A 141,751-nucleotide genomic window follows, 5' to 3' on the forward strand; every position below is an offset into this window, starting at 1 on the left:
GGTCTCACCTCTGGGTCCCAAAGTTCCAGCCGCCGACAGAGAGCAGGGTTTTCAGCTCTGGGTTGCTGACGACAGAAAGATACCGATGTAAAGGAAATTGCACCGACAAGGGGCTGTGACCTGCTGCTTGCCTACCTCACCGTGTCAGGGTGACAGTACTTTTTAAATCTTTAATATGCCTGCTTCACAGTGTTTGTTGTGAGGGTTTCATAAATAATACGTGAAAAACACTTAGAAAAATGCCTGACGTGGTTGTCGCCCAATCAATACGCTCAGCATTTAACTGGCACAAGAACCATCTTCGAGTGTATTGGGAGCCAGCTCCTAGGTTGGCGTGGGATGCACTGTAGCTTGGCAAACTCCAGGGGGCAGTCTTCACACCTGCCGGGAAGCACAGGCTGCAACATTGAGAATCGGGTGAGAAGACAAGCCAGAAAAATGACAGCAACCTGCCTCTCCCGCGCGGAGCACGGGGCCTGCTCGTGCGGCAGGAGAGTGATTGGGTGAGACCGATTGGGTCAGGACGCGAGGACCAGACGTTCTGGAGCTGGTGTCTCTGGGGGACTCCTGAAGGGCCCCTGTGGACACCCCCAGCCGCGTCCAGAGCCCGAACCCCGGGACTCACTAGCTCTTGAGGCCATTGATGCCGGCGTAGAGGACCTCGTCGTTCCACTCGATGGTTTTGATCTGGTTGTCGGCCATGCCGGCAAAAGCGTAGATGATGTGCGTGCAGAGACAAGGGTCCACGTTGTCGGGCATGTAGCTGGCGACCCCAGGGCGGTACTGGCTCCAGTTGGTGAAGTAGCACACGATGTTGGTCGCCGTGCCTGCAACGGCAGGAGCAAGAGACGAACCGTGCCCTGACTACCGTCGCCTTCCCCGGCACCCTGGCCCTCCCCGCCCTCCCGCGCGGCACTCACCCAGCTGCAGCAGGAGGGCCAGCCCTGAAGGAGAAAAGAGACCTCCGTCAGAGGGTGGCAGGCTTGTCCTTTCCCTGGAGGGAGGGGACCAGGCCTGGGGAACACTGGCTGGTACATGGAGAGCATCTGAGGCCTGATTTCCCGCGCCCCGCCACCTCTGGAAATCTGCTCCCAACGTGGGCCCTCCCATGATGCTCTGGGGGAAGGGGCCTGGCTAGGCTTCCAGTGAGCCGCCTGGAAGCTCGCGGGACAGTGTGCAGCTCAGGAACCGGGAAAATTCACGGTTATTCTTTCAACAAACTCCTATGAAGTGCTGGGTGCTGGAGATAAGAACAGAAAAACTAGACAAGGTCCCTGCCCTCAAAGAGCTCACAGCCTGACGGGAGGGTGGAGCCTGTGAGCACAAAGGTGCCAGGCGACGTGACTGCTGGTGATGTAGGGATGCGCACAGAGTGTCGTGAAAACAAGTCCTGGGAGTCTTCCCAGGAGAGATGGCGTGTGGGCGGGGCCTCTCTGCCCTCCCTCCAGGCTGCGTTGGTGTTCGTGGTGGATTATCTGCATCTCAGAACTTATCACACTGAAAGACAATCCTCTGCTGGTCTTTCTGTTGGACCGGGAGCTCCGTTAGGGCAGGGACTCTGCTTACCCCACCGGGTCCCCACTGCCCAGCACGGTGCCCGGGACACAGTCAACCCTCCATCCATATGTGCGGAATGACCGGACCCCAGAGACAGGCCAGACGGGTGGAGCAGGGCAGAGGAGCAGCTGGCGACAGAGAAGGGGGGCTTCGGGCCGAGGGCCCCTTCCCATAGCAGCCTCTTCACGCTGATAACTGGGACTCACCTTTCCAGAACCAGCTTCTCTCTGCTTTCCAACTCAAATGTTGATTCTAAAGTTTACTCCCTTTCAAACCGCCCGGCCATGTACATGCGGAAGGCCCACCGACCAGTACCCCCCGGCTGCCGGCCAGGTCAGGCACCGCCTCTGGGGGCCAGTCGGCGCTGGAGGAACTGCATTCGCTCTTCAAGGCTTTTCTGCCCCCTGTCCAGCCCCCTCCCACCCAGCCTCACAGTACATATTCCGATAAGATCTGCTTGTCCATTTTTTTCTCTGCTAATTGCACCTGTTAACCGATTAGTCCTCGGTCAAGTCCATGCACTGAGCCGCAGCTCTGGAGCTGGCAGTGAGGGAGGATCACAGAGCGTGAGCATGGAGGGGGCTCGCCCGAGTCTCCCCTCATGCTCCAGGGGGGCTCCCCAGTGCTATCCATCATCCTCCCCGCTGAAGCCCTCCGCTGCTCAGTGGGCCTTCCTTCCTGCCTGCCTGCCTCCCGCCCGCCCTTCTCTCCTTCCTCCCTTCCTTCCTCACTTTGCCACCATCCCAAGGAGGCTGCAGAACGGGGATGACACAGGCAGCCTGGGAGCACATCGAGTGTGGGTGGAGAGTGCATTGCGGAGAAAAAGCAGCTACTCTGGGAGCCGAACGGGGCCGCCTGGGGAAGACTCACCAGCAAGAACCAGCAATTGACCCATTTTGGTGGGAAGTCCTAAATGTGAGTTCCAGGCCTGGATGAGCACCCAAGAGCTTTTTATAGGGAGCATGGCACTGCCCCCCCGCACCTGGCTCCCTTCTGCAGGCAAAGGGGCTGGGACTAAAGGGGCAGGGGCATCACCTGGCTCCATTTACCCTCTGACTCTTATCTGTGTTTTCCTTGTTGGGTAATCAACCCGGGACACGATGGAGACTCCGTGAGAACAGCCTTAGAAGGCTGTGGACTGAAGGTACATTTAGGGAAATGGCATATCTGGCACGGGTAGGAGGCTGGCCTAGAGTTCAAAGTCATTTCAGAGTAGGCCCCACAGGGCAAAGAGACCAGCTGGACCCTAGGGGTGGAGTGTGGACAAGGGAAGTCAGGCGGCCGGTCGGCCTGGTCACACCGTGTGGCTGACCCCGCCCGCGCTCCAACTCCTCAGTTCTGCTGCACCGCGGAGGTCCGGGAGTGTAGCGGCCTGGGAGGTTCCAGCAGGTTCGGAATGAGAAAGCGTTGCTTGCCGAGGTTGCTTCTGTGTCATTGAAGGTGGCCCCGTTGACAGAGGATGGGGGAAATTCACGGGGACAGACATTTCTAACTGGGCTTCGCCGCAGGAGGGAGAAGCAGCGAGGCGTGGGACAGCTGGGGAGGTGCCCGTGGATCGAGGCTGAGCATTGCCATGTTCTAGGACCCCCCTCCACTCCACTCCTCTCCCAGCCTCACTACCCATGCAGAAAGGGAGGCACCTACAGGAAGCCCACCGGGATGCCACGTCATATGTGTCCAGACCACATCTGAGGGTCCCTCGGTCCCGGAAGGCAACCAGGGAAGCAAAGGCGCGGCCTGCCGTCCCCCACCGCAGGCCCGGTGTTACCTTTGGCAGGGACACCAGCCCCAGGCATCTACCCAGCCAGACCGTGACCCTGGTTAGGACAGAGTGGCACTGTGGGGGGCACCGTGAGAGGAAGTGTGGGGACTCCTCCCACTTAAAGATACACCCGCTGTGTTCTCAAGACCCTCTAAAAGGTGCTGGTCCAGCCTCGTGTAAGGGCAATCTGGGGTCACAGAGAATTCAGGGAGGGGTCCTCGAGACGTCGTGTTACCAAAGGCTGATGGCACTCCCGGGGCTATTGACCACCCACAGCCTCCCCTGAGCCTCGTCAGGCCCTCAGCTCAGCTGACTTCTGGCTGAACCCGTAGTCACTGGCTGCCAAGAACTCGAGGCCCTGACTACCCAGAGCTGGGCCCATCTGGAAAATAATAACAGCCAACACTCATTGGGCAAATACAATGCGCCAGGAGCTAAACAAGAGGCCCTTATCACCTTCATCGTCTGGGTGTTTGCAAAGCAAATGGTCCTCTGCCCGCAGCAGGGATCAGAGACGACCCTGCAGAGTCCAGGGCTCGGCGCCCGAGACGCGGGGCCTGTGACGGACTCTCGGGCTCCAAACAAGGCCAAGGTCAATGTGTTGGGCCACTGTCCATAAAAATCCAAGTTACAACAAACACAAAAAGTGTTTGTGACGTGGCAGGCACTAGACTAAATGCTTTGCAGTTAGTAACTTGCTCCCTCACGTCTCTGGGAGAGAGGCATTCTTATTGCCCCCATGTTCCGGAGGAGGAGACTGGGGCACAGAGAAGGTAAGTAAATTGCCCAGGGTCACACAGCCAGTAAGTTAGTGACAGAGCCGGGGTGGGAACCCAAACGATCTGACTCCGGACTGTGCTGTAGTGACTCGACCATTCCGCTTCTTGAGAACACGATGACCAGAGGCAGCAAGGGACCGAGCCAGAGGTAGGAACCAGGGAGGCGCCCAAATGATGCCTACCTCATAGTAAGGAGGTCTGAGCACTGGGGGCATTTAGGGGGCCCGGGAACTGCCCCCCCCCCCAGTATCCAGCGGCGCTCACCACCCCTGCTGCAGGGCACATATATCTGGGGGTTCCCTTGGCCCTCAGAGAACGTCCGAAGCAGCTTTGAAATAAACCCCCTAGTGTTCCCACACTCACTCCCCTCCGGGTCGCAGGGCGTCTCTCGAGCCCTCCCCTGCAGAAACGCTGGTGCTGCCCCACTTACCGGCTGCGTGACCTTGCGTCCCCTGAGCCCGTGGATTCACCTGCATATTCGTCTCACCTGACCTCCTTCATACGCCATGAGGATTAACAATTCACACGAAAGTGTTGTTCAAAGTGCAGGATAAAAAACATCATTTTTTCTAGAAGGAAAGGGTTGGAAGGTATGGGAGAACGCACCATTATCCCTGGAATGAGAGTGTGTGGGCCTCTGGCTGGGGCAGCCTTCGCCCCTCTTTGGCCCCGTGCTTTAGAGGGAGAACGGCAGACTTTTCTGTCGACGGCAAGGAAGCAGCACTTCAGGCTTCGCGGGCCACGCCGGCTGGGTCTCCTCCCCCCGCCACTGGAGGGAGAACGCAGCCGCAGACAGAGCATGAACGAACGGGGCTCGGCTGTGTTCCAACGGCATTTTGTTCACAACGAGACGCAACGGGCCGGATCTGACCCATGGGCCAGTGTGCTCTCCCTGGCTTTTTTCTTTTTATTTAAAACTTTATGTATTTATTTTTAGAGAGAAGGGAAGGGAGGGAGAAAGACGAGAGGAACACTGATTGGGCCCTCCACCCAGGCATGTGCCCTGACTGGGAATCAAACCAGCGACCTTCCAGTTCACAGGCCAACACTCAGTCCACTGAGCCAGGGTGCTGGCCCCCCACTTTTAATAGTTCCACTCTGGTCCTCCTCCAGCTGCACCCCAACTCACCATGAGGCAGGGAGGCTGCAGGGCCAGCAGCAGGTCCACCCTGAGGCCCCTCCCTCCTCTTCTAAACTGGCCGGCAGACACCCAGGGCTCCCGCCCCCATGGCCCACGCTCACTTTCGGGGTGTGTACGCCTGCCCGTTTTTACTGGGTTGTTTCTGCTTTTGGTGTTGCTCTCTAGGAGTTCTCCCTGGACTACATGTATGTAGTACATACCTTTTCTCTCTCATATTTATTTTAATATTACCTGTTCTCTCTCATATTTATTTTAATTTTTTTCCCAGTTTTTCACTTAGTGTTTCATTCATATTGTTATTGTGCGATTCAAAAAATATTTCTTGTGGAGTTTAATCTGTGTCTTCTTTTGTAGCTCCTGCACCCAGCGCGGGAAAGAGGACGCAGGTGAGCGCTACGGAAGATGGAGGATGGAGGAGCAGAGAACTCCTTGCCGACGGGCTGAGCAGTGCACATGGACGGGGCTGCGGGAGGGCGGGAGGCTGCTGGGACGGGCCGGGACCAGGCCAGCTTCCTGCAGGGGGCGCGCTTCGGGGTAGGAGAGGGGGAGGGCCTGGCGCGGAAGACGCGTCAGAAACTAGCCCTGCAGCCAGGTCTCAGGGGCAGGAACTCCCGCCTGGTGAACACGTGTAACCGACGGGAGTCCAGGGGCCGAGTCGGGACTGAGAACTGCCCTGTGGGAGGGGGAGGGAGGGTGTCCATTGCTCGGTGGATAAGGCCAGATTTCAGTGCCAGCCCCAGCCACCGTGATGTTGTATCTACAGAGTCCTCAAAAGGCAAGATCCAGCCCTGGTCCAAACCCTAAGGAGGACCTAAATCCTAGAAGGTGGGAAAGCTATACTTACAAACCCAAGGTTTGGTCAGAAGTATGCTTTAGAGATTAGCTTGAGGAGGAATTTAGAACCCTGTCCTGCCACAGCTGGAAATAAAAATGAAGAAGGCTTTTATTAGTCAGTGAGGAAACTGAGGCACTGTCACTGGTCCAGATGGAAGCCAGGGTCCAGGCCCCCCTCAGCAGCACCCCTTCCCTGGCGGTCCCCCCAGGAGTGCTCTGTCCCACCCACAGCCTAGACTGGGAAAGAGCCTGGACCCAGGAGGCCAAGGGGACATAGCGCCCTCTGGTGGTGACTGGTAGGCACCTACACACCTGCTGAGCACTGGGCACTGGGCTTCTGTCCTGGGACAGTGCTGTCTCCCCAGCTCAACGTAGAAACAGTGCACCCAAAAAAGGAGGAAGCAGAAGAACACTGGGGAGGGTGGAAGGAGAAAATGTAGAAAACCCATTTCCCTGTATTCTACCCTGAATACGGGGAAATGGATTTTCCTCATTTGCCCCAACATGCACGCACGCACTCCTGAGACATGGCGCCTCCCTCCTTGCCTTCTGGGCCTGGTTCAGGGCTAAACCTGGCATACTGAAAAGGGGCTTTGGGGCCACACGGTGCGGTGTGCAGATGACGTCTTACTGAGTCGTGCACTTTGAAACCTGTGTGGTTGTGCACACTGATGTCCCCTGAGTAAATTCAATTTTTAAAAAAGAAAAGAAAGGGGGCCTTTGTTAATGTGGCTCTGGGCAGAGGAGACGGGCTGGTTCCACATGCGTCAGCCTGGGGCGGGTGCAAAGAGAGTCCCTTCGGAAAAGCAGGACGCAGGGAGCAAGGGTGAAGGAGGCCGAGTGTCCAGCAGGGGGAGAGAGGGGACTGAGAAAGTTCAGAAAAGGTGTTTGCTCCCCGGTGAGAGGGGTGGGCCTGCCAGGCACCCAGAGAACCTAAATAGAAAGACCCAGCCCCCAAAATGAACTAGGGAGGAGGGAGACAAAGTAAGAAGACACCCAAACACCCACCTTGTCTGAGAACCCCTTTTGCATGAGAAGTCACTATTAAACCTGGACTGAAAACATCTCTCGTACCTTCTTCAGGACTTTGCGTGTGAGACTGGACTCCAGTAAAGTCGTTTGATAATAGACTCTGCCCCTTCTCCCTCCACTACTTGTAATGCGAGGTCAAGCCTGCTCCCTGCTTGCCCCCAGATCTTCAAGACCTGTCTCAAACCAACTCAGTCATTGTTAAATAAGCAAGTGCAAGAATGAATAAGTCCTTCGTCTGTGTACTTCAGCCAGCTCCTGCACTCAGCAGGTGCATCGTTGGTAGTTCATCATTGATAAATGAGTAAATGGATGAATGAATGAATGAATGAACGAATGAGCGAGCCACCTCCTGGGAGCCCAGGCTTGGTGGCCTCCAGGCTAGCCATAAGCCGAGAAGTGTTGCATAAAAGCTTGCCTGGGTTGAACCACCAGTGGGAAATTTGCTCAAGTACAGGATGTGGGCTGAGATCTTTTCGCCTTCCTATTTTCGAGGGTGGGGGGTGGGCGCTGAAAGTGCCTCTGAATTGCTGGCGGGGCCTGCGCGGTGGCCACAGAATTGAGAGCTGGGGGAGGAAGGAGGCACAGGAGGATGGAAACGGCAGCTGGAGATGAGGAGGAAGCCATTGTCAGGGCACATGCGGACAGCAGTGTCCAGCCTTTTGGTGTCTCTGGGCCACACTGGAAGAATTGTCTTGGGTCACACATTAAATATACAAACACGAATGAAAACTGATGAGCAAAAACAACGGTTTTAAGTAAATTTACTGTTTTGTGTTGAGCCACATTCATAGCCATCCTGGGCCGTATGCGGCCCACAGGCTGCAGGTTGGACACCCCTCCTGGTAGAAGATGGGGCCCGGGGCCCGGAGGGGCCTGAGGTCATCACACGTCACCCAGCCTCGGGCTTGCCCCAATTCTCTGCAGACAGGGCCAGGGGAGGTCCTTACAGAATGCGGATAATACTATGACCTTCCCCATGGGGCTGTTGGTGGGGATTAAATGTGACCATGCATGTGAGCCCCTTAGTGTAATGGGGTGTAGGCTGAGAGGCCCCAGGGCCCCCCACAAGCCTAGTTTGGGGACTAGGAAAGGCAGCAGCACAGAGTTGGAGAGTTATTTTGCATATCAGTAACAGCAGGCTAGCTTCATAGCCTGCTGGGAGCCGGGGAGATGGGCATGACTTTGTCCCGTGATGTAGCTGGGAGACAGCTCCCCTGCCCCCATTACAGCACCTTTGGGGCAACTCTGAGAGCTTGGAGATGGTTCACGCAGAGATGGTTCACTCCACGCCATGGCGCCACACCTGCCTGGACTCACTGTGGCAGCCGAGAAAGGCAGGGAAATATGGGAGTGCTGGCAGGTGTAGCTGATTGTGGGAGGAGTCAGGAATGGGGTTACCGAGGAGGTTCCAGCCTGGGACTTAAACAAAAAGGTGGCTGCCCTGTGGGATGGGGACAATGCAAGACCCTGCAGGAAGAAATCTGGAAGGCAGGCCCTCCGACTGGCCTGCCCTGAGGCTGGTCAGACTGGGCAAAGTGGGGAGGGTGGGACCGTGTGTTTGTGGGTGTATCTTCGTTTCTAAAGGGAGATTTAATGGTAGAATTCTGCCACCATTCTAAATCTGTATAACTTCTCACTAAAATAGTCCCTTTCCTTTTTATCAAACTCTGGCATTGAGAGCCACGGCTCCTAACACGGCGGTGGGGAACGAAGAACCCTAGTTCAGGAAGGCCCCGGGGCTGGGGGGGTTCCTGTAACATGAGCAGAGTGCCTCGGTCAGAAAGGACCCTCAGTAAATACCTAGGATCACTTCCAATAGTCACTAGCCATTCCTTTCTCTGTTCTGTCCCACAGGCAAAGAAGGAGGGCAGGGAGCAGTGACCGGCTGAGTCAGGGCGGCCTCCCTGTGGACTCACGGCCCATGGCCCGGCCTTGAGGTGCTGGCTGCAGGGGACCCGGACTCCACGTGCAGTGGTGGTTCCCCGGGTCACGGGTCAGGTCCTCCGGAAACAGATGTGGAGTCAGAGCTGGGGCACTAGCCGTTTACCAGGGACAGCACTGGGCAGCGGGGAAGCTGAGTCACGACACAGCTCCGACGAAGCTTCGGCCAGCCTGGCCAGGAGCGCTACCGCAGGTGGCGTCTGCCAGAGTTGTCCTGCTCCACGCCGGAATGCCGGGGCCCGTACTCCCGCCTCACTCGGTCCCCGGATGTGGACTACCCCGGTGAGGGCATGACCTTGGGGGACGGGCACATCTGCAGGCCCCGGGACGACCGGCAGCAGGGGGCTCTCCGCCAGTGCCCCCCAGCTGGGCAGCGGGCCCTGGAATGAGTGCCCCCGGATGAAGGGGGCCTTTTACCTGAGCCCCTCCGCCCCTCATGGCCCGACACACAGAGGCAGATGTTGATCGCTCTCATTGTTTCCAGATGACTCCCACTTGCTTAGGCGCTGCCACTCACAACAGTTTCGCAGATGTGGTCACAGACGTGCGAGGGGCCCTTGGGGCAGCCCTGAAGCAGACACCACAGTGGGGAGAAGCAGATGCCCAGCCTACCGGCCCGTGATGCAGTGGGTCTCGGTCCTCCTAATGGCCCGAATGCACTTGGGCCGGACAGACCTCTCCAAGCTAGTCTGAAAGAGGTGCTGGGGAAGGTGCTGGAGGGGGGCTGCCTGAAGAAGTCCATCTTCCAAGTGTTAAAAGGCAGGGACTGAGGGACGGGGAGTGCTCAGGGGAGCTCGGCTGGAGGGCAGACGCTACAACCTGAGCATGCAGAACAGCCTGGCCCCAGCCGGTGTGGCTCAGTGGGTTGGGTATCATCCCATGAACCATAAAAAGCTTGCCAGTTCAATCCCCAGTTGGGGCATACACCTGGGCTGCGGATTGGGTCCCCAGGGGCGTGTACTGAAGGCAACCAATCAACGTTTCTCTCTCGCATCGATGTCTCTCACCCTCTCTCCCTCCCTTCACCCATCTCTCACATCAAAAAATAAAATGAAATGAAACAAAGAACAGCCTGAGAATGTGAAATACCTGGACACGACTCCCAGTCCCAAGGATTTCCCCACTCTGCGTTTCGGTTCCTCTACCACATGGCGATGAACTCACACTCAAGTTCACACCCGAGGCACCAGCGTGGGGGCTGAAATGTGCTATACGTTTGAGCAGTGTTTGAGGCCAGTTCCAGTTACAGCTGAGGAACCCTCATGCCATAAATGAGAAAAGTCGATTAAATATGTGAAACCACTGTTTTTGCACAGGAGGCACCGTGCAGGGCAGCGCAGTGCAGCACCGTGACCCCAGAGAGGAGGAAAGCAAATGGGAGGAGGGAGCCCTGCCGTTACCCCAGAGTTTGGCCCCCGGGCAATTCCCAGACTGCACCGCGAGCGAGCGCAGGGGGCGGGGGGTGGGGGCTCCGTGAGACGAGAGGACGAAACTTGGAAGGGGCTGGGATGGGTGGAAGTTGAGCAACAACATTCCGGAGATAAGTGAGCCACACAGAAAAGGGGGCTTCAGAAACCCGGTGGGGCTCCCTCGGGTCTTTGGCTCAGTGTAAAAACGGTCGAAGAACGGTGACGGAGGAAGACCACGCCACCGGAGAGCTGGGAGCCGAGCAAACACTGGAGCCTGCACGGCGCGGGGAGACACTGGCTGTAAGGCTGGCCGGAGAAGAAAGCCTTGGGGGAGCAGCTGGGACATTACATGGGGACCTCACGAGGTTCAATCCTTATGAAAGGGCACCCCGGCCCTGAAGGGAACTCTGGACCTCCCTCCCCTGACGAAGCTTGCCCATGAACTTCACAACGCTCAGGCCGGTCTGCGAGCAAATGAGCTGCCTGCCGCCACAATCTAAACATTCGACCACGGTGGCGATGTTCAGGCTCCAGTAAAACATCACCAGACATGCCAAAGAAACAGGAAATGTGACTCATACCCAGGAGAAAAAAAGTGTCAACAGCAAGCGTAGAAATGACAGAGATCAACAGACAAGACACAGCCACTGTTATAAGTAGGTGAGAGGATTTTAAGGGAACCGTGAAAATCTGAAGAGAAAAATGGGCGCAATGTCATATTCCAGGGAAGCCGAAATGGCAAAGAGACGGACGAGGGCCTGCCGGTGGCGTCTGCTTCTTTCTCCCCAAGAAAGCAAAAGCTTTCCCGGGAGCGACATCCAGCAAACTTCCGTCACATCTCACGGGCTCACGTAGCCAGCCTCGGGAGAAGGAGAGGGCTCTGTGTGGTCCAGGTGGATCACAATTCATTCCTGGTGATCAGAGCAGGGGGACTTCCCTCCCCCAAGTCAAAGGATTTCTGCTGGCGGCTGAATGCATCGAGGGTCCACCTGCAGAGCTCACCAGGGGAAGAATGCTGGGTTGGTGACGGACGCTTTCATCCACGGCCTGCTCTTTGCCATTTGGCTCCAAAACAATCCCTCCCCACCCAAAGTTAGGCAGGTGCGTGTACTAAACTTGTGCTGCTCCGATGTCGGCACGGCGTGCCGGCTTTGGGAGACTGCACGAGTAAACGGACCGAAAGAAAGACACAGCAGGGACACGGAAGGGAACAGGGTTGGGAGGGCACCGGTGGTTTCAGACGCTTTACCAGTGGTCTGCGAGCAGAGCAACGCCCCGGGGACTCGCGAAACCGGTAGAAGACGGCAGGCCAGTTTGGCTGTCTCATCCCTTTCAGGTTATCTTGAGAAACTCGGGGACTGTGGAGCGAAGGACCAATACAGACGTGAGAAAAAAGTGCATGTTGTCTTAAAGCGGGAGGCAGATTCCTCTTGGAGAAGACACGTTGTGATCGTCGTTAGCAAACACGTGGTCTCTGTCCTGCAAAGTTAGGTCCCGGGATCCGGTTTAGAGAGCAATACACCGCTTTGTGAAATAAATGAAGAATTTTGAGTTCTGGCTGGCTGTACAAGAGTAGGGGCAGAGGGACTGTGGGATTTGGGAAGGAGAGGGGAAATATTAAAACGGATGGGAGAGAAAGTTACGGAACCCTCAGAGCTTGTGGTTCTGATGCCCTCTCCTCATTCTACAAGGAAGGGGTCATGCAGCTGTCAATCCCGGCAGAGCCGGGATTTAAGTGCAGGGATTCAAAAGCTTGGTGCTGCTCTGGCCAGGGATGGTTGTAGGGTCTCCCCATACACCAAAAGGTTGTAGGTTCGATTCCTGGTCAGGGTACATACCTAGGCTGTGGGTTTGATGTTTTGCTCTCTCTCCTTCCTCTCTCTAAAATCAATAAATATAACCTCAGGTGAGGATTTACAACAACAACAACAACAACAACAAAGCCTCATGCTCTTTCTCCTTGCAGCCTCCCCCAAGGACACATGAAAAGTTCAAGTTTGAGCTGGGAGGTAGGAGGCTGGCCTTTCCCAAACTTCCTGTGGATATCTATGGAAAAACTCCGAGGTCAAGGTAACCTAAGTCAGTGAACTGAGGCAACAGGTGCCTGGGCAGGAAGCTTCGCAATGACCTTGGGGAATAGGCAGTTTCCTCCGGTTAGTGCTGTGGGTGATGGCTCCGCCTCCTTCCCCAGAACTGGCGGGTAAACAACCTCAGCCCCTCCTCCAGCCCCCAGGTCTCCTGCAACCAGGCCTCTCAGCAACTCAGATTTTCAGCTTCCTGATAGGCAGGGGACTGGTATCTGGGCCCCTGGAGATAAAAAAACTACACCAGCTTGCATTTGTTTCCTTTGACCATTATGAAAATTGGAGAAAACCATGAAGAGAGCAAAATGAAACCGTATTGAATTGCGCAGCCCCACTCACCCTGGGAACCTGAGGCTCATGGTTTCTCACACGCCTTGATCACTCGATTGCTGCTCAGACCTCAGACCCTCCATGCGGTCCCACAGGTGCTGTGTACCGAGTTCCGCTTCCTCTCAGTGGTAAGGACACCAATGGGCTCTGTCACACACGCCACTGATGTGTACGGCAATGAGGTTAGATCAGAGACGCTGACTGTTCAGAGCGCTTTCATAAGTAAAGTCTCCCTTGGTTTTCACAAGAGCCACACTGGCTGTGAGAACTCCCCTAAGAGCTGAGACGGTGCCTCCTCGGAGCCAGGTTCAAGGTTGTGTGGTGGGGACACAGGCGACCCTCAGGAAATGACAGCCGCGTGAAGACATGTTAGAGAGTAAGGTGTAATTGAGCAGAGAACTAGGCTGTGGCCCTTTTCGGCCGTGAAAGAAGTCTGCTAAGGGCATCCACGCAGGCTGAATTACCCTCCAGTCGGAGCATAATTCCCGGAGTGCCAGCTCCCAGGGGCACAGAGTCTGGGTGGCTCAGGGCTCAGTTTGGGGACAGGTGTCAATTTGATGTAGGATGCATAGACACACGGGCACCTATGTGAGTGTGTATGTACACACACACACTTATGTGTACCCATCTCTTCACACGGGACCAAGGCGTAAGACCGGATAACATCGTCTGCAGGGGCCAGAGGCAAGAAGGGCAAGCAGACCCTGAGGCCCCAGCGGGCCCCACTGGTTGTGAGCCTGCTGCCAGCCCCACCGCCGGCCACCCCACCCAGCCATCTCTCCCCCCTCCCTCCAGATCCCTGCCCTCCGTGACCTTCCCCCTTTCCCCACACACTTCTCTTTCAAACCTTTCGTCATTTCCCTATGACTGTGGTCCTGGGCACACGGCCCTTCTGACTTTTGACTGACAAGGCTGTTCAGGGCAGCTCCTTCCTGGGCAGGGCAGGGGTGGGGGTAGTGGGGAGTCATGGGGGTGTGAGGGTCGTACCTTCTTGGCCTCTGTTATTAGAGTGAATGTGGACCCCTGGGGGCCAATGTCCTCAATGGGCCAATGAGCAAGTACGTACTGATCTCTGGGTTCTAGAGCTGTGCTGAGGGCTCGCTGCTCTCACTTATCTGCGTACATTCAGTGAAAAGAGGGAAAAGGAGAAGACAAGAGGTGTCTCCTGGGCTCTGGCCCCAACATCCACTAACTGGCTGTGTGATGACGAGGCTTCACGCGCCGGCAGGGAGGCCAGGGACCAGCAAACTCCCAGTTGTCACGGCGGGCTTTTCCCCGTGCGGAGGTCGTGCCGGCGGCCGTGCCAGCACTGCGCAGGGACCGCCTGGGGCACAGGGCCGCCTCCCAGGCGGTCCCTTCTGGTTTGACTTCTACAGTTCAAGATCCTTTCTATCAATAAATGGCCAGAATATGATGGTCAGTGAAACAAACGAGGTGCAGGGGCACAGAGAGAGTGTGAAACCAAGAGATTTCATTGCTGGCAATGAAGTTTCATCGCAATCCAGGCAAGGAGAAGAGAATTTCAACTCAAATTAGTCAACTCGAAATCACATGGAAGACATCTCACTAGAAGTGTTGTACAAGGTTACCGTTTGAAAAATCAGAAAGGTGATAGAAGATGCACTACCTTGCAAGAAAAGGTATAGGATGGAGAATTCATCTAGAATGACCTCAGCATCAATGTGCAAACCTTGTTTTCCCCATCCAGAGTGTCAGACCAGACCCTGATTCTGAAAGGTCAATTCCTGTGGCCCTGGGACTACTGGGTGGTTTTTAAGTTCTCCTTGGTTGGGCGAGGAAAACCCACAGTGCTGGGAGTGGTACAGGGGAACAGGACTCTGAGTGCCGGGCCCCTTGGCGACCCACAGAAGGTGCTGCAGCAGCTGCTGGTGGACCCATCAGCGGTGCCCCCAAGGGCCTGGAGGTAAGGTTCCCATCTGGGAATGAATTAAAGATTCACTTCAGCTGCTTTGTGACTCCGGGCGAGTTTCTTAACATCTCTGAGCCGGTTTCTTCATCCGTAAAAGGGGGACAGTAACACCTGCTCAAAGAATTATTGGTAACGCTGATTTGAAACTAAACAAGATGCTCAGCGTAGAGCCTGGACGTAAAAAGAGCTCAATCCATGACAGCTACCCATTCCTATTAACTGAATGGCCAAGGAGAACTGGGAAACGCCTTTTGAAGGTGTCAGAACTGCAGTTCAGCTCAACAGTTACCTGCTGACCATGTGCTGATGTGGCTGGTGGTCCTGATGCTGGGGTTTATTCACATCTACCCAGCGAGTTTTATTAAGCACATGCTTGCGGGGAAATAGGTTATGCTGGTTGGTGGCTCAGAGCCTTGAATCATGCCAAAAAGACATAAAAAAATTCTATCTGTTTCTTTTCTTCTGAATGTATTTAGAGAAGTTGTTTTTTTTTAAGTAAGTAGATATTAAATGAGAGAAGCCAATCTAAAAAGTCTATGTAGTGTATGATTCCAATTCTGAGGAATTCTGGAAAAGGCAAACCGTGGAGACCGTGAAAGGATGGGCCAGTGGTGGCTGCCAGGGAAGGAGGGAGGAGAGAGTGGGCAGAGCCCAGGGGATTTTCAGAACACGGAGACCATCCACATGACACCAATGGTGAGTTGCGTCACTGTCCGTTTGTCAAAACCCACGGAATGTGTGAGACAGCAAGTGATCCTAGTGCAAACCTTGGACTGTAGTTAATAAATGTGTATCAATGTTGACTTACCAATTACAACAAACGCACCACGTACATGACAGGCGTTAACAACAGGGAAAACTGCGTGTGAGGAGGAGGGAGCACATGGGAAGTCTCTCTGCTTTGCAGTCCATTTTTCTGTAACGCTAAGATTGCTCAAAGAATTGGTCTATTCATTAAAATAAAAGGAAGTAAGTGGAATTTTCACAATTCATTGTGTCTTCTAGGGCTGACTCTTGGAAATTAGATTCGATTCTGCCTGCCGGGGTGTATTTCTCCTTCGTGTTCCTGGACTGCTCTGTGTCTCCCTGACTCCCAGCTCCTCCGTGTTGTGACATCGTTCCCACCAGACTGTCAGCTCTGGGGGACGGGGACCCTGCCTTCCTCGTGTGTGTGAGATCCCATCAGTCTTCTGTTTGGGCCTCCCGATGGCTTCAAGCGGTTTATGTGTATTAACTCCTATAACCCTTAAAGCAACCTTAGGAGGTGGGCAATTTTTATCCAAAAATGAAATCACAGGGAGGTTGAGAAACTCATCCAATGCGACAAAGCTAGTAACTGGCCAAACTGGGGTACCAGCCCGGGCAGTCTGACTCTACAGTCTGCAGGAAAACGTACCAGAAAACCCCCAGTGTTTTTTACTCTGCAGGTCACATGCATATTTTAGGTAATGAAATCATTGTAGGGTGGCTCAGTTTTTAAAGATGCAAATAACAAAATGGGAGGCAAAGGAAAAATACCTTGCACGTAACAGAAGGGGCATTGTGTTGTGAACTACTTTTGCGTTTTTTTGTATAGAATGTGTGTGTGTGTGTGTGTGTGTGTGTGTGTGTTGGCTGTGATGTAAAATATATGTAGACAGCTCACTGCCTCCGTCCATCAGGAGAGTTATTACCTCGGGTCACAGGACACGCCGAGCCGAGGCAGCTCCAGGCTCCCGCCAGCCATCCCTGGCTGTACCCCCTCCCCCGAGAGTGCGTTCATCCAGCTCCGCCGTGCGCACCCGCTTCACCTCAGAGGTCTGGTCACCACACCCGGACTCACTGACATCCTGCAGTGAAAAGACGAGATCCCGTCCAGGAAAGCAGAAGTTCCCGGCAGATTTCCCTCGACCAGGACAGACATCTCCTGACACTCCCCTGGCCGGGGCTGAGTCACATGGCCACCGGAAATCCACCTCCAGAAAGCAGCCTGAGACGGCCCGGATCAGATTCTGCCCGTCTGTTTCACCTCCGACCAAAGGATCCGCCGGCAAAGGCAAAAGGTATAGTGGGTCTTAAGCAACCTGTTGGCCCTCAGTAGGTCCCAGAAGAAAGGTATTTCAAGTAATTTTCTGTCTCCTTAGAGATAAAAGTTTAAGGCAGACTGCCCATCTAGTCATTCATTCATTTATTCACTCAAGAAACATGTAGTTCAAATCAGAGATTTGGAAGATAAGCAAAAAACACCCAGTCAGAGCAGCAAAAAGAAAAAAGAATTAAAAAAATAGGGTTAGTGTAAGAAGCTTCTGGGACAACTTTAAGTGTAGCAACATTCACATCATAGGGACAACCAGAATGAGGAGAGAACAAGAAATAGAAAACCTGTTTTTAAAAAATGATGAAAAACGTCCCTAACCTGGTAAAGGAAATAGACATGCAAGTCCAGAAATTGCAGAGAGTCCTAAACAAGATGAAGCCAAAGAGGCCCACACCAAGACACATCATAATTAAAATGACAATATGAAGGTTAAAAACAGAGAGAGAATCTTAAAAGCAGCAAGAGAAAAATAGTTTTCTACCAGGGAGCTCCCATAAGACTGTCAGCTGACTTCTCAGCAGAAACTTTGCAGGCCAAAAAGGTCTGGTAAGAAATATTCAAAGTGATGAAAAGCAAGCACCTACAACCAAGATCACTCTACCCAGCAAAGCTATCACTTAGAATTGAAAGACAGATAAAGAGCTTCCTTGACAAAAAATAGCTCAAGTTCTTCATCACCACCAAATCAGTAGTACATGGAAAGTTAAAGGGTCTTCTTTAAGAAGGAGAAAAAAATCATTTAAAACATGAACAGTCAAATGGCAATAAATACATATTTATCAACAGTTGAATGTAAAAAACAACATAAACAAACAAGCAGAACAGAAACAGACACAGATGCATGTCAAGGTCTGGTCAAGGTCTGGTCAAGGTTATTCAACCATAGAGCAGAGGCTAGTGTCTAGGAGGAAGAGATTTGAGAACTCTGGCTCCAGGAGCCTTTGTGCTAATGGAAAAGGTCATCTTTGTTTTCAGTATACAGATGCTCTTTCCCAGTCCTGGCCATCGTCCTGGCTGTCACCACGTATTTCTGGCTGATGCGTGACAGCTACAAAAAAAAAAAAAAAAAAAAGAAGATGCCCCCTTCTCTCAGCAGAAACTGAGGCATCTCATTCTAACTTCCCACTCCCACATGTGCAAATTAATCAACACCCATATCCTGTCTCATCTCTCCCCCGGCCCAAACTAAGTACCACCCTTTCCCCACGTAAAGCCAGTCTTCTACCTAAACCCCTGACTCCCACCTTCTCTCCCTCCTCTCAGACCTTGCCCTTTCTGCCCCTCATGCCTGCTGGTTCCTACCCCTAATGACCATCAACACCATCTTTTTAAAAGAGATTTTATTTAGTTATTTCTAGAGAGAGGGGAAGGGAGGGAGAAAGAGAGGGGGAGGAACATCAATGTTCCGTTGCCTCTCACATGCCCCCAACTGGGGACCTGGCTGGCAGCCCAGGCATGTGCCCCAATGAGGAATCAAACCGGCGACCCTTTGGTTCATGGGCCGGCACTCAAACCACTGAGCCACACCAGCCAGGGCCATTTCGTTATTTATAGACATCTGAGGCTCCTTCCAGTTTGAAGCTATTTCAAACAGCGTTTCCATGATCATTCTGGTACACATCTTTTCAGTGTGCAGAGGTACATATTTTCCTCATCAGTTTGTAAAGGAAGGAAGTGGTTTGGGTGGGACCAGCCTAAAACAGGTTAGGAAAATTAAGGCACAATAATATTCAACCAATGGGACAAGTCTGTCGTGAGCAAGTTCTAAGCTCACACGGACATCCCCGAGACACAGGTGCAAGCGGCGAACATGCTCAGGGAAGACATGTGTCCTTGCGTGCTGGAAGGCCCAGAGAACAGGGAACAGAAACAGACTGTGTAATTAAGCACAAAATTGCAGAGGCCCACGGGAGAGGCGACTTTTAGAATCCCTGGGCTAAGACCAGACAGTTTAATACCAGGGCTGGATTCCCGACTCCTGCTGACCCGAAGTCTATGACGGGAGAGTCACCTGGAGGCCGTGCACAGGAGGGGAGAGGGAGCCGCAGCTTGGGGCGGGCGGGGGGGGGGGTCATATGCAGAGATCTCAGATATCTTTCTGCCAGAGTGTCTCATTCCCTCTGCCTCACATGCCTGGAACGGAGACCAAAACCTCTGAGAGGGGAGCCACTTTGGATGGACTCCACTCCCTCCCACGGATGCGGGTCACGGGAGGGGAAGGGGCCAGGGCAGTTGCCCTGGGAGCAGGTGGGGCTTGTCAGATGCAGACCGCCGTGCCCGACAACCGAAGCTAGCAGCGTGGGGCAGGTCTGGAAGCCAGTGGCGGTGACAAGGGCGCAGGAGGAGCTGAGCTTCGGGATTAGAGAACCGGCGGGCGGTGTGGACGGCCGCAACCAGCACCACCGTCAGCCCTTCCATGCGGATCACAGAACAGTTGACAAAGAGCTTTCTGTTCCTGAACTTTCGCATGTCACTGGCGGGGGGGCGGGGCGGCCCGGTGGAACTTACCCTGGTTTTGGGTTCAGTTGCCTAGAAACACGCTGGATGGTTTGTTTCTTTGTATTTTATATTCGACACATCAGTGAAAGCATATGGTTCTTGTCCCTTTCCATCTGACTTACTTCAGTTAGCATAATACCTTCCAGATCCATCCACGCTGTCACAAATGGCCAGTCTTTACCTTTCTACGGCTGAGTAGAATTCCATTGCCTGTGTGTGCCCGTGTTCTTTAGGTGCTCATCCGCTGAAGGAGAAAAACAAAGCACACTCGGACACACACAACAGAATGCTGATTACCGGGGGAGAAGGGGCTGTGAGGAGAGGGGAAGAGAGTAAAGGGTCAAATCCATGACGATGGAAGGAGACGCGACTTCCGCAGGTGGCGCGCGCACACGAGGGTGGTCAGAGATTTCGAGTCACCGGGCTGTCTGTACATCTGAAATCTGGATAATGCTGTTAACCAGTGCCACTCCAGTAGGTTAGGAGAAAACGGGCCGGGCCGGTGGGAAGGCAGGGTCAGGACCCCGGGCACCAAGCACCTGCACCGCCGCTGCAGCAGCCCGTGCGGCTCCGGTCGGTTCCCGTGGTTCGTTAGGGAAGTGGAACCGGGCTGTAAGCAAGGCAGGCACACGTGTCCCTAGGGCAGAAGGACAAATATGGCATAAGAAACCGCAGTTACTGAGGGGGGAATGGAAGGGCTGGAAAGGTGTGCCCGCTCGGAAAAAGCTACTCCCTTCTGGGATAAGTGGGGAGCCGCCTGGAAGGTGCGCGGGTGCCCACGGGACACTGCTGGCCGGTGCTGCCCAGGTAGGGGCTGACCTCTCCCGACCCCGAGCGTTTGGGGACTGCGGGGTTCACAAAGGCACGCTTCCCGGCGCGCCCCACGGAGGGTGGGAGCGAGGTGGCCCCGCCCCGCCCCGAGACCGGCGGAGCGCCCTCTGCCACCCCAGGCAGCCCGCCGGGGCAGAGGGAAGCGCGGGCCCGCCCAGGTGCGCCGGGGGTTGGGCAGAGTCCGGAAGGTGCGCCGCCCAGCTCCGGGCCCGTCCCCTCGGCCTCCCCCCGCGTGAAAGCGAAAGTGTCGGCGGTCCGGAGGTCGGCACGGGGGCGGGGCCGGCGCGGACCTGGGAGCGGGCGCCGGGCTCTGGAGGGGCCATGGATGGGCTCGGCCGCCGCCTCCGAGCCAGCCTGAGACTGAAGCGCGGCCGTGGGGGTTAGTGCCGGGCCGGGGCGCGGGGCGAGGGCGCGGTGGCAGCGCGGGGACCGCGGTTAGGACACAAGGTGACCGCGGCAGGGGCCGGGGCCGGGGCCGGAGGCGCGGAGTGTCGGGATCCGGGAGCAATCTGCCGCGTCTTCGGGAGGGCTGGGCAGGGCTCAGGTGCGCGGAGAGAGGGCGCAGGTAGGGGTGGACGGGGCCTGGTGGGGACAAGGTCGGAGGTCAGAGGAGTGGCCGGCCAAGGGGGGGGGGTGGTGAAAGAGGAGGCGGCGGGGCAGAGGAAACCGTGGTGGGGCCCCGGGGACACGTGTCCTTCCATCCAGGAAGCTTGCGGTGCGACCGCAGGGTGCCTGGAGCGCCCTCCCGAGAGACCCCGCCCCAGCCCCGGGGTGCCCGCCGCCCCGCCCCGCCCCGCCCCGCCGCGCGGCGCGCCCCCGCACCGCTGGTAGCTACCCGCCAGAAACACTGGCCTCCCGGGCGACGTGGAGCCCCCGCCCCGGGCCGTCGAGGGGCTGCGGAGCGTGTGGCCGCGAGCAGAGCTGCGGCGGCGCCCGCTCAGCGGCAGCCGCGGGGTGTGAGAGCCAGGCAAGCCCCGCCCCCGGGCCCCCCTGGGCGAAGGGAGAATTCCTCCCAGCGTTGCGGGGTCACGTTCGAAGTCGATGCCCATTTCCTTCTTTCTTAGCGGGGCCACTGCTCTTTGGAAAGAGGGCAAATAGAAATTCGTTGATTTTTTTTTCATTCATTCAGCGAACATTTATTGCTGGTTGCCTCTAGCCAGTCCTGCGGCTGAGCAGCCCGGGATCCTCAGCGCCCTGCCCAGGGGTCGGGCTGTCAGAGGGGAACGCAGCCCGTCGGCCCGCGCAGACCCACCCCCACCCCCAGCACTGGCAAATGGAAAGGCTGAACCAGGCCACCCCTGCGCCCCAGCCCAGAGCCGGGGAGGCCTGGGGCTGCTGCCATCGCCCCTGCCCTCCGCCCCCAGCCACCCCTACCCCGTTCTGTCTGAACCCGGGTTCCGTATCCGTCGTTTCACCCTCAGCGAGGCAGAGAGGTCAGAGGCCACGGGTGGGGACAAAGGTCTGGGACTGTGCAGTGGCCCGAGCGGAATGCAGGGTGGGGCTGCTGTCCCCGATTCCTGGAGGACTTGGCCTGGTCTTTCCTGGCCTCCCCCGACCCTGAGACGGCTGTGTGAATGGAAGGGGTCCTCTTCCTCAGCCCAGAGGAGACAGTGCAGTCATGCCCACCCACCCTGGCCCCCCAGACGAGGCGGTGTTTGTGCCCAAGGCGCCTCCTGGACGTTGAGGAACTGGAAGATCAGCCGCCAGTGCTACCTGTCCTGAGGTCTGCCACCTGGACAGTGTGCCCTCTCCATCCTCCATACCTGGGGTCTGTCCTGCACCCTCCTGGGGAGCTCCACGTCCCTCCAGGGCAGTGGTGTGGTAGGAGTGGGCGTGTGCGTGCGTGTGTGTACACACAGGGATGTGTAAATCATCCTGGTGGGAGGAGTGGCAACGGGGGTGGTCCTGGGTTGCCAGCAGCTGAGCTAGAAGAGCAGGGGCCGGCTTTTCAGAGAAAGCATGCAAACACTCCTCACGGGCACTCCAGCTGGTTCTGGGACTTTCCTCAGGTAGCTGTGGGAGGAGCTTGCGGGTGGAGGAACAAGTGTAACCGGACTCCTGGCTTCCTTAGAAAGGGTGGCTCCCTCCGCAATTAAAAACCCAGGGTACTGATTCCTTCCCAGGGCACTGGGGACTAGCCCAGATGACCCAGATGAAATGTGCCCGTGTGGCGGATGTGCCTCCTCGGCTGATAACCCCCTGGAAAGACAGAAGGAAGTCATCCTCCTGGATTTCCTGGGCCTCACCCTCCAAGTCCAGTCACGTTTCGTTTGCGTTCATGAGTTTTGCTGTGCCCCTGGCTAGGCTGGTGGAGCAGAAGGGGGTGAGTGGGCTGTAAATTGCAGCTCGAAGGACCCGAGGTTCTGGGACCATCGGTGAAGAGATGTGGGTCCTCCAACGGGAGCACCCCACGTCGGTGGGACGTTCTGTGTGTGCTGTGTCCAGAAGGCAGGAGCGAGGGAACAGGACTCTCGCCATTCCCACCCCCAGCAGATCCCGTTAACAGTCCCTGGATTACGCTGTGCCTCAGTTTCCCCCTGAGTATCAGCCAGGTGCTTATTCCTCAGACAGGTGGTGAGGACTGGGCGACAAGTCTGCGCAAGGAGTGGTGAGCGTTCTGAGCGCCTGGGGTCACTGTCTCACCCTGACAGCATGCGCCGCCTCCTTAGTTACCGCGGTAGGGGTTCTCGCAGGAGTCCTGCTGGGGCCACTGAGCGCTGGCTTCTGTTAGTCCCGGGGAAGCCGGGCCCAAAGCGCTTAAGAGCAAGGCAGCCAGCCGTCTCCTGCATTCCAGCACCCCACTTTCTTCCAGTGGGCTGCTGATTCTCTGCAGGAGTGGCAGGCTCTGGCATCAAACGTTTTTAAAGCCTCCTGGCTTCTGTTGGGTGCAGCTCCCTGGCCAAAGTGCTTCCCTCCTACTTCGTGGGTTCACTCACCCGGCGGTTTCTGTGAGACTCCTAGGCGGTTTATTGCTGCTCTCTCTCTCTCTCTCTTTCCTACCCTCCAGACATAGCCTCCAGAAGCCTCTAGAGCCCCAGGGGCCAGTTGCTCTGCTTTTAGTTAAGCAGAACTGTTGACCTGGCCCAACAGAAAAAAAGTCTGAGCAGGAGTGGGGGTGGGGTGGAGATCACCCCCATGTTTTTGACTTCCACTGAGCGACCCTCAGGCTGCCGAGGCAACCAGTTCACCACTGTAGGCCAGGGACACTGTCCAGAGTCAGTGCCTCCAATCTGCAAGAGGGATCCCCTGCTGGGACCCCAGAACAGGTCCCAGTGAGAGGGTCTGTCTCAGGAGGTGTTGCCAGGCTGAGAGAGGTGGTCCCTTGCAGATCGGGAGTATCAGGAGCTCTCAGTTCAGAGACGGACTTTGCTTCCACTTCACCACCAGGAGAGGAGGCTTTTTAGTTTTGTCTTGATGTCCAGGTTTCCCTCTTACTGGAACAATTTCTCCGTTTAGATATCAGGGAAAGCAATGGCATCCTCGGCGTGGGGAGTGTTTGGTCCTGTGCTCTGGCTTGCAGCCCAAAAGTCCCGGAAGTTCTGACGTGCAGCAGGTGGCCCCGCAGGGGGTTGGGGCAGCTCTTGGCCAGGTTGGGACGCGCAAGGCCAAGAATCAAAGTTAGGGGTTAGGAGATCGGGGTCCCACGACCAGCCCAGTGAGGTTCCAGTGCCCACGGTCTGATCTTATCTCGAATCCTTCTCTTGCCTGAGACTGTAAATAAACCCTCGGTACAACCTGCAGCCCAGAATTCAAAGCCCTGCGCAGCTGGGCCTTGGAGGTGTTTACTCACGACCTTTTGTCTCACCACACCCCGGGGTTCTTGGGAGGAGCTGAGGTCTGAGCTGCCGAGCCAGGATGCTGCTGCCTCTGTCAGTGCAGGCGTCCTGCCGCCTTCCTGGGTCCCGTCACATCCTCCTTGCCCAACCATTGGGTGCCCAGCATGGAAACTGCTCCCCCTCATCTGGAAGACAACGTGGGGCTCGCCTTCACGGCGCTGCGGTCGGACACTGAAGCAGCGGCCCCTTGCTCAGGCGTTCTGTAGCCAGCCTGTGTTGGAGGGAAGGGCAGCGCCCCATGCCCTCGCAGGCCCGGGGAGCTGGAAGGACGAGGGGCAGGCGGGATGCTCAGGCTGTTTGGCAAACGGCTGCCTTGGCTGCCTCGACTCCAAGCAGGTCTGGACTGGGCTGCCCACTTCCCTTTTTCCACGGTGGCTCTCTTCCATGGGGCTGTTTCTTCCTTGAAATACTTCTTTTTTTCTTCCTTTTGTATCTGGGCCGCCACCTAGGGCCCCACGTGACTGGGCTGGGAGGCTTTCTGTGCTGGTTTCTAGGGCCTGTCAGGCCCCTTGGGGTGGGGAGGATTGGTGTGGCCACAGCCACACGGCTATGGACCTCCTGTGCTTTAGTGAGCTCAGGGCTACTCGGTGCATGCGGTTTCGGGCCCCGTGCTGGGCACCCTGTAGGTGGACAGAGTCCCTGCGGCACCCTGGGCACAGGGCCTCCCGGGGGGCCTCCCCAGTACATTTCCTTGGCTTCCACAGCAGTGGTTTCTTTTCTCCGCCGGCTCCGAGTGATGTCACGTCTCCCAGGGCAGGCACGGAAACTGCCCACTTGGCTCGGGTCCTATTCCAGAATCTGAGGCCCCGGGCACGCTCCAGGGGCCTCGGCGTTGCTGGGGTGGTGGGGGTGGGGAGTGCCGAGGTTGCCCGTGGCCCTGCAGTCTCTGCTTGGGGCGCGGATCTCCGAGACAGTGAGTGGGCCCCATGTCTGGTTTTAGGGTCTGTCCAGGGCGATCGGGGGGAAGCTGCCAAGGAGCCAGAAAGGGCCTCAGAGCACTGTCTGCCCGGCCTCAGCGGAGGGCAGCACTTCTTTGAATACCTCCTCGTGGTTTCCCTCAAAAAACAGCGCTCAGGGGAGAGCTATGAGCCTACGATCACCTACCAGTTTCCCAAGGTAAGACCTGCAGGAGGGGCGGAGGCGGAGGACAGGGTGTCTGAGAGGCAGCGGGTGGTGCGGGGCCCTCTCTCCGCCCGGCCCGGGCTGGCTCAGTCTGGAGCTGCCCTGAGCTTGCCCACTCCCGTCTCCCCGTAGGCCCGGCCCTGTGTTCTGTTATCGCCCGGAGAATCTAGGTCTGGTTTCTTTGCAAGGCCCTGACCTAGGCACTCTAGCTGGGAAACTAGGCTAGTTCTTCTGCCCCTTTCTGGACCTCCTAGTTCTCCCAGATTCCATCCCCAGCCACCCTTCTCTGTAGAGAAGCTTACCGTCTTACCAGAGCTCCTGGCAGGCACCCCCTCCCTGGGCTGGGTGGCAAGGAGAGGGTGGGGCAGCCACGCGCTGAGCTCCTCGTCTGCTCCTGCACTGGGTGACAGAGATTTTCACTGACCCTGAAAGTGTGACAAGTGAGCTGGCCATGTGTCTTCTTGATGTGGTATGTCACCGACGGGGTCCCTGCAGGAAGCTGGGCGGTCCCTGGGCCTTCTGTATTCAGGTGTGGCCCCCGTCCCCTTCCTGACTACGTAGATCCTCGAGACACTGAAGTCTGTCTGATTCTGGCTCAAGTAGACCTGGCCCGGGAGGGGCCGTTTCTGCCCTGGGGTCGTTCCTGCCAGGCCCAGAACCAAGTCCCCATGCAGAGTGGCCAGCAGAGGCACGCTGTGACCCCTCGCCAGTGGAAAGCTCACTCTCAGACTGCTTTAGAGTCTCAGGAGGGGCCCACCCGCCCTCCAGCCCTCTCCGGCCGCACCCACGTGCACCGGGGGCTCATCTCCTTTCCTGTCCCTTCCAGCGGGAGAACCTGCTTCGGGGTCAGCAGGAGGAGGAGGAGCGTCTGCTCAGTGCCATCCCTTTGTTTTGCTTCCCGGATGGGAACGAGTGGGCACCACTCACTGAGTATCCCAGGTAACTGCTCGGCCCTGCGATGGGAACTCTGGGATTGGCGGGGAAGGGACAATGTGAGCCTTGTGGCTGCTCTGGTCCCTCACTGGGTGGGTACGCCCATTTCTCACCAGCTTTCCTCCTGATGGGGAGGGATCCAGGTCATTCATTTATAACCATCTTGCCTGGGGTCCCTCAAGACCAAGGATCGTAGCTAACCCGGTTGACCAGTTGCCTCTGTGCAGAGGAGGGTGAGGTTCCCTCTGCTGTGCCAGGAGTGGCAGGCTCTGTGTTTTCACTCCGCCACCGTCAGAGCTGGACTTAGAAGAAGGCCCTTGGCCTCTAAGAAGGTGGCACAGCAAAGTCCCTGATAGAATGAGCCCCAGAATTTGGCTGTGAGTTTGAATTTTGGCTTTGCCATGTATGAGCTCAACGACCTTGGATAAGAGGTGTCCCCTCCGCCTCAGTTCCTTCAACTTCAAAGTGGGCACAATCATCAAACCTGTCCCAACGGGTTGTTCTGAGAGTTAAATGAGATGATGCATTCGGGGCTTGACATCAATAAGCACTTAATACGCTCCTTGTACTGTTACCGCTCTCATGGCAAACTGGCAGCTCCCTGAGCCCTCCTCACCCCCTCCACCCACCCCCTCGCTCTACCCCACCCTTCCCACACTGACCACCTTCTGTCTTGCAGCCTAGGGAGCAAATGAACATCTCCTGTGCTCTTCCTCAGGGAGACCTTCTCCTTCGTCCTGACCAACGTGGATGGGAGCAGGAAGATCGGATACTGCAGGCGCCTCCTGGTCTGTGCAGCTCAGAACCGCCCCCTCCTCTCTGCAGCCCGCTCGGCTCCACAGCTGGGCTGGCTCAAGCCTCGGCTGCCAGAGCCCGGGCTCCCTGGCGGCGGTGGCTGTAGTGAGAGCGCAGCCCAGCACCGGTGGCCATGTTAGTGCCCCTGCAGCCCCACAGGGACAGGGAGGCCACTGCCCGCCCGCCCAGGGGCCTCTGCCGGCCCTGCCGTGGTCTTTGCTCTCCCTGCTCCCACCGGCTGCCCTCGGTGGGAGGCTCCAGCCTACTCCTCTGGGCCTTCTCATCCAGACCTCCGGGCCTTGGCCCGGGGGCCTCCCAGAGCACAGACCGGAGTTTGAACACTTACTCTGGCTCTCGGGGTCTCCAGGTCACTTTCACAGTGCTGTCCTCCCTCACCACTTCCTCATCCTGCAACACACTTGCCCCCTCTCTCCGCCGACCCCGGATGACCGCAGTGCTTGCCTGTGAGCCCGCTAGCCCCCCTTGACTTTGGCGGCTGCTCTGGCCTCCTTGCAGCCTGAGAGCCATGACCGGGGCCTCTGTACAGCCAGGCCTTCCTCCACCCAGCCCACCTTTGACCATGAGTCCCCCAGCCCCAGCCACCAGCTTCGTGCATGGGTGGGGACTCGGCTGGGGATGGGCGATAAGAAACAGGCAGATGGAGGCCGCAGGTAGAGATATGGGACAGGCACAGGAAAATGAGGCGGGCGGTGGGGAGGCAAGCAGCGGGGGCGTGGGTGAAGGCCCTGGGGAGGCCGCAGCCCTGAAGGAGACTCTCCGCCCCCAGCCTGCCGGCCCGGGCCCTCGGCTCCCCAAGGTGTACTGCATCATCAGCTGCATCGGCTGCTTCGGCCTGTTCTCCAAGGTAGGGCCCAAAAGGGATTCCTCGGGGGGTGGGGTCCTGCTGGGACTGTTCAGCTCCCCAGTCTGCCCGGCTGCCTGCCCCGCCAAGCTCCCTAAGCCCTTAGGGAGCGCTGCCCTCACAGCCGGGGTCACGTGAGGCCCACATGGGGAAACTGAGGCAGACAGGGGTTTGGGCCTGACTTGACTTCAGAGAAAAGCGAGAACTGAATCCAGGGGCCCATCTGCCCTGCCGAGTGCCCAGGGCCCCCACTCCGGTCAAGTCGGAAAGCAGCTGGAGGGACAGGGGGAGGGGCCCCAGGTCGGGGACAGGGAATTTTCCGTTTCTTCGTCTGTCACATGCATATTAATGACCTCGCACCTTCCCAGCTCATGGCTGGTGTGAGGCTCAGGTGAGGTGGCCCGTGAGGAAGGCGGAGCTCTAAGAAACGTGGAGACAATTGTCATACAACGTCAGACTCCCTCCCACTCCTCCCTGGGCCTCCGGGACCCCTGCTGGAGCTCCTCTGAGAGCCAGCACCCCGAGGTGGGGTCAGAGTGGGCCCTCAGAACGGACGGGGCGCAAAAGTGTGCTGTGCCCGAGCCGGCCCCTTGGAGGATGAAGACAGGGACCTCCGTCAGCCCCTGCTTGGGTGGGGCATTTACCTGTGCAGGGTGCTGGGGGCCAGGGCTGGCCCTGGCCTTGGGGAGTACCCGGTGGAAGTTGGAGGGCAGAGTGGTGCCCGAGAGCAGCCTCCTAGGCTCCCACTGCACCCCACATAAATGAAGTGGTATCCCGTGGTTGATGCGTTTACTCTGGGATGACTTCCTGGGGGAGGCAGTTTATGCTGATGTCAGGAGAAGGGAGAATATGGATGGGTTGAGGGTGGATGAAAAGGAGAGGCTGGGGAAAAGCACTAGGCTGGTTGTGCCAGGGTGGAGAAAGGACCAGCTGGTGAAGGGGCCGGGAAGAGCCACAAAGATTGGCTGGACCCAATCGGGAGCCTCACACAGGTGGTGTCTGGTGTCCACACAGTCACGGCCCTTTGAGCCACGCCTCCCTTTGAGCCACACCTCCCTTTGAGCCATGCTGCCTGTGGTCCTTTTCCGCAGATCCTGGACGAGGTGGAGAAGAGGCACCAGATCTCCGTGGCGGTCATCTACCCGTTCATGCAGGGCCTCCGGGAGGCGGCCTTCCCTGCCCCCGGGAAGACCGTCACTCTCAAGAGCTTCATCCCTGACTCGGGCACTGAGGTGGGTTCCAAAGAAGGCCCCCCGCCCCCGGCCGGAGGGGGCAGGTTTCTGTAGTGTCTCTAACCACAGTCCTTCTCTTCACCGGGTTAACACTCAGAGAGACGAAGCCAGGCCCGGAACCTGGGTCTTGGCTGGATTTATTGGTGGAGCTGAAAATCAAAACCAAGGTTTCCGGCCCTCCCAACCTGATGCTCTTAAGGACCTGGTCACTGTTCAAGCCACCAAGACTTAAAAAAAAAAAAGATTTTATTTATTTTTAGAAAGGGAAAGGGAGGGAGAGAGGGAAGGAAACATCAATGTGTGCTTGCCTCCTGTGCGCCACCTACTGGAGACCTGGCCTGCAACCCAGGCATGTGCCCTGACTGGGAATCGAACCAGTGACCCTTTGGTTCACAGACCTGCACTCAATCCACTGAGCCATATCAGCCAGGGCAAGTCTTTTATTTATACTAAATAAACCACGTGAGCAGAGGTTCCTGGTGCTAGAATGGACTATGCCTCCAGCCCCCAACCTGCCAGGTGCCTGCACACCCCACCCTCGTTTCCCTGTATCTCTACCTGTGGGCTCCATCTGTCTATGTCTTATTGCCCCTCCCCACCCCTGAGGCCCCGCCCATGCCACCCAGGATGCCATTGTTTTCAGGCACCAAGCAGACAGAGCAGAAAGTAGAACATTGGTTCTTGCTTTTGCTTTTTAAAAACTTAATAGTTTTTCCCCCTTTTTATTGAATTTATTGGGTTGACACTGGCTAACAAAATTATGCTGGTTTCTGGTGCACAATTCCATAAGCCATCCTCTGCACACGGTACTGCGTGTTCACCACCCCAGCTCAGGTCTCCTTCCGTCACCGCTTACCCAGAATATTGCTTTAAGGATTGCAGTGCTGGCCCCGTTCCCCTGGGTAACTGCGGGCCCCTCTGGTCCTTGGCGCCCCCACATGTACACAAGGGGAGGGGCGGGGCTTCTTCACTCACTCAGAAAGTAAGTGTGCAATGCTTGCTGGGCACCGAGCTTCACTCGTTTCTGGCTCTCACACGGTGAATAAAATGAACCTGATCCCCCACCTCACGGAGCTAAAAGTCTGGTGGGGGAGACGGACGTTCACTAAGGGAACAGACGAATATGTCATTAAAAATTGTATGATTGTGACAATGGGGAGAAAACCCAGGTGCTGAGTGAGAAATGGCGGAGAACACACATCGCATCAGGTGGCCAAGGGGGGCCTCTGAGGCTTGAGGGGCCATAAGAAGGGAGGGAGAAGGGCAGTGCAGGGAGGTCCTAACATGGAAAGTGCAGGACTTGCCCGAGGACAGGAAGGAGGTGATGGGGCGGAGCCCGGCCAGGGCGGTGGCGTGCGCTCTGGGAGGCTAGGACGGAGGCTGGACCTCTCGGGCCATTCAAGGGAGGATGACGTCTCTGTTACCCCCAGGAGGAGGGAACCCATGGGTGGGTTTTTCTCAGGAGAGAGAGAGAGAGCAGATTCACCCCGTGCGGACAGTGGAGGCAGGCAAGGACCCAGCATTCTGGGGTCTGCGAGGTGTCTCAGCGCGGTGACGCCCTCTCTCTCTGGCTTCCCCAAGTTCATCTCCTTGACGCGGCCCCTGGACTCCCACCTGGAACACGTGGACTTTAGTTCTCTGCTGGAGTGCCTCAGCTTCGAACAGATTCTTCAGATCTTCGCCTCGGCGGTGCTGGAGAGAAGGATCATCTTCCTGGCCGAAGGTCTCAGGTGGGTCCGGCCACTGAGCAGCTCGGCTGCACTGCGTGGCGTCCTCGGGGTCAAGGGGACAGCTGCGAGGCCCTCACAGGGTCAGGCTGTTGGACCCGTGTGCTCCGCTTCTGGGCCTTGATCCGCGCTGCTTCTGCCTCCAAACTCGACTGGGACCCCCGCTGAAGCAGGGATCTGATTTAGCTCTGAGAAGGTCCCGGCGTGTCCCAGGGACAGCCCGGGCCGACACCTTGCGGGTGGGTGCAGGTATGACCCTGCTCTTGGAAGGCTGAGGGAGGGAAGGAGGGCGAGGACGGGGCAGGGCGGAACATAATGGAATGGAGGTCAAGGCCATTATCCACAAGGACAAACACACGTCATCTATCCAGTCGCTCGTTCAACACTGACTGTGTGTCAGCTGTCTGTCCTGTGCCAAGCAGTCAGGAGGATACAGACAAACGACACATGGTCTTTGTCCTGAAAGGGATGTAGAATTCTCTAGAAGTTGAAAGCATAGGTGTTTAAATCAGCAGAAGGAGGTTCAAGTGCTGTTCTTCCGCTTCAGCGATGTGGTTGGTTCCCTTAGGTCAGCTTCTTCACTTCTCGAGGCCATGACTGCCTTGTGGGGAAAGTGTGGGGAAGATGGTAGGACCCGTCTCACCAGGTTGGGGCGAGGACTGCGTGGCCCGCACCAGGCTCAGGTTAGCAGGGAGAGCTGATACGCTGAGTAATAAGCTCCCAGCTCGGCACGTGCCTGTGTGTCGTTGCAGCAGGACGCTGCCATGTCTCGGGCTGAGAAGGACAGCGGGACACACGGGGCAGAGGGAGGAGGAAAAAGTATCACAAAACAGTGGGAGGTTCGCCTTCTCTTCGTGTCTTGGGAGGGAGAAAGCCGGTGATATCGGCCGACTGCTCTGACTCTACCTTTTAGGGCAGAAGAAGAAGGAGAAAAGGATGTGAGGGACCCAAACGTTAGGCCAGAGACGGTCAGGTGAATGTCATAAGTTTAAGAGAGAAGCGAGCTCGGGCAGGGAGTGGGCTGGAAGGCACTCGTTGCTGGCGACTCTGCGAGGGAAGTGGTGTAACCTTGTGTTTTGGCCGTAGCTCCTCCCCTCCCGGCCCTGCTGGGAAAGGCGAGGCCTCCCTGGGGCTGGAGCTAGGATGCTGGCCCTTCCCCTCCCTCCGATCAGTGCTTAGGATGCAAACGTGACCGCAGGTGTCAGCAGCCTGGACAGGGCAAAGCCCGCCAGGACTTCCCTCTCAGATCTTCACTTTCTCCGGGACATCCCACCTCTCCCTACTTCCTTCCCGCACCCTGGCTGGATTCCTGAAATGCGGGCAGGGAGGGGACTTCCAGGCAGCCTGAGCCCGGGCGGGCGAGACTCGAGACTCACGGAGACTCTGCCTCACTCAGGAAGTGCTCCGCTAGCTTGATAGCAAGAACTGCAACAAGGTTTCCGCATCTGTGTTTTCGTTGGCTGTGCTCTGGGGGTCACCAGGAGAGATGAGGCCCTGTGGAAGCCGGAGGGGAACAGGGATGAGTGGGGCTATGCGTGAGGGTGGGTGGGGAGTGGGTGAGGAGCTGGCCTGAGTTGGGACTTAGGAAGTCATTCCCTGGGAAGGCTTCACTGGAGAGGGCCGAGGGCCCCCTCTGTGGGACTTTCCGGGTAGGAATTGCTGGGAGAGGTTCCTGGAATCCCGGAATTTCCCAGGCTAACTCAGCCACCCGCCTGATAGCTTGAAGTAACCTCGAGTGGCCAGAGGTAAACACTGCGCCCCAATGTTTATGTGTTTGTCTCCTTAACTACACTGAGAGTTCCTTAAAAGCAGGGCAGAGTCTTGCACTTCCTGCTCTCCACGCCCTTAGCACAGTGGTGAGCACGCAGAAGGATGCTCTGTGCATGATCTGTTTGAGCAACGGCATTGCTCCTGCCCTCCCCTCTGTAGAGCCACTTTTATTTTTGTCCAGTGGTGAGCTCAGAAGCCTGAGAAATAGGGACCGAGAGGCCCCGTCCTGGAGCGCAGCCTCAGCCTCTCCTGGTCTCTGCCCCACCCCTCCCAGCTGGGAAGAGTCCCACATGACCAGCACGGCACTCAGACCCGCCTCTGCACCTGCGCTGGCGGCACGCGAAGCAGCCGCTGTGGGTGGTGGGCAGCGTGGGGGTCCCGGGGGAGGAGGCGCAGGGGGCCCGCCCTGACTCTCGTTCTCTGCACCCCGTCCCCAGCACCCTGTCTCAGTGCATCCACGCCGCCGCCGCGCTGCTCTACCCCTTCAGCTGGGCACACACCTACATCCCCGTCGTCCCCGAGAGCCTCCTGGCCACCGTCTGCTGCCCCACCCCCTTCATGGTCGGCGTCCAGATGCGCTTCCAGCAGGAGGTTATGGAGAGCCCCATGGAAGAGGTACGGCCCAGCAGGCAGAGGCCGTGATCTGGGGCCTGGCAGACCTGGATTCGAACCCCAGCTCGGCCGCTCAGGGCTGTGTGATCTGGGGCAGGTTGCTTTTCCTCCTGAAGCCTGAGCTGCTGCTTCCGTAAAATGGGGGCGACAGTGTCCAGTTCCTCAGGATTCTGGGGGAAGTCACCCACGTGAAGTTCCTCGCCGGTGCCGACACATAGCTGATGCTCAGTAAGCGTCAGCTGTCTCCTCCTCGGTGATGTCCCTTCGGGCCTCAAGGGCAGCACGTAGCTTCCTGAGGGGTCAGCCGACCGTCCCAGGCCAGCTGGCCCCACTGGCAGGCCCTGGGGTGACCCCTGTCCCATCCGAATGGCTGAGCACAGCTGGTCTACACAGCACACCAGCCCCTGGAGTTCACGCACATCCCTTGGACAGGAGCCAACGAATGTAGCCCTACTGAAAACCGAATCTTGAAAATGCAGGTTTCTGTAGCCTGAGCTCTTTTTCCGGCGAGCTCGGCGCCCCATGGCCAATCAGGGGATAGCCCTGTGGTTTTGCCCGCTGACTCTGGGGCGGTGCCCCCGACACCCCCAGCGAGCTCAGTGGTGGAAACGGACACTCAGAGCACACGTTGACCCCCAGGGTTGGAAAGACAACTCAGAACGTGTGTCCCACTTGGAGCTGTCAGCAGGGGCTGCCAAGGGTTAGCATGTTACGTATCTCAGGCAAGAAGAGCTGCCTAGGTCTGCGTGTCTGCACTGGCTGACCTTGACTGTGTCTCCATCCAAAAATGTCCATCCCCTGGACATGCTGGAGGCGCAGGGAGAACCCAGAGTGCTGCTGGGAAGGAAAGAAGTGTTTCTCTTCCTTACTTCCTGGCCCTCCCAGCCCTTGTCAGAACTGCTGAGTACACACGCCCTTTGAACGAGCCTGTGCCTTGTGACTCACTGGGACAGAGTGTCAGCCCTGTGTTTAGCAATGAGACCTAAAATGTCTCAATGTCATTAGTTACGAAACTTCCTGACTCGGCAGTTCCATTTTTTCAGACACTGTGGCTCCTCCCGCAGAGGGCCGGGCGGGAAGACACCCCCAGGCCAGCGGGACTCTGCGCCTGCCACTCAACAGCCTTGGCCTGCTTTTTGCAGCAGTGGCTGCTCTGAAATGGGCAGGGGCTACGGCGGGTGTGGGGTTCCCCCGACTCCCCACATAAGCTTTCTGGAAGGGATTACTTGGCAGTAATATACTCAAATACTAGAAAGATTTTGGGGAAAAAACCTCACAAAAAACAAAATTCTTCTCCCTCATGCTTAGCTCCCAACCCCCGAAACAAACAGTCTTCCCTGAATGAAGGCAGGTGAGCCGCGCCCAGTGGTTTCAGGTGTGGGCTGGCTCGCCTTCTCCCCCCTGAGCGGGGCCCACCCCCGCGCCCGCTCTGTCCCTCGGCTCGCTCTCCAGTCCCCCTTTTCCTTGTATTGGAAGAAGGGAGCACGGAGGGGCCGTCCACCCGGTTGTCAAGAGCGAAGGGTCCAAACTGAGAGGAGGAGCCCCGCAGGTCACTTGGCTGGCGGGGGGCGTGGCGAGGGGCGGGGCAAACTGTCGAGCACGTGCTGAGCCCCAGGGGGCAGCTGCACTCAGCTCCCTCTGAATGTCGCTCTTCAGAAGTGAGGGCCAGTGTTAGACTGACTTTTCAAAAGCCCCAAGTTCCAAATTCTACGTGACATTTCCCAGTTTAAACACTGGACACAAATTCAGTTGTTTGAGAATGTCCAGAGGATCCGAGAAACAGCTGCAGGCTGGAATCCCAGCTGCGGTGGGACCGCTCTCCGTGACGTCAGCTCTCGGGCAGGGAGGGGGCCGGCCCCGAACCCAGGCCCCGAGTGCCGAGTGCCGGCCCGTCTCACCTGCAGCCTGCAGACACGTGGTCTCCGCACTGCCCTCCCTTCCCTCTTCTGGGCCACCCGGCGCCCCCTTTCTCCTCTGGCGGTCTCCCAAAGTCGGAGGGAGTTTTTGGCCGCCTGCAAGCACGTACAGGTGGAAAGGTGTCCATCCATCCCTGTCCTAACGCCGACCCAGGGGACGGGGCTGACAGCGAGTGCAGGGAGAGGGACTCCCCCCTGAGCATGGGGCCGTCTGGGCGTGGAGCTGACACTTCTACCCGTCAGCAGTATGACTTCAGGCCACTTCTCTGAGTCGGGGTGCACCTGCCTCCACAGCACTGCTGGGAGGGTTAAGTGAGATAAATGTGCAAAGCACTTGTCTTGTTCTAATACTCCCACCTGTAGAAACAATTACTTTGCTCAGTGCTTACCTAGGCGGGGAGTGGCTACGATGTCCCCACACTGTGTTCCCCTCTCCCCCAGCTGTGTCCCCTTTCCTACACCCTCACCCCCTCTCCCAGGGAAGGGAACTGAGACTTCCAAGCCGGGATGGTGGGAAGGGAGCGTCAGACAGGAAATGAGAATTGAAGAGGCTGATATTGTGGGTCCTTGGGCTGCAGTGGTCACGTGGGCCCCTCTGAGGTCTATGAAGACAGGGGAGGAGATAAAGCCATTTCCGTGTTTCTTTCAGGTCCTGCTGGTGAATCTTTGTGAAGGAACCTTCTTAAAGTCTGTGAGTATCTGGGCTCGCTGCAGGCTCACTGCCAACTGCCCCACTCCAGCCTCACCCACGCTCTACTTCTTCCAACTTAAGCACTTTTGTGGAGCGAGAACCCATGCTCCTAGGCCCTCTCCTCCCTCGGGGGGCCCGTGACAGACACCCAGGTGACTTCACAAGGCAACCCGTATATTTAGGGCAAGGGTGTAAACCAATACCAGAGGGGTCTCGAGGAAACTCACTCATGTTTACAAACTGAAGACTTAGAAACAGCCTCTGTTGTTCTTCTCCTGTGTGGCCGACTATTAATTTGGGGGTGCAGTGGGGGGTGCTCACTCCACGCCTCCCCCCTGACTGCCTGACCTCTGAGCTGACCCTGTCCCCCACTAGGTTGGTGACGAAAAAGACATCCTCCCGCCCAAGCTTCAGGATGACATCTTGAGCTCGCTCAGTCAGGGGATCGATGAGTCCCACAGTAAGTCCCGGGCCCCCTTACTTGGGGTTTCTCCACACATCCCGAGGGCATGATTCCCAGCCACTCTTCCAGAACTTTACACGAACCTACTGCACAGGCCTGGGCCAGTCCCAGAGGCCTGGATCCCAGGGCAAGTCTGAGCTTTTCTTCTTCCTCGGCAGTGGTAGAGCAGCCATGCCCAGCCTCCTGCTTTAATGAGTCAATCAGTAATTATGGGCCCCCCGCCCCCCACTCCCCGGAGCTTTCGGCCTGCTCCTGCTACCCTGAGGTGGCCTCTGTGTGTCCCCTCGCAGCTTCTGAAAAAATCAACGAGCACGTTTCAGGCCCCTTCGTGCAGTTCTTTGTCAAGACCGTGGGTCACTACGCTTCCCACATCAAGCGGGAATCGAGTGGGCAAGGCCACTTCCAAGAACGGGCCTTCTGCAAGGCTCTGACCTCCAAGGCCAAGCGGCGGTTCGTGAAGAAGTTCGTGAAGACACAGCTCTTCTCCCTCTTCATCCAGGAGGCTGAGAAGAGCAAGAACCCTCCTGCAGGTATGTCTCTGGCCCTGAGCGAGGTGAGGCCCTGGGAATAGCGCTGATCTCATCAGTGAAGTTGTAAGATCACCTGAAGGCCCGGGACATGCGCCCTGGGCTGACATTTTGTAGCAGTTGCTTTCTTCCTCAGCCAGCGGGAGGTCCTTGGTCTTTGAGTCTGGAGCTAATTCCTACTAATTATCCCTTGTAGGCCCGTTCTGGGGCCAAATGCAATAGTGGCCTGGAGGGCGTGGGAGTTCCCCAGCAAGAATGTGGGTGTAGCAGGGGAGCTTGGGGAGCGGAGGGCACAAAGGCTGTTTCTGAGTCTGGCCCCGGAGCCCCGCAGCCCGCCAGGCCAGATGAGACACCTCTAACACCGGCATCTGGACCCGCAGGCTATTTCCAACGGAAAATACTTGAATACGAGGAACAGAAGAAACAGAAGAACCCAAGGGAGAGGACTGTGAAGTAAGGCCTGTGCTGAGCAGCAGGGACTCTATCTGCAGGCCGGTCCTGGACTCGGGCCTGGGACGACGTGGTAGACCGGCGGAGCGCTGGGCCCCGGGAGACCAGGGAGTCTCCTTCCGCGTCTTGCTTCAAGCTGACGTCTTGAGTTTGGGATCCTCGGAATCTGCTTTCTCAAGACCTGGGAAGCCTTGACCTCTGAGCTCACAGAGCAGCGCTCACTTTCTGCAGAGGTGATACAGAGCAGCGAACAGTAGCCCAGGTGTTGTAGAGACTCTGAAGCTGCTGTAGCCGCCCTGTCCCAGGAGCCGCCATCAGCAAATCCTCCAGGGAAAGCAGTTGTGGACACGTGAGGATAAGAATAAAATGAAAATCCTCTTGTGGTTTGTTTGTGTTATCGTGGGCTTCCACGGCTGGGGGAGGACCAGAAAAACAAGGGGGCAGATGTGAGAATACACCACCAGCAATGGGGGAACTGGCGGTCCCGGTGGCCCGGAGCTCTGGGGCTGTGTCTGAGCGGCAGAATTCTAGGGGTCCCCAGCTCCAGCTCCGGCAGGACGGGGAAGGGATGCAGGTACAAGCAGCTGCCGCACTGGGGGCAGGGCAGCAGCTCCTGGTTCCCGACAGGTACGCCTCTCAGCATCCTGGGAGGCCGGGCTGCCGGCCAGAGCGAGCCGACCCCAGTCCCGGGTAACTGGAGGGCAGGAATCACGGCGGACGGAAGCAGGCGCGGAGCACTGCGCTGCTTCCATAAACGGGCCTGCCTGCCCCTCACGGCCCGATCGGAACCTGCAGTTTCAGACACCCGGCTTCCCACTTGGTACTTTGGGAAACCCAGCCCTGGTCTTCAGAGGGATCCCCGGGCTGACTTTCTTTCCTCTTAAGAAGAGAGAATCCTAGGAGTCCGAAGGAGGTTAGCGGTCGCCTTGTCTGCCTTCCCTGTACATCATTACTACGTTCTGCTGAAACAGTGGGAGGATGGTGAACGTTTAGAAGCTTCTTGTCTTCCAAAACCTCCACCTCCTTACTGTGTGTGTGCACGCGAGTGTGGCCCCCGAGGCCCCAGCACTCCGGACAAAAAATGCAAACGTCTTTGGAGGGCGGGACACCTACAACGAAAGGCCCATCGAGAAGAGGCCGAACACAGCTCCATGTTTCCGTTAAACACAGTTCTGAGCTGAACAGTTTATACGGAGCAGAAAGGTCACAGGTCGCATAATGACAATGCAGCCGACCAGGTGTTCTCATTGATTAAAGAACAGAAATAAAGTTTGCTTCAAGTTTTAAAAATGACTGAAAACTTAGTTTATCTTTCCACTGAATAAAACCGAGAAAAAGGCTGGCTTTCAGATCATATATTTATTTAAAAAAATAAAATGGATCGACAAAGGTACCACATTATTCCGCATGCTGACAGGGTTCCCCAGCCCGTGAGAGACACCGCTTCCTGAACAGTAAAAAAATGTCCTCCTCAACAATGTGAAGAGGGGAAACCGTTCCATCCAAATTCAAGGTCTTTATCACCAGGTCCACCTTGCCAGCTGGTGGGACATGTCTGTGCCATAAGCTGAGCTCCTTAGTAAAGAAAGGTTGAGAAGACACTAAACAGAGATGTCGCCGAAAGATGATTTGTTAAAATGACAAAGCAACCGTCTTCTGGCCTGCATATGTTCTATGTAAGAAATCACCGCTGGGGATCTGCCCCCGTGACAATTTTATTCCGAGTCCAGGACAGTTACAAACGCAGGCATTTCTTCCTGCATGCTTTCTTGGGCCAAATCCTGTATCACCAACGCATACATTTCAAGGACAGGACTTGAATTCCCATTCTCACAAAGGACCATTAAGGAGTGTTACCAATAACAAAGAATAAAAGTCATACAACAGTGATTATTATAAATTATATTTGTTCTTGTCCTCCCCACATTGATTCTTTCCTGCAGAAAGCATGAGTTTCCGGCACAACGCCAATCACATCCCTAGTGATGATTAGACTGGGCTGCAGAGGCCTTGATTCTGAAGACGTGTATGTGTAGGTGAGACGCGATCTGATTGCAGACGCTGACACAGTAGCGGATCAAGTCGAAGAAAGATAAGACCTGGAAAGGAGGGAGACAATTAGACAGGTTCCCGGGCCTGCCCCAGCCTCGCCTAAGCGTGCGGAGGAACGGCTTCTGACCCCGGGCTCTGCAGACTCGCCCTCAGCTCCGTGCACCCTAGTGACCCGGCATCCCGCCGATTCTTCCTCTACGTCAAGGATCAGCAGACGCTCTCTCTGCGAGACGGCCGTCATCTCACGTTTTGCAGACCACACCGTCTCCGTCACCAAAGCCCCGCCCTGCCATCGCAGCGTGAGAACAGCCACGGACAACAGGTACACGCGTGGCCGTGGCTGTGCCCCAGTGAAACCGTGTTTACAAAATCAGGCCGCTGGCCCACAGGGAAGTTTGCCAACTCCCGCCAGATATAGGGAATGTATAAGCCCTCACACAGGCAGAATTAATAATAGTGCAAAAAATGGCTCGAAGACAAAGCCACAAGGAACTCCCACAAAAGTCCCACAAAATGTGGTTTTGACATTCCAAATCGTTACAATTCTAAGATCAATCTCTTGGCTCTGGCCCAGCGAAACAGATAGTAAGTAGCCTCCACATCATGCAAGGCAATACCCACCAGGGCGATCCAAAGTACTATGTACTCATCAATAAAGCTGTTAAAGTACTGGTCCAGGAACAACAGGGCCGGGCCTATGAACGCCGTGTCGTGCAGGTGCATCTCGCTCTTGGTCATGTGTGCCACCTGGGGACAGAGGAGAGTCCGTGAGGCACGCGCTTCCGCCGTTGCAATTTCCAAAACTAAAACACTGACACCACAAAGTGTGTGAGAGCTACACACCAAAGGGGTCTACCATGTCAATCAACTAAGCCCCCCAAAGCTGCTTCTCACAAGGAGCCTAATTTGAGGGGACAGTTCGAGACGGAAGGATGCAGACGAACAAAACCACCGAACGCGACTGTGGAGAGAAACTGCAGCGGTTCCCGGAGCTCCCGATCACCTTGCCGCAACTTCGCAGGAGACGCAGACGATGCAGACGGCGCCCACGCTGGTGTCGGAGGTGCTGGAGGGAGGGGCGCAAACGCCAGACCCCCTCAGCACACTACGGAATGAAAACCACGGCCACAGCATCCAAATCAGACGGAAACGAAAAACGAAACCTTTCATGCTTACCACGAGCTTATTGGTGATCTTGGCAGACACAAAACCAAACGTCAGTATGTAAAGGCAGGGGTGCTTCTCAAAGAGCTGGACCGCCGACTTCTTGTAGATCATCACGGCCAACGTGATCACGGAGCCGATGTGCAGGAAAGGCGAGAGAACACTGGTTCCCTGGGCGGGGCAGAGAGGAGAGGGGCCCGGCACTCGCTGGGGAGCGGCACTCGCTGGGGAGCGGCTCACGCTTCTCAGACCCCAGGGGGCTCGACGGCTGTGCGCGGTCTCTCTAACGGGGCTTCAGAGCAGCCAAGGAAACATGGCAGGCTGCATCAGTTACGCACAAACTGAGGATTCTCCTTTTACGAGGGCAGGCTTATTTTTTAAAGAAGGTCATATTTTTTAACATATATGCATATAAAGTGTGTGTGTGCACCACAAAAATGTACATATAAGAACATACATGTATGCATATATAAATAAATCTGAAGTTTTGGATAGCACTTTTTTTTTAAGACTGAGTGGAAACTCCCAGTTACAACTGATTTCGCACAATTCGAACGAAAACCGAAATGACCACAGAACCATAAGCAATCACTGGGAATCCTGAGAAATACTCACAGCGATCGTGGAGCCGTTTTTCCCAACTCCACCCGTGAAGATCACACGGAAGTAATTCGTGCAGGAAAATATGGTCCCTGCTACAGTACACAGTGCAGGGAAGATTTTCACTTGGATATTCAGCACTGGAATCTTTAGCAGGCAGAGAGAAAGAACAATTAAAATACATTCAAATTAAAATAAGAAAACAGAACGGTCAAATATTCGATTCACACTCTGAGTTGTTCGACATGCCCTCCAGTTTACTAAACACTTAAATCAATGGCAGTTTCTCTCCCCTTTCCATTTATAAGCAAATAACAAGTCTCAGATGAGGCTAGACAGAAATTAACCCCACTTCCGACATCAACTAGAAAAAAAGGACCCAGCTTTGTTCACCAGAGTCACACTATAGGTCAGGCTCGCCCACCACGTCCCAGAAGTCTGGCTGCAGTGACGCAAGCCGTCCTCTGGGGCTGACCCAAGCCGTGCCCTGTGCCTTCTTCGCTGCGCACTTTTCACCGACCTCTACCTGTAATTCAGTACTAATTGTTACGCTAGGTAAAGCACGCATCATAAAAGACGAGAAACTTTGCAACTAGATTGAAAAAAATCTGTAAACCAGAGAAGAAAAGTGAAGACCAAAGTTCTCCTCAGAAGAGTTCCCAGGCCAAACTGTCAGGGTGCAGGCAGCCGGAAAACCAGCGGGCAGCAGAGAAGGCGCTGGCATGCGGGGAGGGGGAGGGGGCGGGCGGAGGGGCACAGCAAGCACAGCCAGGTAGGGGGACAGAGCCACAACTGGGTGCCCAAAATCCTCTTGGAGAAACCGACTTTTCAGGAGAAGTAAGTGATACATTTCTATAGCATGCTGAAAATGATGGATTTCCCCAAAATAAGGGGGAATGAAGAGATTGAGATCGTGTGTTAATCTGGCAAGTACAAATCCATCATTTAAAATGAAATATACTTGTACTAATGCTTAAAACCATTTGAGACTCTCTCCCTTTCAATACCTCCCCTTCAGCTTTTCCGAAGTCTGGGCTCTGGCCCAGCTCTAACGGAAGAGGAAGCCAGAGTGAAGGGGCATCGTCTCACGGTGCAAACAAGTGGCTGTAGGGACGAGACCCCAAAGCCTGCGGCACTTTAGTAGGTAGTGAGTTCTCATAATAAAGTCATTTTAACGAGGGCTGTGTACGTGTGTTTTCTTCAGGGCAGCCATCTGCCTACACTTTCAAAATCAAATAGGAAGTGTGAAGTTTCCTATTTGCGTGCATAAAACTGCAGTACAATTGGTAGAGATGTAAATCTTTATGTTTAGATCATCCATTTCTTCCACATTCTCAAGACCTCAGTTTGTTTACACAACTCTGTGACCTCTTGCAAAACTGTAGCTCAAAAAAAAAGAAAAAAGAAAGAAAAAAGCTGAAACCAACTGTTCAAATTTCAAGTTGTCCTGTGGCAGCGCTGAAGTCTCTACAATGCAGTGGGCCCACTTAAAGCGCCAGCCCAGAACCCACGGGCCACGCTCAACAGTGGTCTTCCTTTCCTAATCATCTCCAAACCCCACACACCCAACCCGAGACTTGTTTTCAGTAACGGGGAAAACCAACACCCTGGCTGCTTTGAACTTGGCCAAGGGAACGTTCTGCTGTAGTTCAGAAAACAGGGAATATTAAAATCTCAACCAGGTGCGCCTGGCTGAAACTCAATGCGCGGGGCGGTTTCCTCTCCCCGCCCCGTGACGAAGGACCGGTCTGGCAAGAGGGAAACACTACACTCGCCCAGATCTCAAAAGAAGAAAGCCCGACAGGGCCCTGCCTCTGCCGGGCCGGCGGGCGGAGCCAGCTCCGCCGCAGCAGGGCCCTGGGCCGCAGCTGGACTGAACCGCGTCACAGCTGGACTGAGAATTTGGAAAGCGCTTTTGGGTCATGGAAATGGTTGACCTTTGGAAGAAGAGAGAATAAACAGAAACGTTAGAAAAGCCAGCAAATGAGTAAATGGCTTGGCCACCAGGTCGGCAAGCAAGCAAGCAAGCAGATACAGACGCAGAAGCGAGTGCCATGAACATTCCCAGGACCCTCTTCACTCCTGCCCACGTCAGCGACACACGCCGAAACACAGGCCCCCGAGTGCGGGGCTCTGTTTGATTTTATGTTCTCTCCTGAGCCCTGCATGCTGTAGGGGCTCAATGTATGCTTGCTGAATGAAGATCTTTTCCCTTTTTCTTACTCTCAGAGTAGAGCTACTGTTCTGAGAGCATAAAGACACACTCGCCCTGGCTGGGTGGCTCGGCTGGTTGGAGCGTCATCCCGTACACCACAAGGTGTCAGGTTTGATTCCCGGTCAGGGCACGCACCTAGGCTGCGGCTGCCATCCCCAGGTGGTGCACATATGGCAGGTAATGAACTGATGTTTCTCTCTCTAAAAATCAATAAATGTATCCTCAAGTTAGAATTAAAAATAAAAATAAAAAGACACACCGTGCCTCCACATTACGGAGGAGAAAAGAAGTTAGCTACCAGCAAGTCTGAGGCAGAGTGAGGGGGAAGCTGGGGCCAGGTAACCCCAGACTCTCCAGGCGGTCCCTTAAAAATCGGCACCAACGGAACCACTTACAAGTATTGCCCTTTTCCCCTCACGCACAAGCTGAAGGGGGGCGGGCACATTCTGTCTGTCCCAGTCTTTCTCTTTCCGTCCGCCTGGAACTCAGCCAAGGTGGCCCAAGTGCATCCACTCTGTAGAAGCAGCCAGAGAGCGGCATGGAAACACCTCTACCCCCACCTGCCCAGAGGCTGGGGGGGACAGGAACTCCCGCGGGTCATGGCATCTGCTTGCAGCCAGGGGAAAACCCTCTGGACTCCTGCTATGAAGTCACGCATCCAAAATGATGCCAAACTATTGTGATCCATGTTTTGAAGGGTTAGAAATGGGGGAGGGGAAAAGATCTTAAACCCTCCAATTTACCAGATTTCAAAGGACCCTTGCTTTGGCAATAGTTTGGGTTAATGCAGAGTATCAGTTACCAACTGACAGACTAGTTGCCTTATGAGCACAGTAAGGAGTTTTTATAGGCTTTGTAAATTTCAGCAAAAATAGAAAGTATCATTTTGAGATTAGATACTTTCTTCCAAAGAATATGGATAGGACTATTTGTAAATCCTTTTCGTATAAGTGAATTCCACAAAGCTACAACGTAACACTAGTTAGTGTCCACTAAGGGTTTAAGAAAAATCCCACTTAGGTCCTTCAGTTTAGAAACAGATATAAGTTACACTACCTAGTAAGTCTTCAGTTCTCCCTATGAACACGGTGTCTCAGAGTTTAATGCACATTTAACCCACTACCAGGTTCAGAAGAATGAAACGGCAGTGAAAGCAACTACGAGGGGATGGTTTATGGGTCCCCTTCCAAGTAACAATATTCTTCTCTACCCCCTTTTTAGAGAGTGATTATGGCGAAAGGTAACTCCAAGACACTCGAAAGGGATACACACCTTCCGGGCACACACACACACACACACACACACACACACACACACACAATGTGCTTCTTTGTGCACGGTTCAACATGTGAACTGTGCACTGACTTGTATGCATGAGAATATTATCTTCCTTAAAAAAAAGGAAAGAAATAAAAAAAAACAAGACAAAAAGCACCCACCCAAATGAACAAATATGAACTACAGCCTTGGTAAAAACTGATCCCTTTTAAGAAAAAAAAAAAAAATAAAAGAACAGCAAGAAATGGGCGATCCACACCCAGCAGACGGAAGTCACTTACCTGCGCAAGCAGCTGATCTTCTGGAATCAGCTTTATGAAGACTTCTGCACTATTTTTATTTGTTTTTACCATAAATTTGCCTTCTAAATGTTAGTAAAAGCTTTTTAATCAGGATTTGAAAAGCAATTTCCACCTTAAGACATCAACCACAAAAGAGATGGACATCTCACTTCTAGGCCCCGAACAAACCTCCCCTCCGCGTGGGCGCACACGCGGGCCAGGGCACTCTGTGCGCTGGGTCTTCCCTGTGCGGACACACGCAGCAGTGCGTGCGTGCGTAGGGCCAAGTACAAGGGGAAAGTGAAGTGCAGTGGTCTCGGGTCGGGCATGGGGACCTGGACTGGGAGCCGCTCCAAGGACACAGAGTGGCTCCCTCAGCCTCCAATATCCCCGGTGATGTCGAGTGCTTCCCTTCCGACTGTCACCAACTACGGGTTGCGTGTATAAACCCTAACTGAAAAAATGCAACGTGGACATCTGATACGGACAGTTAGGTGTGCATGCCTGCTGCTGACTTAATTCTGGACGGTCAAGCCAGAATCCCGTTTTCTTCTTGCTATCACTATGCTGAAACTACCAAAATTATATCTGTTTAAGATATTCAAAATAGTTTTGGAGGGGGGTAGATTTTTGGCAGAAAACACAAAGCCTATGAAAATAGTATAGTCAGGAGACCTAACAAATTTAAGTGGAAGTAGGCTTTATGACCTGGTTTTGGGAAAAGATATAAATTACAGAAAAGCCTCTCCTTCCTCTATGGCTAAATTGTTTTAAAAATGCAGTTATATAAATTAGTTATGTTAATACTAATTAACATTATGTGTGTGTGTATACCTATATATATAAGGTATTGTGTATATGTAGACAATATGTATGTATACACACAATATGTAGTGTGTATATAAAACTGTGTACACACCCAGTGAACAAAAGTAGTCAAATTCTGCAGTGAAATCTACAGAGCTCAGATTTCGCCAGCACTGGAGACCTGCTGGCTTTTGAGACTGATGTGAATCTAAATGATATTATGGACATGACTGAACAGTTTCAAAATTTTCCTGGTTGACAATGGATTATTTTTATTCCTGCACCCCCCTGCTCACAATACTACCCGCACCCCTCTAAATGTAAAGGGCATTAAACAAGTTCTGGTAATAAATACTTAGGATTCTTCCAGGGTCTAAGTTACCACCCTGAAGTGACTTGTAAGGGGAAGCTCCCACTCGACAAACTTCCCTTATACCTGAAATTAATCTGACTTTTAAGAATTCCATTCACTCAGGAGTAGCGTATCTTTTTGGTAAGATGACATCCAGTGAGTTACAGATAACCGTGTTCTGAATGGGTGGTGGCAGTTTTCAGCAGGAAGGGGACCGGGGGTACACACTGCGTCAGCTCAAATCTGGAAGGGCACGTCCCGACTGTGAGGACGGGGCGTGGGAGGGCTTCCTATGTGACAGGCACTGTTCTAAGCGCCGTACACATACTCACTCATTCCATCCTCAAAATAACCTGACGAGACAGGTACTCGTGTCGGCCTCATTTTACAGAGGAGGAAACTGCGCGGCAGACCGGTGAGGAACTGTTCACGGCAGACGGGACGGCCTGGAGCAGACTCAGGCGGGCCAGCCCCTGAGCCTGGGCCCTCGGCCTCCACATCACCCGTTCCAGCCTCCTTCAGAGGTCTCTGGAAAAGGGTCTGTGGTTGTGGGGGTGACTGCACTTCAGGTCAGGTTGAAAATCAAGGTCCTGGCTTGTTGAAAAAAACCCCTACAGCACTGACTTCAATAAGCATTCGTTCTGTTTTGGGGGCCAGAGTTAATTTACTACCCCGAATTTGTGACTTAGCTTTAAGCATACGACCAGAAAAAGAGAATTAAAAAAAAAAAAAGGTCTGGTTTAATCTAGTCGCTATATCAACACACACTGCTTGCTGTTTCCTCATCTGTAAAACGGAATAACAGATAACCATCATTCAGATGGCCTCCAAAAGCAGCCCCGGAGTATATGTGCCACAGAACTCAAGGAGTGAAATTCGCCAGGTCCTAAAGGGAGTTTGTGTCCAACTCTTGCTGAGACTTTTCGTTTTCAGAAAGGATAAAACGATTTTACACACCACCCTTCAACCTGATTATCTTACATTAGAAACACAAGCAAAAGACAACATGCATTACGGGGTACACAATGTGAACAAAATTACCATCGACTGCCAAAAAGGTGGTCCTCCAATCACTGCCAGCAAATGCATGATTATTATGAAGATTTGCACTTCAGTCACATCAATTCTGATTAGGTACAAAAAGCCAAAAAAGCAGAATTACTCAAAACAATTTCAAGTTAATTAGTCGCAAGCTTAGCAGCATCCCTCTATCATGCACAATAGAAAAAATCTCAAATATCGAGGAGAGGGGACAAGGGGGTGTCAAAAATTTGTTATGAGCAAAACCAAATAAAATTCAGAGCCTTTTAATTGAAATTGAGGAATTTCACAGAGCAATAAAAACCCCTCCTTTCAAAAAAAAGATTTCCGACTAAAGTTTGGGCTGAACCTATAGCTTAACCTTTCCAACCAAAAAACGAAAACAACAAAACCAAACCAAAACAACAGAGGTGTCTTAAATTCTGAGTGTCAAGCAGAGGATTGCACTGCGTTGAGCTGCTCTGTAGTACGCGATCTTGAAAGAAGTGCTTTGTAGTATCGTGGAAAAACGGTGGGCTGTCACTAAAGTGACAAAATCACTGAGACCCTGCAAAACGTACTGCCCCAGAGACAGATCCATGTAATGCCTTCTGTGCCGTGGGTGTGAAAAAAGTTTCACCCAGTTCTCGAGTTCTTAAACTTAATAGTTCCACTACCCTCAAGTTTCTGGAAAGAAGATAAGGAAAGCAGCCAAGAGTTATTAGCTTTGAGGCAGCCAGAGATGGTCTTGCAGTCCACAGGACACACAGCTGGTGTGAAAACAGGGCAGCAGGAGTCGGAGGTCGGAGGTCGGGGAAGAGGAGTGTGGGCAGTAAGACTGAGGAGCAAAGCACACGGCGGTGTTTCTTTCCCGTGGGCACTTCCCAGAAACTGGAGATGTCGTTCTCAGGGCACTGGATACAAATGCCTTTTACTTTTGAGGATTTATCCTACAGATACGCTTGCACCAAATGTCTGCACAGGTTGTTCATTACAGCATCATTTATAACGTGGAAATTATGAATGAGGGTGTGGCTACAGACATTATGGTACTCTCATGTAACGAAACATTTGGCAGCTTTTAAAAAAAGAGGGGGCGGCTCCCTACACAGTGACATGGAAATGCATCAAAGACCTTTTAGGTAAAAAACGTGTTCTAGAATGTGTATGTTACTTTCTGTATAAAGAAGAAAAATAACACTCCATTTTCATTTCTGCCATTAACGGCGTAACGAATTCCTGGAAGGACGCACGCACACTGAGCACGGTGGTGTCTAGGGGCGAGGCCAGTGTGGGGACTGGACGGCCGGGAGGTGAGGGTGGGCGGGGACTGTTTAAGTGCATTACCTGCTTTATAGTGTCAGTTTTTAAACAAAGTGCATAATTTATCTGTGAAGAGAGTACATTTTTAAAAAGTCTAAGAAGAACAGGTATCAACAACAGCAAGGGGGTTGACCCCCAGAGCGGAGCCCTCAGTTCTGAGACCGACACTGAGGACAGTCTGCAACGCGAGCCGGGTCCACGGATCCGCACAATGCGGAAGCCCGCACGCCCGTCGTGAGTGACCAGGCCGAGACCAGTCTCTCGCCACTAAAAAAACTTGGCATTGGTTGGCTCAAGAATGTGGTTTTAAATAAGCTTATTAAACTGCAAACATATAGTGATATACACATTGTGGGGGGAACATGGACTGAATTAGGCTAAAAAGAATCTGTAGTGCTGACCTGGTGAGTGGTGTTGCCAACAGGGGAAATTACACCCAGTAGCAGACTCAGGAGACTGAGCAGGTGTCAAAGATGATCGATTCTGTCTCGGGTGGAGGAGGGCAGACATCTTACAACATTTTGCTGGATATGTGAAGTAGCCTTTTGGGAGGGGAAGGGCCAGAAGTATAGAATTACAAAATAAAAATGGAGGGAACCTCATGCAATTACTTGTACCTTGGGTAAATGGAAAAGAGAACAGAAAATACGAAAGACCTTTACAAAGCCGCAAGCTGGGATACCTACCCCGTGCATTTGGTCTGAATTCCAACAAGACTCAGTACTAACTGAGCGATGTGAAGGGATTAAAATGACATTCGGGGAGAGTGGATCAACCTGTTCATCATTTTTCTCCAAAAATTTTTTATGTCATGTGCATTTCAAAGATACACTTGCAGTTAACTTGCAAACGTAAATGGTTCGGTTAAACTATACACAGTAAACACAACTGTGCTGTGTTTGGGGGGCCAGAGCCTGGTTAACACAATATGTACTGGAGCGACATTCAGGATGGCAAAGAAACCCTGGTTTCAGTTTGACTTGTGAGCTATTACTCAAACAGAAGCGTTTCGCTTAAAAAGTCATGGGAGGCACCTGGAATCCTATTCAGAGACTAGATTGCTATTTCTAGATTTGCAATTATTAATAAACGGACCTGAAGTCCTAGGGAACTTATGTATAACCAGCATGTGGCATTCACTGCATACTTCACCAGAAAAATACCACGGGTGGGGTGAAGACTGGTAGACTGGAATAAAGATCAGCTGTAAACTCAATATACTGCCTTCCAATATTTCATTTCCTGCCCTTGGTGAGGGGCAAACTGGGTGTGGCAAGCTTTGATTAATGTGAAGTAACATCACCCGTGCCACTGAGCGATCGCTGTGAGTGTTTCAGATTCAAGTGCCATATACGGACAGTCTAAGCATCTATTTTTGAGGTCAGCTGAGTTATTTAAAACAGTATTATTTACCACGTGAGTGACTACATGGATCTTCAGATTATATCTGAAGACACAAAAAACCCCAACCCATCTGGTAACTTTGAGTAAGAAGAGGAAACCAGCCAAAGGCTAGAATACAGTAAGTCCTCTTAAAGGAACTGAAGTTCAGGCCTCAAATTTAAGAGGTAGCCCATTCTTATCACCGGGGAACAAGATTAGAAAAAAAGAGTCCCTCGTTTAGCAACAATCTTGAAGTTAAACAAAGGGGCCCCAGACATATTCTTCCACTCAAACTAGCATAATCAATTCTGGAGAAATCTGGAAACTACTGGGAGTCACTAACACAGGTCTTAAAATTAATAATAATGATAATGACCACATATTATATGCCAGCCACTGTAGTGAGTATATTACACTTTTGACTCAATCTTCAAAACCTTCCAAAGAGGAAGGACCTATTACCACCCGCCATCCTACAGATGAGAAGCTGAGTCAGACACACCAAGTGGCTTTTCCGAGGGCCCGTTGCAGAGACAGTAAGTGCTGTTCCCACACAGTGCCGACAAGCTCCTCTAAGTTCTGTCTGCTAATCAGCTGAGATACACACGGCCACATGTTTCTAACTTGCTATCACTAAGATAGCTGTATGTTCCAGGATGATGCTTCTCATATTCTCAAATAATTTTCCCTAAAATGGTAGAACTCGATACATAATAGCTGACATAGAAGGGTTAGATGCTAATAATCAAATTTAATTTGGAAACAAATTAGAAATAATTGCTCTTTGTGAGGCTATTTGCCTCCTGAATTTTTTTTTTAAAAGGCACATCTGACAATTTCATTGCAATGACCAAATCCGTTAAAGTGACAAATATTAAAAGCAAATCTCTGCAAATTAGCAGCAACTGGTGAAAGTGAAGAAGACAGGTATATCTGGAGAAAAAGACATTTTTCATGATGTTAAAATTCAAATGCATTAGTTTCTACAAAAATTTTAATAGGAAGGGCTCCGTAAATATAGGGTGCTTTGTTATTTACAGATAAGCAAGGTGAAAGTAAATAATGTCGTCAATATCATGACCATTCATTTCCTTAAGAATATTGGTGGAAATGACCTTTGGCGAAAGAATGTGGACCGCTGCGGTCAGCACGAAGCGTCCGGCCTTTGGCACAGCCCCAAGGCGGGCTCGCAGTCAAGGGCCGCTAACGTACAGCGCACCCTGACCTACGCGCACTATTGCACTCCAGACGGGGATTCCACAAATGAGTGTGCAAATACACGGTAAAGGCAACGGAAAATGGCTTTACTCTTGTTCCTAAAACATGCCTATAGTACTCAGTACTCTCCACTTGCCAAATTTATTTTGGGGGAAAAAATTGCAGAATATTCCTCACTATGACTTTGTCCCCAAAGCCATTGTTACTGCCATTGAATAACTGGATTTACAACTCGAACAGACACCTTTCAGAAAGAACTCTGCTACCAGAGACTCACTACTGCTGTCGGATTACTGAAGCATTCTGGGGCACGAGGACTCAGTTTGGGAAACTGGATGCAGCCTTGTTGTGCTACATCTGCTGGGTGTCCATATGAACACTCCCTAACTGCAAAATAAACAGAATCTAAGCTCTGTTTTTGTTGTCAATAAACTTTTTCATACTAAAGTGTGAAGGATTCAGGGCTAGTCTACTGGGAAACCATTTCCTAATAAATTTTGAAAGTTTAAAAGTCGTAAGGTCAAAAATCACACTTCTAATATATGAAAACAAAGATACATTACTTACTCTTAGCATTAATTACAGAAATATGTTTTTAATTTTTAAAAAACCTGAAAAAGAAGGCAGTCAAAGGATGACTATAGTAACAGGAAAGTCAAGAATACTTAGTTTTAAAAGCACAAATAAGAGAGGAAAACAGAAACCATAACAGAAGTAAGGACAGCTTCTAGCATTAATTTTTTTAAAGAACCTGAAAACAGAGGCAGAAGAACTAGTACATTACTTTAAGAAGTTAAGAGAACAAACAGAATCTTTTCTACATGACTATAAAAAAATCCCCTCAACTTACCTAAGGAAAACTCTGCTTGCTTTCTTCTGTTTTCAAAATATAAATACCAAAAACATTATATTTAATGGTGGAAAGGTATTTGTTTTAAAAATATTGCAATTAGCAAAAATGATATTAGGTGTAGTAGGTAAATGGGAATTGTTTTTAGCATCAACTCATCAAAATATTATTTTAAAAAATTTTTGTTTAATAGGGTGGATTTTTATTGCCCTATTATATATGAAAATTATTTGTTTTCTAATAACCTGCTTGTCTGTGAAATGCCACCAGAAACACTTTTGATTTTTTTGTTTGGTTTCATTGGTCTGTGCATGACAAAGGTGCTGTCTTTACTGAGTTCACGTCATTGTTCATTGGACAGCATGAATACTCTAGCAGTTACCGTGAAGTTCCAGAACCAGGGCCCCAGGGTTCCTGTGAGAAGCTGGCATATTATAATTATGATCTGGGACTCTGTAACATCGAATCTATGCATAAGGAAACAAACATTTCAAAATAACTTTACTCAGAGCTTTTGCTGAAGAGCCCAACTAAAACAGGTAACAAAAATCGATTTAAAAGGTTGCATTCTCCTTATGAAGGCATCTAAAGATTCAATGATACGATTTATACAATACTACCATTATCCTATGTTTACATGTATATTTCTTACCCAAAGCAAAATAGTATAAAAGCTTGAAAAATAAAACCGTCTAACACAGTGAATAAATGACTTGTAGATCAGCAGCTGCGAAAACTAGAAAAACGCAGAGTCTGCTCTCGGTTACCCACGAATGGTGATGCTACTTGCCTAGTGACCACACTGTGACATTCGTCCCTTCAGCACCGGGCCCACCGGACTGTCTTGTGGACAAATGCTTCCCAGAAGCCACCAGGCAGGGACGTCTGGTAGTCTGAGAAACCACTGCTATCTCACCGCCGCCCGCCCCCGCGGGGCAGCTCGCCCACACCCACACCGCTGCTGTCTCAGCAAATCAGCTCGGGTGTGCGGAAGGGCAGGCGGGAAAATGGGACTTTCTGGGAAACGGTTAGAGCACAATTCAAGGTGGCCATTCCCTCGTCCTGTTTCCTGATAATCTGTTGTCCAGAATCTTATCCTCTTTCTCTTCCCTTAATTGCACACCAGCATGATAACTCTCTATTACATTGGAAACTTTTATTTGTGATAAAAATAAGTAAAACGCCCAACTCAATCACTGAAAAAGTTTTGGGACACAGATGGTGACAGAAAAAAAACCCAGTGGTTTCAAACAGGCTTCAGATAAAACGGACATAATCACAACGAGGCACTGAGCAATGCCAAAGAGACAGCGAGAGGCCCGCAGTGTCACCAATGCCATGGGAGTCCAAAGGGCACTCTAGGTTTTACATTAATGCAAACGGTGGTTTTAGGGTGTTATCTATAATATTTTGATAACATAGGTAGAGTCCAAATGAATGCATCATTTCTGAGAAGAAATACACAGGAGGAAAATAGAAACCAAAAGAAAATCTCTGGTCTTTCATAGCCCCTGTGACAGCCCTGACCGGTACAGCTCAGCGGGTTGGGTGTCCTTCCCACAAAGCAAAAGGTTGCTGGCTGGATTTCCAGTCGGGGCACACATCTGGGTTGCACACCTGGTCCCTGGACCGGGTAAGTTGGGGAGGCAACCCTCCCTCCCTCCTTTCCTAAGAATAAGTAAATCAATCCATGTGATTAAACATTTACAGATATGCAGATCCTAGAAAGTCATTCAGTAGGGAGTTTCCTAATTCTTAATCCCCAGGAAATGGACCATACATTGACAGACAACAGATTTACTGACTAGGGGGTCTTCGAATAGTTATTCTTTAGAGGTTACTGGGATAAGAGCATAAACTGCCCTGGCTAGTATAGCTCAGTGGATTGAGCACCGGCCGCGAACCAAAGGGTCACTAGTTTGATTCCCAAGTCAGGGCACATATCTGGGCTGTAGGGGCCATGTGAGAGGCAACTATACATTGATGTTTCTCCTCCTCCCTTCCCCTTTCTCTAAAAATAAATAAATCAAATAAAAAAAAAAAGGGAAAGTAAACTGGATTTGTTACACTGCCAGTAGAATACAAAGCCTATTAACTTTTTTCATTTAATTATAGAAAAAAAAAGTCAAGAGTTACTTAGTTACATAGAAATAAATGGTGGCAGGGTTTTTCACTAATATAAACGTGAAACCGCAGAAGCATGAATTGAAAAGTGTAATAAAGCGAAGGGGAACACTCTGCCTGTCGTAATGATAAATACTAGGAAAACTAGAAGTAACATCTGTAAATTTAATGGGCTCACGGAAGGAACCTTAAATACCACCGTATCCAACATCCTTTTTTCATACATTAGAAAATGAGGCCCATGAGCGTTACGGGCCTTGCTCAAGCCGAGACAGAAAAGAGGGAACTTGGAGACAATCCTTGAGGCAAGACATACAGGCCTGAGTTCAACGTACTATAATTTCTTGCTTTCTTCTCTCCTGAAAAGGTAACTTGAGTATTTTTTCCTGAATGATAATAAGAAAGAATTCCACCTTTCACAGCATTAAAGACATTTTAAGGCCTATGTTTTGCATAAATGTAGTTTATTAAAGACTGGCAACCCTCAGCCCTGGCTGGCGTAGCTCAGTGGATTGAGCGCGGGCTGCGAACCAAAGTGTCACAGGTTCGATTCCCAGTCAGGGCACATGCCTGGGTTGCAGGCCACGGCCCCCAGCAACCACACATTGATGTTTCTCTTTCTCTCTTTCTCCCTCCCTCCCCTCTCTAAAAATTAATTTAAAAAAATTAAAAAAAAAAAAAGACTGGCAACCCTCAACTTCAGGGTTTCTAAGTGTTTATTAAAATGGTTCTACACATTGACGAGTTCTATGTATAAAAATACCTAGGTACGGAGGGTTGAGACCTTAAGAGAGGAAATGTGGACTCCTGCATTTAATATAACCCATAAACCTGCTTAAGAATATTTTACAAGTGTTTACAAATGAGCTTCAAGTCTTAATGCTTATCCCCTTCCACTGACTCAATCCTTGTGCGAAGTTCTAGCCTCTAAGCCCTTTCCCCTCCCCTGGCTTCCATACCCTACAGGGCTAAGCTGGTCTGGAAGGGTCCCAGGAGCGGTCGGTCCTCAGCTCCCTGAGACCTCTCCTTGGTCGCTGCAGAGGCACTGTCGGGACAGAGGTCTGTCTGGGTGTGACTGGTGCTACCTTCTCTGCAGGCGGCAGCTCTCACCTGTGATCAGAGCAAAGTGCTAGACGACACGGCTCAGGGTTTCACGGGGGACGTATCCAAATAACACTGGCTTTCTCACCATACCTACTCTGAACGGAAATTATTTAGTTGTGGGTTAATTAAATTGTTGTGCCTATTTTTGTTCAAGACACTAAAAGCACACTTAATAGGAACTAAAAATACTGACATTAGGAAACTAAGAAAAACTAGCAAAAGTTTCTTATTTGGCAAACATACTATTTTATTAATGTTATTAAATGTGTAGCAGCCCAAAGTTATTATATATGAAAAAGAAATGCTTGTGATTTTTTCACTCGTGCGTGTGAACATCAAAATAAAACAATTAAAATAAAGATATTTTAAAATAAAATTCCAAAGGTTGTTTCCACTTTCCTCTAAGAAGTGAGTTTTAAAAATTTCTTTACTCAAATTACATTTGCGAGTTGACCTTGTTCTTTCCTGATTAAACAAAATAAAAGCAGGGTTTCCTCCTGCATGCATACAATTTTACCTCATTACACATGTGCCTATTCTATCTGCTCCAGAAAAACATGTAAAATCCAAAATGGAAGTGTTGGGACTTCTTTAAAAATCTCTGTATTATCTCACATGCCTCCATTACTTTGGCATTTGGATAGCTAGCTCCTTAAAAATAAAGCATTTGCAGTAAATTTCTACGAATGTTGTAGTTTATTTTTAATTAAAAATGGATTCAGTGTTGCTTTCATGTAAATGCAGGAATTCAGAAAACTGCATACAATTTTCCCAAATCAAAACCACTCTGCTGTAACATTATTTAAACTGAGATGTTAAATTCAAACTAGCCTCAATACCCCTGCATTTTCTCACACCATTAAGGCGGGACTGTGGTCTCGGAAGAAGAGGGTCCCCCCACCCAGTCCTCCTGTCTGTAATGGCCTCTCTGGTCACTTTCTCGCCTGCACTGAATCCTTCCCAGTAAAAGACAGCCCCGCCGTCTTCCTGAGCCCTGGTCCTCTCCTCTAACCAACGCCGTGCTGCTCCCCTCACAGCCGCCCACTTCGTCAACGACCTGCACTGCCGCTGTGCTCCTGGGTCCCCACAACCTGGCTCCACCCACCACCGCTACAGGGAAACCACGCTGGATGGCCTCTACTGCCAAATTCAGTGTACAGTTTTCTGGGCTCATTTTGAGTCTTGGCAGCATTCAGCATTGTTCTCTTTCGAAATTCATCCCTCTCCTGGACTTTCATTTCAGGTTCTGTCTCTACCCACTCCAGCTGTTCAATAATTTCGTGGGCTTCTTTCTAGGCTCGCCCTGTTTTCTGCTCTTCTCATCCTCACTGGGTGTCTAAAACCCCTCGCATACAAGTTCTAGACAGAACTCCCCCTTCAAGTTGGCTCCTTTTCCCGCGGTGCCTTGCTCCACTTTCCATGCAGCCACCTGAGAGGGGGCAGGGGCAGTCAGTCTGGCCCCTGCTCTCCCGTTCACTCTCCGCACCCAAACAGAGACCATGCTCTACAGTTCCTAACTCCCCAACCTCTCTCCAGCCCCCTCGCTCTCCCCAACAGCTCCGCCACTGTGCCAGCTCAGACTTCACTCCTCACACCAATTATGCGGATGCCTCCTAAAGGGTCCCCTCACTCTGTCACAGCCTCCTCCAACCCACTCTCCAAGCTGCCGTCAGCCTGAGCTTCCAAAGGTGCTTTGGTCATGTCCCTGCGTTAGGTCCTGCAAAGGCTCCCCACAGACTCGGGATCAAAGCCCGCATCTCCTGGCAGGACGTGGAAGGCCCTCGGTTTTCTGGATCTTCTCCAGCCTGTCTCCTGCCACCTGCTACGGGCGCCCGATGACTGAACAGTCTGGAGCTGCTTGCAGTTCTCCAAGCACATACTCCGCCGGAGGATCACACTACCAGGGAAACTGCAAGGCTGGCACACAGAAAGCTGTGATAGCAACTCACTCCTACAAACACCATCTATTAACTCCTCCTCTGTTTCCACGGTTTCGCTTTCCTTCCTTCAGCTCCCACACCATATGGTTGGTGCTGCTTTACTTGAAAGGGAAAGAGAATAAATTAGGGCTAGATAAATAAGCTTTCAAAATAAGGGCCTGAAAGTTAACTCTGAAATAATACTGATGACACGTAAACTACGTGAAATCCAGGTATCAAAACTTCTGCTATCTTGGAAAATAATAACATCACAAAAAATTAAAATTTAATTTGGGCCAATCAAGTGATCTTAGAACTCTATTAATTTTGTAATTTTCCCTAATGCAGAGAAAAACTATGAAAACATTAAGGTAAAATAAAAACTATGAAAATAATATTGAGAAAAAAATTGGTACATAATATTTTCAGTTACTGTTTTTAAAAAATTATCAGAAATCCTCAGTATTTTCTGGGCACTGACCATGTTTAACCTGCTGATATAAGCAGGTGGTTTCCACCTGCGCAGGCACAGGCACTGAAAATAGGGAAAACATCCTGAGAGGGGCCTTAACCATGTTCTCTAAACCCCTTTATTTTGAAATTACTCTGAGACATGTCTCTTAGTCAGCATCCAAAATATTAATAATGATTCAGTTGCTGTCATAAGTTAAGAACATCTTAAATTATATTTAAATAGGTTTAGCAAAAATCATCTCAACTACACCTGGAGGGAACACCTGAATTTCTATGTACTTTAGATTTTTCACAGCCCCAAAACTAAATTTATTAGGAATCTAAAATTTAAAACTCCATTAAAGATCCGTCTTAATTAGAGGCTAGGTTGGGATGTTCCAGCGTTGGCCATCCTATTTTTATTTTGACATTTCAGGATGTATTCTGGGCCTTTTTTCCAACTGTTTTCTCTTTTAATCCTATTCCACAAGAAAAACAGAACTGGAGCCGCGTGAGCAGGGTCTGTGGTGCTGGCACACCGACGGGCCGGCCAGCCGGCGAGGTCCTTCCTCAGCGCATTCTGAGGCGGGGGCACTCTCATGCCGACCGGATAACCAAGAGCTTGGACTGTTACAGATCCATAAAAAAAGTAACGTGGAAAGAGTAAAACCTAATTAAGCTATGCTACTTAGAGACGAGAGTTGCTCTTTGCTCTCATAAACAACCTTTTCTTTCCTGAAAATGAATTGTCATATGTCAAAATAAAACACAGAGTTAAGGTGAGTAGCAGTAGAAAAAAGACAAGTGGATTTGTCTGCTGGAAAGACAAGTGGATTATGAGTGAGGAGGGGCTACTGCTTTTCTCATTACTTTAAAAATACAGATTGGGCCCTGGCTGGTGTGGCTCAGTGGATTGAGCACCGGCCTGAGAACCAAAGGGCAGCTGGTTCGATTCCCAGTCAGGGCGCATGCCTGGGTTGCAGGCCAGGTCCCCAGCGGGGAGCAAGTGAGAGGCAACCACACACTGATGTTTCTCTTCCTTCCCTTCTCTCTAAAAGTAAATAAAATCTAAAAAAAATTTCTTTTAAATATTGATTGGGAGGTTCTAGTATTTCCTTTCAAAAACTGTGACAAAAGGACACGTAATGGAGACCATTAGGTAACAGCTATGATAATCAGGGTTTTCAACTTTTCATTTACTAATTTTGTGATTTGACCAATTCCTAATACTCAAATACCTACCAAGCACACCCTCCACGTTTGAAAGAGGAGACAAAGTCCCCAGTAAGCGTTACTTACATCCCGAATCGCAGAGTTCCGGAAACGTACGTTTGCCAGTGCGCACAGTAGAACATGAAGGTCCCGGCGAAACAACAGAAAAACATCCAGTCCGGGTTCGTCCCCAGCTGGACCGCAATGCAAGTCCCAAGAACCACGAAAACTGCAGAAGAAAGATCACAATGAAAACTGAACCATCTCAGGAGCAAACACTGGGTTGAAAGGATTTTGCCGGAGGCAAGAAGGTGCGCTGCAAATGTACCACCTTCTCTCAGTTACCAATGGTGGCAAGAAAGAAGAATATAATAACCTTTTCTGTTATATTTCACCCCATAATTTCAACCTCTTCTTTCACTACACCATTTAGTGAAACCTGCATTTCTGAAAGCAACTAAAATACTTCAGCATTTTTTTGGAGTAGTCCCCCAACCCAGTACTAGTGTATTTTTTTATGTATATAAAAACTTTGGTAATGTTACATTTAGGGATAGTATATTAACGAGCAGTAGAAACGACAAGGCATAGAGTCAAAAGGAAAAAAAACACCTAGATAATTCACAGAGGGACCTACTCACTTCAGATCGATAGCTGTCCCTTTTTTTTCATCCTCACCTAAGGACATTTTTTTGTTTGTTTGCTTCACTGCTTTTTAGGGAGAGAGGAAGGGAGAGAAACATAGATATGAGAGAGAAGCGTCGTTTGGCTGCCTCCCCTAGGCACGAGGACTGGGGATCATGTGCATCTCGAAGGGGGATCACATGTGCCCTGACCGGGGATTGAACCTGCAAACTAGGTACGCGCTCCAACTGGGAACCAAACCCACAACCTTTCAGTTGTGAAACGGTGCCCCAACCGAGACACGCTGACCGGGCAGTAGCCGTCTTTTCTTATTTAGCCGATATTATGGACTTCCTATAAAGGTTTGGAACTCAGACTACAGTGCAAAAATGGCTATCGCTTAAAATAAAAAACAATGATAGGATACCTATCATTGTGCTGTCACCTAATTAAATTAAAATAGCCTTTTGCGATCGATGCCCAATGGAAATTATGAGTTTTTCCTGAGCCTCAAAAGCTTTCACGAGCGTTTAGCCGTTCCTCCCCCACCAAGCAAGCCGCTGTCAGGACACACAGAAACGGCACCACGCACCGGCACCTGCAGGTCTGTGTCCACCAGGCAAAACCATCTAGGGTTGTGTTTGTTTCCCTTTTAATTGCTATGCCAAGTGACAAGAAAGCAACTGAAGAACTAAATAGTGTGTGTGTAGAGGGGAGGGGAGGTGGGGGTTCTGACAGTGAGGCTAGTTAGAAACTGTCATTTTGTTTCTGAGTCTCTTTTCCCCTGTAAAAAAGCACTGAAATGTTATTTGAAAAACAGTACAAATAGAGACATATTACCTATAATCTAACTGTGGTAACTCTTCTATTGCAAGCATGCTAGTGTATTTTTCCAGTCTTTTTATCCAAGCCTATTATCACACAGTTGCACTCCAAGTCGACCACATAATTTTAAATGTCTACACAACATCTACTTACACACAAAGACGGGGATTTCCCCAGACTCCCACTATAGCACCTATAATTTGAGATTTTTGATGGTGACAACTATGCTCTAAGCTTTTTAAAAATAATAGGGGCTAGAATGGTAGTATTTATCTTTAAAAATAACTTTTAAGTAGAAATTAAAATTTCCCAATATAGCTAATAATCAAACATTAACCAGATTTACAGTTTTTGAAAGTACTAAAACTTGCACGAAATCACTCATTCCGGTAACTACTACAACACCATAGAATTCTTGTTTATCACACTCCTCCTGTCACTTCTAACCAGTACCACTCACAAACAAACCGACACTACCTGTGGACAGGGAATCGCAGCCGTGGTCGAACAGCTCCCCCAGGGGAGAGCTGCTGTTGGTCCTTCTCGCCTGCTTCCCGTCGATGGCGTCCAGAGACTGGTAAATGAAGAGGCCGCACGCGCAGGCCACGTACGCCCACAGAGGGGCCTGCGAGAGAAGAAGAGAGCACAGGACCATTGAGACACTTTCGCCGCTACGCCTGGCTGCTACGCCGTATCTTCCTTCTCCAGAGACGCGCTGCTGGCTGCAAGCAATGGGAGGGAAGACCCTAGTGCCACGGAATGTAAAAAAGTTCTGAAACAATCCGAGTTGTAAAAGAAGGAAACCCCCTGCTCATGAGTCTGTTGAAGCAGAGGCCGGGGGACCGCCTCACAGGCACATCACGGAAACCCATGCCAGATTAGCCTGGGTGATTTCTACGAGGTTCCCTCAACATTCAGATTCTAAGTCAATGAAAGCATAATCTAGCACTGTTTTTTCCAAAGTGCATCTTTAAAGACATGTACAGGCATTACGTGAAAAAAGACTTCCATGCTAAACCAAACTCGTGTGGGAAACACTAGGTTACACGATTTCTCTGCCACGGGACTTCCCCCAGCCCCTAACACGACTGTCGCATGCTGTGCACCCTCCATAAGGGGGGCCCGACGTGCTCCCGCTGCCCAACCTGAGCACGTAACTGATTTTAAACACACGTCTTCAATGTTCCGCGGAATGACACGGGAGAAATACCGATCTAGCACACAGAGTGCTTACAACGTGATTTTCCAAATAGCTACGGTCATATTTTTTAAAATATTCTTTTTTTTCCAGACAGATAATGAACCACTAATATTGATTTTAAATGTTGTATGTTAAAAAAGGAGAGCTTCTCTTTAGACTGTCCTCTTTAAAAATACAGAATGTTTTGTATCACTTTTCACTATTTCCTACACCCAGGCCACAAGACATTTTTTATAAACACAACATATTTTCTCAGGTATTGGTTATCAAATGAAACTGTGGGCATTAGATGCCCAGAGCTGCAAATAATCTTCAGTATATTCTGCACTGCAAAGGCTTGTTTTCCTCTGACAGAGGTCCATTTAGTTCTCAGTTATTAAAGGTCAGGAAGGTCTTTTCCTTTAACATGTTCTTGGGGCCTCACACTTCCCGGCCCTGGGGCTGCTGAACGGACTAAGGCACACGCCTTCCCCAGGACGAGCTCCAACCCGGAAAGCAGGGACTGCAGGCCCGTACGTGCACTGGACGGAGGGACCAATCCCGTGCGACTGAGATCCCCGTCCCCCCGGCTTGGGGCTCCTGCTCTTGTTCCTAGAGGAATCCAGTCCCTCTACAGCAGTGCTGTGTGGCTATTTTAGTGTAGGTTCATTAAAATTAAATTAAAACTAAAAATTCAATTCCTCAGTTGCAGCAAACACTCACTTTAAGTACTCAAGAGCAAGCCGTGGCTGTGGCTACCGTGTGGGAGAGCACAGACACAGGACACCCCCATCGTCACAGGCATGCCTACTGGCCAGTCCTGCTCTAGGGGTCTGCAGAGCTCGGACTCCTGGGGTCCGAACTTAGGATTCTAATGTGGTGAAGAGTTACTCTGGAGCAGAGGCGACTTTACCTATCCACACACATCACCCTCAGAAGCAGCAAGACAGTCATCATCACCTACGAGAGAGAGAGAGAACAAAGCCTTCCTGTCTTGTCTCTGAGCATCTCTTTCTTCCTGTGAATCAGTGGAACACTAAACTAATATTTATCTGCTTCTCCCTTGTTGCCATGAAGTCACAGCTCTCAGAGGCGTTGTAAGAAGGCGGCCTTCTCATGCAGGAATCGGTGTGGCCCCGCTGGGCTAGCAGCCTGGAGGAACAGCAGACGAGTGGGGGGACTGGGGAGCAACCAGGAAACCGTTCTCACACGGAGGGAGAGGCGGGTGGGGAAGGGCTGGCAGGAGCAAATCATCTCATCCATTACCTTGCAAAATCTTCAGAGATGGTTTTAAGTGAGTCAATCCCGGTGAAAAATTGAAAGAAACTTGAGGTTTAACTAAGATTTTGAAACAGAACTGTAGTGCACATTACCTACACTCATACGCACACCTACGCTGGAACAAGAGTGATTTCTTTTCCTGGGAGAGCACAAACACAGACTGTTAAACGTACACACGAGGAGGAGCTGGGGGTGGGGGTGGGGAGGCGAGTCAGGTGACAAAGGGAATATTTTACTTTTGTTTTACACCTTTCTGTTTGAATTTTTCCAACTATGTAATTTTCCCCCTTTTCTTTTGAATGTCCATACGAGTCAACTGGGCAATGTGCCATTTTAATTATTCTTCCATTTTTCTACATTTTTAAATACTTTAACCATTTTTAGTGGGTTAAATGAAAAGCATTAAATGTAGAAACATAAAACAAACAAAAACAAATGATGAGTATTCACAGAAAACACTATTATCATATTTTAAAAGTTATATTTAAGCCTGAAAGAGCTCTTTTTGGTAACTGCATATGACTCAGTACAGGCTTTCCTGTATATAAAACAGATAATATCAATTTCCTCTCTCTCTTATGTGGCAAGGATAACTCAAGTATATGTAACATAAATCAAGCTGCTAGATAAATTCTAAGTTAACTGAAGGATACTAAAACCAAAGCTACTAGCTGATGAGGTTTAAATGTTTAGTAACAGAAATAGATCATGAGAATATTTTGGTATTCCATACAAAGAGGGAGAAATCTACATTTCTGCTTTATGAGTTTGAAAAATGAGGACTTATTTTCCTTTCTTATCTATGGGAAAGTCTGTTCTTCCCCCCTAATAAAAAAAAGGCAAACTCAACTGAACCCATTTTAATAGTGACATTCTTTTCTTTCTTTCTTTTCCAAGTTTCAAACATTTATTAATCAGTGTAAACCCCAACACACTGCATCAGCACGATTTCGTGACCTCGGAGGGGAAACACTTCCTGGTTAAGCGAGAAACTGGGTGGACGGCCCTGGAAGACCTTGGGTCCCCACTTCACCGTGACCGGCATTCACCGGGCGGACTTGCGCTGCCCACTGGGCCCCAGTGTGTTCCAGGGTCTGGGTCATGCTTTCTGTCCCAGCGGACACCCGGGCTGAACAATGCCCGGTGCGGGGCACACGGCACTGCCCGGTGCCCCGGCTCCCAGGAACACGAAGAGGGAGTCGAGCCCGGATGCTGCTGGGCCTGACCGCGGCTCTGCCGGAGCACCGCTGCGGCACGGGCCCGGCGGCGGGTAGTCGGTCGTGACACTCTTTTCTACGAGAAAGACTGATATCTGAGATTCTGATGGAGTTTAAAACACCAGTAACTTAAAAAATACGTGGAAAGTTCATAATACTGTAGACGTTAAACTTGATGCTCGCCCACCGAGAGGCTGAAAAAAATTAGAGCTAAAATGAATGAGAATTTCCCTGGAATGCTTGACTACAATAACACTGAAAAAGAAAACAAATAAGAGATTCAGTGAGGACTTAGATGAACTTGTGAGTCCCTATGCAATGTATCATTAGAAAAAAATCAGGAACGGGAGGGGTTGTGGAAGAATAGGTTATATGCTCAATATTTTTGACCAATGAATAACTACCTACCACTTACTGGGCATTAGGTACTAGGCACTCTGAATGCATACTCCCATTTAATCCTCATAGTACTCCAAAATAAGATTTAAAAGGATAAATAAGCTGTGAGTCAAGGAACACTGCAGAGATAACAAGAGCCTATCGTGGAGAACAGCCATGACCTGGTTTAACGTGTTCCGAACGGAGCCGAACAGCAGTGCTGCCCTGCGGCCGTCAAGGCGCCCAGGCGCGGGCTCTGTGGGACGGGACCTTCCCTTGCAGAGCGCAGAACAGGGGCTCAGTCACAGTCTACCCTGATTTCTCCCGGCAGCAATTCTGAAAAGCTTTCTGTGATTAGAGCAGTTCCTATTCTGGAAATTTCCCCAAAGATCTGACTAATTCTAGGGTTACTCCAATAGTTCCAAAGCACTTAAGAACAGAGGCTGAGGAAAAGTATTTTCGGGAGCATGGCGCCTGGCACACTTGGGGCGTTCAGTTAGAGGCTGAGCAACCCCTTAACCCACTCTCACTCCCTGATCACCATCCCGGAACTCGCTCAGGACTATTGGGGGGCGCTTACTGGAATCAACCAGCTCCCCTGTTGCTCTTCTGTACATCTAAGGACGTGGAAAATCCAGTCCAAATTGCTCTGGAAGTAGCTGTTAGGTTCTCAAGTAAGCGTCTTGTAAGAACAGCTCAAAGGACAGATGGTAAAGAATCCAAGGACACATTTGTGAAGGAGATAGCCCATGACATGACCACAGGCTGGCCGCTGCAGGACCTGCCAGCTAAACCAGAAAGGTCTGGGCCAGAACAGAGACAGCTCCCGGAGAATCCCCCGACGGCCTCACGGAAGCTGCCCTGTGCCCCAGACACGCTGGTTCCCGGAACAGGCTGCTGCCCTGCCCCCGCCGAGCCCGCCACACCCAGGCCCCCTACCCATCCTGGCCCGGGAAACCTTCCCAACCACATGTAAACAGTCATACTGGTTTTTGTTTTTTAAGTGTCCTGACTGATGTGATGTAAGACAGTTCAGAAAATGAGGAAGAACCAGAAATACGTTCGCACAATCTGTATGGACTGAGTCTGTAGGGAAGGAGGAATGAAAAGGAAGTTATTCAAGGATGAGGGGGAGTGACCGTCGAGAATAAAAAAATCAGCTACGGATGATGAAAACAGAGAGGGATGGATGACAACAACTGTATCTCAAAGGGCAAATCGCATGAAAAGACTTCTCAAAGAAACTGTCACTTCGAGCTTCAAACAAGACAAGGAATGGAGTGGCCATCACGTGACACATGGCTCAGAGTCACTTCTGACACCTTTAGTTGAGGGTGACCTTCTACCTTTTGGATTACCCGTGATGAGTCATTCTGGTTAGTTATGGGAACAACAAATGTTTGATTGTTTCATCTCCTTCAGTTCACTTTTGGACGAGGTGATTTTCAAACCAGAGAAAACACATCAACTTGCCCATTGTGACAACGGGTTCTAGTTTCCGTTTCCGTTTCAAGCGAGGAGTTCAGAGGGTAAAAGAGGAAATGGCGGCAGAGAGTTGCATTTGAGAGGCACAGGGAGGGTCTTTGCGAGCAGTTCAACTCCTTGCTTCCCTTCTTTAATGGTGGCCACGGCAGGAAATACGCTGCAGTGACTTTTTCTGGTCCCCTTTGCCCCGTCACAGTAACAGAGATACACCTGGGGTCTATCGGCCACATGTTTACAGGAAGAGAAAAGGGATATTCAACCCTCCTTAGAGGGCTGCTGAGCCTCAACAGGTAGGGGAACTCAAGAGTCAGACGTCTGGGCTGTGGTTATAGTTGACAGGCTTCAGCGATCAATGCACACAGAAAGCCGTCATTCCGAGAATTAGAATGTGCGCCCTGCGTGGGTCCAGGAGGCCGACAAGCAATCCAACCTCCATGCCCCAGAGGCCCGCAAGCCACGGACTGGGATGGTGTCTGAGCCACTGTGTTCCAGGGAGGGAATGCTGTCAGCGATGCAGATGGAAACTGTTGATCGGCAGGTAGAGAAATACTAGGAAAATCAGTGGACTGCTACTCTTTATCGGATTAACCTTCCCCCCGCAAATCCCCTACCTACCCTTTCCTTCTCCCTATAAAAAAGCTGGCTTGAGGTGAGATGTTAAGACGGTTTTTGAGAGTACATAACCCACCGTCTTCTCAGATCGCTGGCATCCAAGTAAAATGCCCATAAAGATTCAATCCTTGTCTCTACTTCTTGGTTCTGGTAGTGACAGGGAGCATGAACGTTAACCTTTCTGGTTTCTGAACAGAGAGGACAGCGCTTTTTTAAAAAAATTTATTTATTTATTTTTAGAGAAGAAAGGGAGGGAGAAAGAGAGAGAGAAACACCAATGTGCGGTTGCTGGGGGCCATGGCCTGCAACCCAGGCATGTGCCCTGACTGGGAATCGAACCTGCGACACTTTGGTAGCACGCTCAATCCACTGAGCTACGCCAGCCAGGGCCAGGGCAGCACTTTTGATAAGACTAATCTACAGCCAGCCACCTCACTACCTGACTTTATTCTCTGATTATTTTAACCTTTGCAAAAACTTGATTCAGCCATTGAAAGAGAAATGAAATAAAACTCTTTCATAAAGAACTGAGATTTACTCATTTTAAAAGGAACACTTTATACGTTAATCCCTGCTCACAGTAATACACTTACCAGAGTCAGGGTCCACCCTTTACTTAAGCATGGTGTACGGAGGTAGGCGGTACTGGCGAGCTTTACCACCAGTATGTGAGATAGGACATTTCCAAACAGTCGACAGACGGCTGTCAGATTATCTTCCCTTTCGCCGCCATGACCTAGAAACCCCACTGACAGTGTGTCTGGTGCGTAGCAACCGCTCTTGTCGGGCAGGAGGCCCTCTTACCTGCTCTGTGGCCGTGGGGCAGTAGAAGACTAAGAGAACAGTCGTGCAGATGTTCACCGACAGGCCGACGATGGTGATGAGGTTTGGGGCGATCCAGGAGGGAACCCTGCCCACGAGCCACTCCCAGTACCGCTGCATTAAGGGCTCAAGCAGGGACCGTCCAGCGCTCTGGTATCTGTGCTCTTCCAGCCGCTTTAGCTGGTGTCTCGACAACGGTGGTGTCGTTAACTGGAACAATTTGCTCAGGATACACCCGGGAGTACTCATATGCCCGAAGCCCCCGGGGGACTCGAGGTGCGAGTCTCCGCATCGTTTCCTCGCTGACCGATGCCCACTCATGGACTTCGGCTTTCTTTTATTTGGAGAGGGGACTTTATCCTCTTTTACAGCTTTTCGTGGCTATTTACCTGAGCGGGGAAAAAAAGTCGGTCAGCCATCACTTACAACAAGGCCAGTAAATTTCTTTAAAAAGTTAAACTGGTAATAGAGTCATACATATCAAACCGGAATCAGAACACCAGGGGCCTGTTTTCAGTTCTACTTCTTCCTGATGGTGCGAGCCCAGTGAAGTCATGTGACCTCACCTTTAAGTGGAAAATACCAAGGCATTTTAATAGCAATGTGCTTCCTGTTCCCTTACAGTTTGCCTGACTTCAAAGCGCATGCTCCTTTTTCCGCCTCACTGCTATCAGCAGTACACTGGAGGAAGTCTCAGAAAAGATCTAATCACTTCACATGCACGCAAAGCTGGCAAATTAGTATTAACATCAGAGGGACGACTTGAATACCATGGGTCTTACACTAGATTTTAGTTTAATGCTGATAGTTAGCATTTATTGAGCACTTACTGTGTATTAAAAACTTTAAGCATGTTTTCTATGTTAATTTATTTAATCCTCACAACAGCCCTAGAAAGTAAGGACTATTAAAGATCCCTAATTTTACAGAAAATGAAACTAAGGCCCAGACAGTCTAATGAACTTGCAGAAGCTCGTACAGGTAGTAAGTGAGGTTCAGACAAACACGGGCTTTCTCTTTAAGCCAGATGAGAAGATAAAACTTCTTGCAAGTGGAAAGGAATATTCTGCATCCGCCACTCCAGGTGGGGGTGAACAGCAAGGAACACAATGCGCTTTCGGAGGGCCGGACGGGTGTTAGCAGAGCGGCCCGAGGAACCGGAGAAACGAGATAAAAGTCTGAGTGCAGAAGTGCTGGCTGTTCACGGAGGACTTTGAGTTTAGCCCTTGAAGGGCACGCACGTGACTCAGGCGAGATTAGAGATGACACAGTTACGTTATTAAGCAATGTAAGAAAATAATGACAAGTCTATTTTCAAGATCAATAGGGTAGATACATAGTCATCAGACTAAAGAAAGCAGTGAGAACATTTAAAAATTAGTATGGGGACCTTACAGTTTTGAAGTGGTGAGGGCCTAGGGTAGGGCGGTGAAAATGGAAATGAGAGTCAGATCTTTACGTAATTTTGCCCTGGCTGGTGTGGCTCAGTGGTTGAGTGAATCAACCACTCAAATCAAAGGGCCACCAGTTCCATTCCCAGTCTAGGGCACACACCTGGGCTGTAGGCCAGGTCCCCAGTAGGGGGCGCATGAGAGGCGACCACACATTGATGTTTCTCTCCCCCCTCTCCCTTCCTTCTCCTCTCTCTAAAAATAAATGAATAAAATCTTTTAAAAATCTTTAAGTAACTGTTTTCTAAAAGAAAGATAGGAGGGTGGAGGTGTAGAGGAGAAAAGTAACCAACAGAGACTACCGGTCCTGCTGTAAAAAGGAGGGGGTTGGAGAGAACCATCAGTTGTTTATTTTGGCTTTTGGTGGCAGAGTGGCGAGGAGGGACGATCTGGGGAAAAGGGTAGGAAAAATATACACGCAGCTTTTAAGTATACAGATGTTTCAGACAAAATCAAAGCACCGACATACGGGTCTGAAATGAAAATTTCAAGCTATCCCCTTAGAAGCTAAAGTGTAGTTAAAGACAATAAAACAGAAAAGTTCTCAAAGGGATTAAGTATGAAGAGAAAAGGAAACGAAGAACTTTCTGGGAAACTCACGGTGAGTGAGCAGGGGGGCCGAGAAGCCATACGAGGATTTTTCTTAAAAAAGAAAGAATCTTAATAGAACTAAAAGGGAGGTGGCGTCAAACCAAGAGCGGTGCACTCTGACCTTCTGGCATTGGACACGGAGCCACCCTGACTGCTGCAGAGCCCTCGAGAGACCGCACTACGGGGGTCCTGAGGGCGACACAGGGTCCAGGGCGTCTCGACAGTGGGTCTAGTATCAAAACGTGCCCAGGACTTCTTGCCTCTGTCGCTGTAAGTCAACAAATTCCAAAATTTCAATGTCACAGAAGATCTAAAGTGGCACTCCAAATCGCCCACCAGCAATCATGTCACTCAATAACTGTGTGCGTGAGAAAGCGGTCGCACACTGAACCCGACCGGTTCAGGGGAGGGCTGCGCGGCGGCCGGACAGACCTGGAGACCAAAGGTAACCACACAGGACGGTCTGAACACAAAAATCCCCAAGGAATGGCGGGCCTGGTGTTTCCTCGATACAGTCGATCTTTAAGTAGCACTGTCTTTCTGCATCTGAGATAACATAGCCTTGTAATGTCTCCTTTCCCAGACCCTTCAGGGCACACCCATCAGACCAGAGCACAGACCACAGAACCCCTCGATACACTGTTCCCCCAACACCATCTCCACGTGCTGTGAATGTTCATTGCTAACCATCCTGCACCCACCAATGTAAAAGAAGTATGCATCTCTGTGTTTCACTCTTTATCCAATCTCAGCGGTTTCCCAGCTTTGCTTTCTCCCGCCTCCCAAATCTACCACCAATGAATTTCATACAGCACCCCCTGACTTCTCCTCCTTTGATTCTGATTATAAAAGAAGCTGCAAAACTGCCCTTCTCTGGAACATTGTCTCAAGCCACTGAGATTTTGCCTCCTGCAACTGTCATCAGTTTGGCTCAAATAAATTCATCAAACTCCTCTATAAGTTTGGACGTTTAAGTCAACATGCGTCACAAACCAATTGATTAAAACTGTCATTGAGCAATGTTTACGTAATGTCAAACAACCGGTTACAAACCCAGATCATTTCAGATCAAAGGACAGGCTGATAACCAACACAATGCGCAGCTTTGTGGTAAGCCAGATTTTCTATTCAAACTGAATAATGCGTTTTCATATTTGATAAACTATAATCAATCAGCTCTTATAGAATTCCACTTAAAGAAGGAATAAAAAGTTGAGCCAACCTAATTAATATTTTATGACTATAATAGTACTCCGTTCCCTTATTTTCTGTTTTTAAGGTGACATATTGACGGTGCTAGCTTGCTTTTGGCACTAACCGCTACCAGCAACTGATCCTAATGGTTTTAAGTTTGAGCATTTGGCAAGACTGTACGATAAACTGATACTTTCCTTCTGAGTGTTTTCCCCGCTGACCTAGATTTTTTTTTAACCTATTTCTCTTTTGGAGAAAATCTACATTTTGACAAAACTTTCTAGATCTAGCCACTATATAATTCACACATGGGAAAAAAGCCAGTAAGTGTTTGAACATTTCAATCTGGCAAGATTGTCTCTGTGAAGCTATTAGCAACAAGATTGCAAATGTACGTTCAGATACATGTAGCCCCTGATACACTTTGCTCTCAACACAGATGGAGAGTGGGAGAGCCACCAGTGCATCTCCACTCTTCCTTCCTCCCATTACACCCGAAACCCACAGGCTACTGACATGAAAATCATCTTAGGAAAAAACAGGAGCTCCCGGATTTTAGCACAGGAAAAGCATGTATATTTCAAGAGAGCGGGGCACGGGGCAGGTGACAAGAGGAAGATCGGACTACCTGGAAAGAAAGCACACAAGGATGTGACCTGGAAATATGGAAAAGAGGTACAACTATTGCAAAAAAAATTACTTTAGCCATTTAGGATTTTTATCTAAGCCAGGCCTATGCCCAAGAGGATGAGGAGCAAAATGTCATTTTTTTGTCACACGATAAGGAACTTAAAAAAAAATAAAGTAAAACTATTGCTGGCAAGCCTAGAAACCTCGCCACCAGTCATGTTTTCAAGAGAAAATGGATTCCAAGTTCCACATGCACTCAGCCAGCATGTGAGTGCAGTAAACTAGAGAGACACAGTCCCAGCTCCTACGACCAACGGGAAAATAACTCAAGGTAAACCAGCAAACAGCATTACACACTGTGAGGGGTGCTGCAAGGAAAACAAAGTGTGGAGCCAGAAAACAGTCGAAGGTGGCTGAAGTACGGGAAGAGGCAGCACTAACACCAAATTCTGAGGGAGGAAAGGAGCTAGCCATTCCAAGGGTGGGAGAAACCATCCCTGAAACGGGAACAGGCCCTGAGGCAAGAAAACGCTTATCTTGTCCAGGGGCCGCAGGGATCAGCAGGGCTGGAGAGCGGTCAGCAAGGTGGGAGAGCGGAATGAAATAAAGATGGAAGCAGGCCAATGCAGCGGCGGACGGACCACAACAAGGCGTTTCCATTCTGATGTACGGGAAGCCGTCAACGAGCTTATAAACAAATCTACAGTTTTGTAGTACTGCCTATTTGTTAACTGAGGATATGTTTTCACAAATTGTCAACAGGAAAAGCAAATGCACTAAAGGAAAAAACTCCTATCACCTGGGATTTCATTTCCAATTATTACTGATCACAGTCCTACAGCTATTATAACCTTTCCACTTGTTATCAGCAAGTGCCCCTCCTGTTATAATATAACCTGGCTATAGTTCAACTCTGCTTCCACAGCACTAAACACGCTTTAAACTTGTTCTGGTTGCTGTTTCCTACTGGTGGTGGTGGCAGCGGTGGTCTTTTGGTCTTCCCCCCCCTATTCTGTAAGGGACGTGAGTGCAGGGGCAATGCCTGTCTTCACATTCTTTACCCAGAATCTCACAGCACACCTAACACTAAGTAGGTAATTAGTTCTTATTTGTGGAGACAATGAACAACGTGATTCATCTAGTATTTAATGATCACTTAGTAGTTCCAGACCCTGAGGAAACAGAAAGACTAAACCGTGCCATCCATGCCCAGAAGAAGCTCCAAGGGGGTTGGGGGGTGTCTTGTAAACACCTAAGTTATAACACGCCACTGTGGGATCCAGACGAGGGGGGCCCATGGGGCCGGACGAAAATATTTCTCCATGCAGGCATGAAGACTCTTATGTGAAAAGTCCAACAAAAGGCACAACAATATAATCAGAGCTATTTCATGAATACCTTCACTGAAGTTACACACAATTTGTGGACCTTAAGTCAGTGACGCAAAACATCTGCCCTTACAGCGACTGAGGCTAATGGCATGCAGCCTACATCCCTCCTGTGTTCAGAACTGGGGAGCGTCTGACACGTATCACACTGGAAAAGGAATCTCCACCACTCAGCAAAACACCAGTGAGCTTACACAATCTCCAACCTGTAGTGGGAGATTCCAGAATCCCCAGCTCCCCGTGCCTGGGTGTGCCAAGTTTTGAGCTGCACTGATTCAGCAGTATATTTGCAATGCTTCCAAAGAAAGACACTGGTGACCACACAGCTCTCCGCAACCTTCCCGGCACTGCAAAAGGAAAACACTAATGCTCTACACTATTTGCTGGGCCCAGTGCATTACAGAAAGCAAAGTAAAACAAAAAGAAAGAAAACCAGTAGGATCACAGGATTACATTCAGCATTATTTAACAAGTGATACACAAACAAGCCAGCAGAAACAAAAGCCTTTTCAGGAGACTTGGAAGCAAAAACAGTACTGTGTAAAACAATTTAGATCTACTGTTTTGCCAAAGTGAAATCTCGCGTTCCTTAGAAATAGGAAAACAACTTCCTCCAGTAAAAAAAGCAAAAGCAAATAGCCTAGCATTCTGTAGATTATTTTCCTATTCCCTTAAAAAAAAAAAAGGTAGCCCAGCGTGACCCGCGAAAGGAACATTGCTGGCACTTTGAACCAGCTTCAAGAACTACTGTTGCTTAGAAAAGAAATCGACAATGCAATAAAATGTAATTGGAGTTATAAAAAAAAGTTCAGAGTTCTATATCAAAAACTTCCTAGTGCTTTTAATGGAAACTTTGAGAGACTGGGTGTGGGAAAGGAGCATAAATGTGTAAAACCATGGTTGTAAATATCCAATAATTTATTAACTGGACAACAAATAAAGACTCCTCTGTTGGAACAGGTTAATACAAGAGGCAGATTTATCTGACTTATCTCTTAAGTGGAAGGAGTGTAAAGACAAGTTGCATTAAGGGGCTTTGACTAATTTTTATTAGCACAGAACAAATACGCAGCAAAATGCCTTTAGAGTCTCACTCTCTGGAATTTTACGCGAACGTCAACGGTTCTCCAGTAGTAATGCTCGAAAAGCCCTCGCCACGGTCTGACTCGTGTGGTCAGCCAATCCAACACACACACGGGACACATCCCTCCTAGTCCTAGAGTAGGAGCTGAATATCTTTGTCCACACACAAGACAAGGCACTAATATTTGATATAACTCTAAACCTGCTTACTATCTTAATACGGATTCACTAATGAACTAAGAGATTTCAATGACACGAAAAAGTAAAAATGACACAAAAACGGCAAGCACCGAATCGGAGAAAACAAGTCAAACGTGGCTAAATGTACAGATCCCATTCATCCAGCGCTCCCGGAACACCGGCAAACGCCTGCCACCCTCCAGCCCCTTCGCCTTCCAAGAACAGTGCTCAAATAAACTCTAGCTCGCGAGCTCCGAGCTTGTCAATACACACTGACATTTCGAGAGAAGTTGCTGACCGAGACGCGTGGCCCAACCACGAAACACCAGCACCGCATTCCAAAGGGAAGGCCACCCCGGCACAGGATGGTGTGGACCTGCCAGGCAAGGTCTGTTCCGCGCGGGCAGCGCCCCCGGCCCTCGGTCCGCCCAAGCCTGGCCCGCCGAGGCTCTGCCCGCTCCGACTCCCGCAGCAACCTCCGGGCTCCCGCGCTGGCACCTGGCCACCCCAAGGTCTCCCCCCCGGGCCGGAGGGGCGCTCGGCCCCTCGCGCTCCGCACAACACCGCGCGCGAGGCCACCCAGCGGGAGGAAGGACGGCGTCCGCCTCGCGCGAGTCCATACACAGCTATATGCCGACGCCCCACCCCGCAGTACGCAGCGCTCTCTGCACAACCCCCTGAGAGTCGTGTCCCCCAACACACGCACACCCCGACCCTCTTCCCAAGACCGAACCTCGCAGCCTTACCCGCACACCCGGATAACCACAGCACTTGAATTAAGACCTCCGCCTCCAGCCGCCTGAGTGACTCTGATGGGCGGCAGCGCGTTCACGACACTTTCGCGACGGCCGTAAAGGAACACAGGGTCGGAGCGATCGGCGGCGCGGGCGCGCTCACGACCGCGGTGAGCGCGCCCGGGGCCGCCCTCCCTGCTCCTGTGCGCGCCCCGGGCCCCGCCCCGTCTCCGTCCAGCCCGCAGGCTCCGGGCCCCAGCGGTCAGCCCCGGCGGGCTCATCCCCCCAAGGTAGGCCGAAAGGGGGATGAGGAGCGTCCCCAGCCCTCTCGTGGGGTGTGTGTCAGAGGGTCGGGAGTGTCCGGCAGGCCGGGGACATGGGCGCATCCTGGAGACCCCCACCCCTGGGGCGGGCGTGCGAGTCATGTGGCAGTTCTGCTGCTTCCAGAGACAACACTGTGAGAGGCGCGGGAGAGGGACCCGGTGGTGGCCGCGGGAGGGCTCCAGGGTTGCCGGGGGTCGGGGGTGCTTGCAGGCTGGGCGGCGGTCTCTGCCGCTCACCTCCCCGTCCGGGTTCTTGGTGTCTGGCCCCCTCCCCCACCCCCGCTGCCCAAGCCCTGCCAGGCTCCTCCTCCCGCATCTTTATCTGGCCCCCGGGCGAAGCCGAGCCCTGGTGTTGGTCCAAGTGTTTCGCGCCTCCGGAAAAAGGCAGCGATCTAAATATGCAATCTCCTGGTTTTGTTTGTTTTAAGTGGTTACAGAGAACATTTGCCCCTGTCCCACAAAAACTGAGGTTGAGGACGCGTTCCAGTTGTCACTCTGGGCTCAGATTCCTCGGCGGGGAGGTGCGGGGAAGGTTTGAGATGGAGATCTGCGGCGGCCGTGTGTGTTTACGCCAAGTTCAAGTCTACTGAGCGCAATTCTGTCGCGGGGCCGGTGGAGGGGTGAACCCAACACCGAAAGGTAAAGGCAAGTCCTGTGTATGCACAACAGGGCTGTACTGTAAGAGGCATGTGAAAAACACAGATAGGATTTTTTCCAGATCTTCCAGATATTAACCTATTAATCAGCTCCCAAACGCAGTTCTGTAACTTGCAGTGCATCATCAGATTCTCCCGTAGCTCCCTGTAATATTTGATCCAACTTATAAAAAAAATTTTGCTTAATCTTCTAGACTCTGGGATTTAGGCATTATAAGAAAATTTAATTTGTCAGAAGGCCAAGTTAGAGTTTAGAAACAGAACCGTTTTCTGCTCTGCGCGTCGAGCCTTCTCTACAGGAAGCGTGGGGCTTGCTTTCTTTGCTTGGAATATCCCGAGTTTTCTCTTATCATTTTTTAGCAGCCACCACTTAGAGGAGACCGCATAAGGAGTCCATCTTATTACCAGTGGCATTTAAATATTTACGGAATTAAAAAATTGTAAGTGCAATTCTGATTCATGGACCGTCAAAGCAGAGGACGTAGGTGAGAGATGCCAGAACATTTTGTGGAACATTTGTGGTGCTGTGGGAAGGTTATTCCTGAATCTTTTCAAGGATTTTTAAAGGTTTCTTACATTATTAACCATTAAACTTCTTATTTTGCTTGGTTGGCTGTTTGCCAGCCTTGCTTCCAGCTTTCTAGTGTGAAAATGCAAGGGCAATACTTCTCTTACTCACCTAATCCGTGCACGTGAATTGCTCAGGTGTCATTAGCAAACTGGGCGACCATTTCAAGCCCGCTTCTCATCTGAATTGTCCATTGGAACAACTAGAACCCCCAAACCTAAGGAGATAGGAACTCAGGATGACCCATGTATACCAAGAATTAAATGTTTTTCCCCACTCCTGTGGCTAGTTATGGTTGTGCAAAACTGATGTCAGCTGTCATTATATTTACATTTCCTTGGTTCTACTCTAAGGAACAACTTTGAGATGGCTACTTTACAAATCAGAATATTATAACTTGCAGAAGCTAAGCAACTTGCCTGAAATCACACAGCTGGGACATGATAAAGCTAGGATTTGCACTTACATAAATCTGATCTCACAGCTATGTTCTTTCAGTTGGATCACAAAGAATAGTGCTTTATCTTGCTTGATAATGAGCTATTATTCTCTCTGAGTTTTTGTTTTTCCTTCTATAGGGGAAACTCAGTAGTTTTTTTCTTTTATCTTTTTTGAAGTTAATGAAAGGTGTCTAATATGAGAAAGGATTAGAGAATTGATATTCTAGACTTAAAATAGTTAATTCTAGATGGTACAACATCATTATAAAACACACTAATAGCCACTCTATAGGAAATACAATCTATTAATAATGCTATAGCATAGTGTTCTGCCCATGAACAGCATTGGTGCCTTGACTTGGAATTGTACCTTTTTAAAAGCATGTGAGTTGAAACAACCTCTGATTTGCTTTGTATGTGGATTTCAGGATATACAAAGGGGCAGGTTTGGGCAGATTTGAAGGCTGATACTGAAACAGGTATTTCATCTTTTGCATTCTAAAAGAGGAACAAACATCCATTGACCACCTGTGATACTATGTTATCCCTATCACCTATTGCGTACATTATGTCATTTAGTTCTTCAGTAAACCCCATGAAGTGAGTATCATTTTAGGACACTTCACAGTTAATGCTAAGAGCTAACATTTATGTCAGCAGTGTGTTCAGTGCTTTATTTGTGCTATATCAGTGCAGTTTCAGCAATGACTGTCTAGCACAGCCCAGTAGAACTTTTCCCTGAGAAGGGAAATGTACTCTATCTTCACTGTCCTGTATGATAACCACTAGGCACGTGTGTCTTTTGACTACTGAAATTTTAAATTTTATTTTAGTCATTTGAAATTTTAATTTAAATAGCCACATGCAGCCAGTATCTACTGCATCAGACAGTGCAGCCTTTGCCAATAATATTATGCCCATTTTTCAAAGGAGAAACTCATTCAGACAAGCAGTTTAATGAAACTTGCCCAAGTTCATACAATTTTATAAAAACAAGCTTTTGAGCAGAGGGATGTTGCAGGGAGGTTCACTTGGCAGTGCACGTGGAACGGATGGAGGGGAAGGAGGAAGGCAGTTAAGCCGAGAGGACGAAGACTCTGACTCGGCTGGCCACGCTGGGAACTGGGGGGAAGAAGGGTTGCAGGTGACTGGGGGTAGAATCGCCACCACTTAGTGGCAGCTGTGGGGGCTTTGGAAGAGAGAACCTGCGGTTACAAGGAGGTCTTAGAATCTGGGTAACCTGGAAAAATGATAATACTGTTTACTAAAACGGAAAAATCAAAAACCTTTTGGGGGTTTAAGAGGATTTGGTTCTGGCAGTTTGTTCATTCAAAAAATATTGGTTGAGCGAGGCCCTCTGCTACGCTTAGGTAGAGAAGTGGGGTCCCCATTAAGAATTGCACCCACTTAAGACGCCCTCCCCATCTGCATCCTGTGGAGGACAGTGAGCTGTGAGAATGTGCAGGTCCCGTGTCCTCTTGTGCAATGGCGATTATTTCCAGAGGCAAAGGGATTAGGGGAGGTGTGGGTGGAAGATGCTATTTGAGCTCCATTCTGAAGACCAGGAAGGATTTGGACATGCAAGAAAGATTAAATGAGGAAGAGTTTATGTTTCTAGCCATGGGGTGGACAAAGTGTTTTGAAAAATCCCTTTTGCCAAAACACCTAAATGCTGGATAAGTTATGCTAGCCTTTGGAATGCATAGCAGGTCCTGCAGGAAAGAAAGGGAAACCCCCAGGGGTCAGAAGGTCAGAGAGCTGAGACCGGAGTAGTCGAGGAGCGGTGTGTCGCCTTTGGGGGCATTTGGCTGGTGGCAGAAATGAAGCCCCGGGGGGGGGACAGGTGACGGGCTCCGCCTGCTCCCCACCCAGGGTAGAGAGAGAGGACCGTCCGCCTCGGACCTCCCAGGTGGACAGTTTGTAGAGGCAGCACTCTTGGGGGAGTTTGCGTAAATTAGGGTGTTTCAGGGAGTGACTTTTTCGTAACAAGTAAAATGTAAATATTCCTACCTGAACTTAATACAACTCATGGCCTTGCACAAGCCCCTTCCCGCAACATTATCCAGAACCCTCAAAAAAAAAAATCTATACAAAATCAGTGAAAGGTAGACTAGGAAAAAACATCTCCATCTCGGCAAAGGAAGATCACAGAGAAATTTATTCATTTCTGCCATAGCTCCAGGTAGGGGAATAAAGGTACCACCTGAGAACAGAAACTGTTAATGACATGAGATGTCAGACCTCGGTCCTTGAATTCAGCCTAGAGAAGAATTCAGAGCCCAGGAACTCAAGTACAAGGGAAAGTGTATTTAGAAAGTTTCAGGGTGGAAGTAGGGAGCCCTGGAAAAAGTGAGCCAGCTGGGCTGCACGGACTCAGGAAACAAGTTATGGAGGAACAAGCAAAAAAAGGAACCTTGGGGCCCAGAAGAAGGAACATGTGCTGGGCCTGGGGGGGGAGTACAGAGTTCCTGGAGGCACCTTTCCTCACCCGCCCTTTCCCCCAGACACGTGCCCAGGCCCTCTGGGCGTGTGCTGGGTCCTTCGTCTTAAAAGCCCTTTTTATTAAGGGCTTTTATCAGGAAGTCTCTGGAGGATCTCAATAGAATATTCACCAGCTTTCCAGCTGTGTCTCAGGGTCCTGGTCTCCACTGGTTGGTCAGCACCAGGGCAGGGGATCTTTCATCAATGTGGCTTGTCCTGATGTCAGCCACGGCGGTGCTCCTCCTGGTCCCGCTGCTTCAGAAGCCTGGTTGTGGGGGCTGGTGTGACGAAAACTCTGTCTCTGTGGTCAGCAGGCCCGAGGCTTTGTTCCTGCGATTATTTGATGCAGGCCAGAAACTCACTGTCGTGAGGACTTAATGCTTAAGGAACTGGTCATTCAGGGGCTTGTATGGGAGTCCCTTGAAGCTTCTCCCCAGCCCCCTTGTTCCTTTAAGGGGTCTGCCATGTGACCAGTGATGTGCAAGGGGAGGAACAGTCACCCCGAGGGTGAGGTGCCACGCCCCAATACTCGTCCTCCCAGTTCTGCCTGCTGCGAGGTACCCAGGGCTGCCCGCCCTGGTGACCTTCCTGTTGGTCGTGACCTTCCTGTTGGTCCTGCCCTTTCAAGTCCGACTCCCTGCTGGATCAAGACCACAGGGCCCACCTGCCCTCAGACCCAGGATTCAAATTGACATGGGCTAAAAAACCTGGAAGCCAAGAAATTAAAGTTGGCCCAGACTGGCAGTGTGCCAGAGTACCTAGCAAAAATAAATACAGACCCTCCCTGGACTCATCGCCCTTATCACAGCCTTGTAGGGTCCTCTCAGCTGAGCTCAGCACCAGACACCATCAAAGTCACGGGCAAGGCTCAGCAGAACCAGCGCATGGGGCGCGAGAGTCCTGGGGATTTCAGGCTCGAATGATCAGAAACAAATTCATATAACGTTTAAAGACATGAAAGGAGACAAAGATTGTGGAAGTACTGTACTTCAAAATGTATGGAAATTGAGAATTATTGTCCCCGAAACCTACGCTGGGGAAAGCACTCTAGGAATGAATCTGGGAATTGTCGCGATGAACTGAGGAGATGAGAAAATCGGTGGACTGTGAAGGCCTGACCAGAGAAATAGAATAGGAAGGAGGTTATGGTCATTCGTCATGGAATTATTCAAATCAAGCCCATAATGGTGACAAAGGAAAAGAAACTACCTTGGCAAGATTTGAATATACATGTTTAGCAACAAGTCAGCTGATGGGGTAAATGGCAGGTACGAGTCAGAAATGGCTGAGGTTTCATTATTTGGAAAGTCAGTCGGAGAGGAGGGAGCCGAACGCACTGGCGGATGGGTGGAGATAAGCTTTGTAAGTCTTTACAAAGTTCCTGGGAAATACTCGATTCCAGTCCGTTAAACTGTGAGAAGATACTCGTCCACACGTGAAATTATTTTCCCATGCCTACGAGTAATTTCTTACAATTTGAAGGTGGTTCTATATTTACTTTAGAAAATGGCGTGCACGAAGAGACAGTTGTGTGTTCTAATCCGCAGTATTGACCCATTATTGCCTCCCGACATCCTCAGTCCCGAACTCGAGGGAGAAAGCGGCGAGGTGTGGCCCGTGTGTGTTTAGGCCCTCTCTTCTCCCCTTTCACGGAGGAACTGGGACTGTGACGGTGAACAGAACAGTTGGTTCCTGCTCTCACAGAACTTCAAGTGCAGTGAGGAAGATGAAACCAAAACAAGCAAGCAACAGCCAAGTGTGGGAGCGTCCTGGGGGGAAGGAAAGGCTGCTCATGGAGACAGAGTGGGGACCCTCGGCTGAAGGTGAAGAGCTGAGACTTGAAAATGTGCAGGAGTCCCCTGGTGGCCGTGGTGGGGGGTGGGCAGCACCGGAGTCTGCTGGCCCAGGCAGCACAGTGCGGGTGAAGGTGCGCGCGGGAGCGCGGCGCGTTTGGAGATCGGGAAGCAGTCTGCTGGGGCCGTACAGCCTGGCAGGTGGTGGTGGAACGGAACGGCGTGGGTTTGAGCCTTGTCTCCACTTCCCCATGACCTTGGGCAGTTCTCTTAACCTCTATAATTCTGCTGTGAGGAGTAAATGTATTTAAAGTGCTCAGTACCATTGCTGACACAGGGTAAGTCTGCTTTTGTGATGATGATGATGAGCAAGGAATTGGGAGCAGAGACAGAGTGACCAGAGAGGAATATAGAAAGTCGAGATCAGACAATGCAGGGACCTTCTAGACCATGTTAAGGAGGAAAGAACCTTTAAAAGGAGACAGGGGAAGCACTGAAAGATTCCTCTTGGGAGAAGAAGGTGGTCAGATTGGTGTTTTAGAACTAGAAGGATCACCCTGGTTTGAGGCGCCGTCTAGATTGGCTGTGGTCCAGTCTAGAGGGGGACCGTTTAGTAGGCGATGATAATGAGCTGGCCAAGAAGTGGCGGCCACGAAGATGGAGAGAAGAGGAGGATTTTGAGGACATTTAGGAGGAATGGACAGCACTTGGTACTCGATTTCGTGTGGGAGGATGGGAGAGAGGTTTCTGGATGTGGCGAGTAGGGGGCTCGTGGTTTCATTCCTGAGAAGCCGAAGAGGATCCGGTGTTCAGGGGTGTGTGCAGGGCGGTCTCAGAGGGGGGCAGCTCGGGGGGCTACGTCCAAGGTTGGGGCAGCGGGTGGCTAAAGTGGAAGAGATGAAATGCTCATGAATGATCGTGTCTGATTTGTTTTTTCTCTGCTTCAGAAGACCTGTTTGAGATGTGGTGGTTTCAGCAAGGCCTCAGCTTCCTCCCCTCGGCCCTTGTGATCTGGACGGCGGCCACCTTCATCTTCTCGTACATCACCGCCATCACACTCCACCACGTCGACCCTGCTCTGCCTTACATCAGGTCAGCCCCCTGTCCCGCGCAGGGGCATGTGCGTGTCTCGTTCACGGGCCCACGCTGAAGCCGAGGTGTAACGTTAGCATTGTAAAATTCAGACTTTGTGTTTGGCATTGCAGCGGTGAGAAGGATGTAATAAGGAGGGCGCCTTTGGCTCTCCCTGGTGCCGGAGAAATGTGGACAGAGAGGGCTAAGATTCAGTGGGCGAACTGCTCAGTGATCAGGACACTTCAGTGCCTTGTCCTCCAAACAAGTATTTGAATTCATCTGAGCAGGTAGAATTGGAGTAACTTTGCCCTAAAGTGCAGAAAATGCTGCAGATGACAATAATAATATTAAAAGATAATAGTAATGAAGAACATTTTTGGATCTACTTACTGTGTACAAGGTAATGTTCTCAGCATTCTTCGGGTCTTAAGTAACTGAGTCCTTACGGCCATGCTTTGTAGTGGAAACTACTACCCCATCTGAGGAAATGAGGTCCAGGAAGGTTCAGCGATTTGTCCAAGGACACATGACCCAGTGAGGGAGGGAACCGAGATCCGATTTCACCGCTCTGTCTGACTCCGGAGGCCGTGCTCTTAGTTTTTAGGCCATGTCGCCTAGGTCCTGCTGGCTGACACGTTAGGTATCAGAACTTGTTGGCAGTATTTTCAGAATTTCAAAATTACTGGTAAGGATAGGTCCTCAGTTTTATGTGTGCCTGTAACCTTTCTCCCCCAACTGGGAAGGCCGTATGTGTTTACTGTAACAAATTTGAAACCATGCCGGCGCGACGATAAAAGGAGTCAGCAGCCTCCCTCGCCCATCTCCCTCGAGTTCCTGCCTCCGCACCAGCGGTCCGTGCTTTGGCGGGTTTCCTCCCAGAGCTTTGGGAGGTGTTGGTGGTGTTGGAGTTGTTTCATTTATTTGCTTTCCTTTTGAAAAAATAGCCTTTCCAATACACAAAATAGTAAACTTTTAAAGGCTGAGAGGCCAGCGGGCAAATCTGTTTTTCATAAATGTGAGGAAGAGACCAGGCTGTTCCTGTCCCACTCATTTGCACAGAGGTGTAGGGCAGCACAGAGAATACCAACAAATCGGGGGCCCTGGGGGCAGGTGTGCAAAGCCCAAAGATATGTCTTACTTAAGGTTCCAATTCCAGGAGTCATTTGATACGTAATCACCAGTGTTTGCTACCCTGCCAGAGCACACGTAGCTTAAAGAGCCAGGTCATTCTTCAGTAACTCCAGGAGAAAAGGCACAGAGAAGGTTGGTGAGGGTCCTGCGTTTTTATTTCCCCTTCAAAAACTTGCCTGCTTTCATCTTAAAGAGTTTTAAATAACTTGAGAGGCCCTCTCAGTTCTTCAGTTTCAGTTCCCTGCTGGTCCTGCATGTGATTTCCTGGCCAGTCGTCCCCTGGGCACTTCCTTTCCTGTCCCTCCCCTTTTTTCTGCTGGTAAACTCAGTACTATTACCCTAGGGTCTTGCCCCAACATTATAATATATTTAAATTCAGTGGTACTTACTTTGAGCTCTGGTAAGCTCATTTCCTTCACCTGAAAAATGATTAAGTTAAACTAGCTCCTTTCCATTCATAAACCCTAACTACAAGGTTTGCTACAGCTGCTGAGGACATAACCAAACGTAAATTTCACTTCCAAGACAATTCTGCAAGTGGGTTTCCGGCGTCCCCTAGGTTGGAGGGGTGGGTGCTCCAGTGGGTGCGTGACACTGGCCCGTGGAGTATAAGGTGAAATTATTAGAACTTCCTTTGTGTATTTTTTAAACCTCAAAATACTTAAACGTAATATGTGTCTAATAATACATATATTTTGAAGCTACGTGATCAGACTTTTTTTTGTGGTGTGTGATCAAAAGCGTGTGCTGACCCCTGGGTGGCGGGCTGTGCTGGGGGAGCGGTGGGAGCTGTTCCCATGTGCAGGCGGCTTCCGTCCGGGTTCCGCAGCCGGGAAGGGGCCGCCCCACTTGGAAACGCACGCTTCTGTTTCCTTTCTGGCTAATCCAAAACAAGAACATCATTTGGAGCGCAGCTACTAAAATTGCACTGTTTTTTTCTGATAGCGGTAGTACATGTATGTTATTCTTGAAAAGATGAAGGGTAGAGAGATCAACAGCAAAAAAAAAAACAAACAAAAAAAAACCCCAAAATCCCCACTCCCTGAATGTGATCAAAAAGTAACAGAATCTTCTGTATCTGGTGATACTTTGTAGAATAGGCCTTCAGATTTATGTTTGATACTTTGCTTTTCTTGAACGTAATCCAAGTGTTCACCGAATTTTCCTGGTGCCTTACCAGAAACGACTGTACGTTCCTATCTTTATTCTCATTAGTGTCCCGTTTGAGGTCCTCACTGTCTCTTTCCTGCAGCAGTTCAGTTCGAGGCCGACAAAGGCTTTGCCTCTCTGGGCCCTGCGGCAGCTGAGGGAAGGGGAAGGCGCACACTCGCAGCGTGTGCCTGCTGCTGCGGTGGCTGTTTCACACGCGTGACCGCAGTTTCAGTTCTGCCCACTCAGTGAGGCTGGGAGCACACGAGTAGCTCCATTGGGCAGACAGGCTTAGGAAGATAGAGGAACACACCCAAGGCTCCACCGTTAGTAGGTGGTGGGCTGTTAAACTGGATCTGCGTATGCCAGGGCTCCCCAGCCTCCGGGCCGAGGACGGGTGTTCCGAGGTCTGTCCCCCGTCACCCCATCTCGCCCCCCATTCCCACAGTAGGATAGCAAGCCGAGCTCCCCTGAGCTCCCCTCATCCATCCACAGTGGGCGTAAGCTCCGCCTCCTGTCATGTTCCCCCCTCCCCCGTGTCCCCCAACATCTTCCACAAAACTGGACCCTGGTGCCAAAAAGGTTGGGGCCTGCCAGCATACACCTCAGTGCCCTGAAAGACAGGCTTTGCATGTGCATTGGAGTAGCTGGTTTTAACACAGGCCTGGGCAGAAGGCTGAGCGAGTCAGCCTTCTGCTGGAGGAGGGGTCAAGGCCACAGGGAGGTGGGGGCTCCAAACTGGTCCTGAATAGAGGCCCCAGGAGGCCAAGGGCTTTGTCTTCTTTACTTACCACCGCATTCCTGTTCCCAGAATGCTGTGTGGCACACGGTAGGTGCCTGATGAATATATTTTAATTAATTAGGAAACAATTAGATGTTAGTCGAGTCCCAGGCAGAGTCAACAACAACAGATAACAAAAGACCAAGTTGCGCAGTGACACGTGACGGTTAGAGAACATTCAGGAGAGGCAGGGAGACGTCTGCCTGACCGAGGTCAGTGGGCAGCACATCCTCAGCACTCGGAGGGCGGCTTTTCGTCAGTTTACGTTGGTTTCTGTTACGTGAAGAAAATAATCTTAAGTGATTCGGAAAAAGCGAACAAGGCAAATGTCGTGAACCCGAGTGGTCATGCTCCATTATGAAATTAAAGGAGGTGAGGATGGGTTTGTGAAAAGATAAAGGACTTGAAGGAGCCACCATTATTTCTTATCCCTGAGAAGGAATCCACAAGCCTCTTTTTTTTTTTTCTTTCAGTGACACTGGCACAGTCGCTCCAGAAAAATGCTTGTTCGGGGCAATGCTGAATTTCGCCGCAGTTTTATGTGAGTGTGAGAGCCGTTTTAACCACCGAAATGTGTAGCGAAATCACCCCTTTTCACCTTTAGACAGTATTGTGCTACTTGTTTTACTTCTTAGTTACTACACTTGAGGGAATGTTATCACTAAATGATCAGTCATAAACACATTCCTTTGAAAAGAAACAATTTCTAGAATGCCGAATGATGGAAAATCTTAAAAAAAACACCGTAGGACTATTTGACTACTCATTCAAATACAGTTGCAAAGTATAACCCAGTATTCCTGGAGGCCTTGGGGCCTTACGTCGATTTCTTAAGCAGCCAGGAGAGGTCAGAGCTGCACACACTGACCACAGCTAACCCCAGCGAAGTTCCTTTGGGGTGAATCATCGAGAAGCTGGAGAATGGCAGTGGAACCACATTTGGGTTTTTGAGTGATATTCTAATGCCCAAGGGGTGGAGTTCTACAGTAGTCCATGTTGCTATTGATTACTTATTTCTTGAACCAAATTTTTATTAATGGTTTACTAAAACATTGGGTCTTTTTTTTTTACCAGTTGTGATTGTTTTAAATATTTGTATTCTTTCATACAAAGTCAAAAATTACAGTCGAGGAAATGATTTAACATACAGAAATTCAGCTTTTCACTAAAGTTTTTAAAATGTCAACAAAGGCTACGTTCTCTATACTTTTGAGTTCTTTGGTAATGTTTGCAGTGGAAAGCTTGAGTTGGCCCTTTCTTGATTAACAGGGAGGGTATAGTGTTTTCACCTTCTGTGGAAATGCTACGTCTGCTTGAGGCAAGTTGTAAGATTTTGAAATGAAATGAGAGTGAGACAAATAATCTTGTGGTAGTTTTCACCTATGGGCATTTTATTCATATTCTAGAACTAATTACCTTCGACTTTAACATTAAACATACAAATATTTTGTTTTATATAACATTTACATATAAATAAGTGTTATATAACGTTATATAACATTATATAACATTCACCACAAATTTCTGAGATTTTCAGAAAACACCAAACTTGCATCTTAAATTTTATGCTAAATATTAGTAGATGTTAAACCAGCCCCAGCCCCCCGACCCTGGGAGTGAATGGCCTCTCAGTTCCACAGAGATGCCAGTAGTTTTATAAAGCAACCTTACATTTTCTTTAAAGTCTACAGCTTTCTCTTAGTTTGGGGGGAGGGATGGGGTTGGTCATCTCTCAGATTAACTTTACAAGGAAAACCTATGTTTCTGGATAGCAGTGACCTTGTGAACTGTTTATTGGCAACTTTGTGTCTTGGTTATTTATTAACTCTTATCTTTTGGATTCTCTCTTCCCAGGCGTTGCTACCATTTATGTCCGTTATAAGCAAGTTCATGCCCTGAGCCCCGAAGGGAAGTGTGTCCTCAGATTAAACAGGGCCGGCCTTGTACTGGGACTGCTGAGCTGTTTAGGCCTTTCTCTCGTGGCCAACTTTCAGGTTTGTGTTGTAACCCGGCCTGTTTTCCTGAAGTACCTAGACCCCGAGCATTCAGTTACATGCTGACACTGTTTCTTTTTCTCAACGACACAGAATTCACTGCTTTGAAATTATTTGACTGTTTTAGAGATAGCTGCATTCACTCACTGCTTTGAAATTACTCAGCCTTTTTAGAAATAGCTGCACCCACGATTAGAAAACTGCATTCTCAATAATCTCTTGGCCAAATATAAAGTAGTCTGTCTTTTTAAGGATGGATAGGATTCTATTTATTAGACTCTTTATTACTACTTAGTTGGAAATTACTCCAAGGCCAGAGATAATGGATATAAACCTAAGTGACACAATTACAGATTTAAGCCTTTTTTAAAAATATGCCTGGTGAGGGACACGCCTGTACATGTTTTGCATCCTGGTTCAGACGTTCCCATGGACCGCCTGCGTTCCTGGGTGCCCCGCCCTCAGGCGAGGAAGCACAGGAGCGATCTGGAGCTCTTTCAGCTTTTTCTCGGGGACTCTTAATGCTCAAGTAGCAGTCTGCCTTCACCGAATGTTTGCAGACTCTCCGCGTTTATTTCTCCCAGTGTTCTTCCAGATGAGTCGTCGGCACTACCGCTTGTTTCCTGGGCCTGTGGTGCTTCTTGATTGATCTCTACAGTCTTTAAAGTTTCCGTTTAGATAGTTGATAACTAGCCAGACATAAAAACACACATCATACAAATAAGTATATTAGAGGCATGTTCTGTCTCTCTTATGCAAAGTCCTCCCTTCCCGTAATGTCTGATGGTGCTTTCCTATTTCCCAGTGTCTCAGCAATGGCTCCCACTGGGAACCTCCGTGAGTACAATGCAGGTGGATATCAGGGCCGTGCTTACTGCTGTAACAGAGCCCAGAGCCCCAGCGCCTGTTTCATACACACATGTGTCCAGCGCACACACAGCGGAGGCATTAAGAAGGCAAGTGATTCAGAATGAGGTTGGAGAGGTAGACAGCAGCCCGAGCACATAAGACCTTTGAGTAAATGAAGCAGCTTGGCAGTTTATCACATTACTTGCTCTCTCTCTCTCGCAATTGTATCTCTTCTCGTGTAACGTTAGACCTGCAGAATTTTGAGCAGGGGGACAGCCTCGTTCCTCATCATTCCCCTTACTCCCATCTCCATCGTATGTATAATGGAGACGTTGGTAAGGGGAATGGTGGTGTCTTTGTGGCTTCAATAAGGCAGGTTTACCGAACTCCATTCCCTGTGTCGTCTCTGCTGCTGGACCTGCCAGCACCCGAGCCCAGCCTTCGGCTCTCGGTGCCGGGCCGAGCAGACCTCTCCCCAGGGAAGTCCTTTCTGTTGGTGGACCTGCTGCCATGTAGTTCCTGTTCTCTCTGCGTTCTCCAAACAGAAATTAACTCTTCATAGTGCTTATTGTAGTCTAAGTTTAAAAATAACTGTATTTTATAAGTTTCGTTTTTAGAAATTTTACTCCAATATACTTCTCCATTACTTATGGGCGTAGTGGTTTTGTCCACCATTGTACATTCAGCTCCTAACATAAAACTTTGGACAAACATGCTCTCATTAAATATTTAGTCACTTACTTACTTACTGAGAGGGGCCAAAGGGACTGAGCAGAATGAATAAAAAAATCTGCTATCACTGTAGTTACCTGCATTTAAAGTGACCTAATAATTATAATACGGTGTTTGAAAAATCTGACTTAAAAATACAAATTTAATTTCTTTGAAGAAAAGTATGTATAACAGTAATTAGTAAAACAAATACATGGTAAGTGTACTCGGTGCCTACTTAGAGGAAGTTCTCTCTTCCTAGGAAATTTATCCTCAAGGAACTTGCAAGGGATAAGGAGGCGGAAGTCTATATTAATTTCCTAGAACTACCATGTAACCATGCACCACAAAGCAGTTTTATACAACTCTGTTCTAATAAAAACATGGTAGTAAACGCTCTCCATTCTTTGTCGTTGCTTTTTAATCCACAGGATTTGGTTCACAGGGCTTTGCGGGCTCACAGCGGGCATCGAACGGGCCATGTCTGTTTTCAGCCTCATCAGTGTATGTGGGAATAGTTTCAAGGGGAAGATGGTGCAGACTCCGCCGACCAGTGGTGTCTGCGGCGCTGTAGGTGGGACAGACAAATTCACACCTACTGCATGGCACTGCCACGCTCTGAGGGAGAGAGCGGCCCAGCCCCCGCCTGGACAGGCTGTTACTGCTTTTCGGGGAGCATTACCTAAAGGAAGGTCATTCATCTTTGTTGGGCAGTAATGATCAAACAATAGATAACATTCAAAGAACTCTGAGGGTTTATTCTGCCTCAGGGTCAGTTAGCTGAAGGGCCATAAAACTGAGAAACAAACTCATTTCATGCTTGGACCTTATCAGAAAATTGAGGGCATTCTTAGCAAAGCAGGTTTCACAGGATTTTACGCATTCTTTCTTAGGCCTGATCACCCCAGGGAACCACCCGTTCCTGCCCAGAGCTGCATTGCCCTCCGGCATTGTTTCAGGCTTAAGTCAGGCAGGGGAAATAAGGCAGCCAAGAGATTAGGAGACTTCTTACAGACAGAATAAGGACTCAGGCTTTGTCAAAGGCCCAGGGGCGAGGGTCCATCACCCCCTTTTTCCATAATCCCCCAAATTCTTCCCTGAGGGGCCCTTCATGACCATGCCTGTCTTAGGTTGTCCCTCTCTTGAGGAATCTTACCCGTCACTGGCTAACCAGTCATCCACCCGGGGCCAAGCAGGGTGAAGTAAAAGTGTGCAGAGGTGGTGCCCCTGCCAGGAAGATAATCTTTGTCTCCTTAGTGGCTTATGGTCTCCAAGGTCTTTTTACTCAGCCTTAGCCATGGGAGGTTACAGCTTCTGAACCCAGGCAGGATGGTTCCCAATAGGAAAAATTTACCCATATTTCTGTTCTTAGCCCTAAAACAATTAATTTCATTTTTTGCCTGTGTTTACTAGCCTTTTTGTATAGCTAAGTCTACATAATTATGAACAAAGAAAATATTAGCATTTTATATTACCATTTATGGATGCTGAATGTTTTTTTTCTTTGTTACACAGAGTAGTAATAATGATTAATTTTTTTCTCTCCTTAGTGTTCATAACATACTGCCAGTTTTAACACCCAAAACCATATCGGAGTCTCCCTTTCTCTCTCCAAAAGGAAACTAATGACTTTGGCAAATAAATTGTTGTACTTTACTTCTTCATACTAGAAACAGTCTATGTCTTCAACTACGAAAATGGACTCTGTGTTTGTGGGTCAGCACCTCAATTGTAGAATGAGGCAACCGAGCCCCGGCCTCTCTCTGTTCCCTGAGTCAGAAAGTCAGACCCTCTCTGCCAGGTGCCACGCTGTGTGCCCCCCGCCCCCCCCAACGCAGTGTCTGATGAGACAAAGGGAGTGGCTTCAAGGAAGGCTTTTGACTGTAGACCTTTTAGAGAGAGCTACGGCCATCACGTTTTAAGCAGCGGGTGTTACAGGAAAAAAGGAACATGTAAATGCTTACCGATAAGAAGAGTGAGGTAAAGGAGGAAAAGAATTACAATTTATGATAATCCCTTGTCACATAATTCTGAAAATCAATCAAACTAGAGCCAGGAGGGCACATTTTAATTTCTTGAGTCTGTAACTTGTATTTAGATTTAAATTGAACCTTTCTACCCCAGTATTCTCGACCACCCCAATCCTCTCCACCTCGAGCACTCTCTTTTTTCTCACCCTTGTCAGCATCTAACATACTGTGGAATTTACTTATTTCCAAAGTGCATTATTTATTGTTCACACAGCTTCACTTGAATGAAAACTCTAAGGGCCATATTTTTGTTTGCTTTTTTCACTAGTGTACCAGAATACTAAACCATGCTTGACATACAAAATGCACCTAAAAATGCAAACACATTAAATGGATGAATAATGACTATCGTATTTTCAGTTGTGGCCTATGAAGTAACTTGAATGACTACAGTCCACACAGGTTTATGCAGAATGTCATGAAAGAAAATGAGCCTGGGAAGTAGCTAGTAGAACTGGCGGGGGTTTCCACGCAGGGAATGGCCCAGTGAACTGGCCGGCTCGCGCTGGCACGCCCTGCGTTGGCCGTGTGTGTGCAGCTCCTTTCACGTTCTGTTTCTCCCCGCGGCCCTCAGAAAACCACCTTCTTCACCGTGCACATCTGTGGCGCTGTGCTCACCTTCGGCATGGGCTCCCTGTACATGTTTGTGCAGACCGTCCTTTCCTACCAAATGCAGCCCAAAATCCACGGCAAACAAATCTTCTGGATCCGACTGCTGTTGGTGATCTGGTGCGGAGTAAGTGCGTTTAGCAGTATCCTTTGCGGAATGTGTGGCTACACTGGGAACGGAGCTGAGTGACAGAATTTACGTGAACACTGTTGGCACAGTGTAAGCAGTCCTTTTGTGGACGGTGAGATTCTTGGGTGAGCGACCCTAAATTCAAGGATCTGAGAGATGTAATTTAAATTTTACATAGGACCTGAGTAACTGAGCTAGGAACAAAGATAATATTTAGCCTACTCATGCTCACTTCAGAGATGTTGTGGGTGAGATAACGTCTTCCCTGAGGACAGTCGTGTAGCAGAAGCTTGGGACAGAAGTGCCGGATTACTGAGCGGGGGAGGAAGCTGGCCATGGGAACATTTCATAGTGAGCCTCTGGGCACGTTCGAATCCAACCGCCGTGTGATGTGAGGTCTCCAAGAAGATGGGTTTGGACCTTGGAAATGAATATATGAGTAATCCTTTTGGATTATTTATTATTACTATTTTGGGAGTACATTTACAAAGCTGGGGACAGTGAGACAAGAAAGTGCTTAGGATAGAAGCAGCAACAGGAGGGAGACCGAGGTGGGGCTGCTGGCAGCTCACTGGACAGTCGGAGAAAGGGGCCTTGGAGACAAGTGCAGAGGGTTGGCCTGACACAGGCTGCCGCTGTCCTCTGCTCCCTGGGTGCCGGTCTCGTGGGGACCCCTGGAGTTCAGGAGATGTGCAGGGGGAAGGTGAGGAGGAAGGGAAAGGTGCACCCGTGCTCTAGCGGGGGAGACCCTACTCCCTTTGGGCCTTTACAGCAGTTTTTGTGTTGAATCTAATTTAAACTTACTGCTTCTGTCTGAGAATCTTCCTTGACGGGCATCTCCCCTAGTGCTGACCTGCTCGTCACTCTTGTACAGCGGCAGCTTCGGCACAGATATAGTACAGAAGCTCCACTGGAATCGCCAGGACAAGGTAAGAGCCTAGGGTCTAAAAGGCTTCGTTTTCTATTACAGATGAATTTTGACGTGTTTTTCACTTCATCACTAACAATGAAACATTTTCAGGGGAACCATCAGTCACATATTAAGATTATTTTCTATATATGATAGCGTTTATGTAAAATTATGTATATTCTGTCTCTTGTGGTCTGTGCACATTTTCAAGACATGAAAAGAATTGCGATGGCAGAGTTTTGTCAGAAATTGACTCCTCGAAATAAGGATATAGTAATAGTATACAACATACCCAACGGAGAGCTTCTGTCATTAGAACACTTGTCTTCTGAATTGAAAAAGAAATGCCTTTTCCCATTTTTTATTTTATGGAAGTGTGTTATCATGGACTCTGCCTTTGGGTTCCATCATATGGTAGACATCTAAACAGAGATCCCGAGGAAAAAAGAGAAGGGACATACTGAATAGATAAGAAAATGAGTGTATGTTTTCACAAACCACTCAGTGGCATTTTATTTTAAATTATTTTGAAAAGAAAAATCAGTTCTGATAGGACATGTTTGTGAAAATGAATGATTGAAACAATTTACTTGCTTCTTTGAAGTATGATCCATATATTATTTAGTGCTTTAAAAAGAACAGTTAAGGCCTGGCTGGCGTAGCTCAGTGGATTGAGCGCGGGCTGCGAACCAAAGTGTCACAGGTTCGATTCCCAGCCAGGGTACATGCCTGGGTTGCAGGCTATAACCCCCAGCAACCGCACATTGATGTTTCTCTCTCTCTATCTCTCTCTCTATCTCCCTCCCTTCCCACTCTGAAAATAAATAAATAAAATCTTAAAAAAAAAAGACTGATATCTTAAAAAAAAAAAAGAACAGTTAAGTTTACCAGAATCATTGTTTACTTAAGTTTTGATTTGTTCCGGTTTTGGGTGAATCTCTGGCTCTGGGAAAGCCAGTAGCTTCTTGACTGTTGAGTAGGACGTCTGTTCTGTCCCAGTTATTCAGATGGAACCTTTCCGCGCTCTACATAGAACTGTGACAGCCACGTCATTTCAGAGGACCTTCCTAAAGCCTGCCTTTCATTCTCAAGATGCGTTGAAAAAAAATAAGGGTTTATAAGTGTTATGGGTTTTTAAAAATATTTTTTTTATTTATTTTAGCAAGGGGAAGGGAGGGAGAAGGACAGGGAAGAGAAACATCAGTGTGTGGTTGCCTCTCATGCACCCCCTACTGGGGACCTGGAATGCAACCCAGGCCTGTGCCCTGACTGGGAATCAAACCAGCAGCCCTTTGGTTCGCAGGCCGGAGCTCAGTCCACTGAACCACACTGGCCGGGGCGGGTTTTTTATTTGAGAGAAACTATAGACCATTTGAATGAAATTTCACAGAACTATTCTTTTTTTCGTTGCCACTCAAGGGCTATGTGCTTCACATGATCACCACTGCAGCTGAATGGTCTATGTCATTTTCCTTCTTTGGTTTTTTCCTGACCTATGTCCGTGATTTTCAGGTAAGAAAACACAGAACTAGATTTATGTGGTCTAACTTCCTTCAGGTGGAACACGAGAACTTTCTAGAGGCAAGTCTTCACCCTTTCAAAAAATAACTTTCCGAACAGCAATGCCAGAAGAGAAACTTCTCAGATGAATTGTTTCTCTGTTTGCAGAAGTAGTGTATTACTAGCAAGACTCGGCTTTGGAAATGGGGTTGTAAAACGATCATATTTGTAGAAACCCTTTTTTGGAATTTTCATCAACTCTTGCCTACATGTACATTGGCCATCCCCAACACTGAGTTTTACTGATTCTTCATAGAAACGAAAGATAAATGAGCAACTTCTGAATAGACAAGCTTGGCTTTCCCAGCCGTACTAGTACTGCAGATGCTGCCTTTGGCGGGACAACAGCTGTCTCATTCTTGTCACTCATTAGAACTGATTTGCCTTGCTAATCCCAAAAGATATTCTTCAGAACATACTGAAAATGTGATCTGTCATGAAAGAACAAACCTCTATGTATGATTTTTCTTTTCTGTTCCAGAAAATTTCTTTACGGGTGGAAACCAGTTTACATGGATTAACCCTCTACGACACGGTTCCTTGTCCTATTAACAACGAACGAACACATCTGCTCTCCAGAGATTTCTGATGGAAGGATAACATAATTCTGTGATGGTTATCATTCTCAGGGATTGGGAAAAGATTCATGAGTTACTTTTGCTCTGAAATTTCCAACCAATTAATCAAGGCTGACAGTGACATTGACAGGTTCTGATAATCAAGAGATGTGAATTAAGCCATTTTATAAATTATTTTAAAGGATATTTTCAAGAGGATCATGTAAAAAGACATTTATGCCTATACTTTTTTTTTAATCCCAGAAAATAAAACCAAAGGACTAAAGCACTGTAGATTTTTTTCTTCTACTTTAAGTGAAACACCAGAAATGCACCCAGCAGTCTGCAAAACTCAGCATTTTTGTGTTTTAGAAATTATTGTAAAGAAATTCTTTTCCCTGGAATCCACCTATAAAGGGAAGCCAACCTGAATTCACCTGAGCACTGTCATTGCTCCAGCTTCGCACAAGAGGGTTTTTGGGGGTATTCACTCGGTTCCTGCCACAAGGCTAGATCCTGTGCCAGCTGGCCTGTCACACGTCGTTGCAATAATTTCATGAAGCTCAGTCTCTGGTGTGAGATTTTAATCCAAAATGAGAGAAGTAGCTACATTTCAATTTACTCCAATCATGTTTCACATAAAACAAAGGTTAGTGTTCATTCACAAGGCTGAGAAGTTTGTGAATAACAGCAGATCATTAATAAAGTTAGCTTAAACTGCAGTCAAGAGCTTTTTAGACCTTTCTTTATAGCAAATTATAATTACTTGTAAAAGAAGCCTTGAACAGGCAAATACTGAGCCTTTTTACTGGGATGTGATCTTTGTAGAACTCAAATTCTAAAGGACAAATGAGCCACCCAAAATAGCTAGGTGCAAGACAATTGTGATACATCCACCAAAACAATTTTCTGTTGCTCTGGTCATGCAAGAGATTGAATAGCTTCTGCCCGAATCCCTGTCTACACAGATAAAGAATGGTTTACAGATCCCAGATAAAATTCAAAAGAAGAAAATGCTCATCTGAAGGTATCTGGTGACAACCTGGTTTGCACAAGAATCCTTGTAGAAGATGAACAAGATTTATCTTTTTAGGAGAAAATGGTTCTACAGCCAAGATAAAAGATGGTGAAGAACAAGCTTTCAGTATAAGAGGAAGCAATTTAAAGGAAAATGGTTATATGGTGGGGCCAGAGAGCTTGGTCATGAGTAAGGTGCTAGAATAGGACTGTTTCTGAAGAGTTGTGGACTAAGACCAAATGGAATGAAATCCTGTTTATATCAAGCAGTAGTGAACATGGGCAACATTTCGATAAACATCAATTAGCATCACTAGAAAAAATATGGGTGTGAAGTTTAAAAATTGTTATGTCTCTGCAAGTCATAGCACAGCCACACCTGAGAAACGGCATGTAGTCCTGATTGCTGTATGTCAAGGAAACTAATTAAATCACGAAGACCACAGTTTGGTAAGGGGAAAATCGATAGCATCAACATTCATGAAAATATAAACTATGTGTGGGTGAGAAGACACAGGGAAGAATGTGGACTTGTATGTTTGTACTAGAATATTATGTTAAACATATACACTAACACATTAAATTATTTTAAAATAAAAATGTTACTTTGATCGTGTTTTAATTCCATTGTTTAACTTTTATCCTTAGAAATAACATAGGCTCAAAATATTAATAAGTTCAAGAAGGGATTATAATTAGAAATTTTTGAATATCTGTTTATCTCTCACCTTAAGGCTTAAGTAATGGAAGATAACTATATACTCCCTCAAAATATACTTGTGCTTTGCCTCCAGTGTCAGATACAATAGATTGGATGAACCAATAACACATTTCTCTTTAATTCAGTTAACATTTTTGTATCAAATGCTTGGCTTTAAAAGTAAGAGGTTTGAGGCTGACAAGATTAGCAGACACTATGGACTGACAGTGAAAATCCATTTCCTTTTTGTCCTGGGTAAACATAGATGACGTTTTCCAGACTCCTTTTCAACTAAGAATCGACACAAGAGTGAAGTTTAGCTGGTAGAATATAAATGAAGTGGATGTGTCTGCAACACAAGAATGCCCTTTCACAATTGTTTCTCCTTACGCCAGTTGGATATTGATTAGGAGATGACACAGTCACACAATAGAAGGAGCCTGCACTAGTCCACTTTTAACCAGATATTAGAAAATCAAACTAGAGATCCAGTATAATTTAGACATCTTTTTATCCTTTCCATGTAGTAAGGTTATATTGTGTATTTCCAGAACTGTGTCATATATGTATTGTAAATGCTTCATGGATTTATGAGAGAGACAGCTTTTCCTGTCTCCCCTGCAGTGTCCTGTACAGACTCGCTATGAAATGAAGTTCAGTTACTACTATTGCCTTATTAGTGCCCTGGTAAACCCAGGATGTACAGCTGGTTCTAGAAGAGAATGCACTCATTTGTTAGGAAGGCTCTTTCCAGGGCATCATGAGTCATAAGCAGTTCTGTCCTCCAGGAGGCATGGTGATTCAGAGAGTTTGCCTTGTCAGAAAGCCTGAATGAAATACGGAGAGAATGCCTGACATGCAGTTCAGCCAAAAAACAGATTTTACTGAAGTCTCACCAATGCTGAGATCCCAATCTGTGCTGAAAGAAGACTTGTTCACTTAAAATACTTAAGCAACTGGCAAAGTGAATCAAACCAAAGCAGCAACAAAGCTCATCTCCACCTCAACTGCAGATGTGATGGGCTCCGCCTTCCACTCTAGGAGTCCCACGGAGGAACAGGCATGCCCTTTTCTGGAGGTAACTTACTTGTTTCCACACCTACTCTGCTTTTATACAAAATATCCAGCATACAGTAAGAAATCAGAAGACGTGTAAAGAAGCAGAAAAATTTGATCCAGAGAGGAAACAGTCGATAAAAGCAAACAGATTTCCCAGATGTTGCAATTATTGGGTAGATAACTATGATAAAGATGCTGAAGGAACTAGTGAAAATAGTGCAAAACATGCATGAAAAGATGGGGACTTTCAGTTGGCAACAGGCAAACTTTGAAAAGCACAAGAAAGTTCCACAACTGGATATGGTTACACATAGAGAAAAGGATAGATAAAGTTGAAGACGGTATTTGAAAGTATAAAAACTGAAAATTTGAAAAGAGTAAAAATAAAAATACAGAATGTAAGTTCGAAGGCAAAATCAAGTAGACTTACATCTTGTAATTGAGTTTCAAGGACTTAAATCTGTAACAGCCTTCAGGAGAGGATAAAGAGAAGGATACAGAAGAAATGTTTGAAGACATACTGGGAATTTTTCCAAAATTGATGTACGTTAGTGAAAAGAAAATCAGCAAATTCAACTGAGTTTTTTTAATGACTGATACTAATGCACACCTCGCAAGGCTAATATATGAGGTTGAGTAGTGTTTTCCCCAAAGTCATATTCATCCAGACCTTTGGGGTATGATTGTGTTTGGAAATAGGGTATTTGTAGATATAATTATGATGGATCATTCTAGGTTATGATGAACCCTAAATTCAATGGGGAATCTATAAGAAGACCACCTACCTTGTAACACAGGAATGGAGAAGGCAGAGTGAAGACAGGCAGAGACTGGAGTAATGCAGCCTCAAGCTAAAGAATGCCAGAGGTGGCCAGCAACCAGAAACCAGGAAGAAGCAAGGAAGGATTCTCTCCCACAGCCTGTAGAGGGAGACTTGATTGTGGATTTCTATGAATCCAGAAATTCTCATATTTCCTCCAGAAATATGAGAATAAGTTTTGGTTCTTCCAGGCCACCCACTTTATGGTAATGTGTTATGACAGCCTAGGAAACTAGGGGAAAAAACCTGATCCAGTAAAAAAGAGAAAACACAAATTACTAATACCAGGAATGAAAAGAGGGGCATAATTACCTAGCTATTTGACATTAAGGATAATAGAGCATGTTATGGACAACTTTAAGCCAATAAATTCAGCAGTTTGGATGAAACAAATGCCTTTTGAAATGTAAGTTGTCAAAAGGGATGCAAGAGGAATAAATCTAAAAATAGCTCCATGTTTATTAAAGTACTGAATTTGTAATTACAGATCTTTCCCAGAAGAAAACTTCAAGCCCTGGCTACTTCACAGGTGAATTCTGTCAGACATTTAAGTTAGAAAAATACTAAGTTCCACACAAACTCTCTCAAGAAACTGAACTTTTCACCTTGTTCTATGAGGCTGCCATAACCCCAGTAACAAAACTTGGCAAATGTGCAAAAAGGAAAACATTATGTCCCTCATGAACACAGCTGCAAAAATACTTAACAAAATAGTAGGAAATGGGGCTTAGCCATGAAGAACAAATGATACAGCATGACCAAGTGGAGTTTATCCCAGTAATATAATTTACTACAATGACATAAAGGAGAAAAATCAGAACAAAAATTTGGTAAAATGGAACACTTTTAGGATTAAAACTCCCACCAAACCTGAAACAAAAGAAAATTTCACCACTTTATAACAGGCACCTATAAAAATCTAACAGCTAATATATTTAATGGTTCCATATTAGATCCCTTCTAGGACTGGACAAAAGACAGATATAATTCTATTCAACATTGCAGTGGAAATCCTACTCAGTATAAGACATGAAAAAAAGGATAATGCATGTTTACAAAAATCCTATGAAGTTTTCAAAACTAACTTTGGAACAATAAGTGTACTTAGAAAGGTCGTTGGATAGAAATTCAATAATGATGATAAACTGCAATTCTGTATTAACAATGAATACTCAAAAACTGAAATACATACTGTTATCTAGTGTATAAAATAGTGGTGTAACAAGGAACAAATCTAATGACATGTAAGATCTTCACACTGAAATTTGCTGTTTAAGGAATTCTTAAAATACCTAACAAAAATTGCCGTTAAGAACTCTAAACTACCTAACTGCAGTTCTGTGCTGCTTAGCAGTGTTGATCAGCAATGGTCTGCATATTGACACTAGTGGTCCCATAAGATCATAATGGAGCTGAAGAACCATCACCACCTAGTGACAGAGCCATCATACTGTAGTAGCACAGTGCTTTACACAAATATGTACATTGTGTTACAGTTGCCTGCAGTATGCAATTCAGTTACATGTTGTATAGGTTGGTAGCCTACGTACTATAGAGGAACAGAATTTGACACCTCAAAATATGTCTGTTTGGCCTAAGGTTTATTTTAGACAGATGTGGAAGAAGCTTTGAAAAAAAAATGAAGTTACCTTTTGTAAAAGACATTTACATTTTAAAGGGAAATCTCCATTATAAAATATCTCTTACTACACTGAAGTTGACCTTATCCTGACAAATTCTTAAAAATGCAGAGGACAAGGATTTAAGTCTGTATAAAAACCTTACCCTTGTTGCTGTGCTTTTCCTGTAACTCCCCATAACACTCTCCTCGACCCCACACCTCCTTTTGTCTTCAGCTGAGGGGGTGTGTACAGTGGTGGCTTCAGCCATGTCAACAAGCGACTCATTTTTATCTGGGTTCAACGTATGCAGAAGGTGTACATGTTATGAAGCTTTTATTTGTTTTTCTTCTATTTGTCTTATTACTAGGATGTCTCAGCCAAGAACCCAGAAGATTAAAGGGAAAGTTATTTTTCCTCCCCCACAAAGCAATAGGCTATACCATAACTTATACCATCTATAGCTCAGGTGTGTAGTGAGTTATACCATGTAGGTTCATGTAAGTGCGCTCTGTGACATTCGCATACGACAAAATCACCTAATGACGCATTTCTCAGAATGTATACTGGTAAGCAGCACATGGCTATAAATGAGAAGGTATGCCATGTTCATGATGGGAAGACTCAATATTGTTAAGACACCCAATTTCTACTTGATCTATGGAGTCAGTGTAACCCCTAGCAAAATTTCCAGCATGGTATTTTGAAGAAATTGCCAAGTTGATTCTAAAATTTGTAAATTCATACCATCTAAAATAGCCAAAGAAATCTTGAAGACAACTGGAAGACATAAGCACTGATTTCAAGATGTATCATGTTACAGTAAACAAGACAGCTGACATGGGGATAGACAAATACACTGATGAAACATAATAGAGTCTAAAATAGACAACCCATGCATAGTTGATTTCCAGCCAGAGTCAAGAAAATTCAGTGGGGAAGGAAATCTTCAACTGATGCTTTTTACATCAGAACATCCAAAGACAAACAATGAACTTCAACCTTTACCTTTGTCCTATCTAGACATTTTGAGGTGCGTCATAGACCTACAGGAAAGAGCCCAAGCCATAAAGTGTCTAAATGGAAACATAGGAGGATCTTTTTGACATTGAGGATGACAAAGTTTTCATAGGAATATAAAATGATACAGAGGACTTTTTAAAAATGTAAGATTTCTGTTTCTCAAAAGATAATGTTAAGAATCTATGAGCACTGGACTGCAAAGCAAAGGGTCACCAGTTGGATTCCCAGTCAGGTCACATGCCTGGGTTGCGGGCCAGGTCCCCAGTATGGAGCACATGAGAGGCAATCACACTTTGATATTTCTCTCCCTCTCTTTCTCCCTCCCTTCCCCTCTTTAAAAAATAAATGGACAAAATCTTAAAGAATCTAAATGGGTAAATTACAGATTGGATGACATATTTATAACTTGTATACATACAGAATATTAACAAATCAATAATAAAAAGAACCATCCAGATTTTTTAATGTGTGAAGGACTTGAACAAATACTTCTCAGGAGAAGATATATGAATGGACAAACTGCACATGAAAAAATGTGCAACACTACAGTAATAGTAATAAACACTACAATGAAGTACCACTACATACCTACTAGTATGGCATCCAGTTCTTTAAATGTGCAAAGAATTTTAACAAATACTTCACAGAAGATAAATGAATGGACAAACTTCACATGAAAAGATGTGCAACATTACAGATATAATGATGCTACGATGAGGTACCACTACATACCCACTGGTATGGCTGTAATAAAAAAGACTGACAACAACAGATAATAGATAAGTGTATGACAAACTGGATCTCTTCTGTTGCTGGTAAACCAATTTGGGGGAACAATGTGGTAGTTTCTTCCAAAATAAAAAATTTCTACTCATTGATCCTGCAAAATCCATTCATAAAAATTTATGTAAAAGAAGTAAAAACATGTTCACAATGAGACTTTAAGAATCTTCTCAGCAATTATATTCACAATAGTCCAGCTGTGACAATAACCCTCATGACCATCATAAGATAAGGGATAAAACAAGTTAAGGCATGTTTATGTAACAGCTCACTGCTTGGAAGTGAAAAAAAAAGAAGTTCAAAGGTACACACAACAGCATGGATGAATCACAGAAGCATTGTATTGGCCAGAGGAAGCTACACACAGACATAAATACATACTATATGACTTTATTTCAAACACAAGAGCAGGCAACACTATGGTGATAGAAGTCAGAAAGTGCTTGCTTTATGGAAAAGATTGACAGGAAAGGGGCATGAGGGTTTTAAGTTTAGTTGTGACCTTCCCAATTCATATGTTGAAGTCCTAATTCTCATTACCTCAGAATGTGACCATTTGAAGATAGTGTCTTTAAATAGATCAATAAATGGGGAAAATGCAATTAAAATAATAAGTCAAAGAATATTAAAATTTCAAAAAGTAGATGAATAGTTAAAATAAGACTATTAGGGTAGATCCTAACCCGAGCATGAATTATAAGAAGAGGAAGTTGGGCACAGGTGCATAGAGAGGGAAGACCAATTGAAGGCACAGGGAGAAGGTAGCCATCTACAAGCCAAAGAGAGAGACCTCAGAAGAAACCAACCATGTCAATACCTTGAGCTCAGACTTCTAGTGCCTGATATTGTGAAAAGAAATTTGTTTAAGCCACCCAGTCTGTGGTGCTTTCTGTGGCAGTCCTGGAAAATGCAAAGATTTTACTGGGGATGATGCAGATGTTCTTCCATCTTGAAATGGGTGGGTGTGACAGGTGCATACTATTGTTAGCTCGTCATACTGAACATTTCAGATCTATACTCGAACTTCTGATCAAGATGGCAGAGAAGGGAGATCCTGATCTCACCTCCTCCCATGAGCACATGAAAACTATACTTTATGTAGAGCAACTATCTAAGAACAAACTGAGGACTAGTGAAAAACATTACTGCAACTGAGGAAGTAAAGAAAAAGCCACACTGAGACAGGAGGGGTAGAGACACAGTCTAGTTGGGACCCACACCCTCAGTGTGGTATCCCACAGGTGTGAGGGATATCACATTTGCAGAGAACAGACCCACTGAGGAGTGAAGGCTTCAAGAACCAGGTCAGGCTTCTCAGCCCAGGGGACCAGCATCAGGAAGGGGAGCCCCCATCTGGTTTTGAGGACCAGAGAGGCTTGCCTCCAGGGAAGCTGAGAGATTGGAAAACCAAGTCTTTGCTTTTAAAGGGCTCATTCACAAACTCACTCTCAACCCCAGGGCAGAGGCAGCAGTGTGAGAAGCATCTGGGTCATAATGAAGCAGATATACTGACAGATTTGGAGTGTATGCCAGAGGGTTAGGGATCCCTTGGAACTTTCTTCAGGGATGGAGGCACTGGCATGTACTGTTTTCTCTAGGTTTGCTTTGTTTCGCTCTCCTTACACCTAGCTGGCACCATATTGGTGGGAACGAGTTTTGGCACTCTCCATTAGACTACTAGATATTTGCCTCACCCTATTGCCCCTCTGAGGACTTGCCCAGCCCAAACTTGTCTTGCCAATGCAAACCAAAGCCACTGTGAGGCAACAGCAGAGTCCAGACCCCAGCTACCCACCTGGGAGACTTGCATCACACACCAGTGTATCCACACCAGCTCCTCTCATCATTGCACGTGCAGCAGTCTCAGCTGGGCCCCGCACACAGCCATTCTGGGGACAAGCCAGCACATCTGTGTGCCAATAACAGTTGCAGCCAGGCCTCGGAGACAGCTGGGCCAGGGCACAGCCCTACTCACCAGTCTGCCCACAACAGTTGTGGCACAACTGCAACAGGAGGGCACGCAGCCCACCAAGGGGACACCTCAAACACCTGGCTCTGGTGACAGGGAAGGCAGGTGGTGCATGCTTGAACCCCACAGGACACCTTCCATTTAAAACCACTCTTTCAATATTATGGAATGTAGCAGATTTACCTATTACCTAGAAACAAACAGAGACAGGCAAAACAAGGAAATGGGAGCATGTTTCAAAAGAAAGAAAAGAAAACCCCAGGAAAAGAATGAAGTAAAAAGAGATAAGCAATCAAACCAAAGATAAAGGGTTCAAAGTAATGATCATAAGGGTGGTCACCAAACCCAGGAGAAATATGGACAAACACAGAAAGAACTTCAACAAAGAGATAGAAAACATTAAAAAGAGCCAAACGGAACTGAAAACTAAACTGAAATGAAAAGTACATGAGAGAATCAGCAGATTAGATGAAACAGAAGAATGGATCACTGTTATGGAAGACAGCATGGTTAAAGTTACCCAATCAGAACAGCAAAGAAAAAAGGAAAATTTAAAAAATGAGAGAATACCAGGAAACTCTGGGACAACAAGCATACTCATATTTGCATTATAGGAGTCCCAGAAAGAGAAAAGAGAAAACTATTTGAAGAAATAATGGTTGAAAACTTTCTTAACCTGGCAAAGGAAACAGGCATCCATGACCAGGAAGCACAGAGTCCCAAGCCATGTGAACCCAGAGAGACCCACACCAAGACACACCATAATCAAAATGTCAAAAGTTGCCCTCGCCAGGAGACTCCGTTGGAACATCATCACACCAAAAAGGTTGAAGGTTTGATCCACTGTCACGACACATACCTAAGTTGTAGGTTCCTTTCGAAGTCATGGTACATAGGATTAAACACTGATTGACATTTCTCTCTCTCTTTCTCTTCTCCTTCCTCTCTCAAATCAATCAACATATCCTCAGGTGAGGATTAAACTGTGAAAATGTCAAAAGTTAAAGAAAGAATCTTAAAAGCAGCAAGAAAATAAACTATAACATACAAGGGAACACCCCTAAGACTGTAAGCTGATTTTTCAGCAGAAACTGCAGACCAGAAAAGAGTGACTATTTCCAATGAAATTGCTTTGTAATTTCCCTTTCAGATTGCTCAGTTTAGTGTACAGAAAAGCAACTGAGTTTTGTATGTTGACTTTGTATCCTGCTCCTTTGCTAAAATTACTCTAAGTTTTTTATGTGTGTGTGGAATCTCTAGGTTTTTCTATATAGTAGATCATATTATGTGCAGATAATTGCACTTCTTTCTTTGTAATTTGAATACCTTTTATTTCTTTTTCTTGACTAATTACTCTGGCTAGAACTTCCATTACTATGTTGAATAGAAGTCTTGTCCCTGATCTTATAGGAAATGTTTTCACCATTGAGTATGATATTCACTATGGGTTTTCACATATGGCTTTTATTATATTAAGGTAGGTTCCTTCTATTCCTAGTTCACTGATTGTTTTTATAATGAAAAATGTTTTAAAATTTTTTCAAATGATTTTTATGCATCAGTTGAGATCTTACAGGTTTCTTTCCTTTCTTTCTGTTAATGTGGCATATTACATTGATCAATTTTTATATGTCAAACTATCCTTGCATTCCAGGAATAAATTCCACTTGCTCATGGTGTCTACTTCTATGTTGGGAAATTCTTGTTTTTTAGAACTTTTTGAGATTTTTTGCATCAATGTTCATAAGAGATTTGATCTATTGTTTTCTTAAAGTGTTTTTGTCTTTCTTTGGTATAAGGGTAATGCTGACCTCATAGAGTAAGTTAGAAAGTGTTCCCTTCTCTTCAATTTTTAGAAAAGTCTCAGAAGTGCTAGTATAAGTTCTTTTTAAAATATGTGGTAGAATTCATCAGTAAAGCCATCAGGTTCAGTTTTCTTTGTTGGGAGATTTTTTAAAATGACTGATTTCAGTCCCATTACTATTTTTAGTTCTATTAAGATTTTTTATTTATTCATGATTTAGTCTAAGTTTTTTGTTTCTGGAAATTTGTGCATTTCATATAGGTAATCCATTTTGTTGGATATATAGTTGTTCACAGTACTCTCTTATAATCCTTTTTATTTCTGTAGATTCAGTAGTGATGTACCTAGTTTCATTTCTGATTTCAGTAATTTGAATCTTCCCTTTTTCTTAGGTTTCTTGGGTTTCTACAGGTTTGTCATTTTTGTTGTTCCTTTGAAAGAACCAACTTTTTGTTGCATTGATATTCTCTATTGGTTTCCTATTTTCTAGTTTTTTAATCTTTGCTGTAATCCTTACTATTTCTCTCTTTTTTTTTTTGCTACTTTGTGGTTTAGTTTACATTTTCTAGTTCTTTATGTTGTGAAGTTACATTCTTGAATTGTTGTAATAATGTACTTTTTAATTACATTTGTAGTGGAAGCATTTATACCTATAATTTCTCCCCTTAGCAATTCTTTTTCTGTGTTCCATAAGTTTTGATGTTTTCTTCTTTGTTTTCATTCATCTATATTTTCTAGTTTTCATTGTGATTTCTTTTTTGATCCATTTCTGTTAAGATTATGCTGTTTAATTTCCCCAAATTTGTGAATTTTTTAGCTTTCTTGTGGTTATTAAATTCTTTTCATTGCTTTTAGAGAGACACGAATAGAGGGAGAGAAATATTGATGAGAGAGAAACATTGATCAGTTGCTTCCTGTACATGCCCAGACCAGGGATCATATACTCCTGGACTGCAGATCAAACCCACAACCTAAATATGTGCCCTAATCAGGAATGGAACCCCAAACCTCTGTTGTGGACAACACTCCAACCAACTGAGCCACACTGGCAAGGGCTTTAGTTTTCCTGTGGCTATTAATTTCTAATGTCATCCCATTGTGGTTAAAAAATATACATTGTGTGATCTCAGTCTGTGGTTATGTTATGACAACCACGACAGACTAATACAGATTTTAGTCCATGAAGTGGGATGTTACTATAATGACTATCTAAACAAAAAGTTTCTTTGGAACTGATTAATCGGTGGACTGTAGATGAGTGTTGAGATGCAAGTTAGGAAAAGCCTCTGTTGCTTTGAAGAGACTATTGGTAGAAATACAGATGTTGAAGATACTTCTAATGGGGCCTCCTATGGAAATAAGGAATGTTATTGTACACTGGTTATCCTTGTTGTAAAGTGAAATTGTTTAAGAAGGAAAGGTATTCTCTAAATGTTGGGCAGAATTAATCTATGAAGCCACCTGGTCCTGGACCTTCATTTATTGGGAGTATTTTGATTACTGCTTCAATTTTATTACAATATGTCTATTTAGATTTTTCATTTATTTCTGGTTTAGTGTGAAAAGATTATATGCTTCTAGAAATGTATCCATTTTTTCTAGATTGTCAAATTTATTGTCATATAATTACTCCTAGTATTCTTTAATGATTCTTTGTATTACTGTGGTGTTGGTTGGAATTTCTCTTTCATTTATGATTTTATTCATCATGGCTCTCTTTTTCTTGAAAAGTTTGGCTAAAAGTTTGTCAATTTTGTTTATCTTTTCAAAGAACTAGCTCTTTGTTTTATTAATCTTTTTCATTAAAATTATTTTATTTTCATTCTCATCTTAATTATTTCCTTCCTTCTGTTTACTTTGGATTTTGTTTTGTTCTGTTTTTTTTTTTCACTAGGTCCTTTACATGTAAAGTTAATTGTTTGGGCTTTCTTTTTGTTTCTTAAAGTAGGCTTCTATAAGTAGGAACTTCCACCTTAGATATGCTTTTGCTGCATCTCATAAATTTTGAAAAGTTGTGCTTTCATGTTCATGTGTTTCAGGTAGTTTTTTATTTCCTGTTTTATTTCTTCTTTGATCTATTGATTGTTTAGTAGCATGTTGTTTAGAATCCATGTATTTGTGGTGCTTTTTTTCAGCTTCCTTTCTGTAGTTGGTTTCTAATTTCATGCCATTGTGGCTGGACAAGATTCATTCTCCTTTCTTTCTTTCTACCTTCTCCCTTCCCTCCTTCATTTCTTCTTTCTTTCAGGGAAGGGGAGGGGAGGGAGGAAGAGAGGGAGAAACATAAGTGTGAGAGAGAAGCATTGACTAGTTGCCGCTCACACTCACCCTGACTAGGGACCAAACCTACCACCTAGGCTTGTGGCCTTACTGGGAATTGAACTGTCGACCTTTCTCTTTGCAGGACAATGCCCAGTCTACTGAGCCACACTGGTCAATGTTCATTTGTTGTCTTCCAAACATGAAAATTTTTAATTTTATGAAATCAATTTTATCTATTTTCCCTTAGTCTCCTGTGCTTTTGGTGTCATTTATAAGAAATCATTACTGAACTCAAAATTATGAGGTTTTATTTCTATCTTTTCTCCTAAGAATTTTATATTTCCTTAATTGTCTATTTTTACCTTCAGCTCTTTGATCATATTAAAGATGGTTAATTTAAAGTCTTTGGTCATTAAGTTCAATTTCTAGGCTTCCTCGGGGATGGTTTCTGTCCTTTTCTTTTTCCTTTGTATAAATCATACTTTCCCATTTCTTTGAATGCTTTGCAATTTGTTGTTGTTGTTGAAGATGGATACAATAATGTGGTAACTCCAGAAATCAGATTCTCCTCATATCCAAAGAGTTCTGTTGTTGGTTGATGAGGACCAATGTATTACTTCTTTAATGACTTTTTAAAACTTTTTTTTATGAAGATTGTATTCTTTGTCATGTGTGGTAACTGATACCTCTGTTCCACTATCTACATGAGTAGCCAGTGATCTGACAAAGACTTCCTTAAATTCCTGGACCAAAGGGGAGAATAAAGGAAACCAGTGTTCTGTCTCTTCAGATTCTTTAAACAGATGCCACCTGGAAATCACTGCTGCCTGAGTTTTGCATGGCCACCCTCTGTGCTGCCCCTGCAGTGAAATGCCAGTCAGATCAAAATACACATTCCTGAGTTTTGGAGGGCAAAGCCCTTATAGACCCCCTGGAACCAATAACTCACACCAGAATGTGGACCACCATGCCTATGGCTAGCTGCTGCAGGACCGGGGCAGGAGGGTGATAACCACTGTCCCAAACACAGAAATGGACTGATATTTACCAGACTTGTTCCTCACCAGGTGCTCCACTGGTCGCTGCCAACTTTTCACCCAGCCTCCAGAGTTCTAAAATAATTTATTGTGATAGTTCTTATTGTTTTAGTAGTTGTTCTGCTGGTGGGATTGATTCCTGGAGCTTCTTTATTCACCATTTACCATGATGACTTTTTTTCTGTAGATTTCTGTGTCTTCCTTATTTCTTTATTTCTGTTACTGACTTCTTTTGTGTTAAATAAGCATTTTCTAGTCTACTAGTTTTACTTTCTATATGTTTTTTTTCCTTTTGCAGTTATTTTCTCAGCGACCACCCTGGAGATGATAATAAACATTTTAAGTTAAATCATTTTAGTTTATATTAATACTTAATTTCAATACCATACATTTTGTTTCAATATAGCTATATTATTTCTCTGTATCATTTGTGCTAATATTTATATATATATTTCATGTTTATAAGGCCACTGATTTTTATGCCCATCAACACAATTTTATAATTATTGCTTATGCAATTATCTTTTGAATAAAATAGGAGAAAAACAGAGTTACAAACCAAATATGTTTTAGTAGTATTTTATATTTACCTCTGTAGTTACTTTTAGCAGTACCCTTTATTTCTCTGTTGAATTGAACTTAATTTCTTGTGTCCTTTCATTTGGGCCTGAAGATTTTCCTTTTAGTGTTTATTATAGTTCTGGCTTGCTAGTGACAAATAAATTATCAGTTTTTGTTTGCTTGGGAACATCTTAATTTTATCTTCATTTTTAAAAGATGGTTTTGTTGGACATTCAATTCTTGGTTGATATTCTTTTTCTTTCAGCAACTTGAATATGTTATTTTATTGCCTGCTGTCCTTCCCAGTATCTGATGAGAAGTCAGCAGTGAATCTAAATGGGGATGCTTCATACCATGAGTTATTTTCTCTACTGAATATATGAAGCAAAAGTTGACAGAACTAAAAAAAAACAAATGAGAAATCCACAATCAGAATTTGAGATTTAGCATATTCACATAAAGGATTTAAAAAGTTTCAATTACATTATTATCCACCCTATCTTAATCAATATTAATGAACAGCTCTACCCAGGTGTACTCTGGCCATCTGTTAGGCTGTTAAGCAAGTCTGAATATATTCAAGGGGATGAAATCATACAGTGATTTGACGTGACAAAGGGAAATTAAGCTAGAAATCAATGACAAAAAGACAACTTTGTAAAACATCTAAATATTTTTGGAAATTAAGCAACATACTCCAAATGACCAGTTATTCAAAGAAGAACTCAGTGGAAGATGGGAAATGTTTTAAGTTGAATAATAATGGAAACTATTTCAAAACTTCAGAGATACATCTAAAGCAGGACTTAGAGGGAAATGTAAAACTTGAAACACATCTGTTACAAGCCCTGACTAGTGAAGCTCAGTTGGTCGGGCATTGTCCCAAAAAGCAAAAAGCAAAATGTTGCTAGTTTGATTCCCAGTCAGGGCGCATGCCTGGGCTGTGAGTTTGGTCCTGAGTTGGGGCATATATGAGAGGTAACCATTTGATGTTTCTATTCCTCTTTCTTTCTCCCCTTCACTCTAAAAATCAAAATTAAAAAATTGTAAATACATCTGTTATAAGAGAAATTTAAAAATCTATGCTTGCACCTTAAGAAAAATAGGAACAAAGCAAATCAAGCCTAAATCAACTAGAAGAAAACAAGACAAGAGCAGAATTCAATGAACAGATACACAATAGAGAAAATAGCAAAGTTTGTTTGTTGAAAAGTTTAATAAAAATACTAATACCTAGCAAGGCTGTTTAAAAAATAAAGAGAGAGAAAACCTAGTATTTCAACACCTGGAATTTAAAGAGATGGCATCTCTAATAGGAGATACTTGCTGTTGAGGGGAAAGAGAGTTTAAAGGCAGGATGACTCTCCAACTCACCTGATGTGACTCTTACGTTTTTACACCTGAGCTGGCACTGGGGGAACCAGGGAAGCTGACTCCTACCTGGTTTTCTGGAGTGCTGCAAGGCTTACTGGCAGCCTCCCTCCCCCAGCAGCCGTGTGGTTACACCAGTCCTACCACCAGCTGCAGTTTCTGTTGTAATGTTTTGAAAGACTCCTGGCAAAGAAAGGTAGTCCCTGCTGTGTGTTGGCAAGACACACTAACAATAACTTTATGAGGCTGAGGGTTATAGAAAAAAATTAACCAAAATACCTAATATGTGTGGGATTGGGTAAACCACAGCTTGGCTAGAAACAACTTGTGAACAAAGTCATCCAGGTCCTATTCAGACAGTGTCACACTCTGCTGGAGCCTGACTAGTGTCCTCTGCTGTCATCTAGTGACAACTGATGTGAATGTAAAAATTTCTTAAATGTCTTTCGTGACGAACTTTTAAAGTTTAAGCCAGAGGACTGGACAAAACCTTATTTTTGAGTGACTAAGACATTTCAGATGGGATAAAATTCCTAATTTGCAGATGGTATATAAAAGAAACACTTTTACTGAAAAGAATGAAAAAAGATACTGTACTGTGTTTCGTTACTAAATGTCTGGTGTGTTGTTATTTGATGTAAACTTACATGAGATGTCTAGAATACAAAGATGCGTGGATGCTGAAAACTAATTGGCTAAAGAAAAGTGGAATTTGTTAAGGGCCAGAAAGAACATGGCATAATAAAAATTCTGGTGATTATAAAATGTATTAATTTGTCTTTTTATGTTAAAGGTATTAATGAAAGGTCATGAGAGGTAGAATGTGGATAAAGGGTTAAATTCTTTTCTCTTCTGCCTGAGACTTGTATCTTCTTAGCTTCTTAGCTCTGGAAATAAGTAAAAGTGGTATATATTAACTGAGTTATTTTGCTTTGGTTAAAATGAACCCTGATTGATTAGTTGAGTCTGGACTTGGACAGCTATAAATACCTCATTAGAGCAATATTTGGGGGATTTCCTTAAAAACTCTTACAACTAGGCAGCTTCCTGTGGGAAACCTGGAAGGTATACCCATGTAGTTGTGTCTAACTTTTAAGGAGTAAGAGGCTTTTAAATAGAAAAGTTTCCACATTTCACCCAACATTAGTCTCATTTCTTTGAAACTGAACTTTTACTTGAAAGGCCAGAGAAAATGTCTCCTAGGCAGCTATGTGGACTACTGCAGGAACTGAAGCAAGGTTTAGTTCCACCAAAGAGGGCCCTATGGCAAGCTGTGGCTCCTGCCTCATAGCCTCTGAGTGGCCTAGACAATTTTGTAAGACTAAGTGCTTAGTTGAGCCTGAGAAGCACCTCAAATTGGGAGGTGATATCAGCAAGATGGTGAACTTGGAGATTCTGGTGCTTGACTTCCCCACAAACCAACAAACAGCTCTGTGAAAGGTCTGGACTATAGTGAAGGAGCAGTGGGAGCCCGTGGAGCACAAAATGTGGGCACGGCTGCACAGAAAACACAGGGAGCATTTTGCCTGCCTCACCTTACCCACTAGTTCAAAGAAGCTTGGCACCAAGAAGCTTCTCCACCCATTGGAAAGATTTCACCCCAGGTGGCAAATGGGAACAGGAGGAACCGACCAATCCTCATCACCACCAGGGACATCTGCAGCCTTTGTTACCAAAGACCCCAACATCATTTAGACACCGGACACAGCTGATGGAGCTGCCCAGAATTCCTGTCACCAAATTTCCTCCCCAGGGCTGGAGCTCCTGGGTGTGCTGATATCTCCCTGTTGGGTGAGTCTCTTTTGCACCCAACTTTCCAAGTTCAGGATGCTCCTTAGACTGCCATTGCTCCAGACCTGGTGCCAGGAGGGATCTTCTTGGCTTGAATGTCTTCACACAGACATTAAAAACAAGAGGACCAAGCAGTCTTTCCACCAAGGATCCCAACATTCCTAGATACCTCTGCCACTGAAGATACCTGCAGCCTTGGCCACTGAGGACTCTGGCATTCTTCACTGATATTGATGACAGGCAATTGAGCTGCATGGCGAGTACTCCATGATGTCCTCCCCAGAACTGGAAACTCTGCAGCCACCAGCTGGTGCCTTCACAACCACCTGCAGGTGAAAGTTTTTGTTCACTGAAGCCAGTCTAAAAGGGCTGGAAGAGGTCATTGCTCCCTGAAAAGTACAGACATCAACACAAAGCCATAAGAAACACAGAAAACTTTTTTTAAAATGACAAAACCAAAAGAAAAAATAGTATCCAATAACTGAGACCTACCAGTTACCTGTAAAAGAATTATCTAAAAATGGAGCTCTACCAGTTACATGTAGGAGAATTTAAAATAATTATTACAAGAATTTTTAAGTTAACACAAACAGCTCAATTAACTCAAGAAATAGTACATAAACAAAATAAGAAGTTCAACAAAGAGAAGTCTTTTTAAAAAAGAAACAAGGAACAAGACCAGGTTGTCCACTTCCACCACTTCTATTCAACATAGTATTGGAAGTCCAGCCATAGCAATCAGACAGGAAAAGGAAATAAAAGGCATCCAAATTGGAAAAGAGGAAACAAAACTCTCACTGTTTGCAGATGACATGATAATGTACATAGAAAATCCTATAGACTCCACCAAAAAACTGCTCAACCTAATAAATGAATTTGGCAAAACAGCAGAATTCAAAGTCAATACCCAGAAATCAAAGACATTTTTGTACACCAATAATGAAACATGAGAAACAGAAATCAGGAAAAAAATTCCATTTGTTATAGCAACAAGAAAAAAAATAAAATACCTAGGAATAAACCTAACCAAGGAGGTAAAAGACCTGTACTCAGAAAACTACACAACACTAAAGAAAGAAACTAAAGAAGACACAAACAAATGGAAACATATACCATGTTCATGGATGAGAATTAATAACATCAAAATGTCCATACTGCCCAAAGCAATTTATAGATTCAGTGCAATACCTATTAAAGTACCAATGCCATATTTCACAGATATAGAACAAACACTTCAAAAATTTATATGGAACCATAAGTGACCCCAAATAGCTGCAGCAATTATGAGAAAGAAGAGCAAAGTAGGAGGGATCACAATACCTGATATCAAGCTGTATTACAAAGCCACTGTAATCAAAACAGCCTGATACTGGCAATAAGAACAAACACATGGACCAATGGAGCAGAATAGAAAGCCCAGAATAAACCCAAGTCTCTACAGTCAATTAATATTTGACAAAGGGAGCAGCAGCATAAAATGGAGCAAAAATAGCCTCTTTGACAAATGGTGTTGGGAGAGCTGACAGCTATATGCAAAAAAAAAAAAAGAAAGAAAGAAAGAAAGAAACTTGAGCACCAACTTACACTATACACAAAAATAAATTCAAAGTGGATAAAAGATTTAAATATGTCATGACACTATTAAAGTCCTAGAGGAGAACATAGTCAGGAAAATCTCAGATATTCCATGCAGCAATATTTTCACTGATACGTCCCCTAGAGCAAGGGCCATAAAAGAAAGAATAAACAAATGGGGTCTCATAAAAATAAAAAGCTTATGCATGGCTAAAGAAAACAGCATTAAAATGAAAAGAGAAACAACTGTATGGGAAAATATATTTGCCAGTGATACCTCAGACAAGGGTCTGATCTTCAAAATGTATAAAGAACTCACACGATTCCACCCTAAGAAGACAGGCAACTCAATTAAAAAATGGGCAAAGTACTTGAACAGACACTTCTCCAAGAAGGACATACAGAGGGTCCAGAGACACATGAAAAGATGCTCAGTATCACTAGCCATCAGAGAGATGCAAATTAAAACCACAATGAGATACAACTTCACACCAGTGACAATGGCCATCATAAACAAAGCAACAAACAACAAGTGTTGGAGAGGTTGTGGAGAAAAGGGAACCCTAGTGCACTGTTGGCAGGATTGCAGACTGGTACAACTACTAGGGAAGACAGTATGGAATTTTCTCAGAAAACTAAAAATGGATCTGCCTTTTGACTCAGCAGTTCCACTGCTAGGATTATATCCTAAGAACCCTGAAACACCAATCCAAAAGAACCTATGCACCCCAATGTTCACAGCAGCACAATTTACAATGGCTAGTTGCTGGAAGCAACCTAGATGCCCATCAGTAAATGAATGGATCAAAAAACTGTGGTACATTTACACAATGGAATTCTATGCAGCAGAAAGAAAGAAGGAACTCCTACCCCTTTCAACAGCATGGATGGAACTGGAGAGCATTATGCCAAGTGAAATAAGCCAGGCAGTGAAAGACAAATACCATATGATCTCACCTTTAAGAGGAACCTAAACAACAAAACAAAGGATAGCCAAAGACACTGAAATTGAGAACAGGCTGACAGTGACCAGAGGGGAGAGGGGAGGGGATAATGGGGGAAAAGGGTGAAGGGTTTACAGGAACAACTATAAAGGACACATGGACAATAACAAGGGGGGGGTGAAAACAGGGGAGGGAGGTAGGGAGGGCTGGGGTGGTGGGGGGAAAGGGCAGAAATCTGTACTTAAACAGCAATAAAAATGTTAAAAAAATAAATAAAATTTTAAAAATTCTTTCCTAATGGAAAAATAAAAATAAAAATCACAAGAAATTCTCTGGTGTTAAAACAAACAAACAAAAGTGCTGGAACTGAAGAATACAATGAACAGATTCAGAAGAAAGAATCTGTGAAGTTGATTTCAGATCTCTTGAAATTATCCAGTCATAGAAGAAAAACAAAATAAGAATGAAAAAGGGTAAAAATAGTCTACAGAATTATGGGACACCAACAACTAAAGGAATTTACCACCACTAAACCAGCTCTACAAGAAATGTTAAAGAGCCTACTTTATACAGAAAAGAAAATGTCATAACCAGGATTAGGAAAATATAGGAAAGAAAATCTCAGTGATAAAGGCAAATATATAAGAAACAGTGAGTCAGCCATTTAAAAAGCTAATAATGAAGGTTAAAAGACAAAAGTAGAGACTTCCTGCCAAGATGGAGGCATAGGTAGACACACTGTGCCTCCTCACACAACCAAAATAAGTACAACAACATTTTAAAAACAAAAAAACACAACCGGTAGTGACAGAAAATTGAACTGTATGAAAGTCCAACAACCAAGGAGTTAAAGTAGACACATTCATCCAGACCAGTAAGAGAGGCAGAGTTGGGTAGCCAGGACAGAGAGGGCTCAAGGCAGGGTGGCTGGTGGACCCTGGGTGCGCACAGAGGCAGCTGGCAGCCCCAGCAAGGCGGTGGATTGTAGAGGGGCATGATGCATCCAGTCCCACATTCACGTGCAGATAAACCAGGTGAAACTGGGGGGTGAGACAGACCATACAACCCAGGGTCCCAGCGTGGGGAAATAAAGCCTCAAAACACCGATTGAAAACACCTATGGGAGTTGAGGTGCTGGGAGAAATTCACAGCCTTACAGGAGAGTTCATTGGGGAGACCCACAGGGTCCCAGGACATACACAGGCCCACCCACATGGGAATCAGCACCAGAAGTGCCCAATTTGCTTGGGGGAAGCAGGGGAAGTGACTGGAATCTGGCAGAGAGAGTAGCAAGTGCCATTGTTCCCTCTTGGACTCCTGCACTACATACAGTGCCACAACCCAGTGGCTGGGTTGCCCTGCCCTGGTGAACACCTAAGGTTCTGCCCCTCATACGTAACAGGTGCAACAAGACAAAAAAAAATGGCCCAAACAGAAGAATAGATCAAAGCTCCAGAACAAATAAAACTAAGTGACAGAGGTAGCCAACATATCAGATGCACAGTTCAAACCACTAATAATCAGGATGCTCACAGAATTGGTTGAATTTGGTTGCAAATTAGATAAAAAATGAGGGCTACTCTAAGGGAAATAAAGGAAAAGCACAGGGAACCAATAGTGATGGGAAGGAAATTGGGACTCAAATCAACAGAGTAGACCAGAAGGAAGAAAGAAATATCCAATCAGAAAAGAATGAAGAAACAAGAATTCAAAAAAATGAGGAGAGGCTTAGGAACCTCCAGGACATCTTTAAATGTTCCAACATCTGAATTTTAGGGGTACCAGAAGGAGAAGAGGAAGAGCAACAAGTGGAAAAGTTATTTGAACAAATAATAAAGGAGAATTTCCCCATTCTGGCTAAGGAAACAGACTTCCAGGAAGTCCAGGAAACTCAGAGAGTCCCAAAGAAGTTGGACCCAAGGAGGAACACACCAAGGCACATCATAATTACATTACCCAAGATTAAAGATAAGGAGAGAATCTTAGAAGCAGCAAGAGGAAAGGAGACAGTTACCTAAAATGTAGTGCCCATAAGACTGTCAGCTGATTTCTCAAGAGAGCCCTTATAGGCATGAAGGGGCTGGAAAAAAGTATTTCAAGTCATGAAAGGCAAGAACCTACATCCAAGATTGCTCTATACAGCAAAGCTTTCATTTAGAATGGAAGGGTAGATAAAGTGCTTCTCAGATAAGGTCAAGTTAAAGGAGTTCATCATCACTGAGTCCTTATTATATGAAATGTTAAAGGGACTTATCTAGGAAAAAGATAAAAAAATGTACAGTAAAATGATAGCAAACCCACAATAATTAACAACCACACCAAAAATGAAAACAAACTAAGCAAACAACTAGAACAGGAACAGAACCACAGAAATGGAGATCACATGGAGGGTTATCAACAGGGAAGTGGGAAGAGGAGAGAGGGGGGAAAAGGTACAAAGAATGAGTAGCATAGATGGTAGGTAGAAAATAGATGGGAGGATAAGAATAGTATGGGAAATGTAGAAGCTAAAGAACTTATAAGTATGACACATGGACATGAACTAAAGGGGGGGAATGTGGGTGGGAGAGGGTGGGCAGGGTGGAAGGGAGTGAAGGGGGGAAAATGGGACAACTGTAATAGCATAATCAATAAAATATATTAAAAAAACAAAAGTAACAAAAATAACTAGAACAATAATAAATAATCAGGGGATGCACAAAAGAAAAAGGTGTAAAATGTGACATCAAAAACCCAAGTGGAGGGAAGAGTAAAAATGTTTTGCCTTTGGAAACATTTGAACTTAAATGCCTGTCAGCTTAAAATAGACTACTATAAATATAGATGGATATATATGCACTGCATGGTAACCACAAACCACCCCCGCACACACAAAAAAGCCAAAACATAAAGAGAAAGGAACTCAATCAAAACGCTAAAGAAAGCCATCAAATCAAAAAGAAATAGCTGAAGAGAAGAAGAAGGAACAGTGAAGAACAACAAAAACAAGCAAAAAATGGCAACCTGCACATACCCATAATAATTACACGCAAATGAACTAAGTGTTCCATTCAGAAGACATAAGGTATAAAACTAATATTGAATGTGAAATGTAACTGAAAGAACAGGACATAGGGTGTTAGAATGGATTAAAAAAGTTACATCTAAATATATGCTGCACACAAGAGACTCACTTTAGATGGAAAGACAGACCCAGAATGAAAGTGAAAGTATGAAAAACCATATTGTCCGTTCTTTGTCACCAGTGAAGGGAACCTTACATTTGCACTACCTACATCGTCTTCAAATATTCAAGCAAAGAATTTAAAGTACTCTGGACATGGGCAGCTTCCCCAACCGACTGACAAAAAAAAAAAAAAAAGAAGCAAATAGCTAGAAAGTACACATGTATTAGTATTAGGATAAATAAATTGTGGTGTTATGTAATGGAATATCACACAGCAGAAAGAAATTAACTGCTGGTATGTACAGCAGTGTGGACAAATATCATGGACATAATGTCGAGCAAAGAAGATGTTGCATATTCTGTTAAATTTTATTTATATGAGAGGTAAAAGCCAGAAACACTAACCCATAGCAATAAAAGTCTGAGTATTGCTTATCCTTAGTGGTGGGATATTGAGTGGTAAGATACAGCATGGAGCCTACTAGGGTTGGAAAATATTCTACATGCATGTAAGCATAAATAAGAATTTTCTGAGTTGCATACTTAAGATTGATATAGTTTATTGTACATAAGTAATGCTTTGATTAAAGAATAATTTTACAAAGCAAATGAAAATTGCCTAAATGCTAATTCAACCTCGAAGGACTCAAAAATTAACACAGTTTCAAGAAACATGTTTTCACATTCAGAAATCATAATTAGAATCAATGTAGCAGAATAAGTTCCTCAGATATTTCAGAGGCAGAGTCAAGCTATAAAAGAAATATGTTTACTTTGCTCACAGAATAGAATTAAAGTAAAAAACATGAATGTGTGTCAGAATGCCATAGACAAACAGGTTGAAAAGGACCTAGATATTCTAGGAAGGAATATTACAAATAATGAAATTAATGAATCAACAGGCTCTCTTGAAAAACTTCTAGTTCTGACCAGGGTGGAGTAGTTTACATTTTACTAATTCTGCCATGTGTGTGTGTTTGGAATATATATATATATATATATATATATATATATATATATATATTTTCCCTGTATATATTCCATATATATACATATGTATGTACACATATCTGTGTGTATGTAAAGCAGGTTCCCAGACCGGATTCCAGTGTGGGTGTGGAGGCCAACAAGCGATTCTTGGACACAAGGGTGTCACTCAATTTCGACACTATCTATCAGCTGGAGATAGAATCAGGCTACACAGGCAAAGGGCTCCGTCCCAACACACGGCCCCCAACTTCAGATGCCAGTTGCAAGCTCAGGTTGTCACTTAGCTTCTGACTGGCCAGCTACAGACCGGAGGTTCCGACAACCCTTTCCATCCTGGGATGGCCATCTCCAGCCCAGGTTGTTGCCTGTATTCCAGACCACCTGGCTGTAAGTACATCCAAGGTCCTCACAGTCCCCTCCTTGGGCTTGGTTAATTTGCTAGCACAGCTCCCAGGATCCAAGAAAACCCACTCAGTCCCTGGATTACTAGTTACAGAAGATATTAAAGGCTGCGAATCAACAGAAGGACGAAGAGATACATGGGGTGAGATCCTGTTGTGTTTATGTTTTGCTTGGGGAGGCAGTGCAAGTAATGCTCAGAGACTGAGTTTGTCTTTGCCAGCACTTCAGTTAGCATGGGTTTGCTGTGGGAATTGCAATAATTTCAAAAGTCAATAGCATACAGAATATCTAATAAGCCAAATGAAGAGATAATATACTCCAAACAAATGAAAGATTAATCACACTATTGTTCCAGGCAAGTAAAGGTGAGAGGAATAATGTCCAAATTTAATATGAGGTGTACCTTTTTATAGGTACCAACTCGAATTGACTTCCAGATGCCAGTGCCAAAGTAAAAGCCCCCTGTTGCTATAGAGCACGTTGCTAGGGAAATGAAGAAGCCAATGTTGGTAGGCGGGATGATTTTTTTTTTCCACAGGACCATTGCTTGATTTATCACTGCTGTCCAGGAGGAACGCCTGCCCAAAACAGGAGCAAATGCCCCAAGGGTCTTTGGAGAGTTTTTTGTTTAGTGAAGAGTCACCTTGCCCAAACCAGAACTCCCCTAGCTGCTCCTCCTTGCCTTCTTATCAATAAGCCCCCAGCATAGCCCTTAGCGTCTGGGCTGCTGTCTGCTTATCAGTGACAACAGATGTACAATGCTGTCCTGGCACCAGTTACCTCATACCTATATCAAAGCAACTTTTTCTCCTTTTTTTATGTTTGTCATAAACAGGAGATGAAAGCATTCCACTTAAGCCTTAAACAAGAGGGTTTGAAACTACATTAAACCTATACACAACAGGTCTGGTCAAAGAGCTTCTGTCCTTGTGTAGCTCGGAGACCGGCATGGTGGCACAAAGAACTGCACTTTCCCCACGTGGAAGCTTTCCAACAGAGGGACCCTGGAGCTGTCCTGTGGGGTCTTGTGGAGGTTTCATTACATAGTCACGGTTGACTATTTCGGCAACTGGACTCAATTTCCAGAGCTTCTTACCTCCCTGAAGGTCAGAGTGGGGGGTCACGGGGCAGGGGGTGGACTGAAAGTTCCAGATCTCTAATCTCGTTGTTGGTTCTCCTGTGACAGCCAGTGCTCATCCTCAGGTAAAGTCCAAATATCACCTTATTAACAACTAAAAACTCTTGACACTTAAAAAGTTTCTGTGAGCCAAGAACTGTGGATAAAGATCAAACATCTTCTAAAGGGTATTATTGCAGTCCAGCCCCAGTCTTCAAACACAGATCCCTCAGAGCAAAGCAATTTCGTAAGTCAAAAAAATACTTGCATGTTAAAATCACATTAGTCATTAATATCTATCCAGTCAATCAGATGTCATATGAAAATGTCTCCCAGGAGCATGTCACCCAGGTCTGCAGGCTGCCATTCAGCCTCGTCCGGTTCCAAAATCAGAGGTGGTCTCAGCAAACACGGTTTCAGCTTCTCAGGCATCTGGTAAAATCAAGCTGCAAGAATATTATTCTTTTGCTTTCAGCCTCCCTCATGATATTAATACAATGTGGGATTTCCCTCGTGATTAACCCACTTATTCATCCCCTTATTCTTTCAGCTGTTATTGCTACCTTCTCTTCACCTGTCATGTCCACCCTTGGAAGGGACATTAGGTTTGGCCTCTGTGCTGCTCCTTAGTGCTGGCAGCAACACTAGTCTTGCAAGTGCCTCTCCTCACCCCACCCCCACTCATACAGGGCAGCGTCACACAGGTACAGAACTGCTGGGTTGTCCCAACCATGAGGCAACACAGCAGCATGCGCCGTCAGCCCCAACTTTCCCAGATGGGGTGAAGGCATAATCCACCCTACCCAGCCCTTAGGAATTCTGACGTAAAGATTTAAAGGTGGGGCTGGAGCCTGCAAGACCCGATAGGGGAACCAATCCCAGTGGGCCACGTGGGAAGTCGCACTTAAATGGCCCTACGTGGGGCTGGCCCAGGAACCCAGGGACTCTCTAGGTTTCTGGGTGCAGTTCCTCGGTGCCAGGGGCTGGACTGAGGTGCCAGTATTGAAGAGATTACAGCATCTGAAACCCATAGTGTTAAAAAAAAAAAAGGAACTTTTGTAATATTATTGAGGATCATTCCGCTGATCTTCCTACAAAAGGATCTCTAATTTCACTAACAGGAACAGTCTCTGTCTCTGGTTGCCAGACAGGGCGGTTCTTGTTAGCATCCTGTGCCTCCGAAGGCGCAGGAGGAGTGTGTCTCGAGTTAGCCCCTCGGCGGCGGCGCAGCTCCCCCGCCACGCCCACTCACTTCATGGACGCAGGAGGCACAGCAAAGAGTCCACTCGGTGGCCCCAGTCCCCTTCTGAACCTGGAAGGGGGCTCTTCTGATGCACATCGGCTTGTCCTACTTTAGTTAGTCCCTTAAGTTCCCGGAGTGATATCCAGAGAACCACGCCCCCTGCAGGCACTTCTTAATGGTCCAGTTTTCCACTGCCCATCCACCTGACCCTACAGCCAGGCCAGTGCTTACTGCCCACGAGTCAGTAGGAACCCAACTATAGGGGCTTTTTATCAGTGTTCAGTTTTTCCATTGCTGTTAGGAAAACTGCACGCAGTTCAGCCCACTGTGCCTCTTTATTCTTACCTTCCTCAGTCAGAGGCTTGCCATCCACTGGTCTCAGTGAGGCAGCTTTCTAAATGGCATATTGTCCGTTTATCTTGGAACTGCCATCTGTAAACCAAGCAGCTCTTTGTTATTCAGTTGAAAGCTGTCCATGTGGTAATCAACCCTTCAGCCGGTCAGGTGACTCCACAGTCCATCCTAGAGGGAAAAAGACTACCTGCTCGTGCATACGAGTGCCTGCTTGCATTTCCCCAGCAGCAAACTCCTGTACAAATGATTTCCATTTTATTATGAAACCCTTCTGAGTACTGACTTTCTTATTAGACTGTTTCTCTGATAACACCCAAGACATTATGGGTACTCAGGTTTCATGATTATTTTATGTCCTTCACTCACTGAAGCAGTCTCAGTTCATGTCCAAGAGCGGCTAATGATTCTCTCTCCGATGGTGGGTTCCAACCAGATGGCAGCCTCTGGGATTTTTCTGGTCCAAAAGGCCAATGGCAGCTGCTGGGAGGCGCTCATGGGTTTTCGCCATAAACTTCAGTCTGAATGAAGACTGGTGGCAGGCACTTCCACAGTCACGTCTGAGTCGGGGTCCCAGTGGCCCCAAAGGCACTGGGACAGCTATTGCCTTTTGTCATTCAAACATGGCCCGCTTTTGCTCAGGTCCCCACTCAATTATAGCTTCCTTTCAGGTAGTCCTGTAGATGGGAGCTAGCAATATTCCCAAATGCGAAGCATTCATCCTCCAAAATACAAATAAACCAATCCAACACCGGGCTTCTTGTTTGGTCCTAGGGGTGGGTAGTGACAACAGGGTACTTTTAGTTGCTTGTGGAATATTTTGGGGTGTCTCTTGCCCAGGTATTCCCAAGAACTTTACAATCTGGGCAGGCCCTTGGATCTCTGCCGATTTATTAACCAGCCCCAGTTGCTCGTGGGTGTCACCCTTGCACTCAAATCAGTCCTAGCCTACATTTTGGTTTCTGACATTATCATGACATTGTCACTATAGTTTGTCATTACACTTGAGACCTGCATCAATCCAAATCCCTTAGGACCAAATTATGACGATAAGCTGGTAAATTCAGATAATCCTGTGGCAGGACTGTAAAAGTGATCTGGGATTCTTCCCACCTGAAGGCAAACTGCAATTGGCTCTTTTCTGAAAGAGAGAGAGAGAGAGAGAGAGAGAGAGAGAGAGAGAGAGAGAGAGAGGGAGGGAGAGAGAGAGACACAGAGAGAGAGAAAAGAGGCGAGAGAGGGGGAGAGAGAGAGAGAGAGAGAGAGAGAGAGAGAGAGAGAGAGAGAGAGAGAGAGAGAGAGAAGAAAGCATGTTCAAGGTCAGCCACTCAGCACCTGACTCCTTCAGTCTGCTGGCCTTTCAGTATGGTGGAGACCTTGTTCAGTACCGAGGCAGGAAAGTTAGAACAGAGAACAAAAGCCTCCAGCGCTACCCCTCCTCCCTCCTCCATCCTGGCTAGAACATCCCAGAGGTGACTTCTACTGACCACCTGTTCCCACGATTCTCCCTCCCAAATTTCCTGTAGTTGAGACAAAAATCAGTCTCAACCAGATTCAGCAGCCATATTGATCTAAAAATGACCACAGACATTATAATATCATGAGTTTTTGTTTGTTTGTTTGTTTACATTTTTCAAATTATAAGAGAAATTTTATTCAGAAAGTTTCAGAGGTAGAAACGAGCGAGCTGGGCCATGCAGGCTCTGGAAAAAGTTACCAAACCAAAAGAAGGGCCCTTGGAGCTCAGGAGAGAGAAAGGCCAAGGTAACAGCCTGGGGGGAAGAGTAGGGGACCAGGAAAGGTGCAGCCGTGCTCCAGAGAGGGAGAGTGCACCTCTGTTTTTATCATAATTTCGCACTGTGGCTTCGGGACCACTCTGCCCCCGGGGACTGCCATGACAGGTCTAAGAGAAGAAGTCACTAACAAAGTGACACTACCTGGAGAGACCAACAAAGAAGTCACTACCTGGAGAGGAGGGATGAAGCCCAGCTGCGTTAGCCGTCACGCCACCAGCGTCAGAAGCTGAGGGCTGCCCTATCTGCCCCTCTGCCTACCTTTAACCCAAACCTTCCACCCATACCCCATCGGGGCATCTTATTCTCTGAGGTTGCCCACTCTCCCTTCTTAAGTGTGTGCTTTTGCTTTAATAAAGTCTACTGTACTTTGTTAAATCTTTTAGTCCGCTCTCGAATCCTTCCTTGGGTGGTGACAAGAACCTGGACCCTGCTACCAGTGTCAGACTGAGGTCTCCCTTGGTCTCCCCGGGTGCTGCCTGGCATCAGTGCCATTTTATTTAAGCCCTGACAGTCTACCGTTAGTTTCTGAGAGCCGTGTGCCCTTTGTACAGGTCACACTGGGATACTGTGCAGTGAATCCATTGGTTGCAGCATTCCAGCTTCTAGCATGTCATTCATCAAAGTGATCCTCTCTTTTTGTCCACCGGGCATTCTATATTGCTTTCAGTTCACCACCGGTGTGGGCTCAGGCAGTTCCAGAGGTTTCCATTTAGAGTGCCCAATTAAAGCTGGCCCAAGGGCAGGCTGGCACACCTTCTGGTTCACAGGATTAGGGGAAGCAACCCCTAGTCATATATATAACATCCATCCCAGTAAGACATTCAGGTAAAAGAGATGGGACACCTTCACACAAAATCTATTAAGAAACCCAAGCTTTTGCCCTGGCTGGTGTAGCTCAGTGGATTGAGTGCAGCCTGTGAACCAAAGGGTTGCCAGTTCGATTCCCAGTCTGGGCACATGCCTGGGTTGTAGGCCAGGTCCCTGGTGGGGGCCACGTGAGAGGCAACCACACATGATGTTTCTCTTCCTCTCTTTCTCCTTCCCTTCCCCTCTCTCTAAAAATAAATAAATTAATTTAAAAAACTCTAAGCTTACATCCAAAATTCACCTTAATCCCATCAACCATTCATCTTCATAAGCTCTGAATTGAACCTTATCCCTCATTAAGACTTCACAACAGTTTTTGCGATCACACTACATTGGGCTCCTGTGCCAAAGTGTCCCAGAAAAGTTTCTTCTCCTCCTTCTGGTTATTTCACCCAATTTGTGCATGTGACCTTAGGTCCTGGGCTGGGGTTTGGAGCCAGAAAACCCTGGCCTCTAGGTCAACTGTCATCTTGATTCATCTTTCTAACCATCATTCCATGGGACAGTCAGATTCCCCATCATAATCTCTGCCTTACAACTCCAAATTCTTCCAAACTGGGGTAAATAGAGCAGACTTGTTTGGGTCTTTTAGTATTGGGGACCTATAGTGGGCCCCTTGATCTACTGAATCTCTTGTAATGATACATCAACACCTTTGTTTCAGCTCTATCACTGTCCACTTCACTCACCCCTTTCTTTCAATAACCTGAAGACTTTCACTCTGCTGGGCTGAGTCTCTGGACTCTCCCCTCTCTCTACTCCCATTTTCTTCATTACTTTGATGTTCTTGGTATCAGTAAAGACCCATATGGGGAAGTCGAGACAGCAAATCTGGTAATGTTCTCAAACTGTTGTCTGATTTTGTAGCAATAAGGTTACATGGGGTGCCCATCCAGCAGGGATCCCCTTAGTCATAGCATTTACCATAACTGGGGTGATGAGCATATTCAGGAGGTGAATATCCTGTTCATCGTAAAGCCAGATCCACATAGCTTGCGTATCAAGTGTGTCAGCTACGTCATCTGGGACGTTCCATTTGGCATTTGTGGGGAGGAGTTGGCAAGTCCCCCTTCTCAGGATAAACACTTTCCAGTGGTTTGTATCCAGGCCACGAGGCTGGCTGCTCCGTCAGGAGCTGCACTGACACAAACGTGCTCTTCCACTCTGCAGTGTTCAAACCCAAACACAGCCCCCAAATGTGGTACTCTCACGATCCATTTCAGTCATGGTTCTTTTAGAAGCTGGTGATACCAAGCCACAAAAAGAGCCAGCTCCTTCTCGCTATCTTTCCTAGTTTCAGTTGTTTCTTGGTTTTGCCCGGCCCCGACAGTAACTACTTTTTTGGTGACCAGAGGTTTTCGAGGTACTTACTTATCATTGTCCCTGCATAATTACTCCCTTTCTAGGTGGTTTTGAGGCTAATGGCTGATGCTCAGATACAGACAAGTCTGAGCTTGGTTCAGCATCAAGGCCTGACCCACACTTTGTCTTTTGTTTCTTTTTTCTTTAATTTCCTTTTTAAATTAAATGTATTGGGGTGACATTGGTTTGCAAAACCATACAGGTTTTGAGTCTACAACTCAATAAAACATCATCTGCACACTGCATTGTGCACCCATCACCCCAAGAAAGGTCTCTTCCGGTCTCCTTTCACCCCCTTTGCCCACCTTCAGCTACCCCACCCTGCTGTCCCTCTGACTATCGCCACACTGTTGTCTGTGTCTATGTGAAATGTATACATATCTTTTGCTCAATCCCTTCACTTTTCTCAACCCTCCACCCCTCTGACAGCTGTCAATCTGTTTTGTGTATCGTGCCTCTGTTTCTATTTTGTTCATCAGTTTATTTTGTTCACTAAATTCCACCTATAAGTGAAATCACATGGCCTTTGTTTTTTTCTGGAGTTACACTGTCACTAATCACAGATCACATGATATTGTACATAGAAAAACCCTGAAGACTCCACTAAAACTACTGGATCTAATAAATAAATTCAGCAAATTAGCAGGATACAAAATTAATATTCAGAAATTGGTGGCCTTTTTATACACCAATAACAAACTAACAGAAAGGAAAGTTAAGAAAACAATCCCATTTACTATTGCAACAACAACAAAAAAAGGTACCTAGATATAAATTTAACCAAGGAGGGAAAAGACTTTTACTCAGAAAAGTGTAAGATACTGAAGAAAGAAACCGAGAAAGATACAAATAAGGGGAATCATATGCCATGTTCATGGATAGAAAAAAAAAATAACATCCCATACTACACAAAGCAATCTATAGATTCAATGCGATTTGTATTGAAATACCAATGGCCTATCTCACAGATCTGGAACATCTATTACAAAAATTTATATGGAACCACAAAAGACCCCAAATGGCCTCAGCAACCTTAAAAAAAAGAACAAAGTTGGAGGTATCACAATACCTGATATCAAACTATACTATAAGACTATAATAATCAAAACAACAAGGTAGTAATAAAAAAACATGGTATTGGCACCAGAACAGGCATATAGATCAATGGAACAGAATAGGGAGCACAGAAATAAAACCATACCTTTATGGTCAATTAATACTTGACAAAAGAGACAAGAACATACAATGGGGTAGACAGTCTATTCAATAAATGGTGTTGGGAAAATTGGACAAATACATAAAAAAAATACCCAACCAACTAGACCACCAACTTACACCATACAGCAGAATAAACTCAGAGTGGATTAAAGACTGAAATGTAAGTCACGAAACCATAAAAATTCTAGAAGAATACACAGCAGTAAAATTTCAGATGTTTCTTACAGCAATGTTTTTGCCATTATGTCTGCTCAGGGGGGAGAAACAAAGGAAAAAAAAATAAACAAATGGGACTACAGCAAACTAAAAATCTTCTACACACCTAAAGAAACTATCATCAAAATGAAAAGGGAACCCACTGTATAGGAGAACATATTTGCCAATGATACATCTGATAAGGGGTTAATTTCCAAATTATATAAAGAACTTATACAACTCAATGCCAAGAATACAAACAACCCATTTTAAAAATGGGGACCTGAATAGACACTTCTCCAAGCAAGACACACAGATGGCCCATGGACATATGAAAAGATGCTCAATGTCACTAGCCATTAGACAGATGCAAATTGAAACCACAATGAGATATCACCTCATACCTGTCAGAATGGCTGTCATCAACAAAACAACAAACAAGCTCTGGTGAGGATGTGGAGAAAAGAGAACCCTCATGCACTGTTTGTGGACATGCAGACTGGTGCAACCACTGTGGAAAACAGTATGGAGTTTCCTCAAAACAATTAAAAATGAAACTGCCAACCTAAGTGTCCATCAGTAGATTAGTGGATAAAGAAGCTATGGTACATTTACACAATGGCATACTATGTGGCCATAAAAAGAAGGAATTCTTCACCTTTTGTGACAGCGGGGATGGACCTGGAGACTATTATGCTAAGTGAACTGCAGGTTCACTCTTCTGAGTAAAAGTCTTTTCCCTCCTTGGTTAAATTTATATCTAGGTACCTTTTTTTGTTGTTGTTGCAATAGTAAATGGGATTGTTTTCTTAACTTTCCTTTCTGTTAGTTTATTATTGGTGTATAAAAAGGCCACCTATTTCTGAATATTAATTTTGTATCCTGCTAATTTGCTGAATTTATTTATTAGATCTAGTAGTTTCAGTGGAGTCTTCAGGGTTTTTCTATGTACAATATCATGTGATCTGTGAATAATGACAATGTAACTTTCTTGTTTCCAATTTGTATGCCTTTTATTCCTTCTTCTTGTCTGATTGCTGTGGCTAGGACTTCCAGTACTGTGTTGAATTAGAATGGCAGACATCTGTCTTGTTCCTCATACTTAAAGAAATGCTTTAAGCTATTATCCATTGCATATGATTTTGTCTGTGGGTTTGGCCTTTATTGTATTGAGATATTATCCCTCTATTCTCACTTTGGTGAGAGGTTTTATCATAAATGGGTGCTAGATTTTATCAAATACATTTTATGCATCTATTTATATGACCTTGAAATTTTTATCCTTAATTTTGTTTATGTGGTGTATCACATTTATTGATTTCAAAATATTGTACTAAATTTGCACCGGTGGAATAAAACCCACTTGATCATGGTGTATAATCTTTTTACTTTATTGCTGGGTTTAGTTTGCTAATATTTTATTGAGGATTTTAGCATCTGTGTTTATCAAGGATACTGGCTTATAATTTTTTTCTTTGTAGTGTCTTTATCTGGTTTTGGAATTAGGATAATACTGGCCTTGTAAGAATAGCTTGGAAATCTTCCCTCCTCTTAAATATTTTGAAATAGTTTGAGAATGATGGTTCTTCTTTGAATGTTCAGTAAGATTAACCTATGAAACCCTCTGGTCCAGGACTTTTTTTTTCTGGGAGCTTTTTCTTAAATAGTGCCTCAATTTCATTAGTTGAGATAGATCTATTCAGATTTTCTGATTCTTCCTTATTCAATTTGGGAAGATTGTATGTATCTAGGAATTTATCCACTTCATCATGGCATATATTCATCCATTTCATTAAGTTTATTGGCATATAGTTGTTCATAGCATTTTCTTACAATCCTTTGTATCTTTGTGCTGTTGGATATTACTTTCCTTCTTCATTTGGGTCCTTTCCCTTTTTTTCTTGGTGAGTCTGGTTAAAGGTTCATTAATCTTGTTTATCTTGTTGAAGAACCAACTCTTGGTTTCATTGATTTTTGTATTTTTCTTTTTAGTCTGTACTCTAATTTTAGTCTGTACTCTAATTGATTTGCACTCTAGTTTTTATTATTTCTTTCCTTTTACTTATTCTGGGCTTTGATGGTTGTTTTTTTTTCTGGTTCTTTTAGGTATAGGGTTAGACTGTTTATTTAAATTTTTATGGTTTCTTGAGGTAGGCCTGTATTGCTATGAACTTCCCTCTCAAGACTACTTTCACTGTGTGCTATAGATTTGGGGTTGCTATGTGTTCCTTTTCATTTGTTTTCAGGTAATTTTTTTTATATTTTTCCTTGATCTCAATGATAACGCATTCCTTGTTTAATAACATGCTATTTAGCTTCCATGTGTTTGAGTGTTTTTCAGTTTTTTTAATTGTAATTGATTTCTAAGTTCATAGCATTGTGATCAGGGAGTATGCCTGATATGATTTCAATCTTTTTGAATTTGTTAAGACTTATTTTGTGTCTTAATATATCATCCATCTTTAAGAATATTCCAGGTGCACTTGAGATAAATGTATATTCTGCTGCTTTGGGAGGAAATGTTCTGTAAATATCAATTAAATTCATCCAATCCATCTGCTCGCATTTTTTGAATAGTTTGAGAAGGACAGGTATTAGTTCTTCTTTGAATGATTGGTAGAATTTGTCTGTGAAGCTGTCTGCTCCAGGGCTTTTGTGAGCTGGGAGTTTTTAGATTACTGCTTTGATTTCACTGTTACTGATCTATTCAGATTTTTTGCTTCTTCCTGATACCGTTTTGGAAGACTGTGTGTTTCTAGAAATGTATCAAGTTTGCCTAGGTTGTTCAGTTTCTTGGCAATAGTTGTTCATATTAATTTCTTACAATCTGTTGTATTTCTGTGGTATCTTGTTACTTTCCTTCTCTCACTTGATTTTATTTATTTGGGTCCTCTCTCTTTTTTTCTTGATGAGTCTTGTTAAAATGTTGTCAATTTTGTCTATCTTTTCAAAGGACCAGCTCTGATCTTGATTATTTTCTTCATTCTACTTGCTCGGGACTTTGTTTGTAGATGTTTTTCTAGTTCTTTTACATGTAAAGCTAGGTTGTTTATTGGAGATTTTTCTAACTTCTTTAGGTAGGCTTGTAATGCTATGACCTTACCTCTCAGGACTGTTTTTTCTGTGTACCATACAAAGAAAACCCTATAGGCTCCACCAAAAAACTATTCGACCTAACAAATGAATTTGGCAAAGTAGTGGGATACGAAGTCAATATTCAGAAATCAGTGGCATTGCTTTACGCCAGTAATGAACTATCAGAAAGAGAAACTAAGAAAACAATCCCATTTACTATTGCAACAAAAAAAGTACCTAGGAATAAATTTAACCAAGGAGGTAAAAGACCTGTACTCAGAAAACTATAGGGCACTGAAGAAAGAAATTGAGGAAGATACAAATAAGTAAAAGTATATATCATGTCCATGGATTGGAAGAATTTCTGTCATTAAAATGTTCATACAACCCAAAGCAATCTATAGATTCAATGCAATTCCTATTAACATACCAATGGCACATTTTACAGATCTAAAAATATTCCAAAAAATGTGTATGAAATGAAAAAAGACCCTGAATAGCCCCAGCAATCTTGAGGAAGGAGAACAAACTCAGAGGTATCACAGTACCTAATATCAAACTACACTATTGTACAAGACCACTGTAGCCAAAGCAGTCTGCTGCTAGTGAGGGGAACTTCAGCCAGTGAGGTTCCCCCAAGCCACTGCAGATGGACATAAGGAGTCGTCCCAGATGCAATCTTGTTGATCCGGTGAGAAAAAGGGTGGTGATTCCCTCCAGTGGAGAATGCCCTGAGCCCTTCTCCGACAGGGCTTTTCATTACAGTTGGTAAGTGCAGGGGGACACAGCATACATACATAGCTTATCAATCAATGCCCAACAGGCTGTAGTCGTAAAAAACTAACACTATCTATTAATAACAATGAAAGAAACACAGAAATCTTTTCAGGTTGGTGTCTGCGAGACATGCAGGCGCCAGATGGCTTTAGGGCGTACATCATGAAGGAGGGAGTTTCACTCCTTGTGCCTTGAACACAAACATCTGGATTATACTAACAGGGCTTATTGCTGAGCAGAGCCAGATTCAGAGGACAAAAATGTACACTTCAGGCCTGATTTCCACAGACCCTCAGTGTTAGAATCGAGCCATGCCTGCCACCTGCTTTATGACCTGGTTTTCCAGGGAGACTTACCAGCCCCTTTCAGAGCTTGCTCTCCTGGGGCTACAGTCTCTGAAACCACACAGAGCAGCCTCAACAGCTAGCATGAGAATAGACACATAGATCAATGGAACAGAATAAAGGGTCCAGAAATAAACCCATGTCTTTATGGTAAATTAATATTTGAAAAAGGAGACAAGAGCATACAATGGAGTAAAGCAGTCTCTTCAATAAATGGTATGGGGAGAACTAGACTGGTACACGCAAAAAAAAAAAAAACAACCCTGAAACTTGACCACCATCTTACACTATACACTAAAATAAACTCAAAAAGCATAAAAGATTTAAACATAAGTTGTGATATCATAAAAATCCTAGAGGAAAACATAGGCAGTGAAATTTCAGATATCTTGCATAGCAATATTTGTTGCCAATATATCTCCTAGGGCAAGGGAAATAAAGGAAAAAATAAACAAATGGGACCACATCAAATTTAAGAACTTCTGCACAGCTAAAGAAGCTATCATCAAAATGAGAAGGGAACTCACTCTATGGCAGAACGTATTTGCGAATGATACATCAGACAAGGGTTTAATCTCCAGCGTATTTAAAGAGCTTATACTACTCAACACCAGGAAAACAAACAATCCAATTAAAAAGTGGGCAAAGGATCTGAATCGACACTTCTCCATGGAGGACATACAGAGGGCCACAGGCATATGAAAGGGTGCTCTGTATCACTAGCCACCAAAGAGATGCAAATTAAAACCACAATGAGATATCACCTTACACTTGCCAAAACAGCTACCATTAATATATCAGCAAATAACAAGTGGTGATGAGGTTGTGGAGAAAAGGTAACCCTCGTGCACTGTTGGTGGGAATGCAGATTGGTACAGCCACTGTGAAAGTGTGAAATTTTCTAAGAAAACTAAAAATAGAACTGCCTTTTGACTAAGCAATTCCACTGCTGGGAATATACACTAAGAATCCTGAAACACCAACTCAAAAGAATGTATGCGCCCCTGTGTTCATAGCAGCACTATTTACAATAGCCAAGATTTGGAAACAGCCTGTGACAATCAGTAGATGAGTGGATAAAGAAACTGTGGCACATTTATGCAACAGAACACTATATAGTAGAAAAGAAAGAAAGAGAGAAAGAGAGAAAGAGAGAAAGAAAGAAGGAAAGAAAGAAAGAAAGAAAGAAAGAAAGAAAGAAAGAAAGAAAGAAAGAAAGAAAGAAAGAAAGAAAGAAAGAAAGAAAGAAAAGAATTCTTACTTTTTGCGACAGCATGGATGGAAATGGAGACCGTTATGCTAAGTGATATAAGCCAGTCAGTGAAAGACAAATACCATATGATCTCACTTACAAGAGGAATCTAATGAACAAAATAAACTAATGAGCAAAACAGAACCAGAAGCACAGAAACATAGAACAGACTGATAGCTGTTATAGAGGAGAAGAAAGGTGGGGAGTGATAGAAAGAAGATGAAGAGATTAGTCAAAAAACCTATATGAAGGACCCATGGACGTGGGCAACGGCAAGGGGACTGATTATGCAAGTAGGAGTGGGTTGGGCGAAGGAGGTGGTGGGGGAAATAGTGGGACAACTGTAAGGGTATAAACAACAAAATTAAAAAATTGCCCCTTCCTCCAAAATTTATCCAATGCAGTGTGCTACCTAAGGTCACTCTTGCCTTGTTGATTTTTTTGTCTGGAAGATCTGTTCATGAGAGTGGGGAGTTAAAATTCCCTAATATGATTGTATTGCTGTCCATCTGTCCTTTAACTTCCACCAAGATATTCTTTGTACATTTAGTTGCTCCCATGTTGGGTGCATAGTTGTTTACAAGATCCTCCTGTTGGATCTGTCCCTTTAGTATCATGTAGTGACTTTCTTTGTCTTTTGTTACGGCCTTTGTTTTGAAGTTTGTTTTGTCCAAGTGTCAGTATTGGTATCCAAGCTCTTTTTTTTGCTTGTTTGTTTTCATTTGCATGGAATATTCTCTCTGTCCCTTCACTGTCAGTCCAAGTGTATCTTTGGTTTTGAGGTGGGTCTCTTGTTAAGAGCGTATATATGGGTGGTGTGTTTTGATTGGAGCATTTAATCATTTACCTTTAAGGTTATTATTGATAGGTACTTATTTATTGCCATTTTTTCTTTATACCTGTGCCCCCCCCAACCATTTTTTTCTTCTTAAAGCAGGCCCTTTAACATCTCTTGCGATACTGTTTTGGTGGTAATAAATTCCTTTCGGTTTTTTGTTTTTGGTCTGGGAAGCTCTTTATTTCACTTTCAGTTTTAAATGATAGCCTTGCTAGATAGACTAGTCTTGATTGTAAGTCCTTGCTTTTCATTACTTTGAATATTTCATGCCAATCCCTTTTGGCCTGAAGTGTTTCTGTGGAGGAATCAGCTGACAGCCTTGTGAGGACTTCCTTATAGGTGATTATGTCTCTCTTGCTGCTTTAAGATTCTCTCTTTGTCTTTCACATTTGCCATTTTAATTATAATGTGACTTGCTGTAGGCTTCTTTGGGTTCATCTTGATTGGGACTCTCTGTGCTTCCTGAGCTTATGTGACCTTTTCCTTCACCAGGTTAGGGAAATTTCCAGCCATTATTTTTTCAAACAACTTCTTTATCCTTTACTCACTCTCTTCTTCTTCTGGTACCCCTGTGATGCAGATATTGTTATGCTTGATTTTGTCCCCAAGGTCCCAAAGACTTTCCTGATCTTTTTAAATTCTCTTTTCTTTTTTTAAGCTCTGCCTGTGTGCTTACTGTTATCTTGTCCTCTAAATCACTGACTTAATCCTCTGCTTCATCTAATCTTTTGTTGAGTCCTTCTAGTATATTCTTCATTTCAGATATTATATTCATTTCTCCTCCTCCTCCTTCTTTGACTAGGTACAGTGAACTTCATTGATGGTTCATGACAAGGTAGGGCTCCCTAAGCCCTTCCCCTCTTCAGGGGGTCTAGGATGGAAAATGGAGGTCAGGAGATTGTCAGTGTTAGGGAATCAATTTGGGGCAAGGACTCCCCAGAAGCCGAGGGCTTCTTTTCCTGTCTCTAGGGCTGGTGGTCTAGGGGGCTCATATTCCTTGGAGGCCATGTGAACCACAAGGTCCACCACCTTGTTGCTATAGCCAAATTCATTTTCATACCAGGAAATGAACTTGACAAAGTGGTCATTGAGGGCAGTGCCAGCCCCAGCATTGAAGGTGGAGGAGTGGGTGTCACTGTTAAAGTTTCAGGAGACAACCTGGTCCTCAGTATAGCCCAGGATGCCCTTGAGGGGGTCCTCTGGTGCCTGCTTTACTACCTTCTTGATGTCATCATATTTGGTGGCCTTCTCCAGACAGCAGGTCAGATCCACAACCAACACATTGGGGGTGGGGACATAGAAGGCCATGCCAGTGAGCTTCCCATTCAGCTCAGGGATGACCTTGCCCACAGTCTTGGCAATGCCAGTAGAAGCAGGAATGATGTTCTGGGCAGCCCCTCGGCCATCACACCACAGCTTCCCAGAGGGGCCATCCAGGGTCTTCTAGGTGGCAGTGATGGCAAAGACTGTGGTCATGAGTCCCTCCACAGTGCCAAAGTTGCCATGGATGACCTTGGCCAGGGGGCCCAATCAGTTGGTGATGCAGGTGCCGTTGCTGACAGTTTTCATGGAGTTGTAATACTTGTCATGGTTCACACCCATCACAAACATGGGGACATCCACAGAAGGGGCAGAGATGATGACCCTCTTGGCTACCTCCTTCAAGTGAGCCCCAGCTTTCTCCAAGGTAGTGAAGACACCAGTGGACTCCACAACATGTTCAGCACTAGCATCACTGCATTTGACGTTGTCAGGATCTTGCTCCTAGAAGATGGAGATGGACTTTCCATGATGATAAGTTTCCCATTCTCAGCCTTAACTATGCCTTTGAACTGCTCATGAGTAGAATCATACTGGAACATGTAGACCATGCAGTTGAGGTCAATGAAAGGATCATCGATAATGACAACATCCACTTTGCCAGAGTAAAAAGCAGACCTAGTGGCCAGGTGCTCAACACAGCCAAATCCATTCATTCCGACCCTCCCCATCATGTCTCATAGTTGAAGTCTGTACTGCACAGGAAGACGCAACTGTCTGTCGAACAGGAGTAGCAGAGAGCCTATTGTATTCATTTCTGACTTGTCTTTTTTGAATGGCTTCTATGTGCTTTTTAATGCTTACTATCTCTATGTTTTATTATCCATTTTTATCTGTTTCCCCTCCTAAGGTCCTTGAGCATTCTTATAACCATTGTTTTAAGCTCTGCATCTGGTATTTGGGTTGCTCCCATTTTATTTAATTTTCTTTTTCTGAGGATTTCTCTTTTTTTTTCTTTCTTTTTAAAGATTTTATTTATTTAGAGAGGGAAAAGGAGGGAGAAAGAGAGGGAAACATCAATATGTGGTTGCTTCTCACATGCCCCCTACTGGGCACCTGGCCCACAACCCAGGCATGTACCCTGACTGGGCATCCAACCATCAGTCCTTTGATTCGCAGGCTGACACTCAATGACTGAGCCACATCAGCCTGGGCTCTTTTTCTTTCATTTGGGACATATTCCTTTGTCTTCCCATTTTTCTCTGTATATTAGGTAGATCTGCTATGAGTCCCAAACATGTAATGATGGCTTTATAATATGGGTGTCTTGTTGGGCTTAGTGGCACAATCTTCTAGATCACCTGAGCTCAGTGCTCCAGGAATGTTTCTTGTGGGTTATGTGCACCCTCCTGTTGTAGTTGAGTTTTGAACGCTGTTGGCCCTTTCACGGGTAGAGTTAACCCTTCAGGCAGGCTGACTGTAAGGATACATCTCAATCACCATGTGTGAATGCTGTGCAGGGGCCGTCTCCCAAGGCAGAGTTGTTCCCAGCAGGATCTGGTGGCTGTCAGAATTTCCCTTTGGGTATGCCATTTGTGTGGGCAGTCGGGTTGAGTTCTGGTGTGGTCTGAAGCCCAGTATGGGTTGTGTTGGTTTTGGTTCCACTTGGGTGAGGTTCAGGTACTGGTCGATGTCAGATGTGTGTAAACAGCCTTGGGCTACCTGCCTGAGCTACCACGCTATTCACTGTTTGTGGCTGCATGGACTGAGCCTGGGTGTGTGTGTGTGCAAGAGGCCAATCTGTGTATAAGGGTTGGCTTCCTCCAACTTAATGCTGTGGGAAGATCTATAAAAATCCAACACTCCCTGAAGTCCACTCTGCCTGTCAGCTACTCTGCCTCCATGCCTAAGGTTGCCCGGCCTTCCAAAGAAAGACTGCAGAGTGGGTCCAGGCTGGTGGCAACCCACAGACCCTTCCACAGGTCATTAGCTCAGTAGGGTGGGGCAACTGAGGTTGAGAGGTCTGGGTTAGCAAGTTCCCTACTTGGGAACCATGTCATCAGATACTCAACGAGAGGAAAATGGCCCCTACTCCAGAGTCAAACCATATAGGGTCTGCCACAGTCTTTAATTCTAGCTCCCCCAGGAGGAGCATGCTGCAGGTTCATGTTGGGTGCAGCCAGCCATCCCCTCTGCAGGAGCAAGCCCAGTGGGACAGAGACACTGTGACTGGGGGTATGGATTAAAAAGAGTCTCCCATTGGGGGATGTACCAGATGAGCCCACAACAGGGGCCAAGCACTTTGTCCCGGTCCTGGACAATAGCTTCCATGGGAGACACACTCCAAATGACCCCACTCTGAGAAGCCCTCCCTTCTTCCCCACCAGAACTGAGCTCAGCAGGGCCAGGCCACCTGGGCTTGGGAGAGCAGATCTTACCAGCCTGTAGGAGTACTTATTCCCCTTTTTGGGATAGCTTGGGCTGAGCTCACAGGGTAGATATGAGTGGCCCCTTTGTATGTAGCCACACAACCCAGCACCACCCATCTGATTCCTGGACAAAAGCCTCCCCAGGAGATGGTGCACTAAAACTACCAGCTCTGCATGGCACTCATCTCCCTGCACAACTGAACTCAGCAGGGAGGGGCCATGGATTGATAGGCCAGGTCAAGTGATTCAACAGGTGGGGAAGTATTTAGCTATGAGCTCAGGTGGGGAAGAACGGTCCCCTCCCCAAAGCTACACAATTAAGTCATTGTCTGAGTCTCCACCAAAAGCTTTTCCAGAAAAAGAGCATGCCAAAGGTCCCTGCTGGGTACCATCAAACACCTTTGCAGGACCTGAGCACAACAGAGTGGTGTCGCCAGTAGTTGGAGGACCCAGCATGCACTCCCCACGTTGGTGCTGTAACAATAGGAGTACTCTACCCTGGGAAGGTGGTGTCTGGGTCTCTAGCAGATTCTCTCCCAGGTGGACTGAATCCCCACTGATTTTCACCACCAGATGCTACGTGGGTGCCTCTTCTAATCTCTGTTGTACTGTGTTGGGGGTTCCTGTCTGACATTGAGACCCCACATTCCTGGAAGGGGGGTGCTTTGCAGCTGAGATATCATTCATACTAATCCAGCTTCTCACCTGTTGCATGTCTCCTCCCGTCTTACCAGTCTCTATGTGGCTTTTGTAAATCCTTTGTTACAATCTTTCAGTTCAGTTAGCCTTCAGTTGATTATTCAGGTTGATTGCTCTATAATTTAGCTGTAAATCTGTTTTGGTTCAGGGAGCAGGTGAGTGTAGCGTCCACCTGCTCTGCAGCTATCTTGGAAACCCACTTTTACTTTCGTTTTGGCTATTACAGATAACAATAACCATGGGATTGTATATTTAGTATGTTTTTTATTATTTTGCAATTCCTTATATACCCAGTGTGTCAACTCCTCCGGAGTTGGGTCTACTACTATTTCTAAACTCCATTGGTAAATTTTACCTTCAGTTACTGATTTTAGCACAGCACATTCATTCAGATCTCAATGTAGTTTCATATCATGGCTGGCTAGATAGCCATCCAGGAATCAAAGGTTCATCATTCCTCCTCCTCCCCCCTTGTATTATTTCTCTTCAAAAACCACAATGTTCCATTCTAGCACTTTTCAGTTCTCTGACACCAACTAAACTAGGTTCAGAGACCCAATTCCAATGTGTATGTGGACGCTTCCTGACATCAACAAGCAATTCTTGGACACCAGTTTTTTCAACACTTCTTGAATTCATGCTTAACACATCTGTTTTTAACCTTATCTTCTGACAAATTTAAGTCACTTAATTTCCATTATGGTATCTTTAATCCAAAAATAATTTAGCAATAGGTTATTTAGCCTCTAAAAATTTTAAAGCTATTTTTTTTAAATACTTTTTTAAAGATTTTATTTTATTATTTATTTTTGGAGAGGGAAGGGAGGGAGAGAGAGAGAGAGAGAGAGAGAGAGAGAGAGAGAGAGAGAGAGAGAAACATCAATGTGTGGTTGCTGGGGGTCATGTCCTGCAATCCAGGCATGTACCCTAACTGGGAATTGAACCTGCGAGACTTTGGTTTGCAGCCTGCGCTCAATCCACTGAGCTATGCCAGCCAGGTAAAACTATACTTTATTAAATTATCTAGTTTAATAAATTCATGGTTGGAAAACAGTCTGTATAGTATTTATCCTTTAGAATATTATAGCTATAGCTAATACATGGTTTATTTTTATACACATTCTATATATGTTTGAAAAGAATCTGAACTGATGAGTGGAATTATTTGCATATCTAATAGCTTGACCTGGTTTATTGTATTATTTGCAAATTTGACAACTATGCTTATTTTTGTCTGCTTCCACTATTAATTTCTCAGAGCTGTGTGTGAAATCATCTACATTTGTTGACTTATTAATCTATTCACTTCTGTCAGTTGTTAAATTCGTTACCTTGTCTTTTAGCTAACAAGATCTGTTTTAACATGCTCTAATTTCTTTTTTTAAAATTATGTTTTATTTATAAAGATAGAAAGGCTATGGAGAAGAAGGGCTGGAGATTGGGGGCAAATTGCAGTTTTTTTTTTAATCCTCACCCAAGGATATGTTTATTGGTTTGGGAGAGAGACAGACAGACAGACAGACATTGGTTGCCTCCTGTACGCATCCCTATGGGGGACAGAACCCTAACCTAGGTATGTGCCCTGACTGGGGATTGAACCTGCAACCTTTTGGCGTATGGGATGACACTCCAACCAACTGAGCCACCCCCACCAGGGCTCTGATTTCTTTTTGGTCTCACTGTTATCCCTTTAATAATGCTGTTATGTTATTCTCTGTGCTTTGATTTCTTCATCTGTATGTAATAAATACTTTTTACAGTTAAGAGTAAATGAGTTAATATTCATAAAGCACTTAGAATAGTATATGGCACATAGTATAAGTATTGCTTAGTATGTAGTGGGTAGAGGTGGTAGTTGAAGCCATGGATATGGTTGAAATCACTTGATAAAATAAGACAACTGAAAATAGGAGAAACAAGGACCGAGATTTAAGGAACTTCCTTATTTAATGGCTGGTGATAAATTTTCAAAAGAGACTGAGTAGACAAAAAAAAAGTAGAAGAAAAATCAAGAAAGTATATCACCAATGGCATCAAAAGTGAAGGAATAAAATTTTTGGAAGACATTATTTATTTTTTAGACAGGAAAGGGAGGGAGAAAGAGGGAGAAAAATCGGCTGCCTCTGGGAGGCCCCCTAGTGGGAACCCGGCCTGCAACCCAGGTATATGCCCTTACCAGGCATGGAACTGGCAACCTCTCTCTTTCTGCAGGCCAGCGCTCAACCCACTGAGCCACACCAGCCATGGATGAAGGAATAATTAATAGCGCTGTTGAGGAGAGATTTGAATGAATGTGAGATAAACATTAATTGCAACCACTTAGGGCGTGGTTTAATGAGTACAGCGGATGTTGTGATGCATCTCCTTGACCTCCCTTGAGGAATGAAGGTCTTACTCTGCCACTTTCTGGAGTGTGGCCAGCAGACGCCTCAGTTATCAGTCTCCTTGAGTAGTTGCCTTGGCTGAAGAGATACTGCGTGCCTAAGGTCCTACAACCTTCCTTGGCAAAACCTGCATCCCCACTGGGGAAAACTTTGCAAGTTCACCTCAGTTTTAGAAATGTGAGATAGGCTAACGCATTGTTAAAACTTCTCTCTGCTCAATTTTGCCTCTTTTCCTTCCCTTCCACAGATTCTGACCCCTAATAAACATACAAAAGTCCATTGCAAAAGTTTGTTTCCCAGGGAACCCAATCTGGGACAATGAGTTTCATTCATAGGAGGTGGTGAAGGACATGAGGAGAAGCCAGGCTGCAAAAGGAATAAACGATGAGAAAAATGGTACAAGCCAAAAATGGTTAACTTGTAATTCAGCTTTCCCAGATAGGAGCATGACCAAAACCAAAACAGTATTAACAGCTCACCACCCACCCCCTTTGGTATAGAAGATATTTGACTGAACGATAAATGCCAATTACATATACAGCATTCTGTATCATTGAAATTAACCTTTAACAAGGAATGAAGACTAGTTAGAAAGTATCGCTTTGTTAATATATCAGGACACAAAGTTCTTTCATCAGTATTAGCTCATTAAGGAGTTAGGGTACCAGGTAACCAACATTTTTGAAAGAACGCCATAAATTTCGCAACTAGCTACCTTAAGTCTGTCTCCTAAACTTAGTGTGTCAGTGTAGATGGGTGCTGTCTGTGCCTAGTAAACTGGGTCTTTAAACCACTCATCCCACAACTTCCTTCTAGCTCCTGCTGAACTACAACTTATGCCCCTTAAGTTAGAAACTGAATCCGTTTCTTGGTTAAGTGATGGCAAGAATTGAATGGCAGGAATCAAGAGACTCCTGAAAAACTTTCCTCTGGCGATACAAATAAAGACGCCCCCCCCAAAAAAAAACAAACCAAAACAAACAAAAAACACAAAACCCCCAAAACCCACAACTACATGGGAAATGAAACTTTTAGAGAATGAATAAATTAACTATATGACAAAAATAATTTTGATTAAGACATGAGCATGGGTTGGAGAAAGAAGGTTAAGTCTAGACGCAAAGTTTCAGGAAACAGGAAATAATCGAGAAGTCCCCAGAAAGTAGCAATAATTCGGCGCTGCAAACAGGTAGGCGTCTAAAATTTCCTCACGCCACGAGGAAATGACGATTCCTCCAGCCCTCCGACTTCTGGCAGGGGAGAAAAAACTATCCTAGCGGCGAACACAAAGGCAAAAAATTTACAATTGACCCCGGAAACATTTTATTTTGCGTAGGTCACTGGAGAAGTTTCTTTGGCGATTTCATTCCTTGATCCGGAAGAAGAGATAGCAAATATCACTTGTGATTGGATTGCGTCATAAAGGCGGGGCTTGAGCGAGCCAGTCACCTTGACAACCGGATGTGACGCTCCCAGAAGTCCCTGGCTGAGCTTTGCTAGGGCTAGCGGCTTCGGAGGGCGCGGTCTTCACCGAGGACCCAGCACTGCTGGGGGCGGCGCCATTAAGGCCACGCCTCCCGCGCCGACTCCCAGAGGCTCGTTGAGCGACGTCGTAAGCTTCGGGGGGCGGAGACTCGGGCGGTTTCTCTCGGAGCTCCGGGCCGGGTTAGCGCCGTCAGAGGCGTCCCATTTTTCCGGTTTCTGGGGGCTGCGCCGGTTGCCTCGGAAGCTTG

The 141,751-nt window shown here is 46.8% G+C and overlaps 5 protein-coding genes, 1 long non-coding RNA gene and 1 pseudogene across 18 annotated transcripts in view; 3 read left to right on the forward strand and 4 right to left on the reverse strand.

Annotated features, from left to right (window-relative positions):
* Positions 1 to 4,589, reverse strand: part of LOC123804486 (acidic mammalian chitinase-like) — a 12,346-nt gene extending 7,757 nt beyond the window's left edge. Inside the window, exons 1-4 of one of the 2 annotated variants that reach the window (XM_045816811.1) lie at positions 4,529 to 4,589; positions 921 to 944; positions 626 to 827; positions 9 to 65 (exon numbers count right to left, since the gene is read on the reverse strand). In XM_045816811.1, the coding sequence (XP_045672767.1) occupies positions 9 to 65; positions 626 to 827; positions 921 to 944; positions 4,529 to 4,574 (329 nt within the window). In that variant the 5' untranslated portion in view covers positions 4,575 to 4,589. Of the gene's footprint in view, positions 1 to 8; positions 66 to 625; positions 828 to 920; positions 945 to 2,427; positions 2,502 to 4,528 lie in introns of those variants that run through there. The other variant, XM_045816810.1, reaches the window with a different exon arrangement.
* A 6,159-nt stretch (positions 4,590 to 10,748) lies between these two features.
* LOC123804706 lies at positions 10,749 to 12,950 on the reverse strand. 2 transcript variants are annotated; one of them, XR_006783197.1, is made up of 3 exons: positions 12,879 to 12,950; positions 12,294 to 12,336; positions 10,749 to 11,934 (listed from the first exon to the last, which is right to left on the reverse strand). It is a non-coding gene; the product is annotated as an uncharacterized LOC123804706 (long non-coding RNA). The 2 variants fall into 2 exon arrangements; XR_006783198.1 differs by having other exon boundaries at positions 10,749 to 11,979; positions 12,879 to 12,947.
* A 7,434-nt stretch (positions 12,951 to 20,384) lies between these two features.
* DENND2D (DENN domain containing 2D) lies at positions 20,385 to 37,528 on the forward strand. 2 transcript variants are annotated; one of them, XM_045816387.1, is made up of 12 exons: positions 20,385 to 20,585; positions 24,983 to 25,158; positions 25,991 to 26,103; positions 26,816 to 26,885; positions 27,680 to 27,757; positions 28,846 to 28,986; positions 30,568 to 30,716; positions 32,921 to 33,098; positions 35,661 to 35,702; positions 36,078 to 36,162; positions 36,456 to 36,695; positions 37,073 to 37,528. In XM_045816387.1, exons 1-12 carry the CDS (start codon positions 20,528 to 20,530, stop codon positions 37,147 to 37,149), a joined length of 1,407 nt encoding a protein of 468 aa, XP_045672343.1. In that variant the 5' UTR covers positions 20,385 to 20,527; the 3' UTR covers positions 37,150 to 37,528. The 2 variants fall into 2 exon arrangements, with proteins under 2 accessions (XP_045672343.1, XP_045672344.1); XM_045816388.1 differs by lacking the exon at positions 20,385 to 20,585 and adding an exon at positions 23,493 to 24,378.
* Positions 37,529 to 38,482: 954 nt separating this feature from the next.
* Positions 38,483 to 74,299, reverse strand: CEPT1 (choline/ethanolamine phosphotransferase 1). Of its 2 annotated transcripts, none has more exons than XM_045816389.1 (9): positions 74,185 to 74,299; positions 66,904 to 67,310; positions 60,424 to 60,571; positions 58,585 to 58,726; positions 46,933 to 47,017; positions 40,974 to 41,105; positions 40,371 to 40,529; positions 39,816 to 39,941; positions 38,483 to 39,241 (listed from the first exon to the last, which is right to left on the reverse strand). In XM_045816389.1, the coding sequence occupies exons 2-9, from the start codon at positions 67,240 to 67,242 to the stop codon at positions 39,122 to 39,124; spliced, it is 1,251 nt and encodes a 416-aa protein (XP_045672345.1). In that variant the 5' UTR covers positions 67,243 to 67,310; positions 74,185 to 74,299; the 3' UTR covers positions 38,483 to 39,121. The 2 variants fall into 2 exon arrangements, with proteins under 2 accessions (XP_045672345.1, XP_045672346.1); XM_045816390.1 differs by lacking the exon at positions 46,933 to 47,017 and adding an exon at positions 52,068 to 52,152.
* A 20-nt stretch (positions 74,300 to 74,319) lies between these two features.
* On the forward strand, positions 74,320 to 95,535 carry DRAM2 (DNA damage regulated autophagy modulator 2). Of its 7 annotated transcripts, none has more exons than XM_045816392.1 (8): positions 74,320 to 74,462; positions 81,381 to 81,525; positions 85,042 to 85,109; positions 86,423 to 86,562; positions 90,727 to 90,904; positions 91,738 to 91,820; positions 93,221 to 93,313; positions 93,843 to 95,535. In XM_045816392.1, exons 2-8 carry the CDS (start codon positions 81,395 to 81,397, stop codon positions 93,948 to 93,950), a joined length of 801 nt encoding a protein of 266 aa, XP_045672348.1. In that variant the 5' UTR covers positions 74,320 to 74,462; positions 81,381 to 81,394; the 3' UTR covers positions 93,951 to 95,535. The 7 variants fall into 7 exon arrangements, with proteins under 7 accessions (XP_045672348.1, XP_045672351.1, XP_045672349.1 ...); XM_045816395.1 differs by having other exon boundaries at positions 74,381 to 74,462; positions 81,384 to 81,525; XM_045816393.1 differs by lacking the exon at positions 74,320 to 74,462 and adding an exon at positions 75,002 to 75,134.
* A 38,626-nt stretch (positions 95,536 to 134,161) lies between these two features.
* LOC123804630 lies at positions 134,162 to 135,237 on the reverse strand (annotated as a pseudogene).
* Positions 135,238 to 141,382: 6,145 nt separating this feature from the next.
* The window catches only part of LRIF1 (ligand dependent nuclear receptor interacting factor 1), a 14,991-nt gene continuing 14,622 nt past the window's right edge, over positions 141,383 to 141,751 (forward strand). The window contains exon 1 of one of the 3 annotated variants that reach the window (XM_045817172.1): positions 141,383 to 141,751. This exon is cut by the window's right edge and continues 236 nt beyond it. The gene's annotated coding sequence lies outside the window, so the exon portion shown is untranslated. The other 2 variants (XM_045817173.1, XM_045817174.1) reach the window with 2 other exon arrangements.

The sequence above is a fragment of the Phyllostomus hastatus genome, unplaced genomic scaffold (genome assembly GCF_019186645.2).
Source record: "Phyllostomus hastatus isolate PE091 unplaced genomic scaffold, TTU_PhHast_1.1 phas_scaffold_216, whole genome shotgun sequence".
In the NCBI taxonomy this organism is placed as follows: domain Eukaryota; kingdom Metazoa; phylum Chordata; class Mammalia; order Chiroptera; family Phyllostomidae; genus Phyllostomus; species Phyllostomus hastatus.

Coding starts and splice junctions, on each gene's coding strand:
- DRAM2 (XM_045816391.1), top strand. CDS start 80,367: ATGAAACCAAAACAAGCAAGCAACAGCCAAGTGTGGGAGCGTCCTGGG. Junction 80,464..81,380: donor GTGGGGACCCTCGGCTGAAG/GTGAAGAGCTGA, acceptor TCTCTGCTTCAG/AAGACCTGTTTGAGATGTGG. Junction 86,563..90,726: donor CTCTCGTGGCCAACTTTCAG/GTTTGTGTTGTA, acceptor CGCGGCCCTCAG/AAAACCACCTTCTTCACCGT.
- CEPT1 (XM_045816389.1), bottom strand. CDS start 67,242: ATGAGTGGGCATCGGTCAGCGAGGAAACGATGCGGAGACTCGCACCTC. Junction 58,727..60,423: donor CTGCGATTCCCTGTCCACAG/GTAGTGTCGGTT, acceptor TTTCTTCTGCAG/TTTTCGTGGTTCTTGGGACT. Junction 40,530..40,973: donor AAAACGGCTCCACGATCGCT/GTGAGTATTTCT, acceptor TGCCCCGCCCAG/GGAACCAGTGTTCTCTCGCC.
- DENND2D (XM_045816387.1), top strand. CDS start 20,528: ATGGATGGGCTCGGCCGCCGCCTCCGAGCCAGCCTGAGACTGAAGCGC. Junction 30,717..32,920: donor TTCCTGGCCGAAGGTCTCAG/GTGGGTCCGGCC, acceptor CCCCGTCCCCAG/CACCCTGTCTCAGTGCATCC. Junction 36,163..36,455: donor GGGGATCGATGAGTCCCACA/GTAAGTCCCGGG, acceptor GTCCCCTCGCAG/CTTCTGAAAAAATCAACGAG.